The sequence below is a fragment of the Oryza brachyantha genome, chromosome 3, assembly GCF_000231095.2.
Source record: "Oryza brachyantha chromosome 3, ObraRS2, whole genome shotgun sequence".
Lineage (NCBI taxonomy): Eukaryota > Viridiplantae > Streptophyta > Magnoliopsida > Poales > Poaceae > Oryza > Oryza brachyantha.
The window spans coordinates 24261975-24385882 of NC_023165.2; the positions used below are offsets into that span (position 1 = coordinate 24261975).

A 123908-nucleotide genomic window follows, 5' to 3' on the forward strand; every position below is an offset into this window, starting at 1 on the left:
TAGATGAATTGGAGCTAGAAGTTAGCTATATTGTTGAACTTGCTCTAAAGGCAGGTACAATAGTAGGCTATAAGCTGGCTGTAAACATATTTTAATGAGAGAAGAGAGAAGAACAATCAGCTATAGATTTATAGCCAGCTACAGCACGGACTTCAAGATGCGGTGTATGTATGACAGGTAGGACATAATAGTATATTTTCTGTAGGCAACTATTGTATGAATTGACTATAGATTGGCTATAGTTTAATTGGAGCTAGTAGTTGGCTATACTATTGAACTTGCACTAAGTCGAAATAGCGCACCATATTATCCGTGATAATCCTAATAGTCAAACGAAAATTGCATGAATTTGAATTCATTTTTTTAAAAAAGTAGAAGTGTCGTGGTTTTAACTGTTAAACCATGTGGCAGACGGAGATTATCATCGCGGTATTCTATGATTATCGTGGTGAAAAACCACGAAAAATCCATGATGATTGCTTTTTGTCAGGCAACGGTTCCCTGCGTGATATGTCAAGATTATCGCGCTATACCAACATGAAATTTTGTTGATTTTTCTTTCAAAGATTTTGAATTCCCATCGATATTTACCGAACAAAATAAGACTTTGTCGTTATCATGCCCTAGCAGTATGGTCGATTATCATGACTACTAAGCCCACACAATAGCAGTGATAATGTCCTAGGACTACTATGGCGATGATTTGGTTCATCCTAGTCTTTTATAGCATTTCAAGCAGATATTCTATCCTATCCTTTAAAAACTAAAACACTATATGAGTTTTCACTCCATATCTTAACATCTAATCATACGAAGGAGAGAGTAATAACAATATAAGATAAGGTAATTACAGAATATTAATAAAATATATATGAATGTTCCGTTAAAGTGATGACTTGCATAGATAATCTATTTCAGATGATCATCCAAATAATAATATTGATAATCAAATTTAAATGAGCTGTCGCGAATACTCTCGGACACAGGTGCATGAATTGATCGGGCATCATCATCATATAGATTGCTAATCTCAACTTGAAGACCACAAACACGTGAGATCAACTCGGCTTGTAGCACTGTTACACATCTCCCTTGGCTTCTCTTCTGGTGGTATTCGTTTTTTATGTTTATAAGCAAAAATATTGTTTTTTAATTTTAAATTTTAAATTAATTTTATATTTATCATAATTATTGTTAGTATTTATTTTTAAATTAATAAAAATACATGTATAGAGTTTATCGATAATTTATTTTTATTTATAAATACGTCATTTGTTTTTTTCGTGTAGATATGAGCCTCAGAGTATCTCTTATTCGTGTTGGAACGCCAGTACGTCACACCGATGGGCGATGGCATCCTTCTGCCTCTGACTTCCTAATCACCGGCCTAACATACGCCGGCAATCTCAGCTTGTGGCAGGCTCAACCCCCTTTATCTGTAGTCATATTTCTAAGTACAACTCATGTAGACTAAAAATGTGAGAGGAGAGGAGAGAGCATGGCAGCAGCAGCTGGGTCAAGAGGCGTTGCACCCAACCCAAACCAAGCACAAAACCGAGGCCTGGAAATGAGTGGCGAAACCGGCAGCTGTGACGGCGAGGCCTCCTCCAAAGCTCACTTGTCATCACTGCTCCCAACCCCCAACCACGCCGTGGCCAAGGCCCCCGAACCCCGAACACAAGGTCAAAAAGACGATTTTTTTTTCTGTAAAAGACACACCATTTCAGCATTTCATTCCTCTCCCCTCTCCGGAGTCTCCTCCTCCTCCTCCTCCCCCGTTGTGACTCTGAAGCTGCCTCTAGTTCTCCATCCGCCACCACATCGCGTCCGTCATAAAAATCCCCAACCAAGCGCCTGCCGCCATTCCATTCCACCACCGCCACCACCCCCAATCGCTCGCTGTATGCACGAGCCCTAAATCCACTATTGCATTTGTTTTGTTTTTCTTTTTTGGTTATATATCAGGCAATCTGGATAGGCTGTGCCTGTATTTAGATCCGGTATTTTGCCAGTGCGGGAGAGGATTTAGGTGAGCGAGCATCTTGATTTTGACCAATCTTTGCCTCTCTTCAACCCTCTTCTGTGTGCCTGCCCTTTAAATCCCTCGTGGTGGGGAGGGGAGGGGAGGCTAAGGCGCGCAAAGCAAGAACAGCTGCTTCCGTCGTGTTAGCTGGTATCCAAAGGTGAGCTGCTCCGGCCATGTTCTTTATATCGAAGGTTTTGGTTTGGTTTATCATGTGTGGCGAGAGATTCCTGAGCTCCTTGAAGTGAGCATGGGTTTGGGTTTTCTTGGGGGGTGTAGATAAGGTTGTTGGGTTGCTGGTGTATGGCGAACTCGCGGTCCATTAGCTGGGGCTGGGTGTTTCTTTCCTGGATTTAGCAAGAAATCCCAACATTAAGATAGGTTTATTGCGGATTGCGTCCTCCAAAAGCCGAATCTTTTGCTTTGGTACTACTAGCGTGTTTGAAGCATAAGTTGAGTGGCTTTGGTTTCGCTGCTGGAGGATTGGGGAGCTCACCTGTTTAAGCCATTTCAGGCAGACTCTGGCTGCCTTTTCCTCGTTAGATTATCCTTCCCTGATTCTCAGCTTCTGTATCTCTCTCCTCTCCTAATATGGCATCTGTGTTTCTTATAATTGTTTAGCCATGAGTTTTGAGGTAGTTTACTAGTTGTCTTATGGAAAGATTCTATTTTTACCTGTTTTATTAGGCTGCCTTGGCCTTGATTTGTGCTGTTTTGGGGAATACTCCAATTTAGCGCTCGCTTAAAATTTTAGTTGGTTTCCCTTTAAGAATATTACCTGTTTGGCACGCATCCCTTGCTTAAATGGTAGTAAAATATTGTATAAAATTCCTAGTATTTTTTCCTATATGCATCTTGACTCTTTTGTTTTCGAGACGAAATGTTTTTTTCTTAATGAAGAAGAGCAAATGAATATACTAAGTTTCCATTCATTATAGTACTTTTATCCGTATATTTGTCTTAAGATCAATAGGTGTACTTACTTCCTGCTAATACCTTAATGTAGGAACCATCAAGGTGTTGAGTGGAGATATTGGGGGACAAAGTTTGTATTTTGGAGGTTATTGTTTTCTTTCCATTGATTAAAAATGTTGAGGCAGAGCTCTAGTAGGAATCACAGATCCAAAGGTCTGAAACTGAAGAAGGCTCTTCAGATAAGCCTCTTGGTTCTGGTTTCTGTTTGGTTGATATACCAAGTTAAGCATTCATATGAGAAGAAGGCATATCATGAAAACGAAGCCAATGGACTGCATAAAGATGATCAAAATCAGGGCGAGATCAGATTAGGCAGGAAGGACCTTCCTACGAAGATGGAGGCTGATTCATCAACACTAGATGAACGGATTGAGGACGAAGAGAATGAAGAGATGGAGCAAGAAATGAAGCACGATGAGAATGACGAAGATCCCATTGATGAACCAGACCTAGACAAGGATGATGATCTTCCTGAGCCTGGTGAGCACTCTGCTGACAAGGATGAAAGATCTGAGGATGTGGGTGTGTTCGAGGATGAAGAGCGGAAGGAGCGGTCCCAGGAGGATCAAGAGAAGACCTTTCATGGTGATAATGTATCAAGTGCTGTTAGTCATGACCCTCCATCATCAGAGCAAGATGAGCTTCTCCATCGTGCCCAAGAGAAAATATTATATGTAGATGATGCTTCTACCGCTGTGCCTCATGACAACCAGGAAGCTGAACGCAGGGAGGAGGAAGCTCGCAAGGCTAGGGAGATGACTTTCAGAGGTGACGATGTGTCAAGTTCTGTGGATCATGATGCCCAAGTGACGAAACCTCTCCCGGAAGAGCAATTGAACAGCATGGATAGAATATTTGAAGGCACCACAAATTTGTCAAATGGAATAACATTTCGAGTCCCAGGAGTAAATGAATTAAATGCTTCTAGAGAGCTTGCGGCATCTTCCCATCCAAATACCGCCACTGTTTCAGAAAGCAATACTGATACAGCTCCAATAAAATTGAATAGCAACCATACTGGATCAGATCAAACTAATTTAACCTCTTTGAAAGGTCAGCAAGAGCAGCAAACAAATTCAACAGCTGTGTTGAACAACCAAGTACAGCTTTTCACTGACTTGACATCAGCTGCTGAGTTGAATTCTCCACCAAATGGGACTTCAACCGGTGCTGAAAAGGCCACTTCCTTAGATAGAGACCATGATGGTAATACTGGAACCGATAAGGCTGAGGAAGGAGACACACGCAAAGACTTGGATTTATCTACAAAAATCATGAACAAGGCTATTAGTGAAGATGAAGTTGTTCTTGAATGATAAGGACATCCCTCAGGTTAACTCCTGGTGTAACTTGTAAGTCTGTAGGGCTTCAAGAGAAGAGACCGGTCTTCTCTTTCTCATTAGACTTGGAGATGCAATACAAGTAAACTATCTCTATTGCCCCCCCTTTTTGTATAAATTTGATAGAGATATGCTTTGTATTGCCTAGCGCATCATGATCTGGGGCGACTGATGAGTGAAAGGCTTGTATGGATGAAAAATATAGCCATTCGGCAGCTCTGAAGCGTTGCTGCCGCGATGATATCTCAACTTGTCTATAGCTTATGTTTACCTTTTAGTTGTGCTATTTGTAGAGTATATGGTGGTCCTGTTGCTGTTTCTTTTAAAGCCTACCTGTTGGCAGTTAACAAATACTCCAACACAATTAATTTGAAGATTCATTGTACTTGAAGGTTGAGAGCTCAACCTTTCGCTGTTTGCATCATAGCCTTTCGCTGTTTGCTCCTCTATGGTGCATGCATAGTGCAGACTCTACCCATCTCCAGATATTTAAGATTCACTGGACTTGTAGAAGTATACTCTAGAACACAAAATGTGCAGGTATCTAATCTTAAATTACTGGAGCACTGGCTACATGTTATTACTGCCATCCTCGTTTTTTTTACAAAATAAATAAATAAATCAAATGTATTGTTTTCTACACAGCCAAATGTATCTTGGTTGTGAGGTGCGAGCTACTTTGGTTGATTCTTATGCTGGGCCTGCCGGCACCGTCCAATCTCACTCACTGGCTGTGCCATTCAGTGCTTGTTTTCATGCTTCTGAGTATATTCAGCTTTTTTTTTAAACCTGAAAGCTTCCATACCTTTTCTGACCTTGTCTTTACAGATGAAGAAGAAAACTTGCTATATTCTCTTCAAGAATGTGAAATTGAACTGCAAATTATCCTCTCTGCAGCATACTTTTTTGATAAATACACAACTACACAGCACTAGTACATGTAGCGCTCCCGGTATGGAGCACTGAGCATGCTCTGTGTGATCCTGCCTAACATTAAAAGTCATCAACTGTACTAAGACAATTTAAGGCCGGAGGCTCCTGAGAAATGGAGGTAGCTCCGTTGCGGTCAAACGGCTTGAACCGCTCCTGGTTTCCAATTCAAATATTTCAGCGGTGCAGCAGCGTACAGTTCATCCCTGAACAACGATATAAGACCACAGAAAATTTCAAGTGCAGTAGGTTTCAATCACGAGTTAATTTAAGCTGCAGAAACGCCGGAGGCTGGACGGCATATGACCACAGAAAATTTCAAGTGCAGTAGGTGCAATCACGAGCTAATTTAAGCTGCAGTAACTACAATAGCAAATGCTGAGGCAGCAGAGAGAGTAGCTCAAAATGCAACAATCTTAATATTGACAGAAGGAATGGGCTGGTATTTACACTGTTCCATGCAATAATCATTTGCAAGGTGTGCTCGCCAGGAGCTAGCTCAAGAATGAACTGCATAACTGCCAACTCTCCCTAGGTACACACTAAACTTGCTGGTTAGCCAGGAGCTAACACGAGCATGACAAAAACCTGAAGACTCTCACAAGACCCATGACAGAGGGCTGCAGGTTAGCCAGGAGCTAACACGTGCATGCCATGAACTTCACTTCAGTACGACCATTTTGTCGGACGGGTGCTCGCAGGTTAGCGAGGGGCTAACGCGTGCAATAGCTTCACGACTTTATTTTTTTTCTTCTCACTTTTAAGATTTGGGAGAAATGAGGTCAAATAGGCGTTGACCTGGATTCTCCCCAGAGGATATGGGCAATCTGATGGGTTCTCCATTTACTTGCAGAAGTCGAGGAATCCCATGTACTCATGGTTGTTGATCATGGAGATGCTCTTCTCGGTTCCAACAATACCTGAATTTATGATGAATCAAATGTTAGGAAAACAGAGAAGAATTGGGACATGCACAATCATAGACAAAGCAACGAGCCTATCAGAAAGGTTAATCAAGGGATTGCTTTCCAGGCAAAATTGGTTTGAACTTGTTATAACCCCGCAGACTGTTGCTACTAACAGAAGTACAGAACACAAGCCTACTGCATAAATCATACTTAACTGCAGTGTATTTTGTTTAGATGTTTCCAAGGAACAACTGGGATCCGTTGAATTTCAGTTAGACTGGTTAGCAAGTAGTGGCCTATTAACTAAAGAAAGGTATTAAGTCAAAGTGTTCTGGTCAATACCCATAGTAAGAGCACTTGCGAAGATGACAGAGGATAGGATGAACACGATCAGAGATGCCCGCTTTAGCACAACCACGAGTTTCCGGACCAGGAACTGGCCCCAGAATCCAGCCAATATGGAAATGCAGATAAGGTAGAGAGCTGCAGGAACAGACGGTTCACTTTGTTATTAAACAGTTAAATTGGAAATGTTATTCTAAACAGATATTAGCAGCCAGGTATTACCAAAAGGGATTGGGAATCTATTCAGGAAGTAGAACTCCACCACGGAGAGGGATGAAGAGAACATCATTACGAATGTTGCTGTTGCACTTGCAACCTGACAAACAAAAGAGAATTGTTCTTAACGTCATTTCCCAAGTGAGAAAAAAGGAAGATATAATTCTGAATGTCACACGAAGCAAATGATTACAAAATACAGCATTCATCTGCATATGAGGAAAAAGAATCACGGTTCTTGATTTTCTTTCCAATGATTTTGACTATTTCGCTTAGCAAAAGTGCTGCTCAGGGCAGTTCAGCAAGCTCATATCATTGCACCGAATACAGAAAATATGGATGCATCAAGATCTCAGAAAATTTAAGTCCATTACACAAGTACTAGAAATGGCAGACACCATTTCCTCATATAGGCTGTGCATGTAAGCCATTAATTCAACAATAAATGTCACATGGGGTTCGTGCCAACCAGTGGTAATTTGCTTCCTTTCTGAATGATGATTGAGAACCTGGGTCCGCATGCAAATAATAGAGGGGTGCAGTGTAGATAACTAGATCGAGGACCAGGGCAATGCACTATTTCATTATTAAGAACACTTTAGAAGATTATTTTAACATTGGAGATATTTTTGCATCAGATGTCAGTTGTGTAGGAAAGAAATGAACCAAATAGGCTTTCAACCAATGCAACATTATGACAAAACAAGTCAATTTCTGGGTCATAGATCAAATCTACTATGGAATAGATGCATAACTCCATACAAAAATCTCAAAACAGTGCGCCGCACCTAATGCATATATAGTCTGAAATCAGCAGCGTAGATTTGAATATACTATTGAAAATGAACCTACGATTCAAAACTGTACTTAACCAAAGGTTTCTAACAATCATGAAAAGCTAGTAGTGACCTGTCCCCATTATGATCCTCGTATACCCTTAAGCACACACATCTAATTCTGATCTCTTCAATACAAAACCAATTAACAAAATAATCTAAAGAACTTAGAAACGAATATGTATGTAACTTATCACAACATGCCAAAAATTAGTAATTACGTGTACTTGTTGCACTTTATTTGACATTCTCTAAGCCTTCAATAGTACAAGAAAAATTACAAAAGTTTAAAATGCCATATAATTGCCATTTTGAATTATATTATATTGCACAAGTATATGGTTTTGATGCTAATAGGTTTTATCCAGTAGATGCATTCAAAGTGGAGGGGGAAAAAACCAGAAGGCCAGATTGAATTGGAGTTTTTGTCTTCGAGTAGTAAAGTATACGTGCTTTGCAACAGGATATTAAGTTATGATATGCTATTGATTATTTTATGTGCCCATTAAAAATAGGCCCAACAGACCAGGAGTTGAAATCTCACGTAGAAGACAAAGGTTTTTAATTTTCTCTGATTTCCTCACGGGGGTAGGAGCGGTTGTTTTTTTTTTTTTTTTTTGGTTTTCTCTAGAGACACCTTATGCAAGGGGGAAGAGGGAGGACGGACGGCTCCAATTTTTAGATAAGGATGTTTACACGCATTGAAGCTAGCTACACATAAGACAGTGACTGGGCCCGTTCTTGATCTTTTCACTGGTCTTGCCTATGTGCAAATGCGTTTATACTAGGAGCAGAACACAGCAGCACAGCACATGGGGCTGCAGTGCCTATATGGCATTCCTTTTTACCGTGATGCCCCTTGCATGCTCATTTCACTGGTTCTGTCCCATCTTGGAAAGGCTAGCCACATTCTCTCGCGGGTTGCATGTGAGACTCGATCATATGAAAGATATTTTTTCTTAAAAGTAATATCATGAGTAACATTTGCAACTGAGCTGCAAGAAATGAAATTCTGGAATTAAATAAGAAAATACCTGAGGAATGCAACCAAGCTCAAGAAGAAGTGGACCAAGGACAAAACCGCCTCCGGATCCAAGAAGACCACCAACAGTACCACCAACCAGACCGCAGAAGGCACAGAAGATGAGCTGTGCAGGTGACCACTCAACAGAGGCCTCACATACAGACTCCCAGTTCCCATTCATGCGTCGAGCACGGCTCTCTCTGCACAGCTGTATAGCTTTCCACAGGAATACCCCAACGGCTACTGGGACCTAAATAGACTAACTAGTTAGATAATATCATCTTCCAACATGCAAGTGAAGAACCAAGTGTTGGCATGCTGAAGTTTTGTGGTGTACAAAAAGTGGTAACTGGGTGTATGTTATGATAAATAAAGCTTTTTGTATGTTATGAAATGACATAAACAAGTCCATGGAAAAAAATAGTTGAATGTATCAGTACAGAACAAAACTCCAGGTTACTGTGACAACTTAATATGCCATTTCAAAATATAAGTATTTGTAGCATTCAAATTTTATACCACAATATAAGCATTTTTGACTGATTCCCATAGTTTCAATCATTGCAATGATTCCATAGCCAATCAGATGCTTAGAAAGAGAATGTAATCAATTAAAATTTAAAGATTGACTATTGAAGTGATTAAAAGAGAACCTTTTAACATCTCTGTAGTCTATGCTAACAAACTAAAAATGCTTATATTTTGGAACAAAGGTAGAAGGTACCCAGGGCAATCCAAATGTAGTAAAAATCACTCAATATGATGTTAGATCAAGTGTCAGTTCAAACAAACCAGTGCCACAAGGGAGAGAATAACATCTCACCTGAAGAATGTTGATCACCCAATAGACAGTGCTGCATGATTGTGAGTTATTCTGCAGGGATCAAAACACATAGACCAGTTATGTCACAACTTTCAGAACATAAAAAAAAAAGGCCAGGAAAGGCACATAGGCAGAATCTACCAGAAGAGCCATGTGAGCCACAAAACAGCGATAAGTGAATAGACTCATATTCACACAATCACACATGTGCTCAAGAACTATTGAGCCGTGAGCAAATGACAGTGGTTACCAATGTTTTTTACAAACTTTGCATGTAAAAGGATACCTTGACGACTTGCAGCACCAAGAAACATGACCAGACAGCCAAGAGAACTAGGATATTCTTCCACCTCAAATTGAACAGCATGGTTTCCTGGAATTAGAAAGAACATCAAATGGGTAATCATAACACATAGGGACAAAGTGCAACTTTGTTTTTTGTTGCTCTTTTATATGTTCAGAGTATCCACCAACCCCACCCAAAACCAATCATATCATACGAATCATTGGACAAGTTAAATAGTGTCTCTAAGCCAATCATGCCATTGCTTGAAGGGTGGTCAAATAGTTCGTTTATAATTGTATTATGTGATCAAGTCGTAAATAGTGCTATCAGTAAATCATAAATTCTATGTTGCTTACCAGGGCAGACTTCTCCTTGGGCTGTGGCTGGGACAAGAGAGGCTCTTGATAACTCGGGTCAATAACCACTGCAGAAAGTGGATGCTAACATGTTAAAAATTATCCAAGTGACTTTCTGACTCTAAGTACAAGTTCCTTTGGGCTGTTTCGTACCATCACTTGCGGCGCAGGCAGACTTAGATTGCTCTTCTCGCTCACGTGTCTCCATCTGCAGTAATTAAGACGAGAACATTAAAAATGGGAGAGATTATCAGGACACGCGAACCACAAAAGCAAATAACAAGGTAGATGTGATGAGAACCAACCAGGATCCTCGTCTCCTCCCTCCACATGAGAATTCCCTTGTAAAATGACCGCGAGGAAGTCCCTGTAAGCGATCAATCACACCAAGCACACATCCATCTCATTGACTTCAAAAAAACAACACAACTTAACAAGAACAATGAGCCAGTAGGCCGCATGCAAAAGCGGGAGGCGACACAAACCTATGAAGAGGATAATGATAAGTACGGTGATGAGCCAGTAGGGGAAGATGACGCTGAGCTCGACGCCGATGGTGATCCCGAGCATGAGCATGGGCTGGAAGAGCAGCGCGAGCTTGTAGTCGATGACCGGCGCCTCCTTGTACGGATGCGACACCTGCAGGTTGTACCAGACCGACGACGCCGACGCCCCCATGATCATGCCTGCGCCGCCGAGACAAAACCAAAACTCAGAAAAAACCGATCCCTCTCAGATGCATCGGCTCCGCTGGTGAACAGGGCAGGGCAGCTTACACTTGGAGAGCGCGGCGGCGGACTTGGTGTCGAATCCGACGACGAGGTTGAGCATGGGCACGAATATCCCGCCGCCGCCGACGCCGCCCACGGTGCCGAATGCCGACCCGAGGAACCCGACGATGGTGGCCACCACCACCCGCCAGTTGAACGCCAGGTCCTGCACGTCGCGCCACACCGCCGATCCACCCATCCACGAGGTCAGCACAGCGGCCGGACGGAGAGCACACATCACCCGAGCGCACGACAAAAGAGGGAAAAAAAAGAGAGAGAGAAGAGACGAGCGGATGCCTTACCGGCCAGACGCGCGCCGACCGCGAGGAAAGGCGGAGGCCCCCATTGGCGCCGCCGCCGTCACCGGCGCCCGGCTCGGCGGCGGAGATCACGTAGCACGCGAGCACCGCCGCGCAGGCCGCCCCCGCCGCCACGTAGGCGAGGAACCCGCGCGTGCTGCTCCCGTTGAGCCGGCCGTACAACCCCGCGGCCTCCGCCATGCAAAACAAACAAAAAGGCCCCTAACCCACCACCACCACCACCACAGCAGCAGCCGCCCGCCCACACTTCCTTCCACTCCCAGTCCCAACCACACCACGGGGACGGCGGCGGCGGCGGCGGCGGCGGAAGATGCGCGGAAGACGCGCGGAAGGGCGGAGGAAACGGCGTGCGCCCTCGTCCGCCTCGGGGTTATATAGGCGGAAGATGCGGATGAGATCGGCGGGGCGGGGAGTGGAGGAGGGCGTATTCGGTTCGGAATCGCCTTCCTTCTCCGCCGTGGCCGTGACAGGGGGGCTCTAAAATAATAGCGTGATTGAAACTACAGTGCTCCTATTGGACTGGCTTGGCTGCATCTGGTCAATTTCTTCAGACCTGGGGAGGCCCAGCTGCCAAATTAGTACAGTGGTTATTGTTATGTTTTTGTTAACAATAAAGGTTAAATGGTATATTCGTAAACAAGAAATAAATTTTGAAAAAAAAACTTTTATATGCGTATTCTTAACTATCCAAAAGTCAATGTTGAAAAATAAATTATGATTAAAAAACTCCAAAATAAACTCTAAATTTAGAGTTAAAAAATTTAAATTTTAGTTACAGCATAAACGAAAACGTGGAGGTGATACTGTGTATCATTTGTTTAAGTTTTGGTGCGTGCTGCTGGGGGTGGTTATTTATAAGTGAATTGGCGGGGGTAAGTTAATTAATCGGTGGATGGAATGTTTAGAAGGGATTGAATGTGATTTTTTTTTTTGTGTAGGTGGTTTCTTTCAAATTAAAAACAACTCGTTTTTTAATTAAGAGATTTGAAATTCAAGAAAAAAAATGTGGCGGTTTGGATGGTAGCACTTGAGATCTGTAACAATGTGACTAAGCAAGCAACAAAGCCATTTGGATGCATTGGATGGAACACGAGGGAATTCTATATATGTCCTTCAAGAGAGAATACTCCGGACAGAGTTTTTTCATCTAATCCTATTGTGTCTGAAATAGTGTTTATAGAAAATTAGGATCCAATTTGCATTAAAAAAACTCTAAAATTCATTGACTCGAAAACACAACCCCATACAAACAAATACTGGAAATTTGACACATACGAAACAGAATTTCAAGTTGTTGGGATGAAAATTGCCACATGGCCTATGTGACACAAGTGCTCTGAACCTTCTTCACTTCTATCAATATATATATTTTTTTACAACAAAATATTAGGCGTGTATTATTGTCCAAATAGGACCATTTCTAGGGGTGATTGTCCAGATAAAAAATTTCATAGATAGGATCTGTCTTTGTTTTAGGTACAGTTGATGTACTCTTGAAATAGTCAATATCGTTTAAGTATAATTGTGCCGACCCCAAACGTGGCCGAGGCGTAGATCTGCTAAAATACTACTACTAACCTACTTGCATGTACATTTGAATAAGCTACAGCAAACTTCAAATTGTTGGTTTGTGAGAAATCACATTGACTATGTTATAGAAATGATTGCCGTGTACGGGACACTAACCTTGATTATTAGTACTATACTTTTTATACTGGGAAAGTAAAGTGTCGGCCGCATTTTAGCCGCTCATTTAGCTGGTGTCCTTGCCCCATCAGGTACAATATCATGCTCTAAGGGCACCATCAATATATATTTTTAGACGATGTATAAGTTTTGACACATTATAAGATTCTAATTTAACTAAATATGTTCTAATGTTTAGATCTATACAACTCATATTAAGATGAATCCCACTGTGTTAGAAAAATAGTATCTTTCTCAACTTTTTTCAACATGAGCCAATGAGCCAACCAAATGCTCCAATTAAAATTATTTTTTAACCTTAGCACTAGTTATCCAAACAAGCAACCGGTGTTTAGAATTTCTAGCTTAGCACCTATGCTCTAATATATAGCACATCTTCTTTTAGTTTCTATTTCCTCTATACACGTCCTTAACAACAACTTTGAAGCTGCTCTAAGCTAGCTATAAGTATATTGTAAGGACATAAGAGAGGAGAGAGAAAAATAGCGGACCATAGATTTATAAACAGTTGTAGCACGAACTCCAAGATGTATGTGTGTATAACAGATGGGGTTGGATACTAATTGTGTGGTATATGACTATTGTATAAATTGATTATTAAGTTAGTTATAGATGATTTGAAGTCAGTAACTGGCTATACTATTGAACTTGCTCTTAGATAAAAAAAAAAAAAGTAACCATGTAGTATGATTGATGAACGGTACTGTGAACATATATTCTATTGTGCAGGCACGTGCTTTTGATTTGTCAGTTTGGTCATAATTTAATCTTTCCAATCAAGGGGTAATCCTGGTTTAATTTAAGTAGAAACTGGAGTTTTTACAGGGTTTTATTTTATTTTAAGATCACCTATGCGTACCGCGTGTAGCACGAGCGCAGCGACTTCTTTGGCCCTGCTTTGTTTGCATTGAGAGTTTGCGAGATGATTGGGGGTGCAGGGTTTCACATGAAACCGTTTGGATCATTCATAAACCGAAAAAAAATCAAACAGAAGAGTGTGATCCGGGTAGTTCATTTACCACGTCTAGATAGGTAAAAAGTTTAAAACAGCATAGAGATGATGATTAATTACATAAAAAAGACTCGGTATTATAGATGCAAAGCTAAACTCCTTTTTGTAAGGATTAAATTATAAAAGGAGTAGTACTGAACTTTGTACTGAGATTTTTTTTTATTTTGCGAACCTCGTACTAAGAATTTAGGTCAGTACTTAAAAACTGTTGTATATTCTTTCTTTTTTTTCTTTCAAAGGTTAGTCGTCTGACCAATTTTCCATCGTGAAAAAAAATTCAACCCAGTACAATCCCTCTCACTTCGCAGCTGTACATTAGATTAAAAAATAACCATTGGGATTATGCGAACAAAGACAAGGGAGTGACACGGAAAAGGCCAATAGATAATGAGCACACGCTGCATGCCTGCATGCATGAAAGGCCAGCTACCAACCTCAACGGCACAAAAGCAAATCAAGCTAGATTAACGCTACAAACATATATTCTCTTCGTTCTAAAATAAACTAATTTTTTATTTTTTATCTTTAATTTTTGACTCTTTGTCTTATTAAAAAAATTTTACGATTGATATTTTTGTTTTTATTAGATGATAAGTCATAAATAGTACTTTACATGTGATTATTTTTTTAATTTTTTGAAAATTTTTTAAATAAGATGAAACGAAAACCGAAGAATTCTTTTTTCCTTAGTACAGAGAGAATACTTGACTTTTACGTAGGCCACCACTCTATCATGTAGCTTTTTTAAAATAATCGATAGGTCCAACCAAAAAGAAAAAATTGCGTCGACCTCATATGACGTCTCTGTTTGCTGGAAAAAAAAAGTAGTATCCCCGACAAAAAAAATGCAGTCAGTGTAGGCTATGCGGCATGCATATTCAATCGAAATGCTGGCGATGATTGGAGCGGTAAAACGCCATTGATCACGACCATATTACTTCTTTAATAATCTTGCCTTATGTGGCCAGCTTTGTGAAGGATCGGCTGATGTTTTTTAGTTTGCCTGACCTGCGCCTGTTAGATGCTGTCTTTTAGAGGTAGTTGTTTTGTGCCTAGGTCTTCTTGATGTAACGCTGCATTTCATGTAAAACCGGTTGATCCCGGTTCCTCAAAACTCTCTTTTTTGGCTTTAATGAAAAAGCTGGGCCTTCTGGCCTTTTTCAAAAAAAAAATTGCAAACACAAAATTATTTATAAATAAAACTTTTATATACGTATTTTTAGCGATCTTAGAGTCAAAACCGAAAAATAGACTTCAGTAAAAAACCTAAAATTAACTATAAAATTAATATTAAAAATTTAAATTCTAGCTTATAAGCATAAGTAGAAACAAAGAGATGGGGGTGTAGGTTTCTAGTATCCGGTGCATCTGAGTTTCTCGTAGAGGAAAATGGGTGATTGAAATCACATATTTAAAATAATAATTTATGAATAATTTTTTTATATATGTATCCTTAGTGATATAAAAGATAAGGTTGGAAAATGAACTTTGGTAAAAAAAATTCTAAAGTCAACTCTAAATGTGAATTTGAAAAATTAATTTTTGATTTATAAACATAATTAGAAGCGAAAAGACAGAGTAAATGAAGTCCATCGCTCAAACAAAAAAAATAAATACTGTGTTCCTTGTCAAGGTTGTAGTACCGTGCAAATTCCCAGTCTCAAAACAAAAGCTCAGTGTCGGGTTAGAAATGTCCTGATAGTATAAATTTAGATTAGATTCGTGGTGCTAGAACATATCTAATCCAACGACCGTCCATAACATTTATGGAATCATTATTCGTTACCACTTTTTTTTTCTTACTCCTCGATACCCAGCTGTACAAATGGTTATACTACTATTCTACTACCACAGGGGATAACAGAAGGCCACTCCCAGTTAGCACAAGACAACACGTCGTCCTCTCCTGACATTAGTAACGTGCTGGGATACTGCTATTCAGATGCGACCAAAATAGCAAAAAAAACAAAAAGAAGAAGAAGAATATCAAAGGGTTGGCTAATTGGCTAGCTAGTACAATGTACTTATAAGCTACATAATTAATTACTGCCAAAATGGTCCAACCACTGTAGTGCAGAGCGTTATCAATTCACCCGGCAAACATTATCCATCATTTTATAAGCCGGTACGCCGCCCGTATCAACACACATATATTTGCTTTAGCACGGCTGAAAACGCAAGCTACCGTTTCGCGAACCACAGGGTGATCGAGATGATGATGTCCATAACGAGTGTAAAAAAGACATCGGGTCATTGTAGATTGCAATTTGCAACAGATTCTTTGGACATGCACAGCTCATAAAACCATTTTAAAATATAAATATTTATATAGTATATTTAACAGAGACTAAATAGATGTTAAAATATTTTTTCGTGACAGTTAATTCTAGAGTTTTGAATTGATTAGATTTATTTTCTAAATATCTAATTGGCTCTAAAATTATTAAAATAATTAAATACATGAAACGATATCGAAATAATTGTATTATAATATAAAATGTATTTCTTTAAAGATGGGAGAGGGAGTAGCTGTCAATCGAACGTCGCGTTCGGTTTTAAGTTTCTCCTCCAATCATGCATGCATGAACATGGACTAGTTTTTCATAGTATTAATTTGCACAATGATCGATTGGTGATCGGATAGATCAGGGGTGTCATCATTTGTTTTTTTCTATTTCTGGAAAACTCAAATGGTATAATTGTAATCAAAAAATAATTTATGAAATAAACTTGTTATATATGTGTCTAGTAAAAATCTAAAAAACAAACTATGACAAAAAAAAACTTTAAAATCAATTCTAGATTTAAGATTAAAAATTTAATTTTTAGCTTATAAATATACGTAAAAATAAAATGACAAGTACAGACATGATATTCGATTTGACATCTGCAGGTAAGTTGCTGGCTAACCAAGCAATCCGTGATCGCTCTGTCGCCACGCCGGCCAAAGGCCCAGAGGCCCGGAGCCCCGACGGCGTCGCTGTCTACGGGGTTATTTTCTGTTTTTCAGAAAAAATATTAAATGATATATTTATAAACATAAAATAATTTATTATGAATAAATTTTTGCATATATATATATATATATTTAGCGTTTAAAACGAATGTTAAGAATAAACGACAAAATAAAAATCTTAAAACCAACTCTAATTTTAGAATAAAAAAATTAAATTTTAATATATAAACATAAGCCTAAACTGAAAAAATAGGTGTGCACGCCTCGGTGGAGGAGCGAGCGGCCGGCACAAGTGCCACATCGCTTGTCTCCGGCTTTAGATCGACCTCGCCATCGTGCCTAGTTTTCGTACGATTTTTTTGCGTGGCGGAAGACGGAAAGAATCTTTGATTTATACGAAATACTAATATTATTGTGGTGTCGTAAATTCTCCGTCGCGTTGGTGGTTTGTTTGTTTGATTGGGGGTAGCTCCAGCCTCCGGCGACCGAGCTTGGCCAATCGTGTGGTGTCAACTGTCAGGTGGATCAACTGAGCTTGCATTTTTCAGTTAATAAGAAGAAATACTTAAAACGGAGGTTGCGTTTTCCACGCGTGATTAGTATTTCTGTATGTCCCTACACGGAAAATCAGCGTCTATAGAGTCAAAACGGCCAAATCATGTGTCGCTCTCAAAATCTCGATCGATCTGCGTTCATGTGGGTTAGGTTAATTACGCATATATAACCAGCTCAGCTGTAGTGTGGGTACGGCACTATACGTATAGTAGTACAAGTCTACATGGGTGCAGTATTACGTCCTGGGCCACTACGATGTGTGATTATGGGGGTGTTTGGAGCAAAGGGCTGTCCCATTGAATATTTAGACACTTATTATAATAGTAATCGCAGGCTATTAATAAAACTTATCTATAATCTTGGACTAATTCACGAGACGAATCTATTGAGCATAATTAATCCATGATTAGCCTATGTGATACTACAGTAAACATGCTATAATTATGGATTAATTAGGCTTTAAAAAATCGTCTCGCGTATTAGCTTTTATTTATGAAATTAGTTTTTTTATTAGTCTATGTTTAATACTTTAAATTAATATCTAAATATCCGATGTGACATGGGGCTAAAAAGCTATCTAAACAACTGCCCTAATATTGTGCACGCCCACGGGCGTGGCGACAGGGCTTACCAGGACGAGAGGAGGAGCAAGCCGATGGCGCGCGCGATCAGGGGGTCACCACCGGAGCTGCGGGCCGGCGACACCGCCGTGGCGCGATGGTGCCCGCCCCGCCGCCATACGTGCGTCCTGCGCGCGCGCGCGGGGGCGACACGCCTGCCGCTGCCGAGACCGGCGTGCGGTGTGGCATCGCGTTGGCCTCCGCACTTCGGGCGGATTTTTACCTGTTTCTTTCCCCTCGCGCGCCGGGTGGGTGGGTGGGTGGGTGGGTGGGCGTGCTTGTCGGGGGCAGGGGTGAGGGGTCCCGGCCCGTGTGTCGCGCACCGTAACGAACGTAACGATTGGGGTTGGGGGGGGGGGGGGGGGGGGGGGGGACGGGCCAGGCGATTTCCCCTCTACGTACGTACGTGCCCTGGCCGTGCCAGAAATGTTACGTAAATACATAATCAAATAATCCTGTAAATAGGTGCTGCTAAGTTGGCTTTCCACGAGGATTATGTTACCTAGCTACTCACTTCCTCCTATGCAGTTAGCTTTTGCCATCACTTCAAAGTTCAGATCTTCAATAATCATCAATTCAATTTGTCCGGTCGAATATGCGCTCAGCTCGCAAAATGTCGCCATACTGTATCTTCTTTCCACGATATTCCGACGGTATTCCATCACGCCACTCGCCATCGTCGTCACCCCTCTCCCCTCCGGCAGGCAGCCACGCACCACAAAACCGAGGCGCACGGCTAGCTATAGCTAGCTGATCGATCGATCGTTTACTCAGAAGATGGACCACATGTGCATATAGGATTCCATACACATGGATATCGATGAATCGATCGATCCAACCGAACCAATGTTAGTAAGATCTTTTCAGGTTTTCAGAGTACTCACCACTTGCCTGACAGCCCAGCCACGACGATAGGTCTAGCCACACATGCATTCCACATTTCCCACCCAGTTAATTGCCTACGACTTTGCTGTCGGGTATTTATCCATCGATCGGCATATATTGTATACGTCAGAGCTGACATCACTCGTAAATGAGCACATAATTAATCGCCAATTAATATATATGCGCTAGTAGTGCTCGTGCTAATCCAGCCGGGAATAAATAATTAAATGATGATTGCGAGTGGCATGGCAGCTAGCCGCCCGGACGGACGATGTAGACTCCCGATCGACCACCGTCCGTACACACGCGGGCTGGATGGACCACTCGATCGTTCCGTCGATCGATCAGTTTGTGTTGATCAATGTTCCAGTGCTAGTAGCTGCAGGTTCCGCCCCGGGCCGGTCGGTGTCGGATTGTTTCGGGTCGTGAATAATTCCAGATATATAGGCAGTTTTGATGCTGACGATGGTAGTATCATGTGGTACTAGTAGTACATGTGTACCATGATTGGTTCGCATGTCAGATTTGGAGCTACAGGGTATACATATAACATGAGCACATGACTCCATACTCGGAGCTACATGATATTTCTAAAAAAAACTCACGCGAATACAAGTGCGTGTTACATATTGCATATATATTGAGTCATGTTATTAATTTTATAACTGTTACTGATTTACTGAGATTAATTTATTAAATTATATATATAATGCTAGATCCAATGCTATCGCACGGCGTGGGCTAGCTAGCGTGCATATTACGTGAGAGCAGTTGAAAGGATAGGGGGCCTCCTGCTGGACTGTAGCGACGACCGTATGCATATATGCATGATGCGAACGCACATGGCCTCGATGCAGGCGATCGATCGATCGATTCATCGATCTACCTACGAATGCACGGACGCACTCCGCGTGATATGCCGCACGTACCGGCGGTGCTGAACTGTGCAGCTGGCCGCCTGGCCGGGCATGTGAAAAGATAGTATTTCTTTAGGGCATTGACAATGGTCTAGATAGATAGTAGTAATTATTAGCCAGAATTTACAGATATGAACTTTTTAATTGATAGTACAACTGTACGTCCATTTAGTTACCGTGCATCGTGCATACATATAGTTGATGATTTAGTTTTACTCGACCGATTAAATTAGCACTTTAGCAGACGACAACCTACTCTCTTTTTGGCACTCTCCGATCCGTCACATACTCACATCAATTCAAGCTTATGTGGCAAATAGTATATCTCTATCACAGCATTATTGTACATGCCCTCTGCTTGCTAGCATGTGTGCGTTGCCTCCATCCGATCTGACAAAAAGTTGCGTTTCTCTAGCCCCACCGGCCCGGCCACCGGAGCCGGACGACGACGACACACCCCCTGCGAACGAAAAGTGAACGAGCAGTACGGCCGGGGCACGCGAGCGCGACGAGGTAACCGCACGGTACGGCACGGCTGGAAAATCTTACGGCGCGCACATGTAGCAGCGGCGTTTCGTGGCCGTGGACTAGCAGGTGGTAGGAGAGGGGAGGAGGGGAGGAGGAAGCGGGCGGGGGCCGGTACACGCGCGAGCCCACGTTCTGCGGTGGTAGCCGACGCCTACCCAGTTTCTTTTGGGTTGGGCGCGGCAGCAGCACGCACGGCGCCCGGGCCACCTCGCGCCCCCTCGGCAGGCGGAGGGCACATCACACGTCTGGAGCGAGCTAGCTCGCTGTGGATTAGGATCAGGCGCACTGTGACTTCGGGAGGAGAATGATCCACAGGCATCCCAGCTCAATCGAACGGTATCCAATCCAGGCAGAGGGATGACAAGCAGAGCAGATTGGCTACGGCTTCCATGCGACGACGCAAAAGATCGACTGATCTGGCCGGCGTTTGGTGCCGGCCATCTCCATTCTACAGCTCATGAGAGTCCCCGACTTCAAGCTTGATTAACGATGACCGGGTCGGCTAGCCGGTAAGGACATGTACAAATATATTTATCGACGGACTCTCTTAATTGTTACGTAAGTAAATTTAGTGATATGAAAGAAAGAGAGGGGAGGAGAGATAAAAGCTATTGTCATACATAGCAACGGTTTAGAGTCGATTCTTAGTATTTATTCAAGGAAACTTTCTTGCATAAGTGTGGATAGAAAAGAAACTAGCTAGTGTAATAAAAAATATTTTATTGCATTAATGAAGAAACTATAGCTAACTATACATTTATACATATCATTTTAAAATAAATTCTTGTTGCTGACGTGGATCAGATAAGAGTCGATAATGGGTATTATCTTTGAACATGCCCTAAGCTCGGGACGACAGTGGACGGAGCTAGGCCGTAGCTCGGGGATCGCTCCAGTGTGAATAAGGAGCTCGCGAGCTGCCTCTTTATGAACAAACTGATGAAAGACACACGACTCCTCTGTTGAACGCGAGTGGTCCAGCAGAGGCACACGGTTTTTACCCACAGAGAACGCTCACCGAGCTGATGATATTGAGCCACACGATACCTCAGCCCACTGGGAAGACCCTAAAAACGATGGTATGCTCACAATCGTAGTTTCGCAGACGCAGCTGACAAGCAAGCTAGGCATCATCGAGTGGCTCCTCAGGCGCAACACGCAGCTGCTCGCAATGGTGAGCGGTGTGCTTATGTCCGATAGTGCACACCGCCTTAACTAGTGGTCTTATAGTCTAACTAGGATAGATCACGACCCCCATTGTGAATGCCCTTAGGCGCAACCACACACCTGCACTAATGCAAGTGGTAATGCTTTTTCATGGGTGAGAAACCGAGAAGCATAGAGCAATGCTGGTGCAGCTCTACATGTTGTGTCATTGCTATGCGTGATGCCTTAGAGGGTTTAATGGGTGAACGCCAACATGATATACATTATTTTTTAATAGTATATACGGAGTTATATATTTATTTTTAGAAAGTTTATATATTAAAACAAATTTAACATATGATGTATCTAACCAAAAAATATTTTCTTTAAAAATGTCACGCTAGAAGGTTATATTAAGAAATTATAATAAAAATCTGTTTGTGTAAATTTATATATCCAATGTATATATATATATATATATATATATATATATATATATATATATATATATTTTATATAAATATTCCTCCTCCTCCTCTCGCATGCAGCCCCTGCGGGAAGCCGCTGCGCACACGACACGACACGGAAAACCCGGAAAAGCGCAGCAGAAAGCACATCGTCACGCAGAATCGAAACCGGGAGCCAGCCGTGCTTCCAGTGATGCTCTGTCCCATGGCTCCGTCCACTGTCGAACAGTCGTAGTACTAGCGTACTCCATGTTTTTCGGACGATGAGCTACCACAAGCCCATTATACACGTGGGAGTGTATGTTGGATGGATGTGCACCACACGGGGAAAGGCCCATGATTCTAAGAGCCGGCCCATCACTGATTTCATTGCATACACTTGCATGTGCAAGCATTTTTTTTTAACTTCTGCTCCTTCATTTTTTTCACGCATAAGTCTTTTGAACAACTAAATGGTTTTTTATAAGAAGTATATAGTAGATTTTTTTTAAAAATCATGGTAATTTATTTTAAAAAATTTTAACTAATACTTCTTCCATATTAATTTTAATAGATGACTCTGTTGATTTTTTGGTACACGTTTGACCACTTATCTTATTAAAAACTTATTTAATTATTTTGATTAGATTTATTATCCAAATGTGTTTTTCTTATAACTTAAATCCTTACATATTTGCACAACTTTTTTAATAATACAAGTGATCAAATGCATGGCAAAAGAAAGTTAACGAGACATCATCGGAGGGGTACTTAAATAAATCACACGCTAATGTTTTGTCCCATTTCATATCTCGTAAAGGGGAAAAGTTCTCAACTCTTAAGTGATATGCTATTAGTACATGTGAAATCTTAAGTTTGGAAGGTCTAATTTATATAGTTTTTATATATTATAAATATATCATGTTAAAATATAATACATTTATAAAACCATATAAAATCATCATCACTTAATAAAATTATTAAGAAAGACGTTCTAATGCCGGCGTATCGTACTCCCTATCTTTTCGCTTATGGTTATACTTGTAAGCCAAAATTTAAATCAACCTTGAATTTGAAGTCGACTTTGAAGTTTTTTTAGAAGTTTATTTTCTAGCATTAACTTTACATCACTAACAATACATATATAAAATTTTATTTATAAATTATTTTTTATTTGTAAATATATCGTTTGATTTTTTTCCATAAAAACCCGAAATAATTACCCCCTAATCTTGTCAATTGGGAAGAGAGAACTTGGCTGGGGCCTTCCGTGGTGGTTGTTTTCGAATGCAGCCGCTTCATCACATAAATGCAAAGTTCTGGGTGCTCTGTCTGTGAGGTGAAGTTGAGGGCAATTAGAGTTGTTGTATGAATTGGCTATTAGATTGACTATAGATAAATTAAAACTAGTAGTTGGCTATTCTATTGAACTTGCTCTTAGGGAAGAAGACAAATGCATCAATGCTGATGATTATGGAGGCGATTACGGCCTAGAGGTTGGGCCGTTGGGGGTCGATTCCGGTCGGCCTGATACTTGGCCCGGCAATTCCTACTGTTGCTGTTTTGTTGTACTACTAGTACTGCTTCCGCTACAGCACTGATCATCTTTGCTTTGCTTAAATGGGGGGCATTTCTAGGGCATTTTTGGCCACCGCAATGGACAATAACATATACTCCGTACTCCTCTTATTCAAATATAAGATTGTTTAATTAGGAGCTGTTCACGAGCATTAGTAGGAATTAAGAGGGCTGTTAGCCCATTTGATTCAAAGAAAATTTATAGAAATTTTAGAGTATTTCATTCCTATATGAATTTTTCCATTAAAGCACTTTGAATTAAAGGAATGGACACTATGAAATCCTATGGAATGTCTTTTCCCATACAAATTTTGGAGGAAATTTAACAAAGAGGTAGAACCTCATAAAAAAAATCCTTTGAGTCTTTATCTCTCCTTAAATTCCTGTGTTTTTCCTGTGGTCCAATCAAATGGTTATTCCTATGTTTTACAATCCTCTGTTTGCACTTACATTTCTATCAGAATTTTATATTTTTCCTATTTCTCCGTTTTTTCATTCCCCTAAAATGGTATTTATACATGCCAACCCAAGTACATCAAGTGCTAAGTTGCAACCGCCATCACTAGACATAATGAGGAGGAGCTCAATGGAGAAAATGAACGTGCACTGATCTCCATGCCAATCCTAGCACAGAAATTCAAACCTATATTTTCCAAAGATTCGAGCAAGTCGGCCCTCTTTAGTTTCCAATTTTTTTTTCTAAAAACATCACATCGAATCTTTGGACACATAAATGGAGCACTAAATATAGATGGAACAAAAAAACTAATTACATATTTATGGGAGAAATCGTGAGATGAATCTTTTGAGCCTAATTAGACCATGATTAGCCACAAGTGCTACAGTAACAAATATGTGCTAATGACGGATTAATTAGGCTCAAAAAATTCGTCTCGCAGCCTCTTGACGGAATCTGTAATTTGTTTTTTTATTTGTGTCCAAAAACCGCTTCCGACATCTGATCAAACATGTAACGTGTCATTTCTTGCAAAATTTTTTGCAATCTAAACGCAACCGAAATGTAGCATTTCCAATTTTTTGAATGGTAAAAATATACCGATGGTCCTTACCTTGGGCCAATAGATTATATAGATCCATAAATATGTAAAATGTATATCTAAGTCTTTAATTAATCTTGATTTAATGTATCACCTGGTGTTAAAACTAAAGATGACGTAGCCACGGTTCTAATGTAGCCATCCATGAAGCACAAAATTATCCATTTAAGTGTCCCGCTATGGTATACCTCAAAATCAACCAGCAATACACCTAAATCTTTTGGCGTATGACTTAATATGTTTAGAGTTGTTCAAGATAGCAGGAACTAAAGAGAGTTGGTTAAAAATGATCTTTCTCCATGCCAACCCAAGTATCTCAAGTCATCAGTAGTACTTCAGTAGACATGAAAAGAAGGAGCTCAACTGTGAAAATAAACATGCACGAATCTCCACACCAATCCTAGCACAGAAAATTCAACCTGTATTTTTTCTATATTCGAGCAGATCGAAATGTATTTTTTTCTATATTACCAGGTTTCTTATATTCTATTTTCTTATTGTTGTTGCTCACAGTTTGGAACCTAGTTAGGAACTCCGTTATCATGTTGGTATAGTTATGAGGATATAATCTTATGTCCTAGTTGTATTTTCATGTGGAATGTAGGGCAAGCTATTTTCTTTTATTCAATTAGGCCCGAATTCTAAGATTCTTCAATTATTTGCGCCTCATAGGACTAATGTAATGTTCTAGAAGAGCTTTAACTTAATATAGGTAAAATACGAACTATACCCTCAATATTACTATTTTTTATTAATGTGATACTTCTAGATCATATTTTTGCACTGACTCTTTCTCTTAATATTACTTATTTTAAACACAATTTTAAATGTTTCTAAATTGTATTTCTAAATTGACTATTCACTAAATATTGATTGTTGTTTATTTTCTAATCGAAATTTGGGATTTTCGTAAAATGCATTTACCTATAGACTTTTTTACTTTTAATTATTTTTAATTCCGAATTTGTATTTGTAATTAAAATCTATTTTTATTTTTAATTAATGTGGGATTTTCTAGCTCACAAGGCAAACATGGTGCCTCTTTCTTTTATTTACTTTATTATTATTTACTGTAGGATAGATGTAGAACAAAATATGTGCTTGTTTATCCTGGGGATGCCCTCACTTGAGCAAGTAGTACCATTCAATGGCGATTCAGCACTGTCGTTTTCTTGCACCCTGGGAGGTGAGGCTGGAAAAAGATTGATCTGCATGTGATAGGATCCGAGTTGAATGCAGTGGCCATTGCTGAATCGAGTACCTGCTGAGTTAGTCACGCACGCATTCTAAGCATGCATCTGGTTATATCAGTATATATCACTACTGCTACCAGCATTGGTGCTAAATTTCAGTATAAAGGATGGTGACTCGGCAATAGCTGAGTTCCATGCACAATGCATGGAGTAGCCCTGTCTTCCACATAGGACTAAGCCACTCAAAGGGAACTATTCTCACAGTGCAGCGCATGGTTTCAGGTGGGATCGAAACTTTTTTATTTCCCTGTTGCTGTGCACTCCCCTCTCTCCGTCGCACTCTCTCTCCATCCTCTCTTCTATATCTCTCTCTCTGGCGCGGGGAGGTGGCAGACAAAGTGCGTGGGCGGCGGATCCATTCCGGCCGCGGTGGACGGAGCTCGGCGGCGGCCGGCGGACCAAGCCGATGGGGGCGGATCTCTCCAGGCTGTCTCTGGCGACCGGCGCGGCGGCGCGTCGGCACAGCGGCGCCTCCCCTCGGAGCAGCGGCACATCCCCTCGGCGGCCCGTGGCAGAGCTCGGCGGCAGCGCGACGGATCTGGGCCGCCGAGCTCCGAGCGACCTCGGCGGCGGACGACGGTCGTGACCTCGGCGACGACGGACACGGCCCGGACGACAGATTTGGGCCACCCAGCTCCGGGTGACCACGTCGGCGCTAGCGGCAGGCGATGGGCGACGGTCGTGACCTCGGCGGTGACGGACATGGCCCGGGTGGCGACCGACGACCTCGACGGGCGACAGCCATCGCACGGGTGACGAACCGACCTTGGCGGCCTGTTTCCTCTGTCCCACCTTCTGACGCTCGTCTGACACCTTCTGACGCTCGTCTAACAAGGCTCCGATACCTTCTGCAAGCTGCGCGCTGCTCTATAAGGTGACGGTGTATGGCTAGCTGTCATGTGTGCGCCGACGTGGTGAGCTACTCGCCACGTCGCCGCACTGTGCATGACCTGACTCTGTGCAAACTGCATTTCTGGGAACTGTATGCTAGCCTTGAAAGCGAGCCAAAAAAACCCTCTACTGCTACCATGCAATTTTTATTTTTTGTTTGAAAGAACAGCTTGAAGTGTGCAACTGTAGTGTTGAGTCTTATGTGCAACGAGGTCACTTTTACGCCACTTTTTTTTGGGTTTTCACCGAGTTTTCAGAAACGAATCTAGAAAGGACATGCCCTGCTAGTGTATCAAATGCTGATGGCGCAAGCTCTTGAAAAGAAAAGACGAGCTAGCAATGATGAGCATACCTCCAAGGCTACAAAAAAGTTTTTCTTGTCTTACTATCGGACAATGCAATGCTGCATTCCTTTGCATCTTCTTGGAAAATATTTCGGGCGGCTACTCCCTAGAGCATTTTAGAAACCACAGTTGTTAACGGTAGTAAATTCGCTCTGACCAGTCTCAATGCATAGTTTTCTAACATAGTTATCAAGACTGTAAACTAGTTAATCGAGTTAAATGAGTTTTATGCGAATGAAACTTCTCTCTCATCTCATAAAACTCCCTCATTTAATAAACATGACAAGTCAATAATTTTGCTAATGATACAACTTATTTAATGTACATGGCATCCCATAAAATATAAATTAAGACTGACCTAATAAACAACGAGGTAGCCAACGTTAAGCTGGGTAGCAAAGTACTACTCGCAAAGACCAATATAATATAGATACCAAAAAAAATGTTCAATCAAATTAGCAGTCAGTTTGTACTAAATTAGTAAATGAGCTACAATTGGTTGCAGACAGCATGTGGCAACTGGCAAGGGGGTAAACCATTTGCTTGAGTAAAATAGAAGAACATGATTTTTAGAAAATGACTTGTTCTGTTTCTAACTTATTTTTTTATCTAATAAAGTTGATTGTCGTATCATGTTCATCGTGACCGGAAGAAGCACACGTTGTTTCATTGTGTGTCCTTCCCAGAGCAAAGGAACAAGGGTGGTGCGGTGGTGATAGAGAAGGCCGCCGGTTAGTAGCTAAGGGTTGTTCTTGGGTTGATCATGTTTTGTTGTTGCATTTACTTAATTTGGTTGGGATCATAGGGCGAGTTATGACTTGTGAAGATTAAGGTGAATTCAGCAAGATGCTTGTGTCGATATATATTTCTCTTATCCATATATGTTTTGAAGTGATTAGATGTAATTGCTGATGGTACTGAATTAATATTCATAGGCAATGTGATGTTATCGAACTTTCCGTTTAAGTATTTTTGATATACGACATGATCGAATTAAATCTCAATTGGACTAATTTTAGGAAAAATAAATAATCTATTAATAAAAATATTATGATGCTAGTTATGCTGGGTAGCAAAGCACCAAGAAGAGGCCCCTTTTCCACGAATTAAAGAACACTTAATTATCAATGTGGCTTGGGCATTTTCAACCCTCCTGCGCTTGATGGAAAACGAACATGACACCCTTAATTACACCATAAGCTTAATTATGCTCCAAAATAGTAGTACTAAGCTACTAGCATAAGAAGCAACTCTCACTTCCGGATGCAACATCTCCAAAACCAACTTATGTGATGGATTCAGCATCACCATCAGCTCTGAATCTCTGTACCTCAAGCCAAAACAAACACTATCAGAATTCCAGAAATCTTTCATCGTCTCTCCGGGAGCGAAAAATCCCAGCATTCTCACGGATCCAGTGCCCTACTCCTCCTGTCGCCGCCGGCGCACCTGCACCTCCAGTTCAATGGCTTGTAGTTGGTGGAGCTCTCGTCGACCCTGTCGCCGCCGGCCCTGAAGAAGAAGAAGACGCGGAGGCGGCCGGCCGCTCTGTCCTCCCGCGGCGCCACGGGCACCTGGACCGCCTCGCACCGCCCACACGGCGCGCACTTGCCCTCGCACCGCGGCGGCCGCGACCCGATCAGCGCCGCCGACGTCGCCGCCCACCCCTTCCCCGCCGCCTGCTCCACCTGCATCATCGTTGCACACCCTAATGCTGCTCAGGTGCTCGTTCATATGTGCCAAAAAGGGAGAGGAAGATTTGCGTTTTGCAGCACGAAGAGATCGCAGCAAGAATTCGTCTTTACCTCTGGAGGATCCTTGATCTGGCGATGATGCAGCATTCTACCTGGAACAGAGTTGGCTGCATCAGAATTCATAGAGACAGCTTTGCTTAGGTTAGGTTCAGCTCAGGTGTGCAAAAAGAATTCATTTTTGCGTACCTTCGGTGGAGTGCAGGCCAGGAGAGGAGAGCAGGAGGAGAAGCAGTGATGAGGAGTAAAGCAGCAGAAGCTCCATGACGAGCTGGAGCTCGAGTGACTGAACGTTTGCTAATCGACGATGGATGAGTCCGGGTATGCTTCTTATACCAGATTCAGTGGTCGCATTGCCAACATGCTCACTGTTCACATGTGCAGGGGGTTTCTTGCAACTGTGGTGCTGGAAGTTAATGTGAGAAAGAGAGAGATGTTTTGAGAGTGGAGGCTGTCTACAGTAGTGGTGTGCTGGCTGCTACGGATCAGGTCATTGAATGCATCTGAGTTCTGAAGCCATAAAGGCTTTGGCAGCAGTGAGATCAGGGCTGGCACAGAAGCACAAAAGTTGGGAGGAGAGAGAAGCAGCAGCAGGGCACAAGGGCTGGGTGCAGAGGTAGCATGCATAGCAATGCAAAAATGACACTGCAGAGGAAGCATGCATAGCAATGCAAAAAATGACACAAGCCATGCATTGCATGTTGGCATGCTCAGCAGGGGCACAGATTAATGGGGTCCTGGAAGCACTATTCAGTGAAAAAAATGTGAAATTATATTTGCTGCACATACTGAACTACTGAAGCTTGAGAGAAAGAAAGCTGAGGAGATGCAACAAGAGCAAAGCACTTGACATGGAACTAGCCTTGATGCCAAAGTAGGGGTGGTCCACAGGTCCAGCACCGTGTCCGTTGCAGATTCTTCCCTGCAAAATGGAATCAGAAATAGGGCCCAAGGATTCAAGAGACAACTGAATAATGATGAAGAAAGGAGCTATCAATAGTGAATAAAATTATCCAAAGGGCTTGTCTAGTTTGCAAATTTTTTTTGCAAAAACATCATATCAAGTTTTTAGACACACATTTAAAGTATTAAACGTAGTCTAATTATAAAACAAATTTCAGATTTCGTCTGCAAACCACGAGACGAATTTTTTGAGTCTAATTAATGCGTCATTAGCACATGTTGGTTACTGTAGCACTTATGACTAATCATGTCCTAATTAGGCTCAAAAGATTCGTCGGACGATTTTTTCCATAACTATGTAATTAGTTTTAATGTTTATGTATATTTAATGTTTTATTTAGGTGTTTAAAGATTTAATGTGATATTTTTGAAAAAAAATTTTGGAAACTAAACAGGACCAAAAACTCAGCTGACGAGTGTGCTTGAATAGTCAGGCAAGTAGCAAAGCATCTTTGCTTCTTGCCCCCTAGGATTCTGCTTGATCTTACGAGTACAGTATATTTTCAAGAAGAGATTACCTATTTGTTGAGCCATACACTGTACACTGTAACAAGTAACAAATGCCATGATCATATAGCTTCAGTATATAGGCAGTCAAAGGACTATACAGTACTTTCTCACTGGTGTAAATGATCGTTGCAGAGGGCAACTGGGAAGGTAGTAAAGTTGTTTCAGGTCAATCTGGAAGCTTGGTACAACAGCATGAGCGGAAAAGAAGTCAATAGCCGTAATTCTCGCTATGAGTTGTCTGTTCGAGATGCAACACACAGTAGATTTTATTATTAGAGCAACAGAATGTGGTCCATTACATGCATGTACACTGTCACTCAGCTAGTGAACCTCGCAGGCCTAAAATTTATAGGATGCATACAACCAACACCACGGGATCTACTGTACTTCTCCCAGAACAATTCTAACAACCTGAAAAACATTTCTTCATCATGTTCATTTGAAACTAATTTCCAAATGGAATAGAAAATTAGAAAAATTTTGGAGAGCTTCCTCATTACCGTCACCCTCCCATCCCGACCAACGCTAATAACGAAAATGGTCGATCATATGGAAAATCACATCAGCACCATCAGAATTGAAGAAATACGTTTTGACCTGCAACAAAAAAGAATTACTCAGACGTAGCTACTTTGTATCTTTGCCTTAACCCAATGACATAATCTTGAATGATGTTTCTTGCAATTTTTGCATGGTAGCTTTGAATTTTTGACAAATATAATGCCGCCCACTAAATGTAAATGACAAAAGACAGCCCGCTGTTGAAGTTGCTGACCAGCTGGGCAAGTTGATTAAAACCTTAGCTTTAGAGTTTCTCAGGTAACGGATAGGTACACCAAGCTATCTTTAATACTCCCTCCGTCCCAAAACAATTAAACTAGATACAATGTTTGATTTTTTGTCTTATTTAAAAAAAATTATGATTAATAATTTTATTTTATTAGATGATAAAATATAAATAGTACTTTATGTGTGACTAATTTTTTTAAAATTTCTTAAAAATTTTTCAAATAAGACGGATGATCACACGCTCGACATAAAAAACCAAAAAATTGGTTTTTTTGGGACGGAGGGAGTATGTATCAAATGAAGGGCTGTTGCTATTATGGACAGCCGAGATTTTATCTGTATTGGTCCGTGACAACCTACCAACTTAAATAGTAGTCTGCTGATGTATCATCTGCGCCGTCTGGTAGAATTTGGGAAATCAACATGCATTTAAGCATAAAAGAAATCATAAAACCAAGCTCTCGATGGTGCATGTTTCTAAAATAAGTAATCAAAACTTAAACAAAACCAACTCACGAGTTTCAGTACACAAATGGTAATAAAATTCGGATGGTAGAAATAAAGAAGGTGAATATTTTTTACCAAATGAGCACAACAATCCACGTGTACAAAGTTTTCTCCAACAAAAAATACCGAGCATAAAAAAAATATTTGGCCGGGCAGAAAATAACAGACTAAGAAATAAAAAGATTGATCTTTTGTGCTACAGCTGATAAGCCGTAAAATGGCATACACACAAATGGTTTAGGGGTACTATATTTGCATTATTCATGGTTTAAAAGCCAATGTCGAACCATAGACTATGATGAAAAAAGCCCACCAAAATCAACTCTAAAATTAGGTTTTAAATCCAAAGCAGCGAAACGATGAGAAGCCTAACATAAGACAAAGGAAATTACGACATACCTGAATTGTGCTATGAGCAAAAATCCTCTGTCTACTTTTCTTGAAGCTGACATCTACCCTTTCCCATGGAATTCTGTTCAGACCTTTGAGCATCACTTCTGAGGTCATACAGATAAGAATCAGTTATTATTACCAACATAACCCACATGAAGGATGGGACAATTCGGATGGACGTAGAAATGCAGTCATATACCACATACAAAATAAAACAATTGTTTGAGTTCAATGCAAGCAAGAAAATAAACAATCCTGAAAACATAATCTCTCCTTATTTTGACACTTCAGAATCTATACATGCATACCGTCAAATCTAAACCTGGATATATGAATGCTATACCACAACATTTATCATTAGAAACAAGCCAAATGCCCCTGCTTTGCTACGGTTAAAAGAAAATATATTACAATATTACCTAAAATAAGTAAAAATATATTTTGCATGAAATGTGTTAATATTTATTTCTATAGGGAATATCCACCGTAATTTGATTTTATATGTAGCAATAAATTTAAATTTGATTTTTCTTAATGTTAAGTAGTTTAAGGAGTAATTTGATAATTTTACAATGGGAGTATGTAGGGTGACAAATCTATTGCCACCACCACTATCTTATTTTAAAAGAACTACTTTGCCATGGATAAAAAAAATTACCATAATATTGCCTAAAATAAATAAAATCATACATTTTAATGAAATATGTGCCCACCTTTTTGCTATAGAATATACTAACCTTAATTTAATTTTATATGTGGCTATCTATTTAAATTTAGTTCTTATGTAAATTTAAGAAGTTCAAGGGGTAAAATGTAAAAACTGCAATGAAGTAGGGGGAGTGATAGATTCACTGTCACCATAAATTATATGCATGTTAGTATTATTTGGAACTTATATTTTGGAGATGAAAAATAGAACCAATATATATAGGAATATTTTGAAATATTTTATACACATAAATAAATAGTTGTAAGACAATATGTAATGTAGTTGATGGATGACAAATTCACTATCACCACCATTACCTTCTTTTAAAATAGTATAGATATAGATACTCATGTAATACTACAATTTCTTAGGTTCCAGTTGCATAAAGTCCCCAAAAGAAATTGTTTGAAGCCACATCTTGCCATCTTGGTTACTCTATTATTCAGCAAGCTAACCTCAGATTATTGTAAAATAAAAAAAATCCTTAAAAAGCTTGAAGATCCAAACCATAGAATGCTTATTCTATTCAGAGGATAGCTGTTCAAAACATGAACTTTATGGTTTCTGCTGCTTTCTGGAAGAAATCCTTTGACAATAAGTACATGGTTAGAAACACCTGATGCTATGATCACTCCATTTCTGTTATTTGTTTTGCTATCAAGAAAGGATGCCACTTTCTTAACTCATGCATGAGAGCATAAGAGCTATGAACGAACATGCAAATATTCAATAGCTTGATTACAGACAAACATAGAAGTTTACACACCTTCCATTTCACTTGTAGCTTTTGCCTGATATATCATTGAATCCGAAAAATCAATATCCTGAGCCTTTGGTTCTTCCACATATACAACATGTGGATATCTGGCATCACTTATAAAATTTTGGGGCTGATGCAGGGGGCATTCAAGTGTAAGATTGTAAGAACTCTGCTACAGGCCAGTACAAACTTATAAGAAATATATAATTACCTTGGGGAGTTCATGTTGATGGCGTATGGAAGATGTTCTCCAGCCAACAATGACTGAACTTGTAGTCAAGGTTACAAACTTCAGTCTCTCTCAATTAATCCAGAAAAAAACAATTTGGGTCAAATGGATCTACTAATTATAAGTACTCATGAAAGAAGGATACAATCACTACAAATGTTTGAGTAAACAACATGACGCTTGAAAGAACAAAGAGCTGACCTGCACATAGAACAACTTATAATGTATGCAAAATAATCAGCATAAAATTTCCTCTTGTGAAAACAAGGGGAATTATTTCTACAGACAAAAACATAGAAATGGCATACATGAAATGGAGACCACCATAATCAGTAACCATTTGAAGGAGGAGTGGTGGTTTCCCATCTTCAGTGTCCTTTAGGAATAGATGTTTTCCACTCCTCCCAGCAATCCACGATAAACGATATGCCATCTTTTCCAATTTATAAGAACCACGGAGAAGGGGTATCTGCATGTGAAAATAAATAACTAGTAAAGGCATCATCTAAGCATCCCATCATTCCTTGCTACAGAGCCAGACCAGTTGCAGTCACTAGTCCACTACAAGAACTAATATATTAAATGGTAATGATAGATGGCAAGTATTACTACGAACAAGATAGCAACACACACTGAGCAAAGAAGAATACATAAATAATATTGCCGTACTGAGCAAATTCGGAGCAAAACTGAGAAAAAATCATCTTAATCATAACATGAACACACAGATGGTCATAAACTGATTTTCCATAAAATTGATTACATTAATTGGAAACTCACTTCATATATTGTTATGGGTTAGGGTTTATAGGGGGTAAACACCGCCGGGAGGATAGCCAGGCGGCGACGGCTGCTAGGGATGAGAGAGGGACTTAGATTGGGGAAGACTAACTCTAATTCATTGCTTGATTAGAATGACGATACAATCCATCCTTATATAGATGGTGAGACTTAATCCCTAAGTAACTAACTTGATCTAATCTAACTTTATCTCTTAATCCTATCCTATCTCTGGTGCTACAGTACCGCGTGTACTGTTCATCCGTCTGGGAGTTGGGCCCATGGGCTTCAATCCCTCGGCCCCTACCTATGACACTACATCCCTCCTTTCGAATTGCTCGCCCTCGAGCTGCAGTACTACTAGATTGACTCATACGACTCTCTAAATAAAACCTAACATAACTTAAGCCTTTTACATCTCGGCTGGTGACACAACTATAACTAAAAAAATCGGGTGTTGGTGCCAGCCCGTGTCTTCGTGGCAGCCAGAACCGCCGTCTTCGCCTCCGATGACCCCAGCAGTGGCGGCGCCAGTGCCATAGCCAACCGCATGGGCGAGGGCTACCCAAAAATAGCCCCTGCCCCTGCCAGCAAGGATCCCCCGGCCATCTTGCTTCAGGTAAGGGCATCCCAGAGGAAGCAGGTGCAGCTGCCCTTGGCCGCGCACCACGCCGCACACCATGGCTTGCTCTGCACGCTAACGACCTGCCTGAATTACGCCTCTTGAATACATGATGTCGTGGGCGCATAGATGATGGATGACGGCTCGACACAATAGCCTCCATTGGGGAGGGCTGAGAGGATGGTGCCGTGGCCAGCGACGACATTGTCGTGCCCACCACCGCCGTCTGCAGATTGCACTTCTCTTCCTTCTCAATTGGCGCATGCTTCGTCCTCATTGAAGCTGCAAGTACCGCCAGGTCGGCCTGCATCCTTTTGAGGAGCCGGATGCACATGTCTCTAGGATCTTCGGTGATGTCTTCAACAACCATGGCTCTGATACCAAGTTGTTATGGGTTAGGGTTCATAGAAGGTAAACACCGCCAAGAGGATAGCCAGGCAGCGACGGCTGCTAGGGATGAGAGAGGGACTTAGATTAGGGAAGACTAACTCTAATTCATTGCTTGATTAGAATGACGATACAATCCATCCTTATATAGATGGCGAGACTTAATCCCTAAGTAACTAACTTGATCTAATCTAACTTTATCTCTTAATCCTATCCTATCTCTGGTGCTACAGTACCGCGTGTACTATTCATCCGCCTGGGGGTTGGGCCCATGGGCCTCGATCCCTTGGCCCCTGCCTATGACATATATCATCTTAAATATGGTACACGATGGAAAGATCCATATGCATGATAACAACACAAACTATGAAAGGTAATAACAATAGAGGTTCAAGATTTTGAACGTAACCTGCTTGTGTGATCTTGTTCCAAGGTGTGGTGTTGCAAAAGTAATGAAATTAATAGGATCCAAACCGGCAATTTTTCCTCGATCAATAGGTTGGTTGCTGGAAACATCAGTGACATGCTTCTCATGCCCTTCATGAGAATCTGTTTGTGTAGCACTCTCATATAGCAATGCGATAGCATATCTTGCAATTAATCCACCCAATGAATGGGCAACAAAGGAGATCTTCCGCAGCTCTGGTCTAGACTCAACAACTGAGAGCACCTTAATATAAAGAAGAAAAAGGCAGAGGTCAATTAAAATGAGCACGATGAAGAACACAACAAGGGCTAATAATCACATCATTTAAAAGCGTTACTTATTTTAAAAAGGCAGTAAAATTTATTGGCCATAGAATGTTCAATCTAGCATAGCTTCGAAGCATATCAGCCATTAACTCATCAATATTTCAATACCTCCTCTGCTAATCTTCTTCCCATCACATCAACTCCATCAAAAGTTCGAGCTGCTACATTGCATCCACTGCCTATATGAGGCAACAACAAAGATCACATTTACCGTAATGATTATGGATTGTCCTATCCAAGAGGGGATTGAACACCAACCAAACATGTGAACTACCTAATTCTCAGTTTATGTATCCAAATAAGCAGTCCAAAAAGAGTAGAAAATATGAACTGAACTTACAGCGCTGGGTGAATTCAACTTACAGTGAACAACCACATCCTCAGGATGTTTTTTAATGAAATGTTTTGCTGCGTAACGCCAATTTTCTGCACTGCACAGTTAAAAGGGGAAAAACTTTGTGAAATTTGGAAATGGATGTGGACATGTCCTTACAAAAGTGAATTAAATTGTTGCTGTTATCCTTTTGAATCAATATACAGTTTTTCAAAAATAAATGCAAAAATATAACGGTGTTGCACAGAGGGGGCGCAACACCGCGTTAGTGCATGGTGGGGATGCATTCTGCAAATTTTCTTCTTTTTCTTTCTTTTTTTGCCAAAGATGATAGCAACAATATATTTTCAAATTTAATTCTTACAGAAGTATTCTAGGAACTGTCTTAAAGTTAGACTTTTTTTGGGTGGGTGGGTGGGGGGCTGGTTGTGTGTGTACCCAGCACATCATCAACCTTACAAGTAGGGATGTGCCAAGACTGCAGCGAAATTCATCACATTATCATGTATCTACATATATATTACTGGATAATACCCTTAGTGAGCAGAGACTGTCCTCGCAATCTGCCCCAGATCATCTGGGCCCACAGAGTCACTCACACACCACTAGTCGGTGGCATGAGTAAACACTATAGTAACTGCTACAGGAATCATTCATGGAAGAGAGATTCCATTTTCCTGATATTATTGAGGATGCAAGTGCTCGCAAGTCACAACTTAAACATTTGTTGCAGGTGAAGCATTGAAAAGATTCAAGGGCAAAGTTTCGAAATGTGGAAGCGCCACTGACCGCAGAAGTACTTCTCAAATCCAAAACTAATCAGGGAATGCTGCCATGCAGCTGATTCCTCCGTTTGAAAATTCCCAAGGTGCTCTGTTGGGATCATCTACAGCATCCACTGCACCAACATACCATCTGAACCCAACCAGCCTGATACTTTTCAGTTCAAAAGCATAATTTTTTTTTTGCTGACACACCGTGTATCCTTGATTCATTATGAGAAATAATAAACTAGGATGTCCAACGGAATCAACACATTTCACTACAATCCTAAAACTACATGAACTCCAGCTCTATTTTCTCCACATAATCGTTTAATCGAACAGTTAGCTATTCAAATCAAGGAGCTGATGATCAGTTGAGCGAATATAGTCTTGAGGCCAGAAGTTCTCTTGACGAAAGGAAAGCGCAAAAAGAAAGGCACAACGAGAAAGGGGGGAAGATGCCGACGGATCATCACCTGCCGACGATCCCATTGACCGTCACGACCAGATGCGCCGGTGCCGGCCTACTCGCGCCGCCGCCCCCCTCGCCGGCGCCGTAGCCGGACGGGCCCTCGTCTGCCGCGGACACCGTGAAGCACCCCGGCCGCGGCAGGCACGCCGCCCCCAGCCGCCGCAGCAGACGCGGGCTCTTCTTCTCCGCATCTCTCTTCTCCATTTTTCTTGCTCCCCTCCCTCCCTCTCTCTGCAAGACTCTGACTTGGCCGCTCCCGCGGCTGCCGGTTCTGTGACTCTCCTCTTATAGGCTCATGGGTGAGGTGAGGTGAGGTGAGGCATGGCGGCGCGGCTCTCCTCTGCACAGGAGGGAGGCAGCAGCGGCTCGGCTGCTTCCGTCCCGCGCTCGCCGCCCTGTTCGCGCGGTTTTTGATCGGTCGTGCTCGCCGTGCGGTTTTCTGTTGGTTTGTGCCGGGAAGAAAAGGAGCAGCCTTTTTGTTTTTCTCCCTTCGCCTTCCGTTTTCTTGCCTTTTTTAGCCCTCCGGGATAATGGACGCATCGTCAGCACGTACCAGAGATGGACCTAGAGCTAATTTTCTTGGATCCCAAAACTCCACTTGCATTGCCTTTTTTTTTCCCCTCACTCTTAACATGTGTGATGTGTTTGTCTTTGGTCCCAAGCCTGTAAAAAATGCGCACGCCAACACAGCAAAATGAGCGTTTCTTGTGGTTCAGCACAATGAAGGATACAAAATGTTCTAGATAGATAGAGAAGCCCATTTTAGTACCCCGTTTTCATTAATACATCCCCAATAACCCATTTTCTTTTTGATTCTAGAATATAGCACTGATACTCTTTGTCGTCATGGGTTTGCATCACTCAGCAGCCCGTTTCAATTATTTGGAACGATTTTACCCATATAATATAATACTACTGGAATGTGGAAAGTTGTGGGTAAACTAATTGGAGGTTGACAGTAGGGGAAGCAAACACGGCAACCAGAAATTCAGAGTCCAACACCAGCATTCACCGTTCCAAATCTAGAAGGCCGGAAGAGTATGTCCTCAACAAACTGCAAAATTTCAATTGATTGACTGATTCGGTCACCAGCCCCTTTTTTATTTGCCTCTCTCTAGAAGCGGACGGCAAGACAGCAAGGCCTCATGATGCAGATAATGTCTTCAACAGTAGTACTCCTACGTATGTTCTGATCATTTTCCGAAGAAACCTGAGGAGAGCGTCCACGTAGCGCTCTAGAGTTTTCTTTGAGAAAACTGAAAGATAACAAGGGAGGAGTGGTCTTACGAGTGGTTAAGATTTAGCTGAAATCTGCCTCTGAAGACTTATTTTAGCGGTCGGTGACCTTCACGGCAACAGGCTCGCTGCAGTAGGGGCAATCTCCAAACAGCACATCAAAAGACCTGTGAAGTGCCAACGGGTGAGAATAGATAAAATGCGAGAAAATAAGCAGGTCACACACCAGTGCATATGGAGGTTGTACAAGGGCTGCCTTAGGTGTTCATCATTTTGACGTACTGCCTCGTTGTAGTAATCGCGCGTAACCAGTCTCTCAGGCACACAGAATGGAAAACTCTACTACAGCTCGGGTTTTCACATGTGTAATCTGCCGTGCCTCCGCTGTGAGTCCCAAGTTCATCATCTTCAGAAGCAGACTCAAGGATTAGGGTCAGGAACCAATGTCAGACGGAAAAGGTTGCAAGAATAGACGGAATAAATCTGCTCACCAATTGGCAGATGCTTGGCATAACATATTCCACAATCAACTTGATCGTCATCTTTGATGTTGACTGAAGGTGGTGGAGGCAAAGCAAAATCCAAGACGGTTGACAGGTTTTCATGGAATTTCTTGTCTGCGCTCCTAAATTTAAAATAGATTTATTATACTTGCTGTATTCCTACTTCATAATTACTAGGAAATGCACAATGAACTATCCTACATGTCCTAGTGTTCAGTAAGCATAGCTAAGCAGGTCAGTACAAAATCCAATAGCTCATAGCAAAAGTTATCAGGGAAATGTATAGCATGTATATAGCAAAGCTGAGAATATACCACTTCCTGCGATTTTTTCTCCAATTAATTATCAGTTTGTCCAGTTTCCCATCTGTTCCCAGGAAGCGACACCTGAGAAAGAACTGACCATCAACGATGATGTGTTTGAAGTACTGTAATGACATCGAAGTGTCATAGGTAGGGGCCGAGGGATCGAGGCCCATGGGCCCAACCCCCGGGCGGATGAAGGCCCATGGGCCCAACCCCCGGGCAGATGAAGTCCCATGGGCCTCGATCCCTCGGCCCCTACCTATGACACGAACTTACTCCGGCAATGATCTAGGCTTCCGCGCATCGACATGTAGTAAAACATAGCAATCATCACCTAGCAGTATGTGTCAATACACAATTTAAGCACAGAACGCCAAAATGAGTGAAACTACTATTAGGTCAGAAAAAATAAAGCACATTACCTAAAGCTATACGGCGATGACACATAGCATAGGTTGGCTTTGCTGGATCAACAACCCAAAGAACTTTATCAATGTCATCCATTATAGACCAGTAATCTTGCAACATCTTCAGGTGCTATTTGTGTACAGCGTGCAAGATGGCACACACGATGTAACAATTCGATACAGTTGCACATGAATAAGAAGTTCATAAGACTGAATTCACTAACAGGCATTTTTTAAAAAAGAATAAAACATCTTCGCCTACCTCTTCGAACTGGCAGAGAACATCTTTTAGCCTTGAGCCTTTTGACCACTGTATTTCTGGTAAATAAGGAACATCCTGTAAGAAGCAACCAAGTTAAATGGCAGAATTATCCAATCCAGTGTACCAGACACATATTGACATTTTACAGAATCACGAAAACAAATGAGAAAGAAGCATTTGCATGTTTGGCGAAATATACTGCCACAAGGGAAGGACGACATGTAGGGTAGTTCATTGGCAACGTGATCTCCAGTAAATGGTTCCGTCCCTGGTCATCCCTGAAACCAGAAGTAATATAAACCATAAAATAAAAGTAAGAAAAACATAAAGTTACTTAAACTTTCTAAGAATATCGAGTGGGTGAGGCGCGTTTTGATTATTTTTTTAATAAAGTTCTGAAATGCTTCCATTCAGCTCCCTTCATTAGCTCATTAAGAAAGACGTTTGCCGGACAGTTTAGCAAACAGCGGGATGTACATGCACTGGAGTTTCAGTGTCTCACTAAATAATAAAGATGTTTGCCGAACAATTTATCAAACAGCGGGATGTGCATGCACCGGAGTTTTCAGTGTCTCGCTAAATAATAAAGATGTTTGCTGAACAATTTATCAAACAGCGGGATGTACATGCACTGCAGTTTGGAGTTTCAGTGTCTCAACATCTAAAACAACAATAGTTTCTCCTCAAGTCTATAGCATGGTTACTGAACCAACTTCTACTGTCAATGCTACATGAGCCATACCACAAAGCCATAGACCAGGATCCTTACAGGACGCGGAAGATCAGGCAAGACACTCCGCCGTCGCCCTTGCCGCTCACCAGCCGCTCCCACCCGACCTCTTCGATCTGCAGCCACAAAAGGACAGCCAATCCCATCAAACACGACCGACGCAGCGACGACGTGAAGCAGGGCAAGGCAAGATCGCCCTGCCCGCTCGCTCGTTTGCCCGCCGCCGTTTCACCCGGCGCGGGCATTTCGTCGAGCGGCTGGCCTACCTGCGCGAACACCGAGCTGTAGAACGCGGCCGGCCGCCGCGGCGCTTCCCCCGCCCCTTCCCGCGAAACGTCCGGCTCTACTTCCGCGGCCGCCGCGTGCGCGGAGCCGCGCGAGGGCGTCGCGTGCAGCGCCATGGCTGGCTGATCCCCACGGCGCGGCGCAGGGCCGGCCGCAAAAATCAACAGCTGCCGAGTTGCCGACGCAGCCGCTTCGTTTTGATCGTTTTTCCCCCGAAACTCACCGCGCTCCCCCGCCCACAAACATGGGGTTCAGGCCGGACGAGTCGGCCGGAAGTGGAGGTGTCGAAGGGAAGGTATTGGGCCCTGCCCTCGCCGGCGGCTTGCCGGAGCTCGACCTGCGCTGCGCCGCCTACTTGGCTACTTGATCTCACTCAGGTTGGGCCGGAGGAGAAAAGTCGGCCCTGTTCGTTCTCTTCTAGATTTTGGATTTGATGCAGACACATTTTCCAAGTTGCTAAATCATGCGTTCCGTGCAAAAAGAAATTGTCTATAAAAGCTCCTTGTTTGATCTAAAAAATTTAACTGCTCAATTTGTTAATTCGGTCCTTTATATCATCAAATATTCCAAAAATCCATAATCTTAGAAGAAAAAATCGTGTCGGTTAGTATAATTTTCAGTCAGGTCTTTACCATGTATGTTTTATCTTAATCCAAGCATCTTTAAATTTTATTAGTTTTATAAAGTAAATTATTGAAATATTTCTAACAAAATATAGATATAAAATAAAAAAAATAAATTATTTATTTAATGAAACTAGCTAGCATGGTATATTTTAGTATTTTTATATAAATTTTATCATACTTGTGTAAATGACGGTGCGTCGCTGACAGTAGGGATGTACGCGACATTTGCACAAATGAGGGGCAGAGGTACAACTTGCTAGAGGTGGTGGGGAGATGCGAGGTCGACTATGGCTAGTTGGTCACATGCCACAAGCGGTAGAGGCGTGCCTCATGTGCTTTCTTCAAGCGTCTTTGCACCATACACCACATGTCTATGGCATTTGCCACCTATTACCCTCCACCACCGCCTCACTAGCTCGTTGCTGTTGTGAGAGACAATGTGTCAGATTCCACCGTCATCTATTGCAACCAAGTCTTTCATATGGAACCCCTCAATTCTTGCTGGATTGGCATAGTACTGACTTAGAAAAATGATGTCTCGGATTCCACACCTTATATCATTGTTGTGTCGTCCACCTCAGCATCTTCTTCCACCGTTTCAAAACCCTACATTATTGCCTGACTAGCTCGTCACTGCCTTGCAAAAAGAGGGGGACTAAGAGGGCTAATGTGGATGTCATCTTTAAAAATAATTAAATTTCCTAGCTAATAGGTAGGTCCTTTTTCAAATTATCTTTGTTAACTAGACAAACCGTTCTGCCATGTATGTGGCACATATTATAAACCCTTTGCTAACTGCAGTACCCATGTAGAATGAAACCCTAATACAAACCATCGAGTTAAGTTGATCCAGTATTACTCCCTCCGATTTTTTTTTGACGTCGTTGACTTTTTCATCTAGGTTTGACCTTCAAAAAATTTATATAACTATTGACTATTTTATTATGATTTGATTTATTACTAAAGTAACTTTAAATATAATTTATAATTTAGTATATTTAAACAAAATTTTTAAATAAAACAAAGGGTCGAAATAAATGAAAATAACAACCGCCTAAAAAAAAACCCGGAGAGAGTAGTTTTGAGTCTCATTTGACGTTTGGAACATAAGAATTGGGCTAAACATATTGTTCATGGAGTCAAAGTGGGCGCTTTCCCTTTCCCAACCAACCAAAAAGCGGAGCCGACACATTAGCCCAAACGGCCCAAACTAGCGCTAGGTTTCGTAGTTGCCGCATGGCGGTTGCGTTACCAACGTACGCGCCGCCTCGCCGCGCCGGCTCGCGACCCCCGTCGCCGTCGGCCACAACGGAGCCCAGCCCCGTGTGCCGCCGCGGTTAACCGCCGGCGCGAAGCCTGGTACGTCCGCCGTCCACTTTTAAACTTTACCCTTCTAGTTCTATCTCCTTCCGCTGTTTCTTCCCATCATGGCGACCTAACCCCACGAGAGCGAGAAAGATTGTGTTCCATGGATAGCATTAGATCATCTTGCTATCAAGTATCACATCAAATGACTTAGTACAGTCAATTTAAAAGAGCACGAGTGCAAGAACGCACCAAGAAAACTCCGAACAGACTGATGCGATCAGCAAATTAATTAGGTAGAAATTAACAAGGGCAATGCAAATTATTCAAACGTTGCACTTAGCAGCAGCAGGTAGCTGACAGTTCGATCCATGTCTTCGCATCAGGATCGCAAGATTAAACCACATAAAACATTCACCACCACCACCGCATCGAGGTAGCAGCAGCAGCAGATTACCAACCGAGTCGATGCATAGGCAGCAGCCATACATAAGCTTGGCATACGCAAAATACGTAATTAAGCGGCAACAAAATAAGCACGCGGCCATCCATGGCCATGGCGTGCACCAAACCGAAGAACTAAACCTAGGTTCTCACAGACTTTAATTTTAAGACACCAGTAGCTTAGTGACCATTGGGTCGAGATCTAGGTCATGGTAGTGGGCGATCGATGCTGGGGTGGCAGTAGAGGCCTAGCTAGCCGAGCCTGTAAAGGCCGCCGCCGTCGTTGATGAAGTGGCCGTCCATGTAGAAGGCGGCGGCGTTGGTCGGGTGGTAGCCGTCCATCATCACGAACTGCATCTCGTCTGACGGCTTCCAGTGGCGCTTCCGCTGGTTGATGAACCAGTTGTTGATCTGCTTCAGGTCCAGGCCGGTCGACTCCGCCAGGGCCACCTTCTGACTCTCCTGCTCGATCCATACATAAGATAGCTTGATCAGGAAAACTGCAGGCTACCCCTGTCATTTGTTTGTTGGCATTGCATCATTTTCATATATATCACACAAATTGCAGGATGAACAAAAGGGCATTGTTTGGTGCATTGCATTCAAGGTGTAGGAAAGATTAGGGTACTTTTCTAGTAAAAGGGCAAGAAAATACAAGACCAATAGTTTCTTATAGCCTTCATAAAATAAAATCCAAAGCTTACTGGTCAGTAGTTTGATGCAACCATGATGCTAATAACTGCAGACGACCAAATAAATTAACCAATTCATTGTCATCTCAAGAACTGGATAAAATGGTTGACCTAGCTGCAAAGCATGCTATCATTCCAACTAAGCTAACTTCAGCAAATTTTAGCGACAATCTTTATCCTTGGTTGTAGCTTAGATAGCACAAAAGTAACAGATATTTGCATGCGGCTAGTTTAATACGACAGACGATATTCTGATTCTCGCTAAATACTTTATTTAGGTTAAGTAATCACTTAAAATAACAAGTCAAAGGGGTGATGCACCGCAGCTATGTGCTTACACCTTGGATGAATCTACAATGCACAGCACCGAGGTAGTTCCGCAGCATCAAAATTAAATGTAGGTTTCACATAGAATTTCAGCATCACTAGTCTCATAAATCAACATGGGGAACGAAGAGGATCTTACCGAGGGGTAAGGCCATTTGTAGTGCAGCTCCCACCAGTTGAGGAGCTGTTGGCGAGCATCCTTCGGAAGCTTCCCTTTCTTCTTCTTCTTTGACAGTTCTTGCTTCAGGGAGCTCAGGTAGCCACTGTACTTCTTCAGCAAATGGTGCTTGAGCTCTTGGTCCACACCATGTGCATCGATCTCAGGAAGTTCTGTCTCTCCTCCGCTACCTTCTTGGTCCTCCTCAGAAGAGCCTTCAAACATGTAACATGGAATAGTTAGCAAAGATCATATGGTACACATAGTCAGTCTAATGCATAAAAAAATCAGGTAAATCACGTATCTTCAGTAGCTCTTCAAATTTTGCAGAACAAAGAATACGGTCAGATAATCGATAAATAGTTGGTTACAACAGTAGACAAGAATAGTGTACAAACCGAAAAGTAACTTGTGAACAGAAAAGAGACCACATCATGACACCATGATCCGTGAAATGCTACAGAATTAGGTAGCTGGCACATTGCCGATGGAAATGACAAATGGCAACATATTTAACTAAGAATTCAAACGGATTTTAAATTGCATCTGAAAAAAGTACAAGAAACTCACCTGAACAAAATAAGCTTATCATCTACTAAAGCGAAGATAGCGGTAAAAGTATAATTTCTCTTAAAATACAAGTTATCCGTTTGGTGTAAAATGTCTCATAATAGTCATTTGTAAACTTCGCTTTATTTCAATGGTAAATATCTTCATTCCTCTTTCCCTTGAAAACAGGAACAAACATAGTGCACAAGAGTAATGTTTAGGAAAAAAAAAACTGTTCCAGTAAGTTAGCATTTGTAAAAAGCAATCTACTATATTCTCAGCACATCTGTTGACAGTCAACATCTATTCAGAAGGAAGATGCTAAAACATTCTGACATGATGGTTGATTTTTCTTTTTAGGAAACAGATATTCAATTCTTTCCTCCTGTCTATAGATTTAACGTTTAGAATAACATTTTGCAAACTTGGCAAAGCACACAGCAAAAACAAAAACTCAAATAAACTGATGGCACATGCAGATTTGCACAAACAAGTACTTTTATCACATCATAAACTTGTTAGATTATCTATGCCTGTTCTAATATAAATTGTCAGAATTTACTGTTTGGCCCAATCGTATCGTACACTTCAAATATTTATAACCACAGGACGTTGCATCTGAAAAGAATTAGAAAAATAATTTTTAACACTGACAAGCACATACTCCCTCCTGTTCCATAATTGATGTCATTTTGGACAAATGTATAGTCAAACTTTTAAAACTTGAACTATTAACAACTTTCAAAATATTTAGTTTGAAAAAATTAGGGAATCTTGTATATATGGCCATATGGGTCATAAAGAGCACTTCAATAAAAAACATTTCTTTATAGTTTTTATAAATATTAATAGAATATCACTATCAAAGATTAATTTAGAAGAATGTCTTAGTCCAAAACGAAGAGAATTATCAAACTGGGGGAGTACAAGGATAACATGTAACAAATATCGATGAAAACAGTGCTTGGGGAATGAATCCGTACAAACGTTTTGCAGAGTATTAGGCATACTAGGTACAGGGAATGCACTAGAAAAATCTCTTACATAATGCCTCGGATCAAATAATTACAACTGTTAAAACTTAAAGTGTAATTAATCCTTTGCATTCTTTTAGTGCAAAGATTATATGGTTTGCCAGATGTAAATTGTCCCGATTGGCACTCATGATCTTTGCAAGATTTTCATAGGGGACATCACATCTAATATGACTATTAGTGTAGTCCAAAGACATGTTTTGCTTACCTAAGGAACAATGAATTTTTCTTTCAATGGAGCAAGTCTCAACTAATCATGCATACCATAATACAGGCCAAGTGATATCTATCTGGACAGACCTATTAAATTTTATTGTAGACGACACAACTATATAGGTTGATTACATTAAAACAGTTTTATTAGACTTGGATCAGAAAATAATTTTAACCATTTGACTTAGTTTACTATAAAAGACAATCCTAAATCAAAATGGGACAACAAAAAACTATTTTTTTGTACCAGGATTAATCTAGCACAAAATGATGTAAAAGGCCGTTTATTTAGAGGGTATGCACGAAGTTACTTATGCTGCAAACGTGCCAGATTGGTGCATGCGATAATCACTTGTGCTACTATTTTCTTTCTTCTTTCTGAAGATGTAGGAAGTCAACATCTGACCACTAAACTGTTTATCTTATAGTTCCTACCTCTGTCCCAAAATATAAAGTGCATATGTTTTTGCACAGCCTTAAATGTAGAACTTAATTTGACAACCAATTTCTTTGATATTAACAATAACAACAGATTAGTATTATCTTAAAGAACTTTTAAATATAAATCAAATAATATAACATGCACGGCACTGCATATATATGGTAGTCCAATATCAGACAAAAATCGAAAAGTTTGACTTGCCTCATAACAAGAATGACTTATATTTTGGGACGGAGTCAGTAATATCTTCTATAAGTGGTGTGTTCATTTAAATTTTGTGGGTACTGCTTCTATGGCATCAATTATTAAAGAAATCATAACTTATTAATTGGCATGAAGGGTTCGGTGCATCTCATCTTTTGTCGTTGACTACACCACATTAATCAGTACAAGCAAGAAGATAACTTGTAACAAGCGTTAGCTGTTCCATTTATCTAAGCAAAGATCTGTTTCCAAATGAAGGATGCAAAGGCCCATCATAATATCAATAATTTCGTATTTGTACATTTCAGCAGAATAAGAAGAATAAACCAGTGCTTGTGAAACAGCTTTTAAACTTGCGGGGTTTCTTCGTCTTATATTGCTCTTTAAAAGAAGTTAAGGGAGATTGAAGGTTCTACACCCATCATTACTACAGAACATTTGCAGCTGTAAATTTGGAGGCACATGTCTTTTCTTTCTAAAGATTTTCTTTGAAAACAATCTAGCATCTTTGCATAGCAGTAAGCAGACATGTACCTCTTAATTTACAGAACGATTATTAAAATTTTATTTTTAAAATTCGTGTACTAAATAGTTAGTTATGATCAAATAGATCTAAAGCATTAGGCCACGTTAGACAAAGGATCAAACGTAGGAAGACGATAATTGGCCCCGGTTCTAAGGCCATATTTGTTAGTTTTACTGCTGGGTTTACTCTGGAAAATGCATAAAAACATCTATAATAAGGTCAGAACTTTCCAAATATTCGTATGTAGGACTAGAGAACCATCATGTAACCCCACGGTAAAATATTCTAAATACATAAGAGTCATGGAAAATGATATTGCAGCACATTATATAACATTAAAAATATTACACTTTTTCTAAAAAAAAATGTTTGGTCATATAACAGAAACCATGTTGAAAAATAATGCACACCTTAATTTTTCGTAAAAATAAGTAACAGTATTTTGCAAAAAAAGAATTGCCAATGAAAAAAAAAAAGAGGAACAGACAAATGGCAGAGGTAGCTTGGTCACTCCAAATATTCATTGGACGAATGGAAGTAATTCATGTAATACCATGGTAAAATATTATGGAAACGCGAACTTTTCTTGTAGAACATCATGTAACACACAAAATATTGTACTTTTTTACAAACTTTGTTTGGACACCTTGGTTCTATTTAGAAAAAGAAACTGTTTTTGCGAAAAAAAAAAGAATTACCATATGGATAAATTTAAAAGGAAGAGTACAATGGGAGAGGTAGCAGGATCACTGGCTAAATAGTTTCCTTGTGTTCGCAACATAGATGTAAATATTATCAAACTTAGCAGATTTATATAAAACAGACATAAGGACAGTGTTCAAAGAAAAAAAACAATGTTACTGCAGAACTATGTAGCATGGAATGTAGCATGGATGCGGCAAAATATCTGAAGGATTTTTAAATCAGGCTCTCTTTTTTAGCAGAACTATGTTACTGCAGGTTTTATGGTTAAACAAGCCAACAAATATAAACCCATTGTAGCTCATTGTGGCTAACTAAATTAAGAACAGAAGCAAATCATGTGGCGTTGCGAAGTTGAACCTCAGGCAATCAACAGAAGAAATGTCAGTCACAGAAACTCCAAAATTTTGAGGTGGAACCAACCCTGTCAATATAGAAATCACAAAAAAACTTGAGAACATTTATCATCCAAATATTTTTTTTGTTAACTCAATTTGTCGAGGTATACTTCTGTCCTGCAGTTGCATGCATTGTCTTTTCTAGTGACGTTCCATTGCAAAATCAATCAGCTCTTTTCTATCCTATTGTTTTCTTTTGCTTGCTTTTTAGCAAGCAAGTTTCAGTATCTCTTTTGGTCTTGCCTCGAGACAAACGGAAACTCGTGATATCTGTGTCCCCTGCTTTTGCATGGCCTTGAAAGAATGCATGCAACGAAGAATCTTGGAGTACAGGTGCAACATCAGTCAGAAAAATGCAGTGTTCTTTTGTGATTAAATGAAAACGAAGTTAGGAATGGTCCTAAGTGAAGTTAGGAATGATCATCTATAACCTTGACTGGGTAATATGCTCCGGTTGCCTTGTGAATCTGCTAGGCTAGTCTCCAGTTTTTGGAAAATAGAACGCATGTAATACTGTTAGTAGTTGTAGATGCGCATCTACCAAGGTCCAAGCAGTAGGACAAAAGAAGAATTGAACCTGAGAAGAAATGAGTTGACAGCTGAAAAATACAGAAGCATTTGAACTTGGACTTGCCTTGGAAAGCATCCAATGATTCTTGACCGCCATTATGTGTATATGAGAGAGAATGAAGGGAAGACTGGCATAAGGGGCTGTCTAGTTCTCAAATATTTTCACCCAAAATCATCACATCGAAACTTTAGACACCTAAATAGAGTATTAAACATAGATAAAACGAAAAACTAATTGCACAATTTTGTGAGAAATCGTGGGACGAATCTTTTGAGCTTAATTAGCACGTGATTAGCCATAAGTACTACAGTAATGAGGCTCAAAAGATTCTGTTTTCACGCCAGCCGTGAAATTCATTTTTTCCGCCAGCCGTGAAATTCATTTTTTCGTTCGTGTCTGAAAACTCCTTCCGACATCCGATCAAACGTCTGATGTGACATGCAAAAATTTTCATTTCACCAACTAAACACCCCCTAAATATTCTAGCAACAATTCTACCTGTAGATCACATAATCTACTACATATAAAATACTCTTTGTATATAGCCAAGGGATCACCAAAACATTGCAAGATCTCACATCAAATAATAGGCTATTCTCTTGCTTAACTGTATCTTTTTCGATCCTAGCTGTGACCGTTCTGTCCATGGGACTGCACTGGTCAGAACACAGAATACTAAAATTTACTCATGTCTACCTATGATTTTTTTTGTAGAGTTATGTCTACCTACGTTCAGTACAGGACCATTACTCAATTTAATTTCTCTTGACCTCATGCTGTTCAGGGTTTCCATACAACTCTAATAACTCGTTCAGGGTTCAATTTCTTCACATGCGTAAATCTGAAGCCACTATTGATGCTGATGCTACTGTGCAAATATCAGATGGCAGCTTCCGCGCTACATGCTCCAATAATGAATTGATTGTGTGGCATAGTAGCAGCACCTGTGCATAGTATGCATCAGCTCTGCTGATGAGCTAGCTAGCCGAAAACCCTGCACACTGGAGTGTCAAACTGTGTGGTGAGCACTGCTACTTACTACTATACTCTCGTGACAGGTCATTAGAAAGGCGCCCTGGCATCGTCTGGATCCACCTGATGTTTGCATTTTAAAATTAGCAAAGACTATAGAGAAGAACACAAGCAGACGACCAGCCCCAAGCCCTGTGCAATGCATCATGCACTGCATCCATCCACACACACATCTGGAAGGCCTCAACACCTCACATAACCAAACCAAGAGATTCTAGGACAACAGGGTGGCTACTCCACTTCGTTTCTTCAGGGGGAGAAAGATGACAAGAATGTTATTCTGGCTTGCGTGACAGATGGGGGATGAGGCTGTCTCTGAACATGTACTACTACTCTCTCGCTATCTCTCTCTTTCTTTCTCCTCTCTTCTCTCTCTCTCTGAGATGTTTGTGCAGGGGATCAGTAAACACAACATGTGTGTCCTTGCTCCACTGACATACGGCAGTGAGACACCTCGGCTACGCACTGTTTGCTTGCACAGTGAGCCTTACCCAAACCCTAGAAGAACAAGGGAAGGACTCCTCACCGCCTTTGTTTCCATCCCGGGGAAAAGACGGCTGAACCAAAGAACTCTACCCGGGAGTCACATGCACATGTTCTTTCAGAAAGGGAATCAAAATCAACCAGCTATGCCGGCACAAGCGGCATAAACTGTAGTAGTAACACATTTTCATTACCTTCAGAAAAAAAAAAGAGCATCAAACACAAAGAGAACCAATGGAGGAACCACGAACTAGTTCCTAGACGATGGAGATGTATGTGTAAGATGTAGCTTATACAGTGGTAAATTTCACAAACCCTACTCTTGGGGATGTCTGCAATGCAAATACCCAGGTTTTGCGGTTAATTAATTTGTTACAAGGAACTTCATATCTTTTGGGCAAAATATTTCCATTGCCTGAGATTATGTCATGAATGGGCCAAATCCTCAGGTTTTGGGAAATTTACTTCATAAAAGTTCGTTTTTTATCATCAGAAGATCGATTTCGGAAGAACAGAAGAATCAAAGCAAATCCTAGCTGCACTGACGACTGGGTGTACATGTGCGGGGACTATTCCTTGCCAACAGAAGAAATGATCAGTAGTAGAAGCCCAGATGGAAGAATCCCACATGCATGGCCAAGAAAAGCAATCAGGGCAAAAGAATCTTTTGGAAACCCTGATGAGAACTTGCGGGATTTAGAGCATCGAACACCAAGCAACCCAGATCATCTGCAGGAGTCACTGACACGCATGCATGCAAAAAAAAAACCTGTAGGAGAAAGACTACAGATGCGGTTTTCCTGGCCAAGAAATTAATCAAACAGAGATGCACACCCACATCTGGAACCAGTTAATCCAAACAGCAAAAGAGATCGAGAGAGGGAGAGAACAAAGGAGATCGATATGCAGACAACGGATCGAAGAAGCCAGGCGAAAACAGCAGAAATCGAAGACATGCAATGAATTTGATCAGGAAGGTAGAAGATCGATCAGCGGATGATGAAACGATATGATCGGTGGTGGGTTTTACCGGAGGAAAGGATATTGCGGAGCGATCGGCCGGAGATGGAGAGCGTGTTGAGCTGCGTCTCCACCCTCCTCAGGAACTCCATCGCCTCCTGCAGCGGCCTCGTCAGCTCCTCCCTGTACTTCACCAGCATCTCGTGGTACGCCTCCTGCACAACGCACGCACGCACAGGCCGCCGGCGAGCACCATCGAGATGGTCACCATGTGTAAGAGACGCCGGCGCAGGAAGTGATGACAGGCTGCGGCGGGTTATCGGTTAAGAGCGAAACGAGCGAGCTCACCATGAACTGGTCCAGCTCCGGCTCCGTCGCGGCGCCGAGGCCGCCGAGCGCCGTGCGCTGTCGCAGCTCCAGGTCCTGCGCCACCGCCGTCAGCCTCGCCGACACCTCCGGCGGCGCTCCTACCTGCACCCCCACACGCCGGCGATGAGTCGCAAAAACACATCTAGTTGCACCGGAGCGACACGGCACATATATATATACGCTATGTATGCTGTAGCTAGCATATAGGAGTATACGTGAAGAGAGCAACGACCAGTTAGCTTGTTGCATATGAACTTGACATGAGATGTAGGAGCGGCGAGCGCATGCATGCAGGAGATAGATGTTGCGAGCTCATCGGCTGCGGGGGACTTGCCTTCTGGCAGTCGAGGTAGGCGGCGAGGAGGGAGGAGTAGTGGGGGTGGGAGATGATCTTGGCCTTGATGGCCTCCACGTCGGCGGCGAAGGAAGACGACGCCGAGGGCTCCTTCGCCTTGCCACTGGCGCCGCACGCGTCGAGGAGGCTGCCGTTGGCCAGCTGCAGCACCGGGTTGCCGCCGTTGTTGCCGGCAGCCGCCGCCGCCGCCGTGTTCAGGGTGAGCGGAGTGTGCGCCATGACGCACGCCTGCGTCTGCTGCTGCTGCGGCGGCGGCGGCGGGGGCGCAACCACGGCGCTGAGGGAAGAACCCCACGGATGGTGATGCTGCTGCTGCTGATGGTGGTGGTGACCGTGGCCATGGCCGCTCGCTCCGGCCCCGAAGTGGTGCGAGATCTCCTCCATGAGAGAGGGAGAGAGACAAACACTAGCCGCGAGAGAGAGAGAGAGCTACCTAGCCGATCTCCAGTGAAGTATTGGTGCAGCGATGGAGCTCTCCGCCCGCTGTCCCCCGAGCTCCCTGCGCAAAAGTTGGACGCTGTTCGAGCTGAGGTGAAGTTCTTGGACGAAGAGAAAGAGGAAAAGGGTTTTTGGGAGACTCCACACACTCGACTCCAACTGGAGAAGAACCGGAGAAAGAGAGGAGAGTGTGTGCCTGCCTGCCGCCGCCTACCTTGAGCTGAGCTCCTCCTCTCTCCTCACCATGAACTGAGCAGAAGAGCTATCATTAGAGAGAAGAGGAGAGGAGGAAAAGCTACTGCCTTTGGAGAGATAGAGAGACAGTGTTGGATGCGCTGGGTAGCTGTAGGGTTGTAGAGTAGTGGAGCTTGTGGGGGCTTTGCTTTTGCAGGTCAAATCGAGAGGGCTTGCGAGTGGCTTTTGTAGGGAATTTTATGGCTGGCTCGCGCGCGGAGGTGTGGAGACGAAGAAGATGGATTTTTTTTTCTTTTCTGAAAGAGAAAAAAAAAACGGGGGCTACAGCTTTGCCCTTGCCACAGCACGATGCGACGAAGCTCTGCCTTTCTTTTGTTTGATGGTCGAATCATCAGCGTGTGGGTTGGGTTGTGTGTGGTGTCTAGATGAGCATCTATCTTTGTTTGACATGAGTTGATCGTGTTATTTCGTAAACTATCCGATCTCGATCGATCGGTTTCTTTTGCCGTTGAATCACTACGTCTGTACTTTCGCTGATGTAGTGGCACTTCGAATAAAATATTAATTAAGGCCATCCCCTTTGTCCTACTTTTGAGTTATTTTAACTAATCAACCATCTAAAATCACCAAGAGTACCTGCAAACCGACAATAAATATATTTTAATAAGATAAGAGAATAAAGAAAAACATTATGTTATGGATTTATAGTCAGCTGTACCGAGAGAGCGGTACAGTAGCCTATCCGACAGTATATATATTTTAATGAGATAAGAGAGAATAAAGAAAAGTATTGTGTTATAGATTTATAGTCAGCTATAGCACGGACTTTAAGACACAGTGTGTAAATGACAGGTGGGACATGTTAGTATATGTTTTGTACATGACTATTGTACGAAACTATTACTATTAAACTTGCTCTAATACTTTAACTTTCCGCTTCTCCTTATGCTTATGAGCTAAAATTTTAATTTTTATCTTTAAAGTTGGGGTTTATTTTTGTTTATTTATTATATTTTATTTTTAGCTTGGCTATTAGATGGGTATGAACACGTATGTATAAATTTTATTCACAAATTATCTTTGATTTGCAAATATATCGTTTCGGAGAAACCCAACAATCATAAACTCCGGTAGCTACGCAAAATAAGATGATTAGTTTTATTGCATCTGTTATTTGTATGAAAAGGCAAAGAAATACTATATGATTTGGATCCTGTAGAAAAAATATTGGGTGATTTGGAACAACAAGTTAACTAGCATTCAAAGAATACTTTAATTTGAAAATGTTACGGAATGGCTAAAGATATAACATTGGAGGAAATTTAACACGACGTTCAACATCTTCAACATTTCATTTTGAGTTATTATTTCCCTGATAATTCAAGTGTTTTCTATAATTCAATTAAACGGTAATTATATTATGTTCTAATATATACATATGCTTTGTAATGTTGCGTTGCTATTGAGTTTTAAAATGGTCTCGTAGGATGGTTTGTTACCGGCCGGTAACTAGAATTAATATAGACATCTGCTTGGATGCATACAGTAGTTTATAGCTCATAAATAAAATTGGTTGAAGTGTGACCACCCAAGAAGTGTTTAAGATTACCGTAAAATCATTTCTTATAGTAGACTATACAAGATTGTTTAGTCCCTGTTTACAAACAGTTTAGGTGTCCGTCCACTTTAGTCTTATTTAGTCTCTAAAAACCTAAACTAGAGATAGTAAAATGGACTAAATTGTATTAGTCTATTAGTCCCTTCTAGAGTTACTTTACTTATTAGGACTGAAACTTTCGTTCACACACGCTTCCTAATCAAAATTTCTATATATGATAGTCACTTTTAGTCTCTCTAACCAATCTAACCAAACAAAACAGTATGACTAAAAAACAAACACCACCTTATTTAGATGATTTAGGGGTTGTTTGGATTCCTTCAACTTTTTTAGTCCCTATCACATCGAATGTTTGGACACTAACTAGAATTATTAAATATAAGTTATTAATACAACCCACCGTATACTCTGGACTATTTCGCAAGACAAATCTATTAAGCCTAACTAGTCTATGATTAGCGAAAGTGATGCCACGTTAAATATTTGCTAATCATGGATTAATTAGGCTTAAAAAAATTATCTAATAAAATGGTCTTTACTTATAGAATTAGTTTTGTTATTCGTCTATATTTAAGACATCTAATTAACGTCCAAACATCTGATGTGATAAGAACTAAAAAATCCCTAGATTCAAACAGCCCCTTTTAACTCGTCATATCAAAAGTTAGCTAGATAGCCACTCATCGTAAACAATGGTCGGTAGCCAGCGAGGTGATTTTTTTATCCTTTTTATGAAAAAAGGCAAACGATATATCTGTAAATAAAACTTTGTGTATGTATTCTTAATCTAAGAAACCAAACTTTTTAAATAAATTTTAGTGAAAAATCTCTAAAATAAAAACCAAATTTGTAGTTGAAAATTAAATTTTTATTTATAGACATAAGTAAAATCGAAAAGATGGGAGTGCGAAATTTTCTCTCTATATGAACTCACGTCTCATATTGTAGAACATTATTTTCTGATCCATGGCTAATATCTTTTTAGCCACACGTTTTTGGCAACATATCTTGCCTAAAGTGTGGTTCGTTTAAATAATCAAACAGCTCGTACATCTTGCCATTCCATGTTATATACATCAACAAAAATTATAAGCCGATGCATTTTAAAATTCAAACTTTATTTATGTCATGTTGTCAGCAATTAATTTACCCATTTTTGTTATCGAAGACAACAGTTACCCACCGGTAAGGGGTTGGGAACTAAAATGTCCTGCGAACAATCCAAGCCCGATTCTTAATTTTCTTAATCCTGGAAAATATGTCTATCGTACTCCCTTTGGCCCTTGTTTTACAGGCCTAGGATTTGACATGTATTTCATGCCCCCTTAGATGGGTAGGTACAAGGGTAAGTATGTCATTTCTCCCAATTTTACATCTAACATGTCTTTACTGGACAATATTACTCGGCTCAATTATATGGCTCCCTCCGGTTCAAGTCATAATTATTTTTTAATTTAAATCATGTACTAAAATATAATTATCTAGAATACAAAACTTATCCTAGGAATAACTTTGAATTTTACGCTAACTAACATTCCACCCCATTCATTATTTTTTTAAAATAGCATCAAAATCTTTTTTCTTTTATCTTAATCCCAACTAAACAATCTAATAATACTTATCATTTATTATTATGTCCCAAAATATAAGCATTTGGTACGATTAAAGCTATAAATAAAAGATTATGTTGGCCCTCTGTGAATGAAGGTGAGAGGGTAGGTAGGGTTAAAATGAAAAGAATTTTGATTGTGAAATAATTAATAGGACAACAAGTCTTTTCAATAATATAAGAAATATTTATATTTTGGTATGAGATCGTTAACACTAGATTTTAGCAAATAGTCGCTATGGATCAATTCGCGATTGAAGACCGAATCCAACATGAAGCAGGACAATCGGACAGAAAAACAAGTAGAACACAACTCGAGTTCAACCGATAGAGTCCGGATAGGACAAGGATTGAAGTTTGATTGGCCCACATGATTATAGATAGATTCAGAATCGATCCCAATCCGTGTAAATTATTTTTATCTGTGTCTTAGATTTTGTTTAGGATTTTATCTCCAATTAGAGTCTATGTATAATAGGTTAGTTATTAATACGGATCCGTATCCTGTTATGTTAGTTAATTTCTGGGATGTAAATAGTGTATCTCGTAGCTTTATAACAACAACAATCAGTTTAATACACATCTTCGGCACATCGCCATCTTTTGAAAAGAGCGAGCTCTCTGCGCGAGTCAGCTTCGCAATGTAGTTCGTGACTGTCAACCCGTCGATCGGCTAGAACGGAACTGTCTCTATTTAGTTTGATTTCCTGCCTATTGTTCGATGGTCTATCTAAGGTTTATTGTTACTTTTGATCTGTTCTTGGTTTGAAGTGGTGATAGGTTCTCTCTCGATCAAGTCCTCGCAAGTTCTTCATTCGACTTGTTGATGTCAATCTGTTCAACTTGATTTTGCCTCGGTATATCAGATCAATCTATTTGGCTAGGTTTGCATCAATAGATCGGATCAACTACCTACGAGGGTTTATTGCTGGAGTTATAACCAACATTATCTTAATTAGTTCATCGACTTGCCTATTAGACCTACAAATCTTCATATTTTCTATAGTTATATTGAATCCGATCGCATATTGTCTTGGTTTGGCCGGATCTATGTAAGTTTGGTCCGATCTTTGTAAGTTTGGTTTGATCTGCATATAGAAGCTCGTCGGATCTACCAAGTTCAGTGTGTAGATTGATGGATTACGTTGGTTTGGTATTTAATTACCTGTACATCGCGATCTTACATTGATTTCATGCATGGTTATGTTTAGATCTGAATTGTCTTGGTTTAGTTCGATTTTCTAGGTCTAGCACGAGTATGTATGCGATTGGTTATCATTGTTTTGTGCTGGCGATTAGCATACCAATCCAGTTTTACTTAGAGTTACATGCTTAATGTTCTATCGGTTGCTGATTACATGAGCGATAAGTGCTAAATCGGTCCGATCAGTTGATTAATCTTAGAACTGTCTCAATTAAGTCCGATCTCTTAAGATAATTTGGTTGATTGAACTATTTCATGATTATCTTACTTGTAACTCAGTCGATAAGGCATATTTTTACACGGTACCATCAAATTCATATAAAGCCAATTATTTAATGTGTCGGCTAGGGTCCTGAAGCGGTATCAGCTATCTGGCCGATAGCAGTTTTGGTTTAATTGCTTTCTATGTGTATATCTTGTTAGTTACGTGATAAAACTGATTGGCACGCCTTGGTTTCTAAGATTTAGGTTCTGCATTGGAGGATTCTGAGAAACGACTTTTAGACCTTCGTGTGTGACATGTCGGATCATTTGACATCAACAGAGATTAGAATCACATAACTAACTACATTTTAGGACGGATGAAATATATCATATCTAAATATACTTTATTTATTGAGCAATTATTACGTGTGAGTTGGTAAAATAGGGGGCAAGCATACTGGAAATAAAGAAAAGTAAGAAAACATGCTTTGATATTTGAAAAAAGTGAAGAACATTCTGATCCTTGTAGTTTTGTATTGATTTGTACGATGTTTAAAAAGGGAAGTCCATTTAAATGGAGTGAGTATATTCTGGAAACATATTCACGTTTATCTTTTCGCTTCTATTTACGCTCATAAGCCAAACTTTAAATTTTTATACATTAAATTTGGAGTTGATTTTAAGTACTTTTCACGGAAGCTTATTTTCCCGCCTGTCTTTTAGATCGATAAGTATACGTATGTAAAATTTTTGTTCAAATATTTTTTACAAATATGTTATTTTACTTTTTTTTCATTAAAAAGGCAAACAATCGTCCAATTATCAGTCCCCAAAGTTCATTGCCTTGGGCCCTTGGCGTTGGCTGCCTTGGTCTTTGTCCTTTGGGGTTTGATGGCACCCAAAACCGATTATTTTCTTGTCTTTAATATGGTTAGACATCTGAAGTCATTCTTCTGCCCGTCTGTTTGGTTCTTCGCTTGTTCTTACGGCTTAATCTTCGCTCATCTCCATCTACTCTATAACATCCCAGCACATTTTACTCCCCAGCATCATCTCATAACATATCTGACAGCCAAAAATATTTGTGCGCTTTAACGATCTAGATCATCTTTCATTATAACAGGTAGAGGTTTTTATTTACCAGAAAACTTTAATATGGAAAACCAACTAATTAAGATATAATCTAATATACTATTTCTATAATAGAATAATTTCTATATAGAAACAAACTCTTTCACAAAATCACCATAGGCCGAATACTAGTGTTGTCCGTATCGTTGGCAACAACAGGATACGTTGGTAGATGACTAACAACACTCACGCTACCCATATTAGCAGTGCACGTTAGCAAGCGCTTGATGCAACACCACTTCCAGCTAACAACATACTAACGTAGCATGTAGCAGCAACAATTGCCGTCCAGTAGTAGAATAATCCATCTGTTTTCTTCATTAATTTTATATAGAAAACATACTAAATCTGATTGGAGTAATTCTCACATGTGTGCATATACATGTTGGTACATTACAATATAAACAATAATAGAATAATATAATCATATTGATTGTGCTCCATTTAGATGTCCAACGGTTTGATATGATGTCTTTTTAAGAAAAAAATTTTTTTGGGAACTAAACATGCTCTAATGTTTATGCATTTTTTCCTGTGCATGTTTGTCAAATTACCAAATGATACATATTTTGCTTTAAAGGTTAATATAAATTTTTTAAATAAATCAGATTAATCAACTTTCAAATTTATAATAATTAATATTTAATTAATTATATACTAATGATAATTCTCCTACCGTAGCTCGCGAATGAGCCCGATATCGTCGATTGACCCCGAAAACAGCCAATCTCACAGAATCCCGAGCTCCCGGCCGGTCAGATCAGGTACGTATGCTCCCCCTGCAACTGCCAGAGGAGAAGAGAGAGCAATGCGCGATATGATCTCGCACCACCCGAAAACCCGGGTGGCTGCACAGAGAAGAGATCGAGGCCGCCCGCCCGCCCGCCCGCCCGGCCGGGAGCTAGCTAGCCGCGGACCTAGGCGACAGAATATAACGTCGGGGGCCGCGCGCGCGCGCGAGAGCTCGGAATCGGGGGGGGGGGGGGGGGGGGGGGGGGGGGGGTCGTCCGCCGGTCTAGCTATCGGCCCTCGGCCGGGGGGTTGTTGGTTGTATAGCTATAGCCCCGGGCTGGACGACATGCATGCCGCATAGCTGGAACGTCGCGTTGCGTTGCTGCTGCCCGGTGGGGTGGTGGTGCTCGTCGAGTCGACGTCGTAGCCTCTGCCTCTCTAGCCTGCGACGCGAGCACATGCGGGCATCGATGAGTTGGAGCCCAGCTGCTCGATCTGTAGGTAGCCTGCGTGCAGTGCCACTACTGAAGCTTACAGTACTACTATACTGCTGAGTGATCTCTCTAATCATGCTCTCGCTGCTAGTATCCCCCAGTACCGGTCAGCATGCGGCTTCGCTGCAACTACTACCTTCCTCCCGCACAAACCATGCATACAGACATACTACCTGCGTCACAAATAATAAGGGATTTTCATTATCTGTTATTCAAAAATTTGAATGTAATATTTATTTTGTTTATTATTTTCTTTGTTAGTAGAAGTAGTTTAAGTATTACTTAAAATTTTTTATATTTGTACTAAATTTTAATAAAACAAATGGTTAAAAATTATAATTGAATAGTCAAAATCTCATATATTATGGGACGGAGGTAGAATTTACTGTCTCCTTCCCATGTTAATGTTATTTTTCAGTTTTTAGATACAGTGTTTTTGACTCTTTATCTTATTTGAAATATTTTTGTGAGTAATAACTTTGTTGTTACTGGATGATAAAATATGAATACTGATTTATGTATAACTATTTTTTTAAGTTTTTATACAAACTTTTAAATAAGACAATGATCAAAGCGTTGGACACAGAAATCAAAAAATAAAGTTATTATGGGATGGAGATAGTATAAAAAAATATAATTTATAAATAAAAATTTTATATATGTGTATATTCTTGGTGACAAAGACGACATGCTGCTCCAGAAGGAAATCTGCGCATACTAGGTGGTGTTTGGGAAACATAAAATTATTTTTAGCCCGTGTCATATCAGATGTTTAGACATTAATTTAAAGTGTTAAATATAGATTAATTACAAAACCAATTTTATAACCTTGGACTAATTATTTTTACTGTGATGCTACAGTAAAAATTTATTAATTCTGTATTAATTACTTAAAAAAATCATCTCCGATTAGCTCTTATTTATAAAATTAGTTTTTTATTATTCTATGTTTAATACTTTGAATTACTATGGACTAAAAAATTTTAGCCCCATACGAAGACGCAAGAATTCTACGTGACCTGAGATTAGTTTGATGTTTTCCTCGATTCTGGAAAAGATGAAGATGTTGCAAATGTACGTAGACTACAAACTTTGTGCAAGTATACGTACTAGTAGTAGCAAGGGTAGAAGCAGCGGTATAAAAAAAGATGGCGAAGGCTGGGGGCTGACTGCAGGTGCAGACCAGGGAGGGGGATCTGACAGAGAGCTTGGTGCGAGAGGAGGCCCATCTGACAAAGACTGCCTGTGCATGACTCTTTCCTGCTGGTTTGTAGCATCATCTTGGGAAGGCAAGGAGCTGCCCGGTGTGGCAGCGTTAAAATAACCCGGAGATCGATCATTCCCCATGCACATCTGCCTATCTATCCCCATCCCCATCCCGTGGTCAACAAACGCATCCGGTGCCGGGCTGCTGCTGCCTATGGCCCGGCTGCTACGTAGTACTACGTACTCTACGCGTGCGTGCACTGTAGCCACCGGTACGTGCAGTGGTACAAGCCAGCCTCTTGTCAAGGATTTTCCTTTTCGTTTGGACTTACGGCTCCTTGGCACGAAAGGTCACGCATGGGGCTAGTAGATCGATTGGAGAGTACGTGCAGGGTTGCAGCAGGATCCACGAGGATCCGCCGAGTAGCTGGCTGCGAGCCTGCGACCATGGCTCCGACGAGGAATTTACGGGCTCTTTTTCGAACAAAGGACCTTTTTAAGGGTTTGATTTTTTTTAAATTTTAATCGTACGATATAAAAATATACTCTCTCCGACCTATAAAGGGCAGTTATTTCCGAATTTTAAATCTTATACTAAAATATAAACATTTATGATATTATTTATATTAATCACTACTCTTTCACTCCATACGTTACTTATTTATTGTTATTAAAGGGCTCATAGTATTTTCTTCATATTTTGTGCATAGCATCTAATTTGTAGGTTTTTACTATTCATATGATTTCATCTAGAGGTATTTAGAAGATTAAAAAACCTATAAAATTTATATATATTACTTTGAACGATTTCCTTCGTGGGATCAAGCCTAATGGGAAAATTGCTTTTGAGTCTTTCTATATATAGAAAATTTTCAAAAAAGAAGGCATCGACTAGTAGTTTGGGAGCATGCGCGTGAAAAAGAAGAAAACATCTGAGTTAGGGGTTATTTAGATAGGACTAAAATTTTTAGCTCCATATCATATCGAATATATCCATTTTTCTAGGTTTCCACTTCCCTTGCTCCCCATCTCTTCGGCTGTTGGCAGCTTGGCACTGGCTGAGTAGCAACGGCAATGGGGTGGCTAGCAGCGATTGGGCAGCCAGCGGCGGCGGCGGGACGACCAGCAACCAACGGCGACGGGGCGGCTAGCGTCCGCCGGCGGCGCCCGCCGATGTCCGCGTGGGAGTCCAGGCGACGACGTCGCGGCAGGGGCGAGGCAGCTAGCTCCAGGCGGTGGACTTTGAGTGGGGCGGCTAGCGGCGGCCGGCGGCGCCGCGACAGTGGCTGGGCGGGGCAGCTAGATCCACGCGGGGCGACTAGAGCGGCAGTCAGCGGGGCGTCGCGGGGAGAATCCAGGCGGCGACGCCGCGGCTGGTTGTCCACGCCGTGGAGCCGACGGCCGGCGGAGGAGCAGGCGGTCGGGCGGGCGATGGCGTCGGAGGAGCGGGCAAACGACGGGTACCAGGCAGTTACCCGTGAGCCCGTTGGGTATGGGTTTGGGTATAATTTTTTACCCGCGAATCATTTCGAGTACGTAGGTGCGGGTATCGGGTCGATTACGTTTCTACTCTATCCGTTACTGACCCAACTTATTCCCATCCCTAATCGATTGTGAGCCATGGAGCAAACCAAATCTTTGTGGAAGCCAGGAACCAGAGAGAGAGAGAGAGTCCCGTAGGGGATATGCCAGTAGTGTAGCACTATGTGCAACGACAGGGCCGGCCGTCCCACGCATAAAATCCGAACCTGGGCGGCCACTGCTAGTTTGATTATGATCTGCGCTATCTCTGTCAAGATGTCATTAGTCCACGTCAAACAGAGAACATTCAGGCCTGTTTACGGGGTGTTTGGGACAAAAATCTAAAGCCCTGTTCCGTCGGATGTTTAGATATTTATTATAAATATCAAACGCAGGCTATTAATAAAACCTATCTATAATCTTGGATTAATTCGCGAGACAAATCTATTGAGCCTAATTAATTCATGATTAGCCTATACGATGATACAGTAAACATGCTCTAATTATGGATTAATTAGGCTTAAAAAATTTGTCACCTGAATTATTCATTTCTGTAATTAGTTTTATGATTAGTCTACGTTTAGTATTTATAATAAGTTTTCAAACATTTGATGTGACATGATGCTAAAAATTTAAACTTATCTAAACACCTAGTTCCCAAAAATTTTGCCAAAAACATCACAACGGATTTTTGAACATTTAAATGCAGCATTAAATATAGATGAGACAAAAAACTAATTACACAGTTACGAGAGAAATCTCGAGATGAATTTTTTGAGCCTAATTAGTCCATGATTAGCCATAAGTGTTACCATAACCAATGTTCTAATGATGTTCTAATGATGATTTAATTAGGCTCAAAAGATTCGTCTAGCGGTTTCGAGTCGAGCTGTAAAATTCGTTTTTTCATTCGTGTCGAAAAACTCTTTATAACATATAATTAAACGTAACCGTCTCCTAAAAAATTTTGGCAACTAACATCAATCGGCAGACCGATCCATATCGATAATTCGATTCTACTACTTCATCATTAAGCTGCACTCTTACTCCACCCCAGTACTCCATTGCCGGCCGGTTGTCAGGCGAGCGTGCGCGCAAATGCAAGTACAATTAATCAAACGTCTTCTCATGCTTGCGCGGCCCATGAACTAATTAAATAGTAACTCTGTGCCGAAATAAATTTATTTTTCAGTTTTTAATATAATATTTTGACTCTTCATCTTATTTGAAATTTTTTACGATTAATATTTTTATTGTTACTAGATAGTAAAATATGAATAATACTTTATGTGTGACTATTTTTTTAAGTTTTATACAAATTTGTCAAATAAGTCGAATGGTCAAAGCATTAAGCACATAGATCGAAAAATAATGTTATTATGAGACGTAGTTAGTAATTAGTAAGTACATTAATTATTGTTATTTCATGCATGCAATGATGCAGCCTCGTCATTTCCTTGTGCTTAGAAGCCAAATTTAATTTTTTTAATCTTAGATTAATTTGTTTTTATTTGCAAATGTATCTTTGGTTTTTTCGCTGAAAAAAAAACTAATAATCATCCCATGGTTTAGTAGGCTCAACTCAGCTAATAATGGTCTAGTGCAAGTTTAGTCTAACATGGCTTACGTTTAGTAGTATGTGGTTGGTGTGCTGCCCTGTGCTTAATTAGTGAGCCGAGAAATAAAAGGCTTGCAGTAATTAGTATGATTCTTAATTACTATATATAACACATATGTACTTGCACAATTCTAAACACTGGATGTCACCAAATTTTGGAGTCTTGATTTAGACAAATTATTCACTACGATGGCCTCCAACTAATGTACCATGCATGTGCCATCTCTATCACATGAGTGCTAGCACAGGTCTTTAATTAATGGGGGGTTTAATTAACAGAGTACAATGAACTAACTTTTGAGTCCATCTTTAGCCGTCTTAGGATCTTGTTATTATTGTATTGGATCAACAAAGCATGCAGAAAAGGTCATAATCCTTGGAGATAAAGGAGGAGCATTATGTTCCTGATGATGATTTGATCTGTTGGCTTGTCGCAATATTAATAATTTATTAGCGTCAAGACCTGATTGGAGAAAAGTGTGAGACACTAGCGGTTAGTACTACATAGGATTAGTTAATTAAGCGTCGAGGCGAGTTCTGCGAGAGAGACATGACAGTTGCTCGCCTCGCTGAACAGCGTGCATGCGTAAAGAAGGCATTTGTAGGACTTTGTGTAGGCCGTTTAGTTTAAAAAATTTTCAGCAAAAATATAGTATTGAATCTTTGGATACATAAATAACGTATTAAACATACATAAAAAAAATTAATTATATAGTTATGTGAGAAATCATAAGATGAATTTTTTAAATCTAATTAGTTCATGATTAGCCATAAGTACTACAGTAACCTACCTGCGCTAATGATAGATTAATGAGGCTCAAAATCGTCTCGCGGTTTCTAGGCAAGCCAAAAAATTTGTTTTTTATTCGTGTCTGAAAACTCCTTCCAACCACCGGTCAAACGTTTAATGTAACACCAAAAAATTTTCATTTCCCTGACTAAACGCCCCCTATTTTAAGAAGTCCTAACGTGCCACAATGCCCAATGGAAACCGAGCTTCAATCAGGTCATCTATTTTTAATTTTGGCAATGTCAAACTTTCGTCGGATAGTGATAAAATTAAATTAATTGTTTGGTCTAATTTGAAATTTTAGCTGTATATTATCAAAAACATTTAGGGTCTGTTGGGATCGGAGGAAAAAATGATAATAGAAATAATTGCATGCATTTGTTTATAAGAAATTTTTCAAAAGGTTTGACTGAATATTTTTTTTATGTTTTATCTCTACCTGTAGGAAGGAAAATTTACTTTTGTTTTAATATACTTTATTGCTTCAGACCAAATGACATTCAAACTAATCAAACCTTTTTTCGTTCAAAACAAATAGGCCCTTAGAGGATTCCTTTCTAACAAAGAAATTTTGAGGGAATTTGAAAGGCACACTCGATTGTGTGAACTTGTGTGTTTCTTCGTATACTTTTGTAACCGAAAAAATGGCTATGGAGGTCTTTGAAAGTAAACAGTAGTTTGCTTCGCTACTTGTCCAATTAAGGCTGCCTTCGCCGTCCCGCTTAATTAACTTATCCTCTCTCGTTTTACAGCACACGCTTCCTAAATTGTTAAACGGTGTATTTTTTTTAAAAAAATTCTATATAAAAATTGTTTTAAAATCATATTAATATATTTTATATTTTTTAATAATTAATAATTAATTAATTATGTACTAATTTATTACTATGTTTTTTATCAGGATAAGTTAACTTATCCCCACCATGTCGAACGCGGCTAAGTCGACTGGTTGTAACTTGTAACTGTCGAGAATATAGAAGTTAGTTGTGTCGAAATAATACAGTTCTTGTGATTTGATATGCGCACGGCATGTTTCGTAATTTGTCCTAAATCATTTTGTTTATTTGAATATGCAACGGAATAAAACTCTCCCTATATGATATGATTTACACAACTGACGTAAATTAGTATATAGCTACTCCAGTTGTTATGTAATATCTGGACCGAGTGAGCTAGGCTTTTTTATGGGGAAATTTGCAACAGTCATATTATGATTTTGTAAAGTTAAAGATATATCACTGATATCTCAATGACATATAGGGCCCACATGAGTATCTCAATGACATATCTACGATTTCGTAAAATCATAATGACATCCTTATAATTTTCCTTTTTTAAGGAGGTTAGCTGACCCCAATGAATCAATATATTCCTTAATCCTCTACTAAAATATCGTTAAGGGCTTGTGTAGTTCACGAAATTTTTGGGATTGGTTGTCATATCGGATGTTTGACCGACAGTCAAAAAACTATTTCGATAACTAATTAAAAAATTGATTACATAGAGTGTCAGGAAACCACGGAACGAATTTTTAAGCCTAATTATCATTAGCACGTGAGTTACTGTAGCAGCTATGGGTAATCATGGACTAATTAGGCAAAAAAGGTTCGTCTCGTAAATTCCTTTTAAACTACGCAATTAGTTATTTTTATTTATATTTAATGCTCTATACATATGTTCAAAGATTCCACGTGAACGTGAAAATTTTTAGGAAATAAACAGTCCTAAAGTCTGTTCGTTTAGAACTTTCATATTTCAAGGCATGAGGCTAGTATTTTCTTTCATGCCATAAACGTACGCAATTTTACTGCAGATCTTTTGTTTAAGAGCTGGATCCATTTTTACAAGGAAAACTACTCTTACAGGTTTGAACTACACAATACATATGCATGTAATTAAACACACCAAAGAATCAAATCAGCCTCAAATTCAAAGATACCACCTCCGTCCCATATTGATTTCCTTTTTCGACCGGTTTTTAGATACAACATTTTGACTCTTTATTTTATTTAAAAAATTTTGTGATTAATACTTTTATTATTAGTGGATGGTAAAACACGAATAATATTTTTATGCGTGACTAATTTTTTAAAGTTTTTATGCAAAACTTTCAAATAAGACGAATGGTTAACCTCTGGACACAAAAATTGAAAAATAGTGAGAAGTATAACACACGAAGTACTTATGCCAGAAAATTAATAACAAGAGGAATCAAAAGATGAGGGGTACTACAGCTTACTATCTGCGTGTTATGATATATTGATTTTTCGATTTCTGTGTATAAAGTTTGGCCATTCATCTTATTTGAGAAATTTATAAAAAAATTAAAAAATTAGTCACGCATAAATTGTTATTCATGTTTTATCATCTAGTATCAATAAAAATATTAATTGTAAAAAAATTTAAATAAGATGAAGAGTCGAAGTATTATATCTAAAAATAATAATCTTATTTCAGGATGGAGGTATACATAGTAGCTCTCTATCCATTTGTCGGTTTATGTCGGTCGGTCCAGTCCAGTCAATCGACCAACCTGCAGTAAGAAAACAAGAGGAAAACGACGGTATAGTATTCCAGTCAAATGTATACGTATGTACGTAGGTAGCTATAGGTCGTGGCAGTACGTACGCACAGTACGTACATGATGTACACCGATGTATAATATACATGCACTACTACTACCGGGCTGAGATGAGGTGAGGTGAGAGGACGTATGGGATCGATGGGAAGAGAGGAGGACGAGAATAAAGTTTTGGGGGACATGATGATGGTGAAGAATCTAAGTGGATTATTTTGACATGACACTTTGTCCACACGCCTCATGTTTGCTAATGTGTCCCCTAAAGTTCTCTCTTCCCTCTTGGAATCCTAGCTATACAATTTCTTTTTTCTTAGAGGTGATGTTTAGCACAAATGCTGGAATATGTTTTTCAAGATAAGAGGACGGATGAAGACGCCATCGTTTTTCTTAGTGTTTGTAGTGGTGTTTCTTTTAAGACATTTTTCTCTAAGTTATTTGATTTTATAAGAACAATTCAAGGTAAAATTAACATAATTAATTACCGAAGATCTAGAAAGGATAGATGATAACTTCTATTACAATGTTTTGTATGGGACATATTATTTAAAAGCTCGAAAAACGTGTAAACAAAAATTCAAAACCCATACTAAAAGAAGAACCAGAGATACTCCCTCCAACTCTATAATTCTCGTTGTTCTTATCATTTTGGATAAGTTTGTGATCAAAATTTCAAAATTTTAATTTTAAATATTTTAAAATATTTATTTTAAAAATACTAGGGCAATATATATATATATAATGAGTTAAAATAATATTTTGACAAAAGCTAAACCTTTTATTTATTTTTATACATTTAAGTAAAAAATCCCAGTCATATATTAAAAAGATTGTGTGTCTAAAACAATAAGAATTATCGAACTGGAAGGAGGAAGATGTATTGAGAAGGGCAAGCCTCTTCCCATTTCCATTAACATAAATACAATGACAGTTTACAAACACAGATACAGCATACTAGATTAATTAATTTACATACGATCATTTTTTTGAATTAAGAAGATGATTAATTATATTGTGTTGTGCTCGTCATGCATGAGATTGTGCGTTAGAATTTTATTTTTGCATGAATCTGGTAAAATTTTCAGGTGAATATCAACCCAATCTCTCCATAAAATCAGGAGGAAAAAACTCTCCAAACAGTCTATTGGGGGCTTACATTTCACGCTAATAGGCGGATTGAAAGGTCGAAAAGGAAATAATAGAACGGGAATGAAAAACACGTAGGATTCCAATGGCATGTCTAGTGGAAATCTATACAAGAAAACTTCCTAACCACACGTAGGACTTGCTTTTAAACGGAACGGAGAATTTTGTTTGTCATAGCTACCGAGAGGAAGAAGCAATGTGTGCAGAAAGCTATACGCCTGACGATATCCATGAACAAAAAGATACGTACCCGTACCCCTCGCAGAATTCATACGCCTAAAAAAAGCATATTTTTATTAGAAGTATAGTGGAATTGGTGATTTATCGCCAAACTCTGCCCGTCGTGCAGGTGTTAAATAGAGGTACGTGTGTGTATGTATATATATTCATCAAGTGGATCCGATGGCAAAGAGCTTAGAGCTATCAAATCTAGCAGCCACAATCTTCTGCCACCGGATTCGGCTGAATATTTATTGTTTTTTTAGTTTTTTTTATTTTAAAATTTAAAACTAAATCCTTCCATAACATTTATGATCTAAACATTTTTCACACCACCCCCATCTTACGTGGCCAAATAGCATTATCATGCTACGAGGAGTTGGCCTAACAATTTTCTCGTGCCACTTCAGATTAACTGATGAAGAGCGGCCTGCGAAAATTTTCATATTCTATTTTGCAGGTGTTAATTGAGGGTGACAATTTAGTAAAACCAAAATGCAGGATGGCATTACGGCGGAACCCATGTTCGAGGATAGCACAGTAACAATCTTCTTGATGCAAGGAACGAAACAGACCCATAGTGCTGTGCGTGGATGGGTAACTTCAAAATTCAAAGACGTAATCGAAAAGGAGAAATTTCACAAAATGAAAAAAAAAGGAGAGGAAAAAACAAACGCCTTCGAAAGTCTGAAGTGTTTGTAGGAGACAGTTTGGTTGGGGACCCAAGGCCCAATCAAATTGAGCCCATAAGCAACGAACACGAGGCCCAATAGAGAAGGGCCCCTCGTGACCTCTGCCCTCCCCGAGGCCCGAAGAAAACGGCGGCTGCAACCAAATCTCCGGTCGGCGGCGGCGGCGTCTCCGGCGACCGCTCCGTCGCCTTCCTCTGCCTCGTCTCTCCGGCGTCGGCGGGAGGAGCCCTCATCACATGGGGGCTTCCGAGTCTATCCTGTCCTGGCAGCAGCAGCAGCAGGAGCGGCAGCAGCGGCCGCCGTGGGCGGACGAGATCACGACGGTATCGGAGGGCCCGGGCGACGCCGCGGACGGCGACCCCCTCCTTCGCCGGATCCAGTCCCTCACAATCGTACGGACGAACCTTCTTCCCTCCCATCCTTTTTCATTTCCCTTCCCACCTCGGCCCGATTAGCTGCTAATCGTTTTTGGTGGGGTTGGGGGTTTCTGAAGGCCCCGCCGCTGTTGAGCGGCCAGTCGGCGGCGAGCTCGGAGGCGGAGAGCAGCCTCACCGACATCCTCGTCCGGAAGCAACCCTCCTCCTCCTCCGCCACCTCTGGTAAGCTCATTGCTGTATCACACAGGATAATTGGTGGCAGTTCTTGCTTTTGGGATGTTTGATTGGGCACCTGTGCTCCTAAATATTAATTGCGCAGCAATAGTCTTTGTATTTATCAATAATTTTCTAATAGCTCATATGTGTTTGGTAATAATCTGTAGGCAATTTGAATCCAAATGTCATGTTTGAGCTTTTCTCAATGTACCGGGAATGGCAAGAAGAGAAGGCCAAGAAAATTAGTCAAACACAGGTAGGCTATCTCATCTCTGGATGGTGTTGATACTTGATAGATGAAACATAATTCGTAGGAACAAATTCTCTGATCATTTGAATAGGATATGACATTTCGACCTTTTGGGTTTGTTCAGTCAAGGTCTCATATGCTGATTTTGATCTCATTATGATATAAGAGCAGGTTCATAAGGGCTGATGTGAAACTGGTAATGTTAAACAGACCGTAGAGTTGTATTAGCAGTAGCAAATAATTGGTGAATTATCTTCTGCTGATGCTACTTCAAAGAATGGGTACCATGTACCCTGTGTGCTTTGCAGTTTACACTGTAAAATATAAATCTTACCTCTGATATACATTGAACTAACAATTCTTTATTGCAACCTATTAGTGTGACTTATGGAGCCATGGCATCGTAATGAATTAGTGCTTAAAGTAGTTACCCAAGGGTGTCCTTAGGAAATGTCACACATAACTCAACAGTTGAATTTAAGATGAAAACCTGTACATTCAGAAAGGATGGCTCAGAACTAGCTAAAATGTTGTGGTGTTAACTTTTCTTAGTGCAATCCATTTCTTTTAATCTGATTATGGGGAATAACACTTATATTGTACATGTGGTGCAGGAAGAGATAGAAAACAAGATAGAAACAGCTGATGCTTTGGCCGTTAAGCTTCTCCAGCGGTTCAATTATTCAGTTGCTTCCATGAGATCAACCTCTCACAACCTTGCTGAAGGTAACAATATAGTGTTCTCTTAGACTGGCAAAAAAGGAAATAAATTGACCATGCATCTCATTACTGGATATGTTGACACTAAATTCAGTCTCAAATGATGTGTCGAAGCAATTTATTTTACGAGGGAACCCATAGCACAATTTATTTTTGCTCTTTTGAATGGTCACTATTACCTCTTTTGAATGGTTTCAGCATAGCATGGCAACACTGATTATTCATTATTTTTGCTTTTCCAAACGTTGCAGTTCGCCCACTGCAGGTGGAAGTTGGTGAGTTGAAGGGCAGGTTAACTGAAGTAATAAGTAACTGTGATGCATTGTGCAAGAGAATTGCCGCAGAAGGTCCAGAAAGCCTGCGATCGTCTGTTCAACCTTTCACCACTACTAGGAAAGTGGAGCCAACAGACAGTGAAACACTTGACCCAAAAACAGAGTCCTGAATGGCACACAACCTGTCTCATACTCCTGACTGTATGGCACCAAAGACGTCAGAAGGAACCGCAATACCATTTACTAATCCTAAGATAGCTGCATCCTTTGTACATGCATACTATGGCAGTATGGCTAGATGTCAGATCAGTAGCCTCAGCTTGTTGCAAATTTCGTCCATGTTTTGTAATGCTGAACTCCCTCCATAACAAACTTGAGAAGCTTATGTTTAGGTTCAGAACTCTTCCGACGCTTGGCTTTTCTGCATATACAGTTAACAAGAGAGCGTGTTTGTCTGATTCATTCCTGACCAGACCTTTACAAATACACGCGGAACAAATTTCATTTCTTGTCTGGTCTTATGTCCAAATTGACTCTCCCTTTGGGAAAATATATCGAAGCATCATCAACTCAAACCTATATTTAGGCAAGAACAGTTCAGATTAATTCCAGTTCCAGATGGTGCAACGGCGAATCGTGCAAGGTCCAAAACCTCCTCAGCTAGCATGCCACACGCCGTGATCCGGCCGGGCATACACGGCCGCTGCTGGAGCCGCCGCTCCGATGAGGCGGGCGTCGACGTAGAGCGCCGCCGTGGCCGCGGCAGCGTCGCTGTTGGCATTCTGCTGGTAGTGGTGGTAATGGTGGTAAGCCTCCATGACGGCAAACTGCATCTCCTCTGACGGCTTCCAGTGGCGCTTCCGCTGGTTGATGAACCAGTTGTTGATCTGCTTCTGCTCCAGCCCCGTCGACTCGGCGAGGGCGATCTTCTCCATCTCCGACGGGTACGGCCACCGGTAATGGAGCTCCCACCAGGTGAGGAGCTTCTGCCGGGCCTCCTTGGGAAGCTTGCCTTTCTTCTTCTTCTTGGACAGCTCCTTCCTCAGGCTGCCCAGGTAGCCGCTGTACTTCTTGAGCAGGTGCCTCTTCAGCTCCCTATCGTCGGAGCGAGGGTCTACGCCGACGGCTTCGTCTTCAGCGGCCTCCACCTCCATGCCACTGCCGTCTTCTTGTTCGTCGTCTGATGAACCAAGGCCGGTTTTGTCTTCTGCTATGGTCAAGCCAAAGGTATTACAGGGGTCCTGAATTAATAAGGGGAAAAGGAGCAATAGCTTTTCCTAATAACATATTAACATTTGTTCTGAGCCGATAATTGTATCAACAATGCACAATGCACAGAGATCATTTTGTAAGTTGTAAATGTAATACTGTCTAGGAAATTATTACTAACTACCCACTCCAGCTAAAATAAATTGAAGCTGAACTAATAATTCCAAGAAATTGATGGTCTCTCATTTATTTCGCAATATAGTATGCAATACTTTTTTTTCTTGTGAGTTTTTTTTATAGAAATGTAGGAAGCTAAGTAGCAAAAGGAAAAAAAAAAAGGAAGTGCATGGTTTAATGAAAGTAAATTGTCATAATCCAAAACCTAGGGCTTCATTTTAGTGTCCAATTGTCCCACTTCCATATGGACATATGTTCTTTAAGATAAAACTAGTTAAATACCCATGCTTTGCTATGGATAAAAATGAACTATGCAATGCTAGCATTGCTTGGAATAAATTAATTATGAGATTTTTCAAACAATTTCATCCCTACAGATGACTTTCCATGGTAAAGTTGTATTCTAGAGATGAAATAATATATTAATAGTACGTAGAATGAAAATTTTGTACTATTAAAGAACATGTAGTTGGTAAAAAAATCAGCATTGGAGAGAGGGATGGCAAATTCATTACCACCACTACTGCCTACTTTTAAAGGAGTATAGAAATCTACCCTAAACTAATGTCAATGTGCAAAAATCACAATTGTAATGGAACTATAGCTTGATTTTGATGTCTACTAGAACAGCGATGAAGACTAGTTCAGTTTGTAATGACCTTACTTACAACAGCATGATCTATGGCATGCAACTATAGTTACCATCATTGTATAATTAGGGAAAAAAATAAGGACAAAGCATCTAAGGAAGATGTATGTGGAAAAACATAAAAAGTCTGTCACGTGAAACTATATCATTTTCTATAAAGGTCTAGATATAAGTCGTTTTAGAATTTCAAGTCATTTTCTGACCCCCTTTAATTAACTATATAATGCAAACAGAATGTACTCTCTCTCCTCATGAAAATCTGTGGTATCATTTCTGATCAGTACTAAATAGCAACAGAGAAAAAGGGCCATTTTAACACTTTCTTAATCTGTGTCCATGTTTAAATCAAATGGCATATATCTAAACTACAGAACAATATACAAAAGAATTATCGTGTGTTCTAGAACAATATGAATATAATTCATTTGTAGAAATACCAATGTAGTAGGACAGGTTTGGGCATGTTTCTTTATTCTTTGGGAGCACCCACAATAATCCACAATGTGCATACAAAAGTCTACACTTGCTATGTAACATGGAAATAATGGCAGACATCAATACCTAGTGCTATTATCTTGTGCCTTGGTTTAATCAATTGTTGGTGCGTTGCACGAAAAATTAATTGTTCTTCCCTCGTCCATTTTGCTGCCACAAAACCCTTCATTTTAGTTATAACATATTTAGTTATATGGACATTAGCAGAGTTTGAGCATTGAAAATGCCCTCGTGTATGTCTTATTATGTCAACAGTTTTAACTCCTTACAACGAGACCACTATAATATATTTGTGTTATCCAAAAAACCACTATAATGTATTTTGGCTAGAAGAAAAAATATGCCCAAAGGTAGCATGCTATATCCATTTGAATTTCTTGACAGTTGACAAGTATTCAGTCATCAAAAGCTAACTTTCAAAGGCAGAAACAGTGGACAAGACTTGTGATGAGCAAGATCATAGCTCATAATTGGCTACTACCAATTGGCTAGACAAATGCCCATACTGCTCACTATACTACGCAACCAAGTACACCCCCTAATACACTGATTTATTACTCTCCTGTCAAGTATGTAGGTGATAGGTCACTGCGGATACAACATACAGGCAATTAGATTATTAGTAATCCTTGTGGAGCCTTGTAGGCACAGGAGGTAAGCACACGACCCACATATACCTCAGTCACGCTACATGTCTGATAGAAATCGCACAATTCTACTGAATTCATGGGATACCTACTTACCTACACTGGCCAGATTAATTAATACCTACAACTAATTGGGGTTAATGAACAAAAATATCCTGTGAGGAGCATAATTATCTCGAGATCAAACCCATGTATGCCCGTTGCTGGCGATCTCTTAAACATTCAGCCATTACTACGTATAAAAGTGTAGATATAGGAGTATTGACTATACGCATAGAGTAACATAACTCTTGTCTTTCAGATACATTTGTGACACTATTAATTTTATTGTTCATGCTTGTATTGAATTAAAGAACTTAAGAAATAGTAACACCATACATTAATTTCTGGACAGATAGTTACATGATACTATAGCTCCAAGACACAAATTAACACACATTAATCAATATTAAGGATTCCAATCTCTTTTGCTTCAACACAAGTACATTATGCCTTGTTTGAGATAGCTGAAATTGATGGATCGATAGGTTATTTGATTATTTAATGGCTGTTGGTATAAACGGATCAATTAACTCCTACAGGGTTAAAAAGTTATTCCAGAAATGTATTCCGAAACTTTTTTTTTGCACGGAACACACTATTTAGCCGCTTAAAAAGCATGAAACGAAAATCTAGAATAATATTCAGAAAAGAATATGTTTATATTACCCTTTGTTTATTTAGGAAACAACTAGGAATGCTATCTGGGTATTGAGTGTGTGTTTATATAGTAATTTACGCTAATATATCTCCTGGGTGACTATTTTTTCTGAATCCAAATAATAATTAAATGGAGCCTCATACACACATTGTCCGCTAGCTAAACGAGGTGGTAAAGTTGGAGGTTAAAATCTTGTACACATAATAATTACTCAAATCACGAATACACTTTTAATAACACAAGCCTTTTGTCACTTGTCAACTTCTCTTGAAGCATGTGTTACAGGTGCAATTGTAGGGCGTGTGTGTAGTAGACATGTCCATATGGATTTTTGTGAGAACATCAATGGTCACCATATCTTTTGAACGTATTTTACAAGGAGTATTTGCAGGACATAACCATTTACCGCGTGTAGCGGTGTGCAGGGTAGACGAAACGAGTGGCTTCTATCCCGCGATAGCCACGATTATCGCAGCGAGAAACTGCCCCAAAACCACGAGAAAATCGCGATAATCATGCTCTGACGGGTGGCGGCTTCGGAGCTCTCTAGACTAAGGTAAACCCTGGTGGTGTGTGCATGTGTGCGTACTCGTAAGAACAAGTGAAAAAGGCTAGTAAGTTCCAGTAACCTGAGATGAGAGTTGCAAGGGGTGGCCCAGAATTAATGGTGTTGAGCTCTGACTCCACCGTCCTGATGAACTCCTCGGCCTCCTGCAGCGGCCGGCTCAGCTCCTCCTTACAGTCCACGAGCAGCTTGCAGTACTCCTCCTGATGCCAACACGTCACCTCATTATTCAATTATAATCAACCACACAGACCAGATTAACCCCAAATAAAAACGCTTAATAGAGATCTTGATCTAATTAATCATCATCTTCTACTTCATCCGAGTTAGAATTCACACAGTGCCATATGTCATGTCAAAGTTGATGCAATCATGTTCACTACAGTTAAGCTCGATCTTTTTAGGATACAGACCATGAACTGGTCGAGCTCCGGGTCCGCCGCCGCCGGCATGTGGCCCGCCGCCGCCGCCCGCTGCCGCGCCTCCCGCGCCCGCGCGGCCGCCGCGATCTCCTCGGCCGCCTCCGCGGGGCAGCCAACCTAGAAATAATCGACACGGCAGCTTTTGGAACATGCATGCAACATGGATGAACATATCTCGATCTAATTATCTACACGCGGAAAATTTAAGTCAAGGACGCGCGGTGGCGTCGCCGGTGAGCGAGCGAGCGAGCGCGGCGGCCGTGCCTTGTGGCAGTCGAGGAAGGCGGCGAGGAGGTAGGGGTAGCGTGGGTGGGAGACGATCCTGGCCTTGACGGGGTCAAGAACTCCGCCGCGGCCGCCGTGGCCACGATCGCCGTCGTCCCGCGTCGCCGGTGCAACAGCCCCCGACGCCAACACCTGACGAGCTCCTCCACCTGCAGCAGCCGCAGCAGCACCCACCGCCACCGCGGCGGTGTAGGACGAGCTAGGGACGGTGTAGACTTGCACGGAGACCCTGGAAAACGGCAGGAACGGCCCTGCTCCCCGGTGGCCTTCAAGCTCCTCCATTAGCGTATGCAACCGAGCGATGGCTTTCTTGGCACAACGACCGACCAGCTCGCTCACCAAGGGAGAAGAGAAGAGAAGAGAAGGCTAGCTAGCTAATCAGCTAAAGTACTTAGCTAGGGCTAATCCTGCTGATTTTTCTTTCGGTTAGATCAAATCACTCGCAGTCGCAGGGGTGATCTGTTGGGGTTGCAGTGAACTTGCAAAGGCGAAGGTGAGGAGGAATAATTAAAAGGAGGAGGAAACAGTGGAGACGAAAAGAAAGGGAGAGATTGCGAGATCGGTTGTGGCGCCGGCACAGCGATGAGATTGCATAGGAGGGCAGGGGGTAGAGGAGAGGAGAGGTAGTGTAGGGTAGGGTAGGGAGGAGTAGGAAAAGAGAGGTCGGGTGGCCATCACGTCCGTTGTCTAATCAGATAAAAGCAGACGGCCTGCTGCTGTACAACAGGTTTGAATGGCGTCGGTTTATTATTAATGGTGAGCCGTGATATACGTGTTTTTTTTCCGTATTAATTATAGTACTTAGGCTAGTTTTTTTTCGGCGAAAAGACTAAAAACTATTTATTTTTTATATGTATTTAATAATATAAATGATAAAATTGATCATATAAAAACTTTTATAAAAAAATAAGCCGTTCCTGGATTCATAAAACGTGTGCTAAGAACTTAAATAAGAAATTGCACTATTACTAAGCTTTTATGTCTTTTAACATCTATTTTACAATATAAATAATAAAGTTAACTATATAAAACATTTTTAAGAAAATGTGTCGTTTATCGGTTTGGAAAGCGTGTGCATAAAAATAAAAAATGTATGCATTGTTCCCGGCAAACAAACACAACCATAGTTGGTTTCTTGTTTATTATTCGGGTGTTTCGTGTAAAAAATCAAATGATATATTTTCAAACGAAAAATAATTTATAAATAAAAAAATTATATATGTATTCTTAGCGATCAACCCAAAATCAACTTTATATTTTTTTAAGTTTGAAAATATTTCAAATTTAGGGTTATAAGTATAAGCATAAGAGAAAAAATAGGGTAATTATATCACTAATAAGTATGAAAGTATTTTATGACGGAATTATTTGTATTGTAGTAATAATTTCTACAAGAACTAAAATACAATATACATGATAAGTGTTATCTTTTTTTACTATATGTACTCACATCTTATGTATGTAGATATCCATTTATTCTTCGACCGCGTTCGGCAACTAGGTAAGTTATCTTATCTCCTTCATTTTCCATGCGCACGTTTACCAAACTGCTAAACGGTATATTTTTTATAAAAATTTTATATAGGAAAGTTGCTTTAAAAAACATATTAGTCTATTTCATATTGTTTTAATAATTAATAATTAATTAATCATATACTAATCTATTACTACGTTTTCCGCGCCGAATAAGTTAACTTATCCTCCTCCCTAACGAACGCAGCCTTCATGGTGTTGTATAAGGAAGTTCAAGTTCTATTTATAGTTTAGTTGATGACTAAGGCTGCGCTCTATTGGCAAGTTAAACTAAACTTCTCTTCATTTTCCGTTAGCACGCATTTTAAATTACTAAATGATATATTTCGTGTAAAAATTTTCTATATAGAAATTATTCTAAAAAATCAAATAATTCCATTTTTCAAATTTTTAATAAGTAATACTTATTTAATCATGTGCTAATTACGTTTATCGTTTTCCGTGCTGCTATTTAGCTTTTGCAGCCCTCCGGTTCGAACGCAGCCTAAGAGGATCTCCAAGAATGTCTAAAATTGATCATTAAAACTGAATTTAGGAACCGGGCTAGAAAATATATCTCTAACCGGTTACAAAATACATTCCTAATATTTACAAATGTCTAAAATTAGCTCCCTTGTATCCCTAAATTTAGGCCAAAAATATTTATCTTAATGCAAGTTATTTATTTTTAGATTTTTATTGGAGGAGTGTGTAATTTTTATACCCAATATTTTCTAGATAAACCCAATATAATTTTTGAGAAAATAAAATATAGCATTCTTCAATGCTCTAAGGTATAGTTTAGTTTAGTTGATGATTAAAGGCTCCTTTTGAGTGAGACAATGGCATATTTCTATTTTCGCCACACTTTCTCTCTATTTCTAACGGATATTATAAAATAATATTGTCAGCATCATGTATCTAATTATCACTTTTTTACAGTGTCCTCTAGCAGACACTCTTGCGTTGTGTTGCAACAAATGCACAAACTTTGATGTACTGTAGCAAATTTTGCTAAATAAAAAAAAAGAGTACCATTGACCGATGTACGTGTTTCTTATGCTAATATTATTATAAATATAGAAGTTTAAATAATATGCTGAACATGTTGATTGGTTTTTGAATTATACTCGCTTAGACCAAAAGAAGAGCCCACGCGCGTCGTTACGACTTACTAATTAGAAATTTGAATTTTAGAATTTAACTATTAAAAAATAAGTTGATAATTTACTATCCCTGATGAATATGTTTTATATTTATTAATTGTGATTTCAAATTTATTAAATTTTAAATAAAATGGAAATAAAGGCTTAATGTTATTCGTGGCTCACATGTTTTCCTTAATATGAATCCATTGTAAGGAGTGACGGATATGTCACCCGGGTTGGGTGGGCTAGAGCCCCTATCCCATCTGCGTCATTGGAGCCTCTTAGCACTATTAACAATATTTTTATCATTAATAAAGGAAAAAAATGTTGAAAACATCATAAAGCAGTCTAGACAAAAGATTAAAGTAGACATCAGCTCATCCTTGCTCTTTTTAACGTGGGAGTTCTCTTGGAGTGGCGGTTTGCACCAACACACGCATGATTTCTTCAGTGGCCACGTGCTGATGTGCACGTCACTGATCGTCGTGATAGATGGCATGCACCCTTGGGAGAGACCGATCAGGCCGGGGTGTGTGTACGTGGTTCTTCGTACACTCGGTAGAGCAGCCAAGATATTTTCTAACGCCGTAGTTCCGGTATTTATAAGAGGATGTCTTAAAAATAAAGCCTATATACACATGTTATGCTAGTCTTAGAGATGCATTAATACTTAACAAAACCCTCTTTCCAAGCAAGAAAATAGGAGCGAAAGTTAAACTGGACATGGATTAGGAGTATGCCGAGTAGACCTGTTAATGGTATCTAGTCAGACCCTCTGGGATAGACCTATATAAATTTTGGATCAAGATTGAAATATATAGGGATGTCAATGGGTTGGATTTGGGGCGGGTTTTGTAAAAACCCACCTGTTATAAAACCCGTGACAGTAAGTTAAACCCATACCCGTAAACCTTTATGGGTGCAAAACTATATCCGTACCCATATCTGATGGGTATCCGAAACCCAATGGGTACCGATAGGGTGAAACCATGTTAAACAAAAACATTTTAAACTAGACATCTCCATGAGTATATTGAGGTATTCAATATCAAAAATTGATTAATATAGTAACAAGAAAATGAAAAGGGCAAGTAAAATTAAGCTCGTCGAATTCTAACGTTGAGTCATCACATCATATCGATCAAAGCATCCAATCATGCATCAACAATTATCTCGCGCTCTCGGTTTATAATACCGAACACAGTAAGCATACTCTTTAATTACCGAGTATTTTAGGGCGTCGCTAGATTTTTAGGGCCCCAATGGATACCCACGGGTTAAATTTAAAACACGTACCCAACCCATAACTTCACGGGCCCCATACCCATAAACCCATGGGTGTGAATATCCACCCATACCCGGACCCACCGGGTACAAAACCCGTTGACGCCCCAGACCCATGGGTCCAATTGCCATCCCTAGAAATATGTATCTTGTCTTAGGCCTCGTTCACTTCAGAAAAATTTCTGGGAGAGAGAGATCACATCGACGTGTAAGATCACATATTTAAAGTATTAAATATAGTCTAATTACAAAACAAATTTTAGATTTCACCTAGAAACCACGAGACGAATCCTTTAAGTCTAATTAATCCGTCATTAGCATATTTTGGTTGCGGTAGCACTTATGACAAATCATATACTAATTAGGCTCAAAAGATTCATCTCATGATTTTCCCATGACCGTATAATTAATTTTAATGTTATGTATATTTAATGTTTTATTTAGGTGTTCAAAGATTCGATGCGATGTTTTTGAGGGAAAAATTGGAATCTAAACATGGCCTTAAAAACCAAGTCGAAGTCCAACATTCACCCTAAATGTTAGGCCCAAGACCAGCCCAAACATCATATTTTCCTGGCCGTGATAGATTTTTTTTCTTTTGCGGGTGGGTGTGGATGGTGGAGCATTTTTTTTTATTGGATTTTTCAGGTTTCAAATCTTAGGCCTGAGCCGACACACCATCGGGTCGGGTCAGGCTACCTGTTGATATGTCTAACCATAAGGTTATTGGTCAGATCAGCAGGGAGTGACCATGTTTTGAACGTTTAAATTTCGGCTTGACAGTTATTTTTGAAAAGTAGTCGTCCTCTAAATTTAGTTTTAGTGTCAAATATGTGTGTTTAATTAGTACAGTAATATATAATATATAGACAACAACGGCTTCTAAAACAAATGATTAAAAAAAGTGGGTATTGAAAACCCACAGAAAATAAAATGTCATGCTCTATACTATCATGTATGATTTTAAAACACATGAAGCCATGTTTCGTAAGAACAGGTACAATAGCAGGGTATAAGCTAGCTATAAACATATTTTAAGGAGATAAGAGAAGAGAGAGAAAAGGAGAGAGCTACTAATTTGTAGCCACCTGCAGCACATACTCTAATATACAATGTGTGTATAACATGTGGGATATGATGGTATATATTTTGTAAGTAGCTATTATATAAATTAACTATTAAATTGGCTATAGATGAATTGGAGATAGTAGTTGGCTATACTATTGACGCTCTAAGAGCTATATAACACAGGAATTTCAATGAAATTTGTGTATGGTATAGTAGAGAGAGAAGCTAGAGAGATACTACTCAAGTGCAGTGCGGACGGATTAAAATAAAAACATGATATCTGATCTCATGTTTTCCCCTTTGCTAGTAGTAGTACTATGAAATTATTAGGGGCATATGAGACCGATCCATAGGAATCAGTGTTCTTTGCTACTCCTTGCTCCCTCTGTCTAAAAAAACCAATTCTTAATTATCTATTTTATTTAAATTTTTTTAAAAAAATTAGAAAAAAATTAGTCACACGTAAAGTACTATTTATTATTTATCATCTAATAAAAACAAAAATATCAACCGTAAAAAAATTTTGAATAAGATGAAGAGTCAAAAATTATAAGTAAAAAATAAAAAATTGGTTTATTTTGGGACGGATGTACTGTGGATCTGGTTGGATTGTGCACAACGAGAGAGAGAATCACGTAATTGTAAAAATGCATGCCTTGCTTGCTGGCCGGCTGGCTCGCTCGAGAGGATCGGAATAGCTCGTTGTTAATTAATCCTTACCTCCACGACAAATCAATTGATTTGACTCTTCATCTTATTTAAAAAATATGATTTATATTTATATTTTTATTAGATGATAAAATTTTAATAATATTTTATGTGTGACTAATTTTTAAAAAAATTTTGAAAAAAATTTCAAATAAAATGGATAATCTATGGAAACCAAAAAGATGTTTTTTTCTGGGACGGAGGAATCAGTGTAGCGAAAGGCAACAGCCAGGTGACATCTAATCACTGTAACTGAGGCTTTTTCAGTTCGCACAAAGTTTCTTCAAAACATAACATCGAAATCTATGAACATTTAAATGAAACATTAAATATGGATGAATTAAAAAAAACTAATTACACAGTTATGTAAGAAATCGCGAGACGAATTTTTTGAGACTATTAGGCCATGATTAGCCATAAGTGCTACAGTAACAAATATGTGCTAATGACGGTATAATTAGGCTCAAAAGATTCGTCTCACAGTTTTCTAGTGAAATCTATAATTTATTTTTTCATTTGTGTCAAAAACACTTCCAACACCTAGTCAAACGTCTGAGACGTTTGTTATAAAAATAGTGCGTTCATGAGCATCAATCCAACGAGCTAGTAGTATACTCTAGAGCTAGCTCGTCCATCGCAAGGATTATGTTTGATCAGCTATGTTTGATCGGCGTCAAATCATCTTAATAAGATATATACTACGTAGCGGCATAGCTAGCGTGGTGCCTGGCCGCTAGCGATGTTTACCTGGCGCCATGCATGCACCGCCGTAAGTTACTATTTCTTTTTCACAATGGTAAAAAGAATGTCTATCTCGTTCGCTATATTTAAATTTAATAATTTTGTAAAAAAATCCTCCACTAATATGACCATTTGACTTGTCATGCCATATAAATAACTAAACTTAAATACTCAATAGTCAAATCTAGCAACTCATTCCTTCACTGACAAAATTGTTATCTATGGGTCCCACATGGGTGGACCCACTTATCATCCTCTCCTTGATAGGATTTAGAGAGTAGGGATTGAGAGTTTCTTGGCGATATTATCATAATTCGAGTTGCCAAAACTAAAATAAATAGCTAAATTTTAACAAATTTTGATTTGAAGAGTCAAAATATTCTTTTAGAGATATTCTAAGATAACATATTGGCGCTGCCAAAAAAAATAAAAACATAGAGAGAGAGAGAGAGTGACAAGGTTGCTCATTTGGTTTGTTACCAAATCTTGTAAAATGTGTGACTTAGCTAGTTTCGGTTGCAAAAAATTTTGCATTGCTAATATATTATTGACAATAAATCAACGGTTTGCTATTATCCTATCGTGAGGTTTTTCTACTAAAATCACACAAATGTAATTACAATATAATTGCTAGATAATCACAATGTAACTAGCATGTAATTCAATGCAGTATCACTAAGTTAAGGATTTTTTTTTAATTTGCATGAGACTTACATGTTAGTAAATTCCATCTTTCAAAAATAAATCATCTTTGTAATTCAAATTTGAAAAAAATAAGTTATTTTGGAATAGAAGGAGTACATAATAGTTGCACTTGTAATTACAAGAAAATTGTATTATTGATACATTTATATTATTTTAATGAAAAATTATTCGAATGATATACAGGCACTCGCTAAATCAAACAAGGCCATATGCCACGTTTAGTTTATTCTCACCTTCAGCTATATCAAGATCTGGCAACCAAAATTTAATTTAGTAAGACAACAAATCAAACATATTTTAGTTAATATTACCCTATCAAAATTCGTTTATTCCGAAAGCTTCCCCTCTAAAGCATCGCCAATTTTTTTTGCAATGCTTCAAACCAAATGTATCCTAACGGGCTAACACTACAATTAACACCAAAATTTAGCAATATGATTAATGAAATGGACAACATATGATCTCATTGGTATTGTCATTTTCGTTTTGCAATTAACGAAACAAGTCATATATCCGTGTTTCTTTGTCGGTGGCATCTCTGTCCAGGGCAGTGCCCGATTGTGTTGTGGCCGCGTCGTTGAGCTTATTGTCGTGATAATCGCTCGGGCCACCGGGTGTGCCTTTGGTAAGCCGCAGTATAACTTAGAAAATTTTGTAAGATTTAATTTGAAAAATGGAAAAAAAATTCTAAAATATTTGTGGTAATATATCACATATCGCATGGTTTTCACACCAAAACCAAAATTATTAATATTAATCGTGCCACCACAATTATTAGTATATATATCATGCTTATCGATATTGCAAAAATTGTCACGACACTAAGAATATTGTGATAATCATGGATATTGTACTATTTCTCTTCCAAAACAACGACAATTTCATCCAAATTTTTAAAATTCAAATTTACGTGGTTTTTTGGGCGATGTATCTTGCCTCGTGGTTTTGGTCCAAAAACAATACTGTAAACCCTGGTTGTGGCTGATGAACCCTCGAAAAAATGCGATAGGTTGTTTTCGCATAATTAATTAATTAATTAACTTAAATAATTCACATTATCTTTTGAGAGAAACTTCTACGTAGGAAATTCTTTCACAAAAATATATGGTTTAGCAATATTTTTAACGTGCTAACGAAAAATTGATGGAGCAACTTAGCTGACAAGTTGATCTGAACGCTGCCAAACAAACTTGATGCATCGTGTCACCTATACATCCATAGTTCCATACTAGATGATGCCAGGCTGCCAGCCATTGCGGAATTTATGGATTGCCGCTCTTTTTACTTATCTCCTCACGTCTGTTGATTATTATCGAATAATGATCTTAAATATATTGACATAAAAGTAGAGCGGCGTTTAGTATAGATCCACATATCGTGGCGGTGCGCTAGAAGTGGGTCCAATAACTTTGTTTTTTGGATCTATATGTATAGCGATTAAATGTTTAAAAATTTTAGTTTTATAAATTAATTTCGTTCACTATTATTGGATGATAATCTGAAGACATACGTGCAAGTTAAAAAAATCTCACACCCATCCTCCCCCAATCCCCATGCATTACGTGCGTGTTTGATATAAGAAGAAAAAATTAAACGTTTGATCAATAGTAAAAGTGTTTTTTTTCCAAACACTAATAAACTATTTTTTCGCTAGATTATAATCGATGTGACACACATGGTCATTTCAAAATCTACGATAATAGCTTTGTAGAGCCTCGTGTACCGGCTAGAGACTTGAACAAGCCACCCCTCCTTAAGTCGTCGAACCGACCCCGGCCAATGCATTAGTTAATTAATTACTCCTAGTTCTATTACAAAGTAAAGAATAATAGTAGCAGCAACTAGTTGGAGGGAGATAAGGACTTTTGAAAACGAAGGATTAAGACCAGGTTACAAGAATAAAGGTGTAAACATAACCTATGTGTAGGCATGCTGTAGTTATGAGATCAGCATCATAAGAAATAAATGTTCAGCTGTTATTCTCGAACCTTGTTCCTGTCGAGAGAGTTGAGCATTAGTAGGAGTACAACCATTCTCAACCTGTTATTTTTTTACATTTCTAGAGAACGTACAGCCCATGTGTAGCAGCGGGTTTTCTAATTAAATAATTAGCCAAGAACTTTAGATATTAAATAAATCACGATGACAAGAGGTCACGTATGAATATTAATTATATATAGAGCTAACCATGTCTTACGCTCCTCTCCTATTCAAGGTTCAAACAAATAAGGACCTGATTTTGAAGAGCACAGGCGTGTACTCCTCATATAGTATACAGAATATATCTCATGAATTAATATGTTAGTGTTAAGTGTTAACACATGTGTCTTTTGAAGAACTATAAATACGTCCAGCCAGCGTACATTTTTCCGTTGTTTCCTACCAACAGCATGTGTTCTGATCCAACAGTTGCCCAATCTGTCCCTCTTTTAAGGGTTGTGAGTAGTTTTGTTTGTGTTTCTTTTGTTATTGTAAGCCGTAATAATATGAGGCGGCTAATATGTTGGCTAAATTGAGTGAGCTCGTTCTTCACTCGGTATACTGATACTGTATCATATCCAGGATCTCGTAAACTCTGATAGGGTGATTGTTTGGTATTTTCCCTAAAAAGCTAAATTGGTTCTTTGCAAAATAAAATAATGTGTAAATAGAACGTTTCTATATATGTTCTTATCAATCTAAAACTAAAGATTGAAAAATAAACCATAATAAAATACCTTAAAATTAACTATAAATTTAAATTTTGGGTTACACGTATAAGTAGAAGCGAAATGATAATGCTGTGAAAGTTTGTCTAAATAAATGAAGCAACCTTGATCTGAAAAGGAAAAAAAAAAGTTGCGGCAGCACTGCTCAAACCTGAAATAACTGAACAGGGGCATGGTCAGCCTGGCTTGATCGGCCCATTCTGAATTTTGTGCGCAAGCAAAGCGTGCCATCGACCCATTATGAATTTTGATCAAGCTTCTGCTTGTGCTAGTCTTTCAGCGGCGTTGCTTCCTAAGGCCTATCCTAACCGAGCCCAAGACGTGTGGATTGAAGATTCAAGTCAGGCCATGCTTTGGGCCTGGTACATATGCCTACAGCCATGTAAGACCCAACAGGCCATCTAGAGAGGCTCTTCCTTGCACACCAACTGGGCCAGCACTGTCCCTTTCTCGCGATCTGGACTCCACTAAAAAACGAACTAGTACTACTCGTTGCTAGTAGTATAACTCCCAGATTCTCGCTGTTTTACTTGGATGTAACCACGAGAGAACCACACCGACAACCCGTCGACCGAGACAAGCACAGAAATTAGATCAGTAGTAGCCAGTAGTTTGGTCCCCTAGCAAAGCCCAGCCAGCCTGACGAGAGGAGCCAACAAGGCGACGCGCACCAGGTGTCCCAACTGTCCGCTCCCCGCAGGTCGCCCTCCCCGGCCGGGACGAGACGACCACACCCAAACCATCCATCCCAACCAACCGCGCCCATCAACGTGGGGCGACCATGCCTCGACCCCCATCACGCCCCCATGCGCGCGCGGCGAGCCGGCCGGCCGGCGGATGCGGCGACGCGTACAGCAGCATGGAGCAGACGACGACGACTATACGGTCGTTCGTCGTCTCGTGTGCGCGCGTGCGTGGGTGCATGGGCAGCACGCACGGCACGGGCCACGCAGTAACCCATCGTGTCGACCGTCGCGTCGCGTCGCGTCTACCCGTTGCTGGCTCAGCGCTGTCTGAGACTCTTGATCGATCTCGTTTGTTCGATTCCAACGCTCGCCACCTTGCCTATCCGCTTTTGGTCTCGAGGGCGGTTTGGACGGGCGCTGCTTGTCCGAGGGTGGCCCCGAGAGAGGTGCGGTAATAATAGTGGGCAACTTCCGTTCGTCCGCGAGGGACAAAACGTGCACAGCGGACGCACCACACCACACCACAGCTAGAGCTAGGAATTGGGCCGTGTTTTCCTGGACCGGCCCAAGGCACGGTGAGCTCATACGATAAAAAGCATGGCACGGCCCAACAAGAATTGAACCGGGCTAGGCACGGCACGACCACAGGCCGGGCTTAAGCCTAGAACACAAGCACGTTGGGCGGCACGGCACGACACGATCATTGGGCCGGGCTTGGGCCAGCACGGCCCAAAAGAGGCACGAAATTCACGCCAGACCAATTTTCTTCTCGGACCATGCTTGCACAATAGGTTGATTTTATTTCTAGGGCATTGGTCATGTTAACGCTATATCCATGTGCTACTCGACATATCTATCTCACGGACATTGTCACGTACTCACAACTTTGTCGATAGGACGTTTCCTCTAGTTCGGTGTTTCGACACAGCAACATTGGTGGCTTAATGCCTTTGACGCATGGACCACCGTAACATGACATGATAATACGACAGTATACTAGACAACCTGTACTGGGTCGTGCTTGGGCCGACACGGCCCAATCAGTCACGATATGCTTTTAGACCGGGTTTAGGCCGTGGCATCACTCTCGCATGCCGACACGGCACGGCACGGTGAACAAATCGGGCCAGGCCGGCACGACTAATTTTGACACGAAACACGATAGGCCGGGCCGGGCCGGGCCTAGCATGGCACGGCCCAGCCCCACCTCTGCACCACAGTACCATACCACACCACACCACACCACACCACGACGAGGTGTTGATATGGACGGACGAGGGCGGGCGTAGGACTCTGTCATTTTGGAAGTCAGCGCGGGGAGGGAGGGTGCGGTGGTCGGTGGCCGCGCCGACCACGCCCCTACCCGGTGGCGCCGCGCTGCCGGGCCGTGACGCCGATCGCTCCCGTCTCACATGCGCGCGCGGCGCATGCCAGTGGCCCCCACACATGCAGAGCCACCGGCGGCACGTACACCGGCGAATGGCACATCGCCATGCCCCGACCGCGTGGCTCTGCGTGTACGCCCGGGGGCACGCAGGCGCAGGGCCATATGCCTCCCAACGCCGCACTGTCATTTTTGTTACTCGCGATCGACTGGTGCTGTGCCAGGGTCAGCAGGGGTACGTACTTGCGGAATGCGACCCTGTGCGGATCGAATCCGGCCCGGCTCTCGAGTCAGCCCGGGGTCCATCCGGGCGGTGCTCCGGACGCTCGTGTCGGCACGGCCGGCGGCAGGGCGGGGCGGTGGCGGCCGGGCTGTCGCCTCTGCATGCATGCAACGTAATACAAGTTCTCAATTATATATATATATATATATATATATATATATATATATATATATATCATGCATATCGTATCAGTGCAAATGAAAATATTTGCATGAGACTATGAGAAGAGAAGAGAGAGGAGTAATTAGTTTCATGGCCATTAAACCTTTGGGCACAGTTACCAAGTCCTCGGTAATACAGGCAAACATGCATTGAGTGGCTTTAGGCGTTTCATGTAATCAAACTCTCTGCATGCAATCAAACTTTTAGTAATAATTAAATGTTTTATTTAGTTCTGAAAATGGTACAATGAAACATTACATTGTGAGTAACTGTTTCATATATCGTTTCATCGAGTTAACTGTTTTGTAAACTGTATAGTGAAACTGAGCATTAAGACTGGTCTTAATAGGTATCTAGTATCTCACGTATGATACTACAATCATATGGAGCCTAAAAAATATCGATTCACCTAGTATATTAAATTTTTATCCTATCTTTTCGCTTATACTTATATTTAATTTTTAACCTTAAACTTAGAGTTTATTTTAGGATTTTTTTACCGAAGTTTATTTTTGATCTTTGGCATTTAGATCGCTAAAATTACGTACGTAAAAATTTTATTCATAAATTATTTTTATTTACAAATATGTCATTAAAAAAGGTAAACAATCGTCCTCTTTCTACCTGATTCCACTGTTTAATTTCATATGATTCTAACAGATTTTAGTTACTATCCTGATCCTGATAGTATGATCCTATGATACTACGATGATATTGTTTGAAATAGGGTCCACTCAAAATAATGTGAATAGGTCCACTCAAATTAACATAAAGTCAATTAAATTTAGTAAAATCAACATTATAGGCCTCAATATTATATAATAGTATGTCTTTTTTTTAAAAAAAAAGAAGTAGGACCCCGGTCCTAGATACTACCAGGTGAAAAAAAATATACTACTTGCTATCCTGATACAAATTATCTTGCTATGAAGACAAAATCACATGGAAAATCTACGATCTCCGCCCTAAAATATAAGAGCAAGTTTAATAGTATAGGCAACTATTATCTATAAGCATATGCCAAATCATCTAAAGCTACTTATATAGATAGAACATATAATAGTTTATTATTATGATAATAAAAAACATATATTTTATTAATATAGTTTCAATCATATTTCATATATATTGACATATCCCATGCATTAGTGTCGTATCTTATTTTCTTGAAGTTTATGTGAAATTGGCTATCATTTAATAGCCTAGTCACTCTCTGTGTACTTGTATCCTTCCATAGACATACAATTTGTAATATGGTTATAGTTAGTCCATTCATCCTTGTTATCCTTGTTGCTCTAAGCATTTCCCGATTGTAGATAAAATAAGAAGTATTTCAAAATAATAAGTGATTGATGCAACAATGAGTACTATAAATAATTCTAAAAATACTTATTATTTAATAAGATTTTAATCCTCGAAATATTTAGTGTTTTGGAACAGATGGAGTATGATATATGGTGTCCAGACCCGTTTTACGTCAAACTTTGTTTGGACATGGCTGTCGCACTAGTAGCACAAACAAGTTGAGTACACGCGCACATGTAAGAAAAAAGTACTCTCTCCATCCCAAAATAAATCAATCTTTCGGTTTTCGTATCCAGCATTTGATCATCCGTTTTATTTAATTTTTTTAAAAAATTAAAAAAAATAGTCACACATAAAGTACTATTTATAATTTATTATCTAGTAAAAAATAAAAATATTAATCATAATTTTTTTAAATAAGACGATGAGTCAAATATTATAGGTAAAAAGTAAAATATTAGTTTGTTTTAGGACGAAGGGAGTAGCAACTTAATGGGAGATGGCAGCGTGCGTTTTTCAGCAAGCGACGCGTGCAACAAGACCATTTAGCAGGTGGAGGGAGCAAGCGTGCCGGCGCGATATATTCTGATTGTGTTTTGGACCGTGAAAATCTGCTTGCCTGCCTCGCCGGCGACACGCTTTGACGCTACCGCGAGATCGTGTGCCCGTTTCGGAAGGTAGCTGGGCCAGGCATCCCGACCAATTTGCTGCGTGGATCATGTGCACAATCTATGTTTGAGTTTGTACGTTTCTGGATTCTGACGAGCTGGAGGCGAAAAACGTGGGAGCAAGAAGTTATCGGCACAGTGAGTAGACAACGTAGACAACGTTGTTGTTGGGTTGTAATCACGGGATAATTGGTACGACACGATTGACATTTGTACTGTATGAAACAAAGCAAGCAACCGCCGTTTCTGTCGTACCGGCCCTAGGGGAAAAGCCATTTTTGTTGCTTTGAGTCTCATGGTCTTGTTTATCCATGTGCTTGATAGGAGAGTTGATTTTACCTGCGTGATTGACATTTTTCTGTATTTTTCTCAAGCAAATCCGTTGTGACGTTTGAACTATAATCAATATAAGGAATAGTTGAAGATCAACATGAAAATATATCAGCGGGTGAATGGGTGATTAACTCTAGCGATCGATGAGGCTTCGCATATAGGATTAACCAACTTTCTTTAAGGAGTTAGAGAATTCTCAAATCTATTTCACTTTTTTTGTCACCTGTTTCTATATATGACATATGTAAGAATATTCAGCAATGCACACAAACTAGGTGTATAACTAAAATTCTTGAGCAATTTTACTATACTTGAGGAGGTACCACTATTTTTTATATAAAATTTGGTACCTCTTGGTAAAAATGCTCAAAATTCTTTATATGGTACAACAGAATTCGTAATTTTCAAGTATGCAAAGCCTATACAAATCCTTGAGTGTGTTATATATATTGGTTTCTTGTCTGTCCATCTATATTATAAATATAGCTATAAAACCTTGCACCATGTTACTAAGATGTGCCTAAAAGTACTAACATTAAAAAAAACCAAAACTTTTTTTTTCGGAGTGAGATTATAATGCCATTTATGGATCGATAATAGTTGTATGTAAAATACATGTGTGTCTACAGATAGATAGTTGTATATCAAACCAAATCATGTTCTTAAAATCATATATCATTAAAACAAGAATAGAAGCTTATATGAATACCAATTCAATTGCATAGGAAAATCCACTAGCCCTCTTAGTTTCAATAGTAGGGATGCAAATAACACAGAGAGTATACGGAGATATAGTTTTGGAGCTTAGTGTTTATACCATATGTCGAATGTGTGCACGGCCCATATATATATATTTTTACATTACTTGCAAGCTACCGCAAGATTATATACATTTGTATCTGGTGCATATTTTTATTATTTATTTTTAAAATAAACCCTTTCAAAAAAAATCCTCTATGTACATTGTCTTGCCATTCTAGTTTCACCGACAAAAGCAAAGGGTACCATCTAACTTCAAATCCTGCGAGTGCGAGGTGTCGGTGACGGGCTATCGGTCGCTAGCTAGCACCGGTTTCCGTAAACCGTGCCGTCGACGACCGCATGTAACCCCACCCAAACTGCTCGACCGCGCAGGCGGCTGGCTCCCGCGGAAAGGGTGAAACGGCTTTAGCTAGCCGCGCGCAGCCGACGGGTCGCGTAATTACGCGGCCAAGCACCGCCACCCACTTGGCCACGTCCACGTCCGCACAGCAACACACCGCGCCAGCGCCACCAACTCCCCACGTCGGGTTTTCACCGGGGACGCGCGCGCAACCAGCAGCCTACGTCGCGCTCGCGCGGCGTCATCGCTCGCCTCTTGGCTGATCCTTGGCTGGACGCGGACGCAACGGCTAGCCGCTGAAAAAACACAGGGCTGGTGCTGGGAGCTCCACGTACATTGTCATCCGTCCTGGTATGGTCTTGTCCAGGAAACCCAAGTGGATGGATCGACTTCGTTTCACACCGTCAAGCATCAGGAAGCAATTTCGAAGTTCGTGGCATGTACCTGCCTCCGTCGTAAAATAAAATTTCGATATTTTCTAGCTCGGCTCGATTCGGTCCGGCTCGTTAGGATAACCAGATAATATATCACGTGTGGCTGCGAAAGAACTATATGACAACATAGTAGATATATGTTCTAATTTTTCTTATCTGCTGTATGATTTTTTCATGTGTTTATATATTTTTGTGTCTTTATCAATTATCTATAAATTATAAATGATTGGGTTGTACGGTGTGCCTTTTGAGGGAAGAGATACAAATGAATCATCCAAAGGATAAAAATGATTGAGATGATGTGAAGAGATGTAGTTTACGCTCTTAATGTATCATTCTAAGATTAAAAACAATTAAGATGATGTGGCTTTATGAGAAAAGAGAGAATTAGCATTAACTATAGTTAGTGGTATGAACTTTATAGAAAGAAGGGTTAAACTGAGTCTGAGTTAAAAGGTGGCTCGGATCAGCTATTTAACAAATCCAAGCGAGTTGAGCCAAACCAGCCATAAGCCGAACAAACATTCGAGTCACGAACTTAAGTTTTTTCATCCAACCCTAATTAGGACTTGATGGCCCCGGATATACCTAGCACCAGCAAAGTTTTGCTCTGAGTTTCCTCACAAGCACAAAAGGCTCTATTCATTTTTTGTAGGAGATGTTTGGTCGAGCTTTGAAATCTCACACCACAACGAAAATCGCCCACACGTTTCAAATGGGGCCTTAATTAGCTGGCAGGATTTTCGCTGTAAAGTACGGGGTTTAACATTTCCAGCTTCTTTCTATGGTCCCAAATTAACGAAGAATCCCAGGTCTCGGTTTACGTCTCTTTTGACTTACTTTCATGCGTGGTTTAACAATGGTAGCTTTCAAATTGATAGGACAAGGCACCGGCAATGTGAGACCCGAACAAAAATAGGAGAATTGAGGGGTTCGCCCGGACACGACTGATCGATCTTTTTTCTTTCTCCTTTTACCGACGGATGTTTTACTTTGAATGAGATCCAACATATATAAAAGATCACCCCTTTATAAAGATCAAAGATACGGCAGCTTTAGAATAGGATCTTGTTAGATAGATAAAGGCAGCAGCGAAATGTGAAACCTGGTCTAGCTTTTCCTGTAAAAAGTCAATTAAACATGAACGGGGAATTAATTTCTGAGGCCCATTTTGCCTACTAGTCCGTATTTCATAGGACCATAATGTGGGGGTGACGGTATATTTGTAAACGAAAAATAATTTCTGAATATAATTTTTATATATGTATTTTTAGTGATTTAAAAGTCAAAACTAGATAATAAACTTTGATGAAAAACATAAAACCGATTCTAAATTTAAGGTTAAAAATTTTAAATTTTGGCTTACAAACGTAAGCATAAGCAAAAAGGTAAGGGTGTGTGTTTACTTGCCTATATAATGCGTTTAGCTATTCACTTTTTCTACTCGTGCTTTATTTAAAAAAATAAATCAACAAAATATACCTTTTATATTACATAAATTCGGAGTAAATACCCAAACAAGTTAAATGAAAGGAAAAAACAACACAACGGCGATAAGAGACACGTTGGGCACCCCAAGAAGGCAAAACAATACACATCACCGCAAGTTTCTACTGCAGCCAATTAGACATGCTTAACAACACATCTCTGGTAACAACAATATTGCACCAGCCAACTCACTAATGTTCAACAATTGATGGAGCCGACAATTTGTCATCATTGTCGACTTTATAATAATATTGATAAAGCAGCTTCGACTTTCCAACAGTGAAAAACTTGACATTTCACTTTTGACACACACATTTGCATAGTGACCCAACCTCCTCCATGAGGATCACTGGCGGCTCTACAAAATTTTTGTTGGGTGGCTTTTTTTATTCCACCCTCAAATATACATATGCAATATTTGCTCAAATGTGATACAAATACAGCAATAATATCTCGTGACATTAAAAATCCACTAAATTCAGCATTTAAGTCCAACATTTTAAAATTACAATATAAATAGGCCAATGACTTATGTTTATGGAGTGAATATGAGCCGAAATTATGGGGAGAGTCCTTTTAAACAAATATTGAGGGTGGTCTATGAGTAGGTTTGGGCTAGATTTAGAGATAAGGATCCATCTGGACCAAATCCAGGTAGTCAAGGGATCAACTAAACCACCCCTAAAACCCCCTTGATGAGGATGGTCCTCTAGATTCATTACGGTGGAAGTAAACTTGCTACCTATAGCCATATTAAATATGATCAACGTTGTTTAAGGCAGTATGGTTTTTAAAAAAAGTCTAAAGTTTAACATGTTGTTTTTAAAATAAGTTATGCGGTTATTTAAAGTTGTTTTAGTTTCTAAGTTCTTGCGGACAATATTAGCGCCGCGTTTCTCGAGAGCTTCGCTTGACAAATTCCTACAAATTACAAATTAAAATGATCAGCTGATGAGGCGCAGATGCAGAATTTGCCTAATCAGTCTACGCTACTTTACACCACAGTCGTTGTCACTGATCAGCGACTCGATCGAGCCATATATGCACGGAAAATGTTAACAATACTCTCCTCGATTTCTAGCTAGCCACGACAATTCGCCGCAAATATATTATGAAGTCGATCTCAATTTGTAATTTACTAATGATTAAATTGCTTTCCCAGGTTGCATCAGCTCGATCAACAGCTAGCATATACAAGTGGGCTTAGGAAGGATACAAAACTTGAACTATATCTGATCAAATCAGATTGCGTCACACTCGGGGATTATCTCCAGACGACGTGCAAGTTTAATTAATTAATTGATGATAACCACACACATACCAATCGCCAAATGATTGAAGCATTAACATATATGCTACGAGGTACGGACTACGTATTATATATATCTACATGTCACCACAAGCTAGCACCAGGTGCCTAGCGGGTACTAAGGCTCTGTTTATTTCCATTCAAAATTATTACAATCTAGATTATTGATTAAGAATAATCTAAAACAAACAGATAGATTATTATGATAACTTATTATAATCTATAAGCTAGATTACTATAATCTAATAAGCATCTTCATAGGTGTTTTTTTTCAAATTATTGGTTGGCTAAAAACCCACTGCCCTTTGATATTTTGAAGTAATTACACATCTTGCCACCGCTTTCTCCAAAATAGTTGAGGTTATTCTGGACTTTAGACATGCATACCCAGTAATCTAGCATATCTAATAATATGATAAACAAACAGATTACAACTTATTATCCTCCAGCTTATTGTAATCCAGCTTATAGTAATCTCGCTTAATAATCCAGCTTACAATAATCCTAAGTGGAAACAAACGGGGCCTAAATACGTATATACTCTCTCCATTTGATTATTCATCTTGTTCAATTTTTTATGTAATTATGTAAAATTATAAGTAATAACTAAAAGAGTCTTTAGTACTAGATTAAATCATAATAAAATACTTAATCATTATATATTTTTTAAATAAAACGAATGACGATAGAGTCAAAAGTTAGTGGCCTAGAGTAAAAGAAAATAAAATAAATGAAGGGATTATCTCTAGAGATGAGCGCGTAGACTACGTGGAAGAATGTCACTGCTCCTAAATGCAAATCTCTTCAAATCTTTTTTAGTGTACTAGAGATTAGCAATCTACTCGTATATAATTAATTAATTAAGCTGGATCTGGGAAGCTTCGAAAAAATGGCTGTACTTGGAAAGTTTGCGTGGATAGTGGCCGCCCATATCACTACATCAGCAGTGCCAATGTATACATCGAAAAGGGCAAAGTCGGTCGAAAAAACAATGTGCAAAAAGGTGCAGACAGAAGACGATCGTAGTACCACCTGTCGTCGGTATCAATAATCGCCGACATGCTTGGATGGTAATTAGATTAGCCACGCCTCTCGATCGATTATACTTAATGATTTGCTAGTTTAATTAGTCCCTGCTTGCTTCATGTGATGGTAGGCAATGTCACGCATAGAAAATGCAGAATCTGTCAAGCTTTTTTTTTTTTTTGGCAGGAGCTATATTTTGATTTTGTAGTGTAGCTGTGCTGCATGCCGTCATGCTCTGTAATATATGGTTTACCAAACCGTTGCCGACCACAACACCAGGATCTAAGGTTGAAACCTTTCCCTTCCGATGAAATCTGGTCAAATTTGGTGAAAATGAATAGTTCAATTGCATTTTTATTTAAACAAAATTGAGTGGTTTAGGTTGTCGATCCGGTTCAAGAGGCCCAGATTTTGCGAATAGAAATTGTATCAGTTTTCATTATTTTTGCAGATAAGATTCATCTAACTTGACGTACTCTTGACACATGGGCAACTTGTGGGCATACATGTCAACCATTCAAAATTAGAGGGGAATTTAACTATTTGCCACCGTTAAGAATGACGCATCTCCAAATGCCATCTTTACTATAGCTCTTACATATTTGCCATCGGAGAGATAAATTTTTCTAATAATTTGCCACTTTTACACACGTGGCGTGCCAGCTTGTCCTTGTGGTGGTGAGGTGGCATCCTATCGGTATCAACATGGTCTAACACGGTGGCACGCCGCCACTGGCGCGACCGGGGCTAGCGGCCCAGCAGCGAGGAGGAGGAAGCGGTGAGGCGGATGACAACGATGATGCTGCCTCGCCGTGGGAGTTGCTGCCTCAACATCTTCCAGGGGAACCTGCTGACCCTCCGTGGGAAGCGCCGCCGCGAGGCCATGTGCTATGCCAGCTCCGACGAGTCGTGCCCCGACGGCCGCGTCCGCCTCAGTCACGGCGTCCGCGGCAACCTCCACGTCCGCCTCGGTGATCTCGTCACGGTCAAGCGCAGCCCCCACATCAGCAACGCCAGGCGAGTGCTGGTACGCCCCTTCAAAGACTTGACGGCATCTCCGGCGACCTCTTTTAGCCCTACCTCCGACGTAAGCACATTGCACACGCATCGTCCATTAATCATCTTCATCATCAAGCATAATCTGATAATTAATCTCTCATGCTCATACATGCAGCTTACTTCAAGGATGCGTGATTCATCGCCAGTGAGAAAGAGAGCCGGAGAAGGAGGAGGCGTTGCTCCGCCGCCGCTGGGCGCCGGGCGTGCCAAACCATGTCGGTAGACCATGCTAACACGCCATGCTACCGACAGGAGGCCACCTCACCACCACAGGGACAAGTTGGCACGCCACGTGTGCAAGAATGACAAATTATTAGGAAAATTTATCTCTCTGGTGGTAAATATGTAAGAGCTATAATAAAGATGATATTTGGAGAGATGCTATTCCTAACTGTGACAAATAGTTAAATTTCCCAAAATTAGAGGATATGAAGTGAGAGGATCCCCGTCCACTTGTAACACTGTATCTTATGTCTGACTTTTCTATCTCTGTCATCCGAACACGAATGTTGCGTGCCAGCTTAATTAACAGCTGTCAAGTTTTTTCTGTTATTTTGGATGGTACGGTTCCTGTTGTCTTTAGAGCAATTTCACTCTCACACAATACCGGCAAGGCAAAGATATGGTACTGACTACAGTAACATGGTCGAATGCAACACATTCCAGACATGCAAACATTATATGAGCAGCAGAGACAACACTACACTTATAAAGGTATATATCACCTTATCTAGATGTCCCTCTGTCTGAAGCCATTCATTCACTCCAATCATTTTTATCCTCTAATATTTCCACTACAGTAGTAAAAGGCAACACTCCCTGCGTACCTTCGTAGCCCGGGGGGTGTTATAGCTAGAGAAATAAAAATTTTTGGATGTCAAATCAGACGTTTGACCAGATGTCGAAAGGTGTTTTCAGCCACGAATAAAAAAACGAATTTTACGGCTCGCCTGAAAACCACGAGACGAATCTTTTGAGCCTAATTAATCCGTCATTAGCGTATGTAGGTTATTGTAGCACTTATAGCTAATCATGGACGAATTAGGCTCAAAAGATTCATCTCACGATTTCTCACATAACTGTATAATTAATTTTTCGTTTATCTATATTTAATACTTTATTTAGGTATTTGAAAATTTGATATGATGTTTTTGGAAGAAAATTTTTGAGAACCAAACAAATAGCTTACTCCTGCCAGAAATCAGAGTCCGCCCGTGAAATGCCAGTACAACAAACCGGTGTATGTTGAGGGAGAAACATGAAAATAATTGATACAGTGCAGACACATGATATGGTTCCAGTCTTCCAGAAGATAAGACAGTAATTGGATTGATCATTGTTGCGTAGTTGTCGTAGAACCCACACCATTTCCTCATAAATAATTGTTGATTTTGACCCTACTATACCATGTCTAGTTATGCAGCATATGGTATCATTATATTTGGTGCCTAGTTAACCCTACTTACTGCATTTCATAATACAAGATTTTTTTCAGTATTATCTACATTTATATATACACTAATAAATCTATATAAATACAACCAATATACATCGAACAATAAATAAATATATAAATTGCTAAAAAGTCTTAATATATAAAACAAATGGAATAACATTTAGAGCTAATTATTTTTGGATTGCCTTAAAACAGCAATGGTCAAAGTTTGATCGTGTTCAGTCAAGGTACCTAATATAAATGTTTAGACACAGGTGCTCACATGCATGGAGCGCAGAGGTGCGGTGCCCCGGAGAGTCAAAGGGAATTCCCCTTCCGGGTCCAGACATCTGCGCCCACGCCGAGCCGGGGGCGGGCCGGTTTCCATGGTTGGATTGGCTGGCTCGGTCGTGTCGTCCCCCCATGTGGCTTGCTTGGACCTTGCCTCTTGCCCCTCTCGTGCTGTGTGCGTCTCTGACTCGCCACAATGCCGGTAGCTGATGGTACATCGCCATCTCCCTAAAGCGGCGACCTGTCCCGTTCCATATTCTTCCCATCGGGGCCGCCGTCCCTCCTCCATGCATGTGTCTCCCGGCTGTTGGTGGCAAAACCCTATGGATTCATCTGCGTACAATGCTAGGCTTGGGGGATTTTCTTGTCCATGGGGAGGGTGTCTCATGTGGAGCCAGAAAATCAGATAAACAGTCTTATTTTTTGTTTATATTTATGATTATAGCCAAAATTTGAATATTTATCTTAAATTTAAAGTTGATTTTAGTTAATTTTATTTTAGTTTTTTTTAGCGTTTTCTTTCATATTGTTTTTATTGAAGTGGTCTTTTAGATAGTTAAGAACATGTATATAAAAAAAATTGTTCATATTATTTTTTAGCCTTTCCTTTCTGATACTTTTTGAGGGTCTTATGGAACCCATGACATGCTTCACCTACCAAATTAATGTTGTACATATTATATTTATGAAATACGTACATCATGTCATACACGTAATATTACATATTTTCTTCATACCATTTATTGAAGACAATGGGATATTTCTAGACATCTTTATGGAAAATAGGACATCCATGCTTGGTCCTATCAATCTCATTGAGAAATTTTTTAACTCATATTAATTAGGCTATTATGATTATCTCCTCCATGATACCGTGATATGTCCTTAATGTTATAAAAAGAGGGGCCACAACTACAAAGAAAAGAAAGGAAAAACAGGTCGATGACTTCGGGGAGCCACACATAAAACAAATGGGAGACAAAAATTATTTTGTTCGTGGGATTTCTTTCGTGCATCTGTTTTCTGCCCTATCCCCCAAGTACCCTAAGTCTTAAGGATGTATACCGTTTAGCACCTTGAAAATCATACGCGTAAAAGTTGAGGATAAAACTGGGAATAAGTTGCAAAGGAGAACACAACCACAAGTACCCTAAGTCTTAAGGATGAGTCAGGAGTAATTTTAGTTCACCTTTTCCTGTTGAAGTGAATGTTCAAAGTGCCATTTTTGTCTAAGCAGGATCTAATAAACGATGGCTAAGTTCAAAGACGAACTGTACCTACTTTCCAGTTAGGGTGTGCACAAGCGCAATCCAGCAAGCTGTTATACATATCAAGAACTTTTGACCAGTTGTCACATCCCAAAGTAGAAACAAGTAGCATACTTTGGAAGAACATCCTACCACTGCACCAAATTCTTTATCAATGAAATCCAGTGGAATTCTCCCTTAAACAGAATGAACTTATGGCACTAAGGGTCTATTTAGATAGTTTTAAATTCTGAGAAGCGGCTGCTTGGTAGTCAGTTCTGGGAATCTAGAAAAACTTCTAAACCCAGCTTCTCCAGCTTCTTGATTCTTTGTTCATTTTCTAGAATCTGTAACTACATATTCTCAAAAATTATAGACCATTTGGGGCAGCTTCTGGCAGAAGCAACTTTTGAAAAAAGCTACAGCTAGAAAAACTTTTCCAAACATGCCCTAAAATGTCCAAAGAGTGAGCGAATGGAAAACCTTGAGTAAGGGGTCGTTTAGTTGGCAAAAATTTTTGCTAAAGGGGTCACATCGAACGTTTGACCGGATGTCAGAAGGGGTTTTCGGATATGAATGAAAAAACGAATTTCACGGCTAGCCTAGAAACCGCGAGACGAATTTTTTGAGCCTAATTAATTCGTCATTAGCATATGTTAATTACTATAGTACTTATGGCTAATTATGGACTAATTAGGCTCAAAAGATTCGTCTCAAGATTTCTTCTGTAACCGTGCAATTAATTTTTGGTTTATCCATATTTAATATTTTATTTAGATGTCTAAAGATTTGATAGGATGTTTTTAGAAAAAAATTTAGGAACTAACCAAGGCCTAAGATGGAAGAGTTGTGTACACTTCCTCAACAGATTGAGTCATGCCGGTCTTAATCGATTTGATGTGGGTGTGTCGGGTGGACTCTCTCGTTATTCTCGTCCAATTAGTCAACTTTTTCGGGAGAGATACGAAGAAACATGAATTGAGGCGAAATGCAAATAATTCTCAAGATCTCCTAACTCGAAGTAAGTTCAATAATATAGCTTACTGCTTACCTACGACATCTATAATTTAATAGTATATTTACATATATATTAAATTTATAATATATATAACTAATGGGTGGTCCATCTCTTCAGGGCTTCCGGCTGCTATGTGCCAACACTTGAAGAGCCACTTCCACTGGTTTAATTGTAGCGCTCTACTGCATATATTATTTTATGATCAAATTTATTATCTTTAAGAAAGCAGTGGGATGTATCATATTTTTTAATATAAAATTTGATAACTCCAGTTACATATAAATTTTAATAAAAATGTCCGACGAAATTTTTTATAATGTAGTTATACTATCACATACATAACCCATTATTGTACTGCCAAGCACACAATACAAGCCTATGTTTGACGTTGCAGTGGCTTTAATGCCATTCGGAGCATTAAAAGGAAGACTTGACTAGCTAGATTTAATTATCTCCTAACGAACAGGACAATACGTAGTATATTCCAGAGCAGACATATACAGTGCACAGTTTCTTTCATGTAACCCTGTGAGATAATGAGAAGAGCCAAAATCAGGCCTTTTTTAAAAAAATTTCTAAAAATATCACATCAAATTTTTAGACATTAAATAGAACATTAAACATAGATGAATTTAAAAACTAATTGCATAGTTGTGGAAGAAATCTTGAGGCAAATCTTTTGAGCCTAATTAGTTCATGAGCCATAAGTGCTACAGTAACCAACATATACTAATGATGATTTAATTAGGCTTAAAAATTCATCTCGCGGTTTCTAGCCGAGTTGTGAAAGTCCGAAAACTCGTTCCGACATCCGATCAAACGTTCGATGTAACTCCTTTCCCAAAAAATTTTGCCATTTAAACACCCCTCAACGAGCAACGAGCAAGATCAACGTCTAAAGTCAATTAACCTAATTATGACGCGGCTCGGCGTCGTGTCGCCGACGATGATGATGTAGGGTCTCTTCGGTTAGCCACCTCGTTTCCACCCTACCCCAATTTGCTCTCTAGGGTCTCTTCGGTTAGAAGAATTTTTCTACGGAACAAAAACTAAACTGTTTTTCGGTCAAAATCCCACGAAAAACTAAACTGCATTCATGGCGAGTTGCCACTGCCGTCAAGTCAGTCCGCTCGCCACCCATCGCCATCGTGTGGGCGCGCCGCCGCCCGTCGCCGAGGGCAAACACAGCATCAATTTAACACCACGTTATGCCAAGCCCGAAGACCGTGATACGGTTACAACGACATCTTTTTCCTTATATTTATACTTATAAGCTAAAATTTAAATTTTTAATCATAAATTTAGAGTTAATTTTAAAGTTTTTTTATCGAGATTTATATTCCTGCTTTAATTTGGATTTTAGATCGCTGTGAATACAATATAAAATTTTTATTTACAAATTTTTTTATTTATAAATATATTTTTGACACTTTTTTCCGTAAAACACTTCGACAATCACCCATTAGTGTGCAATAGGAGTATTCCTGTGCGCTTCCTCGGTCGCGAATTCGCTCAATTATGGATGGCAACGACGCCCGCCAAGTGGTTCCTCCGGTTTTGACTTTCGCGAGACAGCGACGGCGAGCACACGCGATGGACGAAGAACACAAATGCGGGGAGTGGTAGTTGTGAACTAGTGGCACTAGCTTTTATTGACAAGCAATAATAATACTTCAATAGGTTTTACAACTGGAGAGCTCAACTCAGTGGGGGTGAGCTGAGATTTTTCCAGTGAAAAATACGGGGATCGATCCGATGCCAGCGGATGGAATCGTGGAATGGATGGATGGATCATCCGAGACCGAGACCATCGGGCATGCACCTCGATCCGAGGAAAAAAAATGGCGCCAAAATTACAAAGAAACGAAACGAATCTGCTACGTGCTGCTGCTAGTGTAGTGTAGTGTAGTGTAATGTACTAGTGTAGTAGTAATGGACATGGTGTGGTGATGGACTGATCGTGCCGCCAATGGCCGTCGCGCGCCCGGTGATTATTATCTCTCGGCCTTCCGGTCGGCGGTGGACGGGGTGAGGCGGAGCGCCCACTTGATGGCAAGTGGGCAGCTGATGCTCCTGAGGGGGGCGGCGGCGGCGCCGCAGAGTGCGGCGTCGCTGCCGGTGGTGGACTCGACGAAGGACCTGAGGCGCTGCATGGCGACGTCGAGGGTCTTGGCCGACATGTTGGCGAAGCAGACGCGGAACCAGCCGGGCTCGCGGCAGTGGCAGGACGAGCCGGGGGAGATGTTGAGGCCGACCTCGAAGACGACCTTCTTCCACAGATCCATCTCGCCGGCGAACGACCGGCTCCGCATAAGGTGGCTCATGTCCACCCAGCAGAAGAGGCCGGCGTCGCTGGGCAGGCAGGCAATGCCGATCTCCCCGAGGCCGTCGACGAGCTGGTCGTGCCGCTCCTTGATCCGCCTCTTGTTCTCGGCGACGTAGCTCCGGGTGAAGCCCTTGTCTCCGAGCAGCGCCGCGAGGAGGTGCTGCGTCTGGGAGGAGACGAGGCCGAAGCTGGACATCTTGGTCGCCGCGGAGACGACGGCGGCGTTGGAGGAGTAGATGGCGCCCACGCGGAAGCCCGGGAGGCCGAGGTCCTTGGACAGGCTGTACACGACGTGCACGCGGTCGCGCACGTCGTCGGCGCCGGCGCCGCCGCGCTCGGCCACGACCTCCAGGGCGCTGACGAAGCCCGGCTCGGCGAACGCCGTCCCGGCGTATATCTCGTCGCTGACGAGGTGGATGCCCCTGGCGGCGATGAACTCGACGATCATCTCGAGGTCCGCGCGCGGCACCGCCGTGCCGAGCGGGTTGGACGGGTTGGTGACGAGCACGCCCCTGACGCGCAGCCGCCGCTTCTGCGCGCGGCGGTACGCGTCGTCCAGCGCGGCGCGCGTCACCCGGAACCCGTTCGCGCTCGTGCAGTGCACCGGGACGATCTCGGCGCCGGTGCGCCACTTGAGGTCGCGGTCGAACCTGCAGCATCCACAAACGCGCGCGAACCCAAAGTTAGTTTAGCCATGCGGCGTCGTCTCACGTGCAACGTGTCGCGTCGTGTGGGAGGAAGCCGAAAAAAAAGATCAGAGCAGTGCGTACCCCGGGTAGTACGGGGTGGGGATGAGGAAGGCATCGCCATGGTCAGCGAGGCAGAACATGAGCGCCTCGTTAGCCGACGTGGCGCCGGCGGTGAGCACGATGTTGCTCGGGTCGAACACCACCCTGTAACCCCTCTGCTCTGACATGAACCGCGCCAATGCCTGTGCAATGCAAAGCCAAGCCACGTGCGTTAGCCACTGTCCCGTTGACGTTACGTGCGAACCAGAGTATTTAGTTATAGGTTAATTACATTCTTGAAAGCCGGGAGGCCGTGGTAGTCCTGGAACAGCGCGAGCTCGCGAAAGACGGAGGCGCCGCCGCCCTCTCGCCGGAGCCCCAGGGCGTCGGGGTTCTTCTCCAGCCACTCCTCCAGCAGGTCGAACGACAGCTGCACGGCCAAAGAAACAGAGCACGCACGTATGCTCGTCAGAGACGGTAGATGTAGCAGCTACAGCAGCTGACAGAGGTTCTGTGTTGGCGTGTGCTGTGCTCGTGCACGCGTCGTGTGCCCACCTGGTTCTCGGCGAGGCCCATCTGGATGATGCCGGAGGGGTTGGAGACGGCGTCGAAGGGGTTCTTCTCGTACTCCTGCCACCCCAGGAAGTAGGACGAGTCCTGGCCATGGCTGTTGCACCCGGCCTTCTTGGAGAGCAGCTGCTCCGGCTTCTCCTCGGCGACGACCTGCCTCACCATCTTCACAGAGTAAGCTCACACCAAACAACCGAACTGATCGTCCTCGCCCGAGTGTCCGGCCAGCAAAATTCTGTCAGAGATAGCTATCTCAGAGCCCTGAGCTGCTGCGGCTGAGTAGCTAGCTAGCTTTGGTGGGTGCTTCCCAAGGTTGGACGCTGCGGCTATATATAGAGTCTGGGCGAGGGAGCCGGCCACGGTAGGAGCTCACTGCGATGTGACGTTTTTCTCCTCCCGACTAGTTCCCGGTGCTAACAGAAGCCCTAAGCGCGTGTACCCTACAGCCAGTTGCGCCCGTCCTGAACAGCGAGCACAAGTGTGCCCGCAGCTTAGATTAGAGGCGAGAGAGGTCGGGAAATTTAACTTTTTGTTACTTGCAAGTAGTTAAAATAAATTTGTTATAAATATTTATAAGAGTGATAAAAGGTTAAATGCCCTATAGAGGTCAGCACTCAGCAGCAGCAGCGGCTCGCTGCTGCATTATGCCGACAGGGATGCAATGCTATTCCGATAACGCGAACGAATTAAGAAGCTTCTCCTTCTACATACGTCGTTCTCGATCTCGCCGCGGCAGAGAGTCGTGCGTTCGCGTTGTTGCCGGCTACTAACTCCGCGGGTAGCTGGGGCCGCCGTAACACACCATGGCCGGTCATGCACGCTAGCTGCTTGCCGAAAGGCCGCGCCGGCGCCGCTGGGATTTTTGCGGCCGAGTAATGTATTACGCTGGTTCCTGTCACCGAAACAGTGAAGTGTGTTTCGCTCTCCCCATGCTATGCTATACGAGAGAGCCACCTGTAACAGCATTGTTCCTCTTTCTTTCTTTTTTTTTTTTGCCCCTCCTCTTCCTTCGGTATTCATGAGCTTTCAGTTAATGGCTGTGTTGTACATCCGGCATATGGGCTCCACGCTTGTTGAGATGTACCCTGTGGTGCCGGCCGTCGGCTCTGTTCCTCTGTTACAGTGTTGTTACTACTGACATCATATCAAAATAAAATCAGTTTCATTTGGAGCTACAGTCTCTGTTTTTTATAATGTGTTTTTTATAATGTCAGCATCCGAGCGAGGGTTTACCTTGCCACGAGGACCTCCTGAGCCGTCGAACACGATTATCATAATTTTTCTTAATTTTTCGCGATAACCGTAATAACCACGTCAGCTTCTCCACCGGGTTGGGAAAGCTGATCCGGGCACTTTGCAAGTTCCAACTCCGGTCGATGTATGTTCTCTCGCCTGTTAGGTACAATTTTTTTTTCTTCTCATTTTTTTCATGTCTTTGATCCCCCAAAAGTAGCCACTTAGCTGGATCCTCTAAATCAGCCGGTTTATCTGTAAATTCCGCGTACGGTGCTGCAGTATTATATCACGAGGACAATAAGTTATGAGCAAAGGCTTTCTTTTCAGGTGGATGTAGATAACGAGCGCCGACTATTCAGAAAAACGGAGTCCGTATCACAGGAGGGACGAAAATGGCCGAGACGTGTTCTCCCATACACCTTTTTATTCTCTAGTGCTTGTTTCTTTGCACTATTAGTTTTCAGCCATTTCTTGATTTTCTCAAAAAGTTGAAAAAGTTTCAGCCAATCAGCACACGCCTCGTGGCTGTATTATGATGGTCGTGTCAACTCAGGTGTGTATTCATGTTGTGCTGAACTCAGGATGCATTTGACTATTTTTGCACCTCCTCTTCGGAATGTCTAACTCAATCCTCCTATCTGGGATGAGCAAAATATTTTTACAGTGGAGGAAGTACTTAGATATGGGTCGCAATATTAACTGACAGTTTAATTTGTCTGACGAGTAGGGACTAGATGTCAGATAAATATGTACCACCATGCCAAGTAGGTTCCTATCGTTTCACATTTACAACTGCTTATAAGCTAAAAATTTGAATTTTAGAACTCAATTTGGGTTTGATTTTGTGATTTTTTTTCATCGTGTTTTTCTATAACTTCCGCTTTTGAGTCGCAATGGACACATATATAAAAAGTTTTACCTGCAAATTATTTTTCGTTTGCAAAAGCGTGTTTTTGCTTTTTCTTTAAAAAGCGAAACGATGGAGCTGTAGTAACACCTTAAAAAAATCTAGGATTATAAGTGGAGTGCATATCGCTCTCCATTTTTCTCCCTGGTATGAGGGCAAAAGGTAGCAAAAATGGGGATGAGAGCCATAGGCACACTTCCAATGAGGAAGAAAAGGATTAGATATATGCAAATGGACTATATTCAAATCAGTGTAAGATCTATTCAAATCAACCATGTAAATTTACTATGTCACTTCATGCTTTTTTGGCATGAGTAGAATCTACCTGTAGGGATTCTTGCTTTTCATACTATTGGGCCCCTTTAAATCGAATAATTTGTGTACGAATTTAGTACGATTCAAATATTGTAGGAATTTTACCTATCTAGCCATTTGAAATGAAGAATTAGACTTCCCCAATTCTGTGAAAGAAATTGCACAGTGCACATTTATTTTGGTAAAATTTAGCAAATTGGGAATTTTGTATGAGTTTATATCTCTTATCTAATTCCTGCGTCTTCTTCGATGGTTTAGTCAAATAATCATTGTTGTATTTCTTTTCTGTGTTTTTGTAATTCTTTGTGTTTTACACTTATATTCTTATCAAAATCCTCTTATTTTTCTATTGCTACATTTTTTTTCTATGTTGTGTTTTTAAGGATCCCTTAGTTTGATAGAGGGTATCATAGTTTATCTGCACATATAACAAGTAAACAGAGATTTCTAGTTACAAGTAGACATTTGGGCTGTGTTGTTTAGGCCAGATTTTTCTGGCTTTTGCGAGAACGTACCTGAACCGTTAAACGGTATATTTTTTAAAAACGTTTTATAGAGAACTTAATCATTTCATATTTGTAAAGTAGATTACAACTTTGTATTAGTTAATTTTTATATCATTAAATAGCTATAATAAATATAGTCTTTCATCTTTCATCTTTAATCTCTAAAAGAACGCAGCCTTGCTCACTCAATAATTCTCCGTATCAGACATTGGCTATTTAATTATGTAAAACTTCTCTTTAGTTGATAGTGCATAAGTCAATTAATGTCAAGTGGCGTTCCAACATTTTTTTTCTTATTCAATGTTCCCAATTGTCCCTTATAACAAATCAAGGGGTGATTGTTTAGTTATTTTCATATAAAACATCAAACGAAGTATTTATAAACAAAAAATATTTGGTGAATATAACTTTTATATTTGTATTGCTAGCTATCTAAAAGCCAATGTTGAAAAATAAACTTTGGTGAGAAAAAAATCTCAAAATTAACTCTAAATTTAAGGTCCAAAATTTAAAATTTAGCTTATAAATATAAGTATAAGTGAAAAGATGAGGCCGCAGAATTATTGGATGAAAATTAGTGCCAGCAAAAGAAAAAAAAGGTACGCCATATGCGATGGAATGCGAGAGAAGGTAAAAATATTTTATTAGCAACAAATTAAATCAATTGCTTAAAAATGACAAATTGCTGCAAACAAGTACTCCTACCTCTTTTGAATAATTGACAAAAATGATTTTTCCATTCAAATTTTGATCTCATGCTATCCTTTTCGTATGTTGTTGCCAGATTCATTTTACGTGGTACTTTCAAAAAGAATCTAGCAACTCCTAATGTTTGTAGATCAAATAGCAGTCAAAGTTCATATATTCTGTCAACGCCATCACTTTAATAAAATGGGGCCGAGTATATCGGACCTTTTGCTATCTATCTCCTTTGAGCAAAGGGAAAAAGAAGAGGTTCTGAGATACAACAGAACAAAGATGGATCATGTCGCCATACAACTTTTTTAACGACAAGGTGACAGAAACCAAATATTACTACATAGATACAAGGTGGCAGGTGGGACACAACATATTTCTTCAAACGATCTCATATGGTGTGCGCAGTTTATACAGCTAATTTGGCACCTAGTAAAGAGTATCAGTCTCATATTTTTACGTATGTTTTTTCTTATAAACCAAGCTATGAATTTTTAACTTTAAATGATGAGTTGATTTTGGATTTTTTTATAATAGTTTATTGTTCAACCATAACTTTTTAGATCATTGAGAAATATATATAAAAAATTTTACTCACATATTATTTTTTTTATTTACAAATATATCGTATGGTATTTTTGCGTGAAAAATAAAAAGATCCCCTCTTATAAATCAGGCGACGGCACGAAGTTTTGTGATGGCAGAGCTCATTGGTTTAAGGGTGCACTAACGCACAAAATCCAGGATCGTAGCTAAAAGACAGCGATTGACCAGCGTGATGAGTCCACTGGCATTTATAAGACATTGATTGGGCGGTGCTTTGTTTATGTTAATCTACTTTAGTCGCTTCATGCATATTTTTAACAATAAAAGGTAGCTTCCAAATTTCCTCTTCGACGGTTCGACCTATCAAATTAATCATCGATGACACAATATTGCACCAAATGGAGGCGGTGAATGTTCTTTGGTTAGAATCTGATGGACTCTGTTCGATTTAATTTTGCAATTTTTTAAACGGAATCATGCATGTAATGCACCGCATGACGAGAGATTAATTGGTTTCTACGGGATTTGAACATTCATGGAATGCAGGATATTTGGGTACTACTGTTATCTTGTACGGCAGTAGTACACGTTCCATTGTTAGACCCGTTTAGTTCTCAAAATTTTTTTCCCAAGAATATTATATTGAATCCTTAAATATATAAATAGAGTATTAAATATAGATAAACAACTAATTACACAGTTAGAGAGAAGTTAAAGAGAGAATCGTAAGACGAATCGTTTAAGCCTAATTAGTTTAAAATTAGCCATAAATACTATAGTACCTCGCACGTGCTAATGGCAGGTTAATTAGGCTAAAAAAATTCATCCTAAAAACCACTTCCATTCGGACAAACGTCCAACGTGACACCAAAACTTTTTTGTTTTGCCAACTAAACGGGGCATTATTTTGTCGAAATGAACAATTTCCATAGCCGATGTTAGTGTGTGCCAGAAGGAATTAAATTTGTGGGCGGAATTCTCACATCAGGTCACCGACGGTCCAAATCCGTGTTGACGTTCGAAGTGGGTTAGCTCAACTGTTTTGGTGATTTCCGATGAAACTATCCGATTTTAAATTTTAGTTTTGATAGGATGCTCATTTTTATAGTTATTTATTTTTTCGGTATTAGGCAACATATTCATTAATAGCATGGTAAGTTCGTTAATTATGATATGATCATCCTAACATTCGAATATGCTTACAAGTTACAGAGGTAGAGTATATATGCGAGTGTACGGACATTACGAGCTACTGGATTTGTGCTGTGTTTCGCAGCAAAAAAAAACTACTTTGCGATTGCGCGTCAAATACGTGCTCCTCCGCACCGTACCGGCGGCGCGCGGTCCCCGCCACCGCAACCCTGCCTCCCGCTCGCGCGTGGAATTACCGATCGAAAATGCGACGGGCACGGCGGGGCCCCGACTCCCGCGGGCTGACGGCGCCACCGCCCGTCGGGCTGGACCCCGCCCGCGATGCTGCCGTGGGGGGGGGGGGGGGGGGGGGGGGGGGGGGGGGGGGGCCTCCCGCGTTAGGATGGCAACGGGTAAATATTCAACGGGTATTGTTATTTCATATCTATATCCACTAGTAAAATTTTGTATCATTGAAATACTTATACCTGTCATGGGTAAAAATTTTTTCCCATACCTATAGCCGCAAAAGTTTGAAATAATTTAAATATCATATAGTATATGCATAGATGCGAGATACTTAGGGCATCACACATTTATATAGTGTGCTGAAAAATGTATGGATAGTTTAAATACATATTGTTTTGGTTAATTAGGCTAGGCTAACATGATATTATGCTATGACATGCATTTTAACTTTCGGGTATTTATTATCCATGGGTAAACGGGTATAGGAATCATAAGAACGTTTCCATACCAGTGTACCCATCGGGTGAAAGTATTTTTCTCAATTAATTATTCATGGATAATATATTTAGCTCATACTCGTACCCTCATACCCTAATAGAGTAAATACTCATCGAGTCTCGGGTCGCGGGTCTCCGTTGCCATCTCTACTCTCGCGGCCTCGGCGAGCGACGCACTGTTTCCTCGGTGGCGCGCGTGAGGCGTGAGCGAGTAACCGACCGACCAGCGGACGGCGACGTCGCGGCGAGACGTGAGGCGGGATCCGATTCCGATCGATGCTGCGGCGGTAGTGCCCCTCCCCCCGATCGCGCCGCTTTCGTAGGCTCCTTCCTTCCCGGTCGCCCCGGGCCCGGGGGCGTGGGCGACGTCTCTTCCTGCTGTCTCTCTTCTTGACGATGGCTCGTTTAGCTCGTAGCACGCCCGTATCGTCGGGTACATCCGTACATCATATACCTACTCTCCGTCTCTTAAAAAATAAACTTTTGGTATCCACGTCGAATTTTTGACCATTCGTTCTATTTAAAAAAAATTATTTTTTTTAAAAATTAGTCACACATAAATTAATATCCATGTTTTATTATCTAATAAAAACAGAAATATTAATCATAAATTTTTAGATAAGACGAAAAGTCAAACATTATATTTACAACCAAAAAATTAATTATTTTATGACGGAAGAGTATATTGCAATAGGAACAGCTGCCTATTGCCAGTGACCCCGGGTAATATCTTCACAGTATTTGATGGCTGTATTTGCAGGATCTTTCTCATCTTCTTTTTGCTTATATTTATATTTATATCTTAAAATTTATATTTTTATCTTAAAATTTTAATTTTTTCAGTCCTTGCTTTTATATAGCTAAGTATAATATAAAAATTTTAGTTATAAATTATTTTTAGTTTATAAATATGTCCGAACAATCAGTTTTTTTTTTCACATAGCGTGTAGCAGGCAACGCATGCGTGCTTGCAGTGCTCATAAATATTTGATGTTTAAGGTATGATGTACCAAGACTATTCAAACCTTAGTCATAAATAATTCTCAAATCCTACAATTAAGAAAAACGTGCCTTGTGTTTTAAAAAATACTCCCATACTCACTATGGTTTTCGAAATATATGACATTTTTTTCTTAGATCATTTTGAAAGTATGAGTAGATTTATACAAAACAATACAGCAATATTTTCAATATAAAACTAATATATTATCAAAACATATTCCATGTTCTACTTAATGAAACTAGTTTGGTATTATAAATATTGTTGTACTTTCCTATAAATTAGTTTAACTTAAACAAGTTTGACTTCGAAAAAAACAAAATGTCTTGTTACATAAAATGGAGGAAGCAATGCTTATTATATTTTATAGATTTATTGGTAAGGCTTTAAAAGTTTGATTAAAGAAAATATTTATTATCAGAGGAAGAATCATGGCAAAACGAGGATTCAACCAAACTATTATATTAGCGGTTAAGTTGTGAAAGTAATTATTACTTTGTTTGTCCTAAAATATAAGTATTTCTATAATTTAAATTTTGTTACACAATATAAATATTTATACACTGATTCGCATGATTCCAATCATTCCAATAATTTCAGAGCTAATCAGATGCTTAGACCAGTGAAGTAACTAAAAGAAAATCTTTTGACATCTCTTAATAACTAAAAGAAATCACCAGTTTTCTCCCAAAATCATATTACTAGAAGCGTAGAAGGGGTAATCCAGATCAATAGTACGATGAATAAGCCCAAGAGCGTGGACAGTGACGTGCTATGTTAATGTTGTGATATTTCGATTTTGTGTTGTGCATTATAATATGCATTGTAATATGTTTGTTTGTTTTTAGGAGGCCATGGCTAATTTAGTAATGCTACCCATGCTTTTTGGGTGATTGTTTGGATGTTTTATGCAAAAAATCAAATGATATATTTGCAAACGAAAAATAATTTGTAAATAAAAATTATATATATATATATTCTTAGCAATTTAAAAGCCTATATCAGAAAATAAACTTCATTTGGAAAAACATCAAAACCAACTCTAAATTTAAGATCAAAAATTTAAAATTTAGCTTATAAGCATAAACATAAGCGAAAAAATTGGAATGTTTGCTCATGTGCAACGAACAATCACAAGTTGATTATTAGAAAATCACTCTACCCGCTAACTTTGATCAGGTTTGAAGAATTTGTTTTACAACCGCACTCGCTATAGTGATTTGACCTTTTCCTTGATGTGCAGCATTTTCCCTCCTGCGGTGCCAACTTCAATTAGAATTTGAGATCTTTTTTTAATTTACGGCTATACCCGCACTTTTTCGTAGATATTGTGCTTTTCCTTTGTAAGATTATCTTTTTTCCCGTAGACAAGGTACTTTTATTTTACTTGGTGAGTTATTTTCCCATACATCACTATTAGAGTAGCAATACGATCAAAGTTCTCTTCTCATTTCTCATTCGTCATTGTTACAGGAGGCACGTACGATTTGCACATTTTTCTCGTCCTGTGACATTGTTCCTCTGAGATATTGCTTCCCAACATTAGAGATGTGGCATCTGTAAACGTACACATCTTTAACTCATTGAATAATTTGAGCTTCAAAGTGAAACTGGTAATCGACTTCGAAATGTGTCAGGAGAGAGTTGGACACTTGCATTGATGCTGTTGCAATCTTATCTTGTCCTTGTCCCTCCCAAATTTCAGGAGATAATCGAGTATCGAGATGGATGTTTAGCAGACGAAGTCAATATATCCCTCTAGCACACAATAAATACATGTAAACGAAGCATAACGGGTAAATGTTTGGATTTTTCATGAAAAAGTCAAATATCATAAAATAATTTGTTAATAAAACTTTCATATATGTATTTTTAGCAATTTTAAAGAAATAAACTTTGTTAAAGAAACTAAAAATCAACTCCAAATTTAAAGTAAAAAATTTAAATTTTAGCATATAAGCATAAGTAAAAAAGCAAAAAGATAGGGTGATATATAACATCTGTTTTAGAATACATCTAAATTTATATCTGAATATGTTATTTGAGATGCTACTTTAATAAATAATATTTATAAAAAATACGTAATGATACATATACTGACATCCGTTCTTACGCTATAGATCTTTTAATTTTCAAGTAACGGTCGAAGTTTAAATATTTAATTTAGCATTATATTAAAAATTGCTTATATTTTGAGACAGACGAAGTAGAATGCTAATATTACGCGGCTAATCACCAAGTCAATGTTATTTTATTAGTTACCGTAACCGAAGCTTCGTACAACTTGCCATCAAGTGGAACCGTGCAGTATTTTATTCGTGATGTGAAGGAAAAAAAAATGATCAGAAGCTAACAATATGCAGTACAATATCTAGTGTACCGTATAGCATGAGCTCCTGGATGTTCGGAAGTGTTCAAATGTTAGTGGTCGAGAGGCTGCACGTTGTGCAACTGGGCGTGCTACATACAAATCGTCCAGTTGGGAGACATCATGGTCTGACGGCGAATTCGTCAAGAAACTGTGAAAAACGAAACGCGAGCAAAGGAGTCTCAGGGGAAATAAACCTTGACCCGGTAGTGACACGAAGCATAGTGTCAACGTGCACTGCATTATCATTTCGATTTCGTTTTTGACAGTATGACATGTCAACGGGCACAAATTCCACGCCGTGATGGATACAGCAGCGTGGCCTCCGTTGACATCCGGGGCATTTAAAATTTTGATGTGAGACCGCCATGACCAGTAGTAGTAGTACGGCTGCGTCCTGATTATTCTCATGTATATATTTTTTTACGTATATATTTCTCAAACTATTAAATTTCATAAAAAATAGATATATAAAAGTTGGTTGTTTCACCTTTCTAAAATAGATTTTAATTTATACTCTCCCTGTTCTATATTATAAGACTTTCTGGATTTGATTACATTCATCCATATATTAATGTATGTGTTTTACATATGTATCTAGATTCATTAGCACATGTATAAATCTAGTTAATACCAGAAAGTCTTTGTAATATAGAACAGAGCGAATAGTAGATTAGTTCGATTATTTATATGATTAAATAGTTGTCAAAAAATAGATAATCTTTTAAGAACCCAGCATTAAGCAGTAATGCTTCATAATTGTACCGGCCTGTAAGTTGTTTCTGACCAGAGCAGATATGATATGGCATGGCCTGTTGACGCAACGTTTCTGCTGGTACGTGCAATGCAAATGCTGAAATGCAAGTAGTACTAGTAGGCAAGTAGCCTGGCAGTGGCTGTATTATTATGTTTTGTACTTTTGTACCAATCATACGTACTCCCTCTGTTAAAAAAAAAAGAATTTTCGATTTCCGTTTCCTTCGTCTTATTTGAAAAAAATTTAAAAAATTAAAAAAAATTAGTCACATATAAAATATTATTCATGATTTATCATCTAATAAAAAAGAAAAATATTAATCGCAAAAAATTTTTGAATAAGACGAAGAGTTAAATATTAAAGGTAAAAAGTGAAAAAATGATTTATTTTTGGGACCGAGGGAGTAGGTTTCATAATAATATTTACATGAAATTTTTTAAAATATATCTGGGCACCGATATTCAGATACATAAAAGTTTTATGTATAGTTATATTTTAAAAAACACACGGGAACAATTATAATTTAAAACAAATGAAGTATAAGAAATTATGTCCTAAAATATTTTCTATAATATAATAAATTTGGTGATCCCGAGATAATAATTTATGATAGTGCATCAACCAATTTCACTCATGGTACATCATGTATTCATCATTCTTTAAATCTAACTGCTAAAATCATCTTTATAAGATCGGATGGCTAGGATGGACTCAACCTCTCCTTATGCGGACTTTTCATATGTTAGAGACTTCCTAAATAAGAAATTATCTTATCAATTATAGATTTTTCATATGTTAGAAAATATCTTTTCAATTAAAAATTTTCTATATATTAGACTTCATATAAAGATAAATATATATTTTAAATTATAAAGCTTCTACAAATATGTAATGTATATCTTTAAAATCAAAAGTTCAATCGTAATTTTTTAATTACACTATTAGAACATCAAAAATAATACCAAGACAATGAAACTCGTGTTCAACATATACCACAATTATGCTAAACATAAGATCGATTAAGACTCTAAACCACTATTGTTGAATGCTCAAATAGTCAAATCGTTATTAATAATATCAGTTCATGTTGAACACCATGTTGTAGTTAAGCTAAACATAAGATTGATCAAGCCTCTATACCACTATTCACTATTGTTGGAGGTTTAAATAGTCAAATCACTAACAATAATGTTATACATAAATTTCTAAAAAATAGGAACGAGTATATGGTGTTCTAGAAAAATATTTTGTTAGCACCGGTTTTTATATGAAATAAGTAAAAAAATTATCAGTAAAATGATGCATCACTAGGCTTGGCAACGAGGCAGGGGCGGGGCTAAGGATGGCAAGAACTCCCCTGCCCTGCCCTACCCTGCCCCCGAAATACATCCCTAGCCTAACCCCGAATACGAAACCGGGGGGAAAATGCTCTCCGTCCACGTTCGCAGCAGATTCCTGGCCCCGAACGGGCCCCGTTCGCCCTAAAACAGTACTAGGGTGCTCACCTAGCAGCGGCCGGAGCTAGAGACAGAGAGGGCGGCGACGTGCGACAGGTCTAGAGACGGTCGTGCAGGTGGAGGGCGGCACCGACGCCCAGGTGGAGGGAGGCAGCGCTGCCGCACGAGCGGAGAGAGGCGGCAGCGCGGCGCTCGGCCGAAGGGAAGCGGCGTGCTGAGTGAGAGACAGCGAAAATGTCTGCTATGTGAGAAAGTGAGAGGTGAGAAGTTAGAAAAGGAGAGACATATGTTGGCTAGGGTTTATTATATAAATGGGCCAATGGGCCAATAGTCTTTTATCAGAAACATCCTAAGAAACTTTTGTTTTAAAAATTTCAGGGCCGTGTGGGGATCCCACGGGGAAATTTTATCTCCCGTTCCCGTCGTCAAAAAATTCGGGGCCTCGACTCTGAATCCTCGCGGGGCGATTTTGGCCACGGTCGCGACCTCGGACCCGTCGGGACGGGGCCGGGGATTTTGTCAAGCCTGTGCATTACTGGAGAATATCTTTTAAATCATTGAATGATATGTGCATCTTCTGACAATAACGAGTCAGAGACACAATTAATGATAAATATTGTTAGTAATTTCACTATGTTAAAAACCGTTTGGTGCGTATAAACTTACCTCCACCCCAACTCACACACACGTACATGTTCGTCTGCTTATGTTTATAAGATAAAATTTGAATTTTCAACCTTAAACCCAGAGTTGGTTTTGAGTTTTTCTATCGTATTTTATTTTTCCAGACTTGACTTTTAGATAACTAAAAACATATATATAAAAATTTTATTTATAAATTATTATTTATTTATAAATATGCCATTTGTTTTTTTGTTCAAAAGCGAAAAGATAGCCCGAGGATAAATGCACATGCGTTCCGTGCGACGGGACGTACATACGCGTGTAGTGTAGTGTAACGCATCCGCATTCCGCAAGGTCGTCGCGCCGGCCGGCCGATCATTCCCTACAAGCGATCGTGTCGTGGTGGCCCATGTGGAGCATGGGTGGGGTGTGCTATCCGGTAGGGGCTCGTGCGAGCGAGACTGCGCATGAAACCTCCCCCTGTTAGCCCGACGCGAAAGAAAAACACTAGTACTAGGTCGTAACGGGCGCACGGCCTCCTCCTCCTCCTCCTCCAATGATGAGTCATACGTACGTACCTGACCGGCGTATGTACGTTACGTGGTGTGGTGTGGGTGACACCCAACGTGGTGCTGCCAGTGCCTCCCTCCCTCCTCCTCCCCCGCCCTGTCGATCGCAGAGGGGGGATTCGCCCGTGTTCCGCGGGGGCGTTGCAGGTGGGCCGCCCGGGAGGGCGCGGCGTCGTTGCCTTGCCCGGTTTGCGCCCCGCCGTGCGTGGACAGGCTCAGGTGACGGGTTTACCTGCTGCCTCCCTGCGCCGTCCGTCCGTCCCCGCACGTCGCGACCCTTATGTGAGGTGCCAGCAACTCGTAGTTTCACTTTCACTGCCGATACAAGCAAAAGAATTCGTTTTTTTTTCCCTTTGTGAGGTGCTTAGCAGATAAACCGATACGATAATAGGCCGAGAGATACGCGAGAGGAATAGGCAGTGACGGCCCGGCCCATGCGTGTTAAAGCCTAGCACGTACATCAACCCACTGCAGTTTTCAGTAAATGCTACGAGCTCTCAAATATTTCCAGATTTCCCTGGGTGGCTTGTCAGTATTTTGCCACATCGGCACAGTGTTTCAGAATGAATCGACGTAATGGCCCATGTATGTTAATATGGGCCTCCAAGATAACAATGCATGACGACGGTCCTTGGCCCATGAAATAGGCGTCTGCGTTGGAATTTTTTTGAATTTTGAATTTTATTTATTAAATAATTTACAAATTTAATTTTGTATTTAAAAAATTCACACGAGCCGGGAGAGACGGCCGGCAACGGCAGGCCGACCCATTTTGCATTTCCCTTTCCGCCCTCTGTAAGGAGGGCAAGGGGGGTAAATGGAAAATGGCCGCACGTGCCCGATAATTTTTTAATTGAATGCGGCTTAGTACGTATATGTATAATATATGTAATAATTTTAATCATAAGCATTCTCTTGGTTTAGTGGTTACTCCTCATAGGAGCATACTTTCTTTGATTTTTTGTTTGGGTATTTTTGGTTGACAAAAATAGAAAGAAATATGCTCATGTAAGAATTCGACCTCAGGTCTCCAAATTAGGAGAGGTGGGTAGTGACCACTAGGCTAAAGTAGTATTTGTGATTAAGTAATTATATACCTTATACATATATCTATCAACACACAGTTGGATCGAAAAGCTCTCAGGTGCACACGGCAATTTTACACTTTACCCCTTTCCGGCCAGGGGCGAAGTGCAAAATTGCCGTGTGCGCCGTCATCGCCCGTCTCTAGCTCCCTCTCCACCGTTTGTTCCGTCCTCCTAGAGGGCAGCAGGAGTTTAGTTTTGTGATTTTTTGAAACGCAAAATTAAATTTATAAATTATTTAATAAATAAAATTTAAAATTCAAAAAATTCTTCTGCGTTGTATTTCTTTTTTTTTTTTGAGAGCACTACGTTCTATTTCGAACTTTCTGATTCCGCCAATGCTGAGCTGCATTAATAAAAAAGTTTTGTTTGACCAAAATATGTAGATTTCAACATGCCTTAAAGTCGCGGCAGTTAAACTATGAAAAGGTAACAACACTGCTTGGATAGAAATATGGTTTTCGGTGAGTGTATAAGGACATGTGTAACGGTAATTATTAGCTCATATTTTTTTTTGCCAAGTGAGTAAATAATATGACATGGTGGAAAGAGGAGTGAGGAGTGAGAAAATTGTTGTTATGTATGGCAATAGCTTAGAATCAGTTTTTTTAATTTATTTAAGGAAATTTTATTGCATGGGGTAGATTAAAAGAAAGAAAGAGTAATAAAAATATATTTCATAGTATTAATGAATAAATCATACCGACCCTACCTTATACATATGCTTATAAAATGAGTTAGAGTTGCTGATGTGTATCGGTGCATGAGAGAAGAGTCAATACCAGGCTCTATCTTTAAACATGGCATAAGATATGTTCTTTACCATGTAACGCAGAACTATCTTTGTTGTTATTAATGCAATCTTTAGAGTAAGAGATGGCTAACTCCAAATCTTACTTTCCTAAGGTTGCATTCATTTGTTAGATAAAAATAAAACATTAGCTATTTTATGATTTATATATTCTAAAATTAAATATATAAAGTTAAAATTTTACTTTAGAAATATGGGATGATCTAATTTTATATAGAAATTTTTTTAGAAAACATACCATTTAGCGTGTTAAAAAACATAAGTGTAAAAGCCAAAAATAATCTAGCAAAAATAATACAGCCTATGGAAAAACATATTGGTTCATACCGACTAGAGGACAAAATCATGTCCAAGAGTGGGGGCAGTGCGACGAGACAGCGCAAAGGACACGGGAGGCACATGCCAGAGTACGAAACCAGCAGAGGGAAGCCAAGCGTGGCAGAGATCGGGGCAGGTGCACGTAGCAGTGCATTGAATCTTTGATATTTAAATGAAACATTAAATATAGATAAAAATTAAAATTGAGTCTAATCGTTCAGACATAAGAGTAATAGTAATCAATATATGCTAATGACAGATTAATTAGATTTAGAAGATTTGTCTTATAATTTTTAGGTAAAATCTTAAATTTATTTTATAATTAGACTGTGTTTTCAAAAAATCTGGAAACTAAACGGGCCTGAAATGAGAAAGGATAAGGTCGACAATCATTAGTTCTTTTTCTCGAAGGCATCAGCTCGATCTGCCATAGTACACGAAAAAAAATAACTGTAAAGAACGATTTCTACTTTTGCTACCGTATTTTCTGCGGTATTCCCTCGCCTCTAGCACCTGTCTACTCTTTCAAATTCAAATACAGATATCAATCGTTTTCTCACCAAATACATAAATTTTAAAAAATATAATGGTCATGTCAAAAAATTCAAAAAAAACTTAATCGGATCCCGTCTTCATTGCAGTTTATTTTCTATCTTTGGATTTTAGTCTATGAACACGTATATAGAAGTATTATTTATAAATTATTTTTTATTTATAAATATGTCATTTGCATTTTTCACCAACAAGTTAAAAGATGAACCTGTAAATGCACCGGCTACCTCACTTATCCTAATTAACGGTCTACTTATGTCTAATACACGTTACACACTTTCGCTTCGTTAAGAGCAGATTTAATCGCTAGTACTAGTTATAACTCCATATTAAAACTATGTGTACAATAGATTAGTTATCATTTTCAATCTATTATTTTTCTCCTAATTTAGAGCATGTGTATATGTACATCTGCATCTTTTGGCTTTGCTTATATTTATAAAATCAAAATTTAATTTTTTAATCGTATATTTGTAGTTGATTTTGAGATTTTTTTATGAAAATGCGGAACAATCATACGAATGTTTACCGGTTTGAATTTTTAATGCGAGAAACAATTGTATCAAGGTTTAGTAGAATAAGATCATTTTAGTGTTTTTTAATTTACATGGATACGTGTGAGATAAGAAAAAGTTTGATGGTATTTTCGTGGCTAATTAATTGCACACAAAATAAGAAATACAATTAGTGTATGATTAATTAAATATTTGTCATTGAAACCTTAAAAATGGAATCATTTGATACTTTAAAACAACTTCCATATAGAAAGTTTTCACAAGGAACATAATCATCACATCTATCACATCTTTTCGTTTCTGCATATGCTTATAAGGCGAAATTTGAATTTTTAACCTAAAATTTGGAGTTGATTTTGTTTTTTTCACCGAAGTTTATTTTTCAGCCTTGACTTTTAGATTGATAAGAATACATATACAAAAATTTTATTTACAAATTATGTTTCGCTTGCAATTATGTGTTTGGATTTTTAAATGAAAAAATAAAACAAACCCTACAACGTGTAGCAGTTTAAAAAATATGCAAACGAAAATCAGGGAGTATATAAGACTATTAAGCCGAAAAAAGGAGAGCCAAAGGTTGTATTAATGAGAACAAGGTATAATAAATATGAGGGTGTTGATTATAAGCATATCGTGTAAGGTTAGATTTGTAGATGGACGATACAAATGAGGAGAGATTGAGTGGACTAAGTAGCCAACTCCAGACAAATTTTAAGAAAATAAACTCACAGTTAATGGATGTGATGTGTAATATGTATGAAGACAAATGCATGATTAGGATATATCTCTTATTTTGTGTCAATAATCAACTATTATTACATGCTGATGCGGTAGATGACGCAGTATGTATATAACAATATATATATAATATATATAAAGAGAGCAATTTGCTATTCTGTAAAACTTTTTTTTGAGAAACAACACCTCGTTACATCTTTTTATTACGCTTATACTTATAAAGCAAAATTTAAATTTAGACTTGATTTTAAGTTTTTTCATCGATTTTTAATGGTAATTGCTTTTAAATCATTAGCAATACATATAAAATATTTTAAATTATTTTTTAATTATTAATAAGCGGCTGGTACAAGCGAACGGATTGGACTCGACGTGATGGTTTATTTTCCGACTAGAAGCTCCTGGACGCGAGGAGTAGAGCCGTACCCTCTAGGAGTATTTGCCCTTTTGTCGAAACCCCCTGCAAAGGGTGAAGCGCGTGTTGGTGTTGGCCTTTGGCCCTCGGGTGCGTTTATTTTCAACCTATCCAGCTAAACTACGTATCGATTTTCGTTAGCACGTTTTTTAAACTAAATAAATGGTGCTTGTGTAAAAATTTTTAAACTACTTTAAAAGATCAAATAAATCCTTTTTCTAAATTTTTAATAAGTAATACTTAATTAATTATATAGCAATTACGTTTATAGTTTTCTACGCGGCTAATCGGCTTATGCAATAGCCACATTCGAACGCAGCCCTCGAGCCCATCTCCATGCCATTATCAAAACGATACACGGGATTTCCCCTAGTAAAAAGGAATAATTAACTTTTGTCATTATTACATTTGATCATAACAAAATTTTCATTGAACCCATATGTCATAAAAAGTTTATGTGTGAATAACAAATTTATTATCGTCTATTTGACAAAAAGTTAATTACCCCAATAAAAACACGCCTCATGAACCAGCCAGGTGCACGGTGCATCATCCCGCCCGCGCAGACACACCGGATGGGAACGGGATCACCACCACTTACATCCGCCGTCGAGG

The 123908-nt window shown here is 39.9% G+C and overlaps 8 protein-coding genes across 9 annotated transcripts; 2 read left to right on the forward strand and 6 right to left on the reverse strand.

The window, feature by feature from the left end:
- The first annotated feature begins 1701 nt into the window (after window positions 1–1701).
- LOC102700321 (uncharacterized protein DDB_G0290803-like) lies at window positions 1702–4608 on the forward strand. The gene is made up of 2 exons (XM_006650464.3): window positions 1702–2183; window positions 3030–4608. The coding sequence occupies exon 2, from the start codon at window positions 3112–3114 to the stop codon at window positions 4312–4314; it is 1203 nt and encodes a 400-aa protein (XP_006650527.1). The 5' UTR covers window positions 1702–2183; window positions 3030–3111; the 3' UTR covers window positions 4315–4608.
- Window positions 4609–5664: 1056 nt separating this feature from the next.
- Window positions 5665–18205, reverse strand: LOC102721538 (sulfite exporter TauE/SafE family protein 4). Of its 2 annotated transcripts, none has more exons than XM_040521873.1 (13): window positions 18014–18205; window positions 11135–11705; window positions 10839–10998; window positions 10548–10748; window positions 10368–10429; window positions 10216–10270; window positions 10063–10130; window positions 9707–9793; window positions 9421–9471; window positions 8608–8847; window positions 6744–6837; window positions 6519–6659; window positions 5665–6188 (listed from the first exon to the last, which is right to left on the reverse strand). In XM_040521873.1, exons 2-13 carry the CDS (start codon window positions 11330–11332, stop codon window positions 6112–6114), a joined length of 1434 nt encoding a protein of 477 aa, XP_040377807.1. In that variant the 5' UTR covers window positions 11333–11705; window positions 18014–18205; the 3' UTR covers window positions 5665–6111. The 2 variants fall into 2 exon arrangements, with proteins under 2 accessions (XP_040377807.1, XP_040377808.1); XM_040521874.1 differs by having other exon boundaries at window positions 11135–11719.
- Window positions 18206–28109: 9904 nt separating this feature from the next.
- LOC107303865 (EPIDERMAL PATTERNING FACTOR-like protein 2) lies at window positions 28110–29252 on the reverse strand. The gene is made up of 3 exons (XM_015835104.2): window positions 28989–29252; window positions 28854–28909; window positions 28110–28736 (listed from the first exon to the last, which is right to left on the reverse strand). The coding sequence occupies exons 1-3, from the start codon at window positions 29062–29064 to the stop codon at window positions 28455–28457; spliced, it is 414 nt and encodes a 137-aa protein (XP_015690590.2). The 5' UTR covers window positions 29065–29252; the 3' UTR covers window positions 28110–28454.
- Window positions 29253–30513: 1261 nt separating this feature from the next.
- Window positions 30514–41934, reverse strand: LOC102700607. Its single transcript, XM_015834561.2, has 20 exons — window positions 41481–41934; window positions 41254–41330; window positions 40684–40762; window positions 40485–40559; window positions 40238–40352; window positions 40092–40149; window positions 39825–39896; window positions 39499–39632; window positions 39267–39413; window positions 38325–38434; window positions 37776–38053; window positions 36565–36632; window positions 36310–36380; window positions 35858–36118; window positions 33968–34128; window positions 33805–33860; window positions 33642–33694; window positions 33437–33560; window positions 31968–32065; window positions 30514–30869 (listed from the first exon to the last, which is right to left on the reverse strand). Exons 1-20 carry the CDS (start codon window positions 41613–41615, stop codon window positions 30798–30800), a joined length of 2244 nt encoding a protein of 747 aa, XP_015690047.2. The 5' UTR covers window positions 41616–41934; the 3' UTR covers window positions 30514–30797.
- Window positions 41935–43696: 1762 nt separating this feature from the next.
- LOC102722106 (homeobox protein knotted-1-like 6) lies at window positions 43697–53695 on the reverse strand. The gene is made up of 6 exons (XM_006651705.3): window positions 53476–53695; window positions 52868–53387; window positions 52513–52635; window positions 52235–52379; window positions 45033–45265; window positions 43697–44336 (listed from the first exon to the last, which is right to left on the reverse strand). Exons 2-6 carry the CDS (start codon window positions 53270–53272, stop codon window positions 44127–44129), a joined length of 1116 nt encoding a protein of 371 aa, XP_006651768.3. The 5' UTR covers window positions 53273–53387; window positions 53476–53695; the 3' UTR covers window positions 43697–44126.
- Window positions 53696–70410: 16715 nt separating this feature from the next.
- LOC102700881 lies at window positions 70411–72301 on the forward strand. Its single transcript, XM_040522336.1, has 5 exons — window positions 70411–70675; window positions 70777–70882; window positions 71044–71132; window positions 71741–71852; window positions 72098–72301. Exons 1-5 carry the CDS (start codon window positions 70520–70522, stop codon window positions 72289–72291), a joined length of 657 nt encoding a protein of 218 aa, XP_040378270.1. The 5' UTR covers window positions 70411–70519; the 3' UTR covers window positions 72292–72301.
- Window positions 72302–72677: 376 nt separating this feature from the next.
- LOC102722386 (homeobox protein knotted-1-like 7) lies at window positions 72678–77820 on the reverse strand. Its single transcript, XM_040522337.1, is given in 6 exon segments — window positions 72678–73328; window positions 76628–76766; window positions 76977–77102; window positions 77250–77334; window positions 77336–77388; window positions 77391–77820. Coding segments are annotated over 6 exon segments (1116 nt in total). The 5' UTR covers window positions 77553–77820; the 3' UTR covers window positions 72678–72777.
- A 26185-nt stretch (window positions 77821–104005) lies between these two features.
- On the reverse strand, window positions 104006–106164 carry LOC102701155 (1-aminocyclopropane-1-carboxylate synthase 1). Its single transcript, XM_040522656.1, has 4 exons — window positions 105984–106164; window positions 105721–105858; window positions 105471–105631; window positions 104006–105350 (listed from the first exon to the last, which is right to left on the reverse strand). Exons 1-4 carry the CDS (start codon window positions 106161–106163, stop codon window positions 104369–104371), a joined length of 1461 nt encoding a protein of 486 aa, XP_040378590.1. The 5' UTR covers window position 106164; the 3' UTR covers window positions 104006–104368.
- Window positions 106165–123908: the final 17744 nt, after the last annotated feature.

Excerpts from the sequence above, each read along its gene's own strand:
- LOC102700321 (XM_006650464.3), top strand. The coding sequence starts at position 3,112 with ATGTTGAGGCAGAGCTCTAGTAGGAATCACAGATCCAAAGGTCTGAAA.
- LOC102701155 (XM_040522656.1), bottom strand. The coding sequence starts at position 106,163 with ATGGTGAGGCAGGTCGTCGCCGAGGAGAAGCCGGAGCAGCTGCTCTCC. Across the intron at positions 105,859-105,983 it reads TGGGCCTCGCCGAGAACCAG|CTGTCGTTCGACCTGCTGGA; the intron begins GTGGGCACACGA and ends TTGGCCGTGCAG. Across the intron at positions 105,351-105,470 it reads CCCACCCCGTACTACCCGGG|GTTCGACCGCGACCTCAAGT; the intron begins GTACGCACTGCT and ends TGGATGCTGCAG.
- LOC107303865 (XM_015835104.2), bottom strand. The coding sequence starts at position 29,064 with ATGGAGCTTCTGCTGCTTTACTCCTCATCACTGCTTCTCCTCCTGCTC. Across the intron at positions 28,910-28,988 it reads TGGCCTGCACTCCACCGAAG|CCAACTCTGTTCCAGGTAGA; the intron begins GTACGCAAAAAT and ends ATTCTGATGCAG. Across the intron at positions 28,737-28,853 it reads AGATCAAGGATCCTCCAGAG|GTGGAGCAGGCGGCGGGGAA; the intron begins GTAAAGACGAAT and ends ACGATGATGCAG.
- LOC102722106 (XM_006651705.3), bottom strand. The coding sequence starts at position 53,272 with ATGGAGGAGATCTCGCACCACTTCGGGGCCGGAGCGAGCGGCCATGGC. Across the intron at positions 52,380-52,512 it reads CGGAGCTGGACCAGTTCATG|GAGGCGTACCACGAGATGCT; the intron begins GTGAGCTCGCTC and ends TGCGTTGTGCAG. Across the intron at positions 45,266-52,234 it reads CCGCAATATCCTTTCCTCCG|GCTCTTCTGAGGAGGACCAA; the intron begins GTAAAACCCACC and ends ACATGTTTGAAG.
- LOC102700881 (XM_040522336.1), top strand. The coding sequence starts at position 70,520 with ATGGGGGCTTCCGAGTCTATCCTGTCCTGGCAGCAGCAGCAGCAGGAG. Across the intron at positions 70,676-70,776 it reads GGATCCAGTCCCTCACAATC|GCCCCGCCGCTGTTGAGCGG; the intron begins GTACGGACGAAC and ends GGGTTTCTGAAG. Across the intron at positions 70,883-71,043 it reads CTCCTCCTCCGCCACCTCTG|GCAATTTGAATCCAAATGTC; the intron begins GTAAGCTCATTG and ends AATAATCTGTAG.
- LOC102721538 (XM_040521873.1), bottom strand. The coding sequence starts at position 11,332 with ATGGCGGAGGCCGCGGGGTTGTACGGCCGGCTCAACGGGAGCAGCACG. Across the intron at positions 10,749-10,838 it reads CGCCGCCGCGCTCTCCAAGT|GCATGATCATGGGGGCGTCG; the intron begins GTAAGCTGCCCT and ends TCGGCGGCGCAG. Across the intron at positions 8,848-9,420 it reads GGGTGATCAACATTCTTCAG|GTCCCAGTAGCCGTTGGGGT; the intron begins GTGAGATGTTAT and ends TAGTCTATTTAG.
- LOC102700607 (XM_015834561.2), bottom strand. The coding sequence starts at position 41,615 with ATGGCGCTGCACGCGACGCCCTCGCGCGGCTCCGCGCACGCGGCGGCC. Across the intron at positions 40,763-41,253 it reads TGCCTGATCTTCCGCGTCCT|GGATGACCAGGGACGGAACC; the intron begins GTAAGGATCCTG and ends TTCTGGTTTCAG. Across the intron at positions 30,870-31,967 it reads TTGCTCATAGCACAATTCAG|GTCAAAACGTATTTCTTCAA; the intron begins GTATGTCGTAAT and ends TTTTTGTTGCAG.